This window comes from Bombina bombina, chromosome 5, assembly GCF_027579735.1.
Source record: "Bombina bombina isolate aBomBom1 chromosome 5, aBomBom1.pri, whole genome shotgun sequence".
NCBI classification, from domain to species: Eukaryota; Metazoa; Chordata; class Amphibia; order Anura; family Bombinatoridae; genus Bombina; species Bombina bombina.
This window is the reverse complement of record NC_069503.1, coordinates 1,011,120,040-1,011,264,218: the sequence shown is the minus strand read 5'-3', so window position 1 is coordinate 1,011,264,218 and position 144,179 is coordinate 1,011,120,040.

Genomic DNA, 144,179 nt, shown 5'->3' with positions numbered 1-144,179 from the left:
TTATTTACATCTCCAGCGCTTTTATAATTGGACTGCTCAATTCCTTCTGAGCTGACAGTACTGTGTGCATTTGGATTTTGGCTGCAGTGAACTAACTCCTTTTCACCTATACACCACTTCATGCTCCCCTCCAGCATGACAACACAACTGAGAACAGAGGATACCAACATCCCAGATCCCAACACCCAGGTGGAAGACCTGACTTGCCAGGCCGTGGCAGCACAGACAGGCACTGTATCCTATACTACTGATGATGCTGATCGGATTCTATTCGCACCCATCTCCAAAACAATTGGTGAGACCCCAGTTAATTTGTATTATTCTTTACTCAAATTAAAAAAAAGAGAGGTTGATCTAGCGTTACATGGCAGCTATCTGTCTGACTATTATAGAACAGGACACATTCCCCGTGGTTTTAGAGTCCATAATATACCCACTATTGGATGTGATAACCCAGAATTTAGAAAAAAATGGTGTTTTATTCTAAATAAGTGCTCTTTAGACCTAATACTTTTGGTTATAGAGGAGGTTACAGCAATCCTAAGTAAAGTTAGGACAGAAATACAAACATTTGAATCTCTACACAGCGTCACACTTACCAATGACACCCAAGAGAACTGGTTATCAAAAATTAAATTACAAATTGACAAATACCAGAGTGATTTAATCACATTTAAAAACAAAAAACTGGATACTGTCAATAGTGATTACACGCAGGGAAAAGTGTACAAATGGCTGACCAACACACAGGGGAATCAGACCAGGAGGAGACACAGAACCAGACGGGTACACTTTGACACGGTAGATACAAGTGGGGAAGACTCCACTGATACCGATAGGAACCCCTCTGGCACTGTGTTTACTCCACCTGGTCAACATAGGCACCAAGATCAATTCTCCTCACATGAACCAAGATCACACTCAACCCCGAGTCATTTTTTAGGGGTAACTACATGGTCTCGGGGAGGGGGAGGCATTACAGACCCCATATCAGGCGGGCGGGGTATCAGACACAGACCCCCCAGACGACCACGACAGAGGACATAATTGTCAATTTTAGTACACATATCTTGACTGATACTGAACGCAAAGTACTCAATAAAGGTTTATCTTTTGTACCGAGCACTTCAGTCTCCGAATTTGATCTCAAATTAGACCTTTACAAACTGAATAGATACCTTAAGATTAAAGAATTTTTTCAAAACAAGGATTCGCCTTCACAAAAATCACACATTGAACTTAAATGCAAAGTACCCAGTTCTTTTGAACCCAGTAACAGCAGTCCAAGTACCAAAACATTCTTGAGGTTGATCACCCAGGACTTGGACACAGCCAGAAAAGACACATTATGGAAACATAATCTCTCAAGAGATGAATTAAAGGCCATCCAAACCCTTCAGCATGACTCCTCTATAGTCATAAGGCCCGCCGGGGCCATTGTTCTTTTAGACTATAGTGATTATAGAGAGGACATCCTGAAACAATTGTCAGACACTCAGACATATAAATTGTTGACTTCTGACCCAACTACATCATTTAAAACACAACTTGACAAATTGATTGAATTGGGATTTGAACAGGGGTACATAACTGAGCACATTCGTGACTTTTGTATTACTACATACCCTAAGATACCCATCTTATATTCAATCCCCAAAATTCATAAAACATTGGACCACCCACCGGGCCGTCCTATTGTGTCAGCTAGGGAGTCACTCACCCAGCCTGTAGCACAATATGTGGACGTACTTTTACAGCCAGTGGTGAAGGAAACACGTTCTTATGTGATGGATACGAATGATTTCATTCGTAAAATACGGACTGTTGACATCCAGCCAGACGATTTACTCGTCACTCTGGATGTCAACAGTCTGTATACCATCATACCCCATCTTGATGGACTTAAAGCCATACAAGAGCATCTCACGGGTAACCCCCTTTATGAGGGTCCGCCAGTAGAATTTCTATTGTCCCTCATTGAATTCTGCCTGTTTAAAAACTATTTTCGTTTCGAAAATAGTTTTATTTGCAAACTGCTGGCACAGCCATGGGTTCCTCCATGGCCCCCTCGTACGCCAACATTTACATGTCACAATTTGAAAACATGTATCTGTGGAACACGCCGAATGTATCCATCATCTGTTATTACAGATACATAGATGACATTTTCTTGGTGTGGCGAGGGGGCCTGGAGGAACTCCATAAATGGTTTGATGTGTTTAATAACACTACCAACAACGTCAAGTTCAAGATGACAGTGGATACCGTATCCATTCATTTCTTGGACTTGACAGTTTTCAAGGATTCCAACAAATTAGGAACCACATTATATCATAAACCCACCGACCGCAACTCCATACTAAGGGCAGATAGTTGCCATCCTCCAGCCCTATTAAAAGGCATAGTAAAATCACAATGCATAAGAACAATGCGCAACAATTCTAATCCTGAAGCTGGGGTCTCCCAATTGAAAGGAGTGGGCGAGAGGTTCCAGAACAGGGGCTACAAGATCCCGATAATACAGGACGCCATGGAATCCGTTTCAATGCTAAGACAGACGGAATTGATTATTCCCAAACCCAAAAGGGATGCTAGTGACAAGCTCATTATGTCTACCACTTTTACTCCAGAGATAAAAAATATTGGCCAGATTCTCCGACAGCACTGGCCAATTATGTCTTCAGACCCAAAACTCACATTTACTCAGAATCTACGACCTATGGTTGGGTTTAAGAGGGGAACCAATCTCAAAGATCTTCTGGTGAAAACGGATCCCAAACAAAGTTATTCGACTATAAAGAAAAGGAATATAAAAGGCTCCTACCGCTGTTTGGGCTGCACAACAAAAATTTTATGTTTGTTGATCTAATCCGCAAACCGGAAGTGAGGCAATACAACTTCCGGTTTCGGGTAACACTGTGGAATGCAAGATGCGTTCCAAATTCAAAAAAATTGGCGCACTTTTCATTTGGAGACACTCAGGTTGATGTGATGTAATTGATATGTAACACTATAAATGAGTTGAATTTTGTTTGTTTTGCATGCTGATGAAGGGGTTGTGAACCCCGAAAACGTTCCATTAAATTGGTTTCTTTTGCAAAAAGTCCTGAGAGTGCATTCTCTTGTTTTCTATTTTACAATATATCATTGCACCCAGGCGTGTTGACCATTGGTGGGCTGAACTGGAAATCGTTTACTACTATATATATATATATATATTATACAGGAGATGTGCATTCATTTTCTGAAGAATGAAAGAAAATAACAAAAATGGCATTTTCGTTATTTTTATTGCATACCGAAGACGCAACCATCCGGAAACTAATTGTGCATTATTTTCTTTTGCATTTTTGTTTTCTGTTTTCGGGTGCTGCTTTTTATGATGCAGGCAGGCTTTAACCAATGAATGAAAAACGGAAGAAGCAGTGAATAGATTGACAGGTTCGATCAGCCTGTCAGTGGAAGCTTGTGATGTTTACTGCCTTTTCAAAATTCTCAAGGGGAGGGATTGAATTTAAAGAGGGAATTTTGAGTTACTGCCTAACATTTTCAGCCTCAGACCAATGTGTATCAGTGTACCTTTGTCTGCTGTGCCCTCTCACTGAGAGACATTTGCTATTTCTCTTACATGGTGTATCCAGTCCACGGATACATCCTTACTTGTGGGATATTCTCATTCCCTACAGGAAGTGGCAAAGAGAGCACACAGCAGAGCTGTCCATACAGCTCCCCCTCAGGCTCCGCCCCCCCCAGTTATTCTCTTTGCCACTCTAACAAGTAGCATCTCCATGGGAGGGTAAAGTGAATGTGGTGTTAGATTTGTAGTTTTTATTTCTTCAATCAAAAGTTTGTTATTTTAAAATAGTGCCGGTTTGTACTATTTACTCTGAGGCAGAAAGTGATGAAGATTTCTACTGAGAGGAAAAAGATTTTAGCATGTTGTTACTAAAATCCATTGCTGTTCCCACACAGGACTGTTGAGTACCGGAGAACTTCAGTTGGGGGGAACAGTTTGCAGGCTTAACTGCTTAAGGTATGCTCAGTCACTTTTTTTCTAACAAGACTTGGTAATGCTAGAAGACTGACAGAGATCCCCATGTGGGAAGGTAAGCCATTTTCTGAGACTCAGTATAGAAGGATGGCTTAGTTGAAGGACTTAAATCACTGGTGGACACTGTTATGGGGAAATCGATTACTTTATTACTATAATCTGATATTTATACAAGTGTTTAATACGTTTGGAACACTTTTGGGGGTTTTATTATGCCTGGCATTTCTTTAGACACCTATTTTGGCTTGGGAAGGCCCCCACAACTCCGGAGTGATGAGGGAGGGCGCCTAATTTTCGCGCCTCAGTTGCGCAGTTCCTTTGCAAGACAGCTTCATGCAGCTTCACGTGCAGAGCCCAGAGAGTGATAGAAGGGCTCCAGAGAGGCTTAATTTCATCTAAAACTAATCCCCAAGGAAGGTAGGGCCACAGCAGAGACTGTGGCATGGTGCTGTAGCTTATTAAACCGGTGGTTTGCTTTAATTTGCTCCGGTTTGGGCAATAAGGGGTTAATTGTCTTGAAATTTACTGTGCAATCATTTCAAAGTATTAGGATCATATGGTGAAAATTTCATAAAGATCAGATTTTTTCTGAGATTCAGTAAAAAAGTGTGCGCTTTTTATTATTTAAAAGCACAGTATCGTTTTTTCAAAAATTGTAATTTACTGTATTTGAGTGCTGTCTAAGTCTGTTTAACATGTCTGAGCCTACAGATAGACCTTGTGTTTAATAGCCATGGCGGTACCCCCTTTACATTTGTGTTTAAAGTGTGCTAAGGTTTCTAAACATTTTAAACACCATGCAGTGACACTTAAAAATGTAGCCCAAGATGATTCTTTGACGGAAGGTAACGAGGATAGTCCTCCTTCCTCTCCCCATGTGTCGACACCAGTTACGCTTGTGCAAGCGTTGCCTAGTACCTCTAGCGCTTTGGGCCCTATTACATTACAACAATTAGCAGCAGTCATGGATAATTCCCTTGAAGCCTTTCTATCCAAACTGCCAGTTCTTCCTAAAAAATGTGATAGCTCAGTTTTAAGAACAGAGGATGAGCAATCAGAAGCTTTGGATGATCTATCTGTTGTACCCTCACAACCCTCAGAAGTGGCAGTGAGGGAGGGGCTGTCCGAGGGAGAAATTTGTGACACAGGAAAAGTTTCTCAGTGGGCAGAATCAGATGCCTTAGCGTTTAAATTTAAGCTGGAACACCTCCGCGTACTGCTTAAGGAGGTTTTAGCTACGCTAGATGATTGTGGCCCCATGGTGGTCCCAGAAAAATTGTGTAAAATGGACAGGTTTCTAGAAGTCCCTGTATACACTGATGCTTTTCCGATACCGAAGAGGGTGGCGGATATTGTTACTAGGGAATGGGAGAGACCAGGCGTGCCCTTTGTTCCCCCCCTATCTTTAAGAAAATGTTCCCCATAAATGACCCCAGGCGGGACACGTGGCAGACGGTCCCTAAGGTTGAGGGAGCAGTTTCAACTCTCGCCAAGCGCACAACCATTTCAATAGAAGACAGTTGTGCTTTCAAAGATCCTATGGATAAAAAATTGGAAGGTTAGCTGAAGAAAATGTTCGTGCAGCAAGGTTTCCTTCTACAACCAATTGCCTGCATTATTCCTGTAACTACTGCAGCGGCTTTTTGGTTTGAGGCGCTGGAGGAGTCGTTCCAGAGGGAGACTTCATATGACGAAGTCATGGATAGAATTCATGCTTTAAAGCTAGCCAATTCTTTTATCACAGATGCCGCCTTCCAATTAGCTAAGTTAGCGGCGAAAAATTCTGGTTTTGCCATTATGGCGCGAAGAGCGCTTTGGCTCAAATCATGGTCGGCTGATGTGTTGTCCAAAACAAAGTTACTAAACATTCCTTTCAAGGGAAAGACCCTTTTCGGTCCCGAGTTGAAGGAAATTATCACGGATATCACTGGGGGAAAGGGCCATGCCCTTCCGCAGGATAGACCGTTTAAGGCCAAAAACAAGGCTGCTTCAACCTCTGCTGCCGCAAAGCAGGTGGGTAATGCTTCACAGCCCAAAGCAACCTGGAAACCCTTGCAGGGCTGGAATAAGGGTAAACAGGCCAAGAAGCCTGCGGCTGCTACCAAGACAGCATGAAGGGGTAGCCCCCGATCCGGGACCGGATCTAGTAGGGGGTAGACTTTCTCTCTTTGCTCAGGCTTGGGCAAGAGATGTTCCAGATCCCTGGGCATTAGAAATTGTTACTCAGGCCAATCCTAGATCTGAAAATTCTAAACAAATTCCTCAGAGTTCCATCATTCAAGATGGAAACCATTCGGACAATCTTACCGATGATCCAGGAAGGTCAATATATGACTACCGTGGATCTAAAGGATGCGTACCTACATATTCCTATCCACAAAGATCATCATCAGTTCCTACGGTTCGCCTTTCTGGACAAGCATTACCAGTTTGTGGCCCTTCCTTTCGGATTGGCCACCACTCCCAGAATTTTCACAAAGGTGCTGGGGTCCCTTCTAGCGGTACTAAGGCCGCGGGGCATTGCAGTAGCACCTTACCTCGATGACATCTTAATACAGGTGTCGTCTTTTCACAGAGCCAAGGCTCATACAGACATTGTTCTGGCCTTTCTAAGGTCTCACGGGTGGAAGGTGAATATAGAAAAAAGTTCTCTGTCCCCGCTCACAAGGGTTCCCTTCCTGGGAACTCTAATAGACTCGGTAGAAATGAAAATATTTCTGACGGAGATCAGGAAGTCAAAGCTTTTAACTACTTGCCGAGTTCTTCATTCCATTCCTCGGCCTTCTGTGGCTCAGTGCATGGAGGTAATCGGATTAATGGTTGCGGCAATGGACGTGGTCCCTTTTGCCCGAATTCCTCTCAGACCACTGCAACTGTACATGCTCAAACAGTGGAATGGGGATTATGCAGATTTGTCTCCTCAAATACAAATGGACCAGAAAACCAGAGACTCTCTTCTCTGGTGGTTGTCTCAGGATCACCTGTCTCAGGGAATGTGCTTCCGCAGACCAGAGTGGATCATTGTCACGACCGATGCCAGTCTGTTAGGCTGGGGCGCGGTCTGGGACTCCCTGAAAGCTCAGGGCCTATGGTCTCGGGAAGAATCTCTTCTCCCGATAAACATTTTGGAACTGAGAGCGATATTCAATACGCTCCAGGCATGGCCTCAACTAGCGGAGGTCAAATTCATCCGATTTCAGTCGGACAACATCACGACTGTAGCGTACATCAATCATCAGGGAGGAACAAAGAGTTCCCTAGCGATGAAGGAAGTAACCAAGATCATCAAATGGGATCACTCCTGCCATCTATCTGCAATTTACATCCCAGGAGTAGACAACTGGGAGGCAGACTTTCTGAGTTGTCAGACTTTTCACCCGGGGGAGTAGGAACTCCACCCGGAGGTTTTTGCTCAGCTGACCCAGCTATGGGGCATTCCGGAATTGGATCTGATGGCGTCCCGTCAGAACACCAAACTTCCTCTTCACGGATCCAGGTCCAGGGACCCCAAGGCGGCATTGATAGATGCTCTAGTAGCGCCTTGGTCCTTCAGTCTAGCTTATGTTTTTCCACCGTTTCCCCTTCTCCCTCGTCTAGCCAGAATCAAAAAGGAGAAGGCTTCGGTAATTCTGATAGCGCCTGCGTGGCCACGCAGGACTTGGTATGCAGACCTAGTGGACATATCATCTGTTCCACCATGGAAGCTGCCATTGATGCAGGATCTTCTAATACAGGGTCCATTCAAGCATCCAAATCTAGTTTCTCTGCAACTGACTGCTTGGAGATTGAACGCTTAATTCTAGCTAAGCGTGGGTTCTCTGAATCAGTTATCGATACTCTGATCCAGGCCAGAAAGCCTGTCACCAGGAAAATTTACCATAAGATATGGCGGAAATATCTTTGTTGGTGTGAATCCAAGGGTTACTCGTGGAGTAAAGTTAGGATTCCCAGGATATTGTCCTTTCACCAAGAAGGATTGGAGAAAGGATTGTCAGCTAGTTACTTAAAGGGACAGATATCTGCTCTGTCTATCCTGTTACACAAGCGTCTGGCAGCAGTACCAGACGTTCAGGCATTTGCACAGGCTTTAGTGAGAATCAAGCCTGTCTATAAACCTGTGGCTCCTCCATGGAGTCTTAATTTAGTTCTTTCAGTTCTTCAAGGGGTTCCGTTTGAACCTTTACATTCCATAGATATTAAGTTATTATCTTGGAAGGTTTTGTTTTGGGTAGCTATCTCTTCTGCTCGAAGAGTTTCTGAATTGTCTGCTTTGCAGTGTAATTCACCCTATCTGGTGTTCCATACAGATAAGGTTGTTTTGCGTACCAAACCTGCTTTTCTTCCGAAGGTTGTTTCTAATAAGAATATTAACCAGGAAATCATTGTTCCTTCTCTGTGTCCTAATCCAGTTTCTAAGAAGGAACGTTTATTACACAATCTTGATGTGGTTAGTGCTTTGAAATTCTATTTACAAGCAACTAAAGATTTCAGACAGACATCTTCCTTGTTTGCTGTCTATTCTGGTAAGAGGAGAGGTCAGAAAGCTACTGCTACCTCTCTTTCCTTCTGGCTGAAAAGCATCATCCGATTGGCTTATGAGACACCAGAGCTGTGGCTTCCACATGGGCTTTCAAGAATGAGGCTTCTGTAGAACAGATTTGTAAGGCAGCGACTTGGTCTTCACTGCATACTTTTGCCAAATTTTACAAATTCGATACTTTTGCTTCTTCGGAGGCTATTTTTGGGAGAAAGGTTTTGCAAGCAGTGGTGCCTTCCATTTAGGTTACCTGAATTGTTCCCTCCCTTCATCCGTGTCCTAAAGCTTTGGTATTGGTATCCCACAAGTAAGGATGAATCCGTGGACTGGATACACCATGTAAGAGAAAACAGAATTTATGCTTACCTGATAAATTACTTTCTCTTACGGTGTATCCAGTCCACGGCCTGCCCTGGCAATTAAGTCAGGTTCAATTTTATTTTTGTAAAACTACAGTCACCACTGCACCCTATGGTTTCTCCTTTTTTCTCCTAACCGTCGGTCGAATGACTGGGGGAGCAGAGCCTGAGGGGGAGCTGTATGGACAGCTCTGCTGTGTGCTCTCTTTGCCACTTCCTGTAGGGAATAAGAATATCCCACAAGTAAGGATGAATCCGTGGACTGGATACACCGTAAGAGAAAGTAATTTATCAGGTAAGCATAAATTCTGTTTTCTTGCTAATATATAATATACTAATGCTTGTGCCACTGCTTGCATTAAAGAGAGATTAGATTAGAAGAATATAATATGTATACAGAGGCCTAGATTACGAGTTTTGCGTTATGGTGCGGTATTCTTCAAATTCAAATCAGCCAATAGGATGAGAGCTACTGAAACCCTATTGGCTGCTCAAAACAGCCAATAGGATGAGAGCTACTGAAATCCTATTGGCTGATTTAAACAGCCAATAGGATTTCAGTAGCTCTCATCCTTTTGGCTGATTTGAATTTGAAGAATCAAATCAACCAATAGGAATGCAAGGTATGCCATTTTCAAACGGGTACCTTGCATTCAACATCCGTGCAGGATGTCATTGCCTGTCCGGGATAACTCTGTAAAGATAGAAGACGCCCCCCGCGATGGATGAAGACTTCTTGCCACCTCGATGAAGACTTCTCACTGCCTGGATGGAGATGGATGTCCGGACTTCAGGAACCGTTAGTAGATATTCTGGGGTTAGTGTTAGGGTTTTTTTTGGGGGGGGGGGGTTTGGGGGTGTTTTTTAAGATTAGGGATTGGGCAGTGTAAAAGAGCTGAATGCCCTTTTAAGGGCATTAAAAGAGCTGAATGCCCTTTTAAGGGCAATGCCCATACAAATGCCCCTTAGGGGCAATGGGTAGCTTAGGGTTTTTTTAGACTTATGTTTTTTATTTTGTGGGATTGGTTGGGTGCTGGGTTTTACTGTTGGGCAGACTTTTTATTTTTTTTCTAGGTAAAAGAGCTGTTTAACTTAGGGCAATGCCCTACAAAAGGCCCTTTTATGGGCTATTGGTAGTTTATTGTAGGTTAGGGGGTGTTTTTATTTGAGGGGGGGGCTTTTTTATTTTTATAGGGCTATTAGATTAGGTGTAATTGTTGTTTTTTTATAATTTTGTTTATTATTTTTTGTAATCTTAAAGTTTTTTATTTTTTTTATTTTTAGTGTTTATTATTTTTTGTAATGTTAGAGTTTTTAATTTTTTTCGTAGTATTAGGATTTTTTAAATTTGTAATTTAAATTTTTTTAATTTTTTCGTAGTGTTAGTTTTTTTTAAATAAGTAATTTAGGAATTTTAATTGGTAGTTTTTTATTTTATTAGAATAGTAATGTTAGGAAAATGTATTGTTTAATCTTAGTTTTTTTTATTTCACAGGTAAGTTTTTATTTATTTTAAGATAGTTATATTGAAAACTTTTAATTTAATGTTAGGGGGTGTTAGGTTCAGGGGTTAATAGTTAAATTTAGTATTTTGCGATGTGGGTGGCCGGCGGTTTAGGGGTTAATAGGTTTAGCTTATTAGTTACAATGTGGGGGCAGCGTTTTAGGGGTTAATAGGTTTATTTAGTGTCAGGGAGCAGCAGATTAGGGGTTAATAACGTTTATTAGTGTTGGCGATGTCGGGGAGCGGCGGATTAGTGGTTAATACGTTTTATTAGTGTCGGCGATGTCGGGGGTGGCGGATTTGGGGTGTTTAGACTAGGGGGTTTATGTTAGGGTGTTAGGTTTAAACGTAACTTTCTTTCCCCCATAAACATCAATGGGGTTGCATTACGATGATTTGCCATTCCGCGATTGCAGGTGTTAGTTTTTTTCTAACACTCTCTCCCCATTGATGTCTACGGTGGAAAGCGTGCACGAGCACATAAACTCAGCCTTTAGCTTTTGTGCGGTATGGAGCTTAATGCACCATAACGCACAGCACAAGGAGGTTTTTCAGTAACTCGTAATGGCAGCGCTATGGAAAGTGCGGGACCGCTCATTTTATTGCATTCTTTATGCACCCTGTTTAGCGCAAAACTCGTAATCTAGGTGTAAGTTAATTAAAGGGATAGTAAACCCCAACATTTTCTTTTATGATTCAGATAGAACATACAATTTTAAACAACTTTCCAATTTAATTATATTATCAAATTTTCTTCATTCTCTTGTTATCAACTGTTGAAGGAACAGCATTGCACTACTGACAGGAAGCTGAACACATCTATTTAGCCAATCACAAGAGACAAATGTGTGCAGGCACCAATTAGCAGCAGCTCCCACTAGTGTATGATATGTGCATATTCATTTTTTAACAAGGGATACTAAGAGAATGAAGCACATTTGAAAATAGAAGTGGATTTAAAAGTGTCTTAAAATGACACGCACTATCTGAATGCAAGTTTAATTTTCACTTCCCTATCCCTTTAATTATTAATTATAAAACAAGTTATCATTTTTTTAATTACTTAGCTATATTACTTGTAAGTTCTTCTTACAAAGCTGCTAGGCTGCTGGTGAACTGGTTGTGTCTAGACATGTGCGATTCGGTTCGGTTCAATTCGGAAATTCGGAAAATTCGGCAAATTCGGAGATTCGGATCGAACCGAATCTCCAAATTAAAATAGTGCCGAATCTACCAAATAAATCCGAATTACTTCGGATTTATTCGGATTTATTCGGATTTATTCGGTAGATTCGGATGGCCATGGATTACACTAGTATTGTACAGTATATTAGGTTATATCACTCTGCTATGGGTTACACCTAATGTACAGTACATAATACTAGTCTAATCCCACCTAACACTTACCGAAAATCCGAATTTCCGAACCGAATCGAACCGAATCCAGCCAAATTTATTCGAATCCGAATGAATCCGAAATAAATCCGAACCGAATTTATTCGAATCCGAATGAATCCGAAACAAATCCGAACCGAATTGATTAAAATTTTTCCAAATTCGAATCGCTCCGAACCGAAATTCGAAAAAATCTGAATCGATCCGAACCGAACCAAATTTTTTCGCCATGCACATATCTAGTTGTGTCCCTGAAAGGGACATATTTGTTTTCAGTACAAGGTTAATATATTTGAATAAGTTTTAGTTGTATTACTTGTGATGTAAAAAGGTTCCTTACATAGCTGCTAGTGGCTGCATGTGCACTGGTTTCAGTGGCTGGGACCAGTAGTGTTGGCGGTGGCACCTTACCACTCAGAAAGTGTGCTAGTTTTGCCTTTCTTGAATCTCAACCGCATCTACTAGCTGAGACAAAAACTAGTAGTGTAAAACCTGGCAGAGTGTTTGGAATGTTTGGGTCACGACCTGCAGCCAGTGTTACACGTGTCCATAGAATCCTTCACTCGCTCCACTCGCATCTTCAGTGCCACAGTCAGCAGCAGTCCCTATATCAATTTTTTAGTTTTACCAAAAATGCTGTGCACAAAAATTTGATGTATAAATAAAAAAATAAGTTAAAAAAGTACATAGACAAAACTAAAGGTAATAAAGCTGATAACAGCTTCAAAATGGCCAAAATGTGCAATGTAAAGTAAAACGGAAATTTTAGTTAAAACAAAAATTTTGGACAAAATTAATCTGAAATGAATATGGAAATATTAAATGCCATCTTTTATGCATGTCAACCTATCACTGGACTTTTAATGAATGTGGACATTGGTTTTTTGGGGGGGGGTTTTGTGGCTGGCAAACAGTTTTTATCTTTTTTGTTTTATTAGAGAGATTCAAATATCTCTGCGTACCATACGTGTTTTATGCCCAGCAGTGAAGGGGTTAATTAGGGAGCATATAGGCAGCTTGTAGAGTTCATTTTAGCTTAAGTGTAGTGTAGTAGACAACCCAAAGTATTGATCTAGGCCCATTTTGGTATATTTCATGCCACCATTTCATCGCCAAATGCGATCAAATTTAAAAAAAACTTAAATTGTTTCGCAATTTTAGGTTTCTCACTGAAATTATTTACAAACAGCTTGTGCAATTATGGCACAAATGGTTGTAAATGCTTCTCTGGGATCCCCTTTGTTCAGAAATAGCAGACTTATATGGCTTTGGCGTTGCTTTTTGGTAATTAGAAGGCTGCTAAATGCCACTGCGCACCACACATGTTTTATGCCCAGCAGTGAAGGGGTTAATTAGGGAGCATGTAGGCAGCTTGTAGAGTTAATTTTAGCTTAAGTGTAGTGTAGTAGACAACCCAAAGTATTGATCTAGGCCCATTTTGGTATATTTAAGGCCACCATTTCACCGCCAAATGCGATCAAATAAAAAAAAATTGTTCACTTTTTCACAAACTTTAGGTTTCTCACAGAAATTATTTACAAACAACTTATGCAATTATGGCATAAATGGTTGTAAATGCTTCTCTGGGATCTCCTTTGTTCAGAAATAGCAGACTTATATGGCTTTGGCGTTGCTTTTTGGTAATTAGAAGGCTGCTAAATGCCACTGCGTACCATACGTGTTTTATGCCCAGCAGTGAAGGGGTTAATTAGGGAGCATATAGGCAGCTTGTAGAGTTAATTTTAGCTTAAGTGTAGTGTAGTAGACAATCCAAAGTATTGATCTAGGCCCATTTTGGTATATTTCATGCCACCATTTCATCGCCAAATGCGATCAAATTTAAAAAAAACTTAAATTGTTTCTCAATTTTAGGTTTCTCACTGAAATTATTTACAAACAGCTTGTGCAATTATGGCACAAATGGTTGTAAATGCTTCTCTGGGATCCCCTTTGTTCAGAAATAGCAGACATATATGACTTTGGTGTTGTTTTCTGGTAATTAGAAGGCCGCTAAATGCTGCTGCGCATCACACGTGCATTATGGCTAGCAGTGAAGGGGTTAATTAGGTAGTTTGTAGGGAGCTTGCAGGGTTAATTTTAGCTTTAGTGTAGAGATCAGCCACCCACCTGACACATCAGACCCCCTGATCCCTCCCAAACAGCTCCCTTCCCTCCCCCACCCTACAATTGTCCCCGCCATCTTAAGTACTTGCAGAAAGTCTGCCAGTACTAAAATAAAAGGTTTTTAATTTTTTTAATTTTTATAGCATATTTACATATGCTGTGGTGTAGCATCCCCCCCTTAGCCCCCAACCTCCCAGATCCCCCCCAAAACAGCTCTCTAACACTCCCCATCTGCCTTATTGGCGGCCATCTTGGGTACTGGCAGCTGTCTGCTATTATTTCACAGTCAAAAAAGTGTTGTTTTTTTTAAATGTACACTACTGTTACACCAGATATGAGTGGTCGCACTGGGCAAGTGGGCACAGTATACGCTGTGAGCCTGACACACACGCTGGCAGGCAGGCAGGCAGGCAGGCAACTGCAATTAGATTACACAGGAAAAAAAAAAAAGCAGACTGATGTTCTAGTCCTAAAAAGGGCTTTTTGGTGTGCTGTCCTTACAGCAGAGATCAGATGAGTCCTTCAGGACTGTAGTGGACACTAAATACACTAGCCTAGCTATCGATTTCCCTATTAAATCAGCAGCAGCTACACTGTCCCTCCCCTCACTAAGAATGCAGCTTCCGAATGAATCTAAAATGGATGCTGTCCAGGAGGTGGGAGGGTCTGAGAGGGAGGGTCTGCTGCTGATTGGCTGGAATGTGTCTTCTGACTGTGAGGTAAGTTTACTCAATGATGAGGAATAGGGGCGGTTCGAACATCGCATATGTTCGTCGTCCGCAGCGAACGCGAACATGCTATGTTCGCCGGGAACTATTCACCGGCTAACTATTCGCGACATCACTATTCTATTACCATGAATTGCCTAATTCTTTATGGTAGTCTGTTTACAGGTATGTGGCCCAGAGCATTTAGTGAAAACGGTGCCACAATAATTTTTTCCACGTTTAAAAGTGAAATTATGGCCAATATCGAAGAACCAATCAAAAGCATACTTAGCCATGATTGTTAGATTATACTTTTCAAAATAGTCATAATTATTTATTAAACATATGTATTTTTTCAACAATAAAAGTGGAAGGTCTTGGAAGACATATAGAAACTTTGGGAAGATAATCATTTTAATTAAATGTTTTCTACCCGAAAAGGATATAGGTCTTTACAAAGCCATAAAATTTCAGTCTTAGACTTATTTACACTGAAGCATGTGAATGGTTTAAATGTGGGCATTGTTTTAATGTTAATCTGCTTGACAGCTGATTAAATAACTAATGCTCAAGCTATTTATGGAGATGCTTGCTCAAATAAAATAAGCTTTTAAAGGGACATTACAGTCAAAATTTAAATGCACATAGATTAATTATATGTTTGAATAGAATCATTTTTGCAATATACATGTATTGGCAAAAATGCTTTTAGTAAAAGTTATCACTCTTTTAGTGGCATCATTTTTCTCTGCATGTGCATGTGAAGCATAGTTAGATATCAGTGCACCAGCATTTTAAATACTGCAGCTACTTAGAATGTCAGTGGGGCTTGTATCATGTCAGCAATGAACAAATTGAGCCATTACCAGATGGTAAAAGCACATTAGGCTCTCTGAGCAAGTGCTGTGTTTAAGATGATGGTGCACAGCGCAGACTTAAATGCATTTTTTAAACAGTTATAGCTTTTATGAAAAGCATTTTCCAATTTTGTCTCGAATGTCCCTTTAAACCTGTCTTGATTTTGCCATTGCTTGATAATTTTGAGTTTCTTGTGATCCATATTAGTATATTTTACTGAAAGGACTATGGGGTGGATCACAATTCTTTAGAAAACCATATCAAATGATTTATCGAAAAATATCCCAGTATACTTTAATTAGGATTTCCTGTTGAAAACCATTAGATACGTTTTCTAGGATTTGATCTATCTTTTTATCTCAAATATAACAACATGATATTTAAAGAGATATAAATTATTGTTGTAATAAAAAAAACACTAAACAGTGGGTTATACTTAATAGAAATCATTGTAGTGTGTATAATTCATCATTTTAAAAGTACTGGTAGTTTACCCTTTATTCCTTTTTTTTTTAAAATGATATAATTTGTGCAGGGTCCATTACTTCCTGTCACAGACCCACAAGGGGGCTGTAGTCTCTACAGGAAGGCAAAAGACTAGTTTTCCCTTTGAAGTGGTTACTAGGAGACACCTGCACTAGTCAGTCAGTTTCTACTCCATGCTTAGCAGCGGACATTTGCTGCAAAAGTCATATGACAGTAGAACGTAAGTTCTAAAATGGTAGCTCACTTATCTCACTAAAAGCAATGGCTAAACTGAGACTTTCTTTTGCAAGAAAATAAGCAATTTTCTATTCTTTAATGCTTAACATATTTTTTTTTACTTAAGGAGCACTGTTTTATATGCCTTTAAGGTGTGTTTTAAGTGTTGCTCTTTTCCAAGACATTACCTCCCTTTTCATTTGCTTAAAGGGATACTAAACCCAAATTGTTTCTTTTATAATTCAGATAGAGCGTGAAATTTTAAGTAACTTTCTAATTTACTCCTATTATCACTTTTTCTTTGTTCTCTTGGAATCTTTATTTGAAAGGCACATGGGTAACCTTGCAGCTTGCTGATTGGTGGCTAAATGTACCCACCAATCAGCAAGTGCTATTCAGGGTGCTGAACCAAAAATGGGCTGGCTCCTAAGCTTTCATTCCTGCTTTCTCAAATAAAGAGACCAAGATAACTTAAAAAAATGATAATAGGAGTAAATTAGAAAGTTGCTTAAATTTGCATGCTCTATCCGCAGGCCTGGCGCTTGCATAAGGCAGGCAAAACAGCCGCCTTAGTGTGCCCAAGCAGGGGGGGGGGGGCGCAATCTTGGAGCAGCATGCAACAGCCAACACTGATATTTTTTTTATTTATTTAGCCAGCAACATTTAATGTGCATATTTTGTTTTCAATTTCAGTTGCTGCAGAGCGCAAACTGCTGAGCAATAGGAGCCACGCCAGCATTAACACAGGTGCGATCACAGTTTCACAGGGCAGTGCACTAAGTGTTGGCTGCCTGCCTGGGATAACAAATTTAGCCTCCACGTCAGTCTGTAGTAAAGTTTGTATCAGTGACTGACTGCAGAGCCCAATGCTGGAGGCGGAGCTGAAGTGTCAAGCCTACCGGACCGGACACCAGGCCCTATTGTGCAGTGATGCTTGGTTCCAGCACAGACAGGTGTTAAATGTGCTGCCCTCCCTTACTCTCCCACTGGTGTATCCAGCTGCGCTTCCACCCGGAGAACGTCTCCCAGCTACAGCCCATCACAAACAACCACATGGCAACTGAGGGAGAACATATCAATATGGAGGTAATTACTCCTGGGGCGGTCGCTCTATGATTTATCTCAGACTGTGTCACTCACACTTTGCCCCCTCATTCATTGTCACTGGCAGTAATAATCAATTCGATTTAGGTGTAATTTTAAATATATCTGCGTGTGTGTGTGTGTATATGTATATATATATATCTATATATATAATAAAATCTATGCTTACCTGATAAATTTCTTTTTTTTTTGGACATGGAGAGTCCACAACTTCATTCTAATTCTCTCCTGGCCAGCAGAGGGAGTCAAAGAGCACCACAGCAAAGCTGTTAAGTGTCACTTCCCTTACCCATAACCCCCAGTCATTCAGCCAAAGGGAAATGGAAAAAGAAGATAGCACAAAGGTGTAGAGGTGCCTGAGGTTTAGCAAAAAATACTGTCTAATCTGAAGGGTGGAGTCGTGGACTCTCCATGTCCGGAAAGAAAGAAAATTATCAGGTAAGCATAAATGTTATTTTCTTTCCTAAGACATGGAGAATCCACAACATCATTCTAATTACTAGTGGGAACCAATACCCAAGCTAGAGAACACGGATAGAACAGGGATGGAGAACAAGACAGGCAGACCTAAACAGAAGGCACCACCGCTTAAAGACCCTTTCTCCCAAAAGAGGCCTCAGCTGAGGCAAAAGTATCACATTTGTAAAATTTGGAAAAAGTATGAAGATATGTTGCCACCTTGCAAATCTGTTCCACAGAAGCTTCATTCTTCAAAGCTCAAGAAGAGGAGACAGCCCTAGTGGAATGAGCCGTAATTCTCTCAGGAGGCTGCTGTCCAGCAAAATGAATCATACTTCTGAACCAGAGAGACAGAGAAGTAGAAGTGTTCTTCTGACCCTTACGCTTTCCTGAGAAAGAAACAAACAAACAGGGCAGAAGACTGGCGAAAATCCTTAGTAGTAGTTATTGTGACTATATCATAGAATCTGTTTAAGTTAATAAAGGTTTTTTAATTTATTACTTGAATTGATTCTGACCAGGGCCTGACAAAAGGATTGAACATCTGGCACATCCGTATCTCTTCTTTTACACATAGGTAAAAGAATAGATAATGCAGAAATCTGACCTTTCAGAAAACTGAATGACAAACCTTTCTCCAGACCTTCCTGGAGAAAAGACAATATTCTAGGAATCCTGACCCTACTCCAAGAGAAGCCCTTCGTTTTACACTAATATAGGTATTTGCGCCATACCTTATGGTAAATTTTATGAGTAACAGGCTTGCTAGCCTGAAGCATGGTATCAATGACTGAATCAGAAAACCCACGCTTAGCTAGAACTAAGCATTCCATGCAGTCATCTTCAGAGAAATGAGATTTGGATGAAGGAAAGGACCCTGAATTAGAATATCCTTCCTCAGAGGCAACCTCCAAGGAGGAAGATATGACATCTTCACTAGGTCTGCAAACAAGATCCTGTGAGGCCATGCAGGAGCTATAAGAATTACAGATGCTCTCTCCTGCTTGATACGAGCAATGACTCGTGGAAGGAGCACAAAAACAGGTATGCGAGAACAAAGTTTCAAGGAACCGCCAGAGCATCTATCAGGGTGGCCTGAGGATCTCTTGACCTTGACCCGTACCTTGAAAGCTTGGCGTTCTGACGAGATGCCATCAGATCCAACACCATCACCCCCCACTTGACGGTTAACCTGGAGAACACCTCCGGATGGAGAGCCCACTCCCAGGATTAAAGGTCTGTCTGCTCAGGAAATCCACCTCCCAGTTGTCCACTCCTGGAATGTGGATGGCAGATAGAAGACAATTGTGAGCTTCTGCCCATTGAATAATCTGTGTCACCTCCTTCATAGCCAAGGAATTCCGAGTTCCTCCCTGGTGGTTGATGTAAGCCCCTGAGGTGATGTTGTCCGACTGGAACCTGATAAACCAGGCTAAGGACAACTGAGGCCAGGCCATCAAAGCATTGAAGATCGCTCTCAACCCCAAGATGTTTATGTAGAGAGAAGGCTCCTCCCGAGTCCATAGGCCCTGAGCCTTTAACAAGTCCCAGACTTCTCCCTAGCCTAGCAGGCTGGCATCCGTGGTCACAATCACCTAGGAGGGTTTCTGGAAGCATGTCCCCTGAGACAGACGATCCCGAGAAATCCACCACGAGAGAGAGTCTCTTGTCAACTGGTCCAGATCTATCCTCTGAGACAGATCGGAGTGGTCTCCATTCCATTGTATGATCATGCATAATTGCAGAGCTCTCAAATGGAATTGAACAAAGGGAATGATGTCCATGGAAGTGATCATCAGACAAATCACCTCCTTACATTGAGCTACTGATAGGGAATCGATGATGGTCCCTAAGAAAACCACCCTTGTAGCTGGAACAAGAGAACTCTTCTCCAGATTCACTTTCCATCTGTGGGAACGTAGAAAAGACAAGATCTCTGTATGAGAGTTTGCTTGTTGAAAAGATGGCACCTGAACCAATATGTCATCCAGGTAGGGTGCCACCGCAATTCCCTGAGACCTGAAAACTGCCAAGAGAGCCCCCAGAACCTTTAAGAAGATTCGGGAAGCTGTGGCAAGGCCAAACGGAAGAGCAACAAACTGAAAATGCTTGTCTAGAAAAGCAAATCTCAGGAACTGGTGATGATCGCTGTGGATGGGAACATGAAGATATGCGTCCTTCAGGTCTATGGTCATCAAAAATTGACCCTCTTGGACCAAAGGAAGAATGGAGCAAATGGTTTCCATTTTGAAGGACGGAACCCTGAGAACCTTCTTGAGACACTTTAGGTCTAAAATGGGTAGAAAAGTTCCCTCTTTTTTGGGAACCACAAACCGATTCAAATAAAATCCTAGACCCTGTTCTCTTACTGGAACTAGAATGATCACTCCCAGGGAGGAAAGGTCCTAAATGCACCTTAAGAATGCCTCTCTTTTTACCTGATTCACAGATAACCTTGAGAGGAGAAATCTGCCTTTAGGAGGACAAGATTTGAATTCTATTTGTACCCTTGAGATTTACAACCCAAGGATCTGGGACATCTCATATCCATGGACCGGGGGCAGACCCTTCATGTCTCAGCAGAGGGCTTCTTTGAATGCTTTCCCTTGTTCCAAGACTGCTTGTGCTTCCAAGAAGACTTGGACTGCTCCTGCTTAGAGGAGGGAGAGGAGGACTTTTGACCTTTGAAGTTACGAAAGCAACAAAATATACTCTTGTTTTAACCTATCAGCAAGCTTTTTAAGGTAAAAAAGGATAAGGAGGGTACAGACACAATAGGCTATGAATACGGCAAATTGCCAAAATGCGTAAGCCCGTGTGCTGCGCTTTCCTCTCATTTTTTTCTAGGTGGCATGCTGTCACTTTTCTAATTTTAACTATTTTGGAATAAAAGTTTGATTTTTTACCTTTATGGAGTGTGGAACCTTACTTGTTGGCATCAGCAAAATCTGATGTCAAATAAACTCCTCCAGGAGGCTGAGAGTAACTGCTTGGGACGTTTGAGGAGAAAGCTGTGTCATTGCCTGAACAACATCATCACGAGAGACATAAGACTCAGAAACAAGAAATTTATCTTTACATTTCAAAGTCTTATCTAGATATGAGTATAAAATGGCATAGGTAACACAATTTGGGTCTCTAGACACAATAAACATTTGTCCATAGGAACAGAATCCTGCTCCATGTTCATAGCTTGAAGAATTCAAAGGAGATACTGGAATGACAAGAAAAAATAAATATTTTCAAAATTGACACTGTCACTTTAAATCTAAATTTACTGAGAGCAATTTTGCGCTCCAAAAACTATCCCTAAATAAGACTAAGGTGCCCTACCTGCCCTTCCGTAGTACACACAATCTTGCAAAGAATAAATCTGCTGATCTCACAGGGAAGGCAAACAGATTTGTCTAACACAGCTGACGCCACTCCAATAAGATCTGAGAGCGGAAGAGAGGGAGTCATGTGACTGGCTGAAAAGAAACTGCACATCAAAAGTAAAAGCGCACGTTTCTAATGCCATGTAAGACCAGAACAGTAAACTGACACTTTCAGTCCTTCAGAAAGTTGCTGACTAAGTGAAACATAACACAAGTCCCAATAAGACTCACAACAGAGTCGCAATAAATATAAAAGAGCCACAGAATCTGTTATCTCCTCCTTACACCATAAAGGAAGATTAACCCCTAAATCTCCTGTCACATACGTTTTATGAGCTTGCACACTGCCAAAATAAAAATCCTCTATTAAGGATTAAACATGTCCCAAATAAACAATGCAGAAAAATCCTCTTAAGTGCAAGTCTCCAAGACCTAGAAGACAAAAGCACTTACCTGCAAATACAGCTGTCCGGTAGGAAGACAGCTGACAAGGTGTGAACACATACTTCTTACAGAGACCTGTAGAAAAAGAAAGAACAGAGTAACCAACTCTGGCTTTCAACACCAAGGGCAGCAAATATGTTAGAAACTCGAGCAAGGACCACTTCTCTACTTTCTAACTGCTTAAAAGCCACCACCACTGTTGACGTGGACCCAGCAAACCCAAATCCTTGCTTGCAGGGAAAAGTACCCAAAAAGAATCAATATCTTCACCAAACTTCACCTCCTTCATTAACAGAGGCAAAGAGAATGACTGGGGATTATGGGTAAGGGAAGTGACAGTGGTACAGTAAGTGGTGCTCTTTGCCTCCTCCTGCTGGCCAGGAGAGAATATCCCACTAGTAATTGGAATTAATATATATAATTGTTATGCAGCACAACTACTGTCTGATTTGCTATGCAGAATAACCATTGTCTGATTTGCTATGTAGCACTACCACTGTCTGATTTGTTATGCAGCACAGCCACTGTCTGATTTGTTATGTAGCACAGCCACTGTCTGATTTGTTATGCAGCACAACCACTGTCTGATTTGTTATGCAGTGCAACCACTGTCTGATTTGTTATGCAGCACAGCCACTGTCTGATTTGTTATGTAGCACAACCAGTGTCTGATTTGCTATGCAGCACTACCACTGTCTGATTTGTTATGCAGTGCAACCACTGTCTGATTTGTTATGCAGCACAACCACTGTCTGATTTGCTCTGCAACACAACCACTGTCCGATTTGATATGCAACATAACCACTGATTTGTTTTGCAACACTACAGTTCTCTGATTTGCTATGCAGCACAATCACTGTCTGACTTGCGATGCAGTACAACCACTGTCTGATTTGCTATGTAGCACAACCACTGTCTGGCTTGTTATGCAGCACAACCTCTGTTTGATTTGCTATGCAGCACTACTACTGCCTGATTTGCTATGCAGCACTACCACTGTCTGATTTGCTATGCAGCACTACTATTGTCTGATTTGCTATATAGCACTGCCACTGTCTGATTTGCTATGCAGCACTTTCACTGTCTGATTTGCTATGCAGTATTACTGTTGTCTGATTTACTATGCAGCATTTCTCTTGTCTGATTTACTATGAAGCAGTACCACTGTCTGATGTGTTATGCAGCAAAACAACTGTCTGATTTGCTATGTAGCACAACCGTTGTCTGATTTGCTATGCAGCATTACCATTGTCTGATTTGTTATGCAGCACAACCAGTGTCTGATTTTTTAATGCAGCACAACCACTGTCTGATTTGCTATGCAGCCCTACCACTGCCTGATTTGCTATGCTGCACTACCACTGTCTGATTTGCTATGCTGCACTACCACTGTTTGATTTGCTATGCTGCGCTACCACTGTTTGATTTGAATTTAGTCACCAATCAGCAAGCGCTACCCAGGTTTTGAACCAAAAATGGGCCAGCTCCTAAGCTTATATTCCTGCTTTTTAAATACAGATACCAAGAGAACGAAGAAAAATTGATAATAGGAGTTATTTAGAAAGTTGCTTGAAATGTCATGCTCTATCTGAATCATGATAGTCTAATTTGCAATGCAGCACTTCTGTTGTCTGATTTGCTTTGCAGCACTACCACTGTCTGATGTGTTATGTAGCACAACCACTGTCTGATTTGTTATGCAGCACAACCACTGTCTGATTTGTTATGCAGCACAACCACTGTCTGATTTTCTATGCCTCACTACCACTGTTTGATTTCTTATAAAGCACTACCACTGTCTGATTTGTTATGCAGCACTACCACTGTTTGATTTGCTATGCAGCACTAGCACTGTCTGATTTGCTATGCAGCCCTACCAGTGCCTGAATTGCTATGCTGCACTACCACTGTCTGATTTGCTATGCTGCACTACCACTGTTTGATTTGAATTTAGCCACCAATCAGCAAGCGCTACACAGGTTCTGAACCAAAAATGAGCGAGCTCCTACGCTTACATTAAATACAGATACCAAGAGAACGAAGAAAAATTGATAATAGGAGTTATTTAGAAATGTCATGCTCTATCTGAATTATGATAGAAAAAATGTATGTAGCACAACCACTGTCTGATTTGTTATGCAGCACAACCACTGTCTGACTTGCTATGCAGCACTACCACTGTCTGATTTGCTATGCAGCACTACCATTGTCTAATTTGCAATGCAGCACTTCTGTTGCTTGATTTGCTATGCAGCACTACCACTGTCTGATGTGTTATGTAGCACAACCCCTGTCTGATTTGTTATGCAGCACAACCACTGTCTGATTTGTTATGCAGCACAACCACTGTCCGATTTGCTATGCCTCACTACCACTGTTTGATTTGTTATACAGCACTACCACTGTTTGATTTGCTATGCAGCACTAGCACTGTCTGATTTGCTATGCGGCCCTACCAGTGCCTGATTTGCTATGCTGCACTACACTTATTTGAATTTAGCCACCAATCAGCAAGCGCTACACAGGTTCTGAACCAAAAATGGGCCAGCTCCTAAGCTTGCATTCCTGCTTTTTAAATACAGATACCAAGAGAAGAAAAATTGATAATAGGAGTTAATAAGAAAGTTAATTAAAATGTCATGCTCTATCTGAATCACGATAGAAAAAAATTGTCTTTCATATCCCTTTTACTAGCAATGGGATGGTATGTAATGGGGGGGTGGCAAAATGTATCCTCGCCTGAGTGGCCAAAAATCCTAGCACCAGCCCTGTCTATCGGAATTATAAAAGAAAAAAAATGGGTTTAGTATCTCCTTAAGGTTTCCATTCACATACCTAGCAATACAGCTTATTTCCCATCAATGTTTAGAAATGGCTGGGACAAATGTTACAATGTTTATAGCTCGGAACAAATTCACCTTTATTTATACAAGGGGGGGATCTGCTTGCTCTTGTGTAATTCAATTCTTGTGTGTGGTCTTTTTGCTTTAGAATTATTTCAGTATGAAAACAAAGATCTAGATTCCTACATGAAATTATATTTGTATTCTCACCTTTTAGTTGCTATGTGTCTCATATCACACACTGATTTTGTAATTTCTTAATACTGTAATATTGTTTCCCATATTATAAAAGCCGGATGTAATGTCACAAATAACAGATGCCTTCTTTCTACCCTTAGCAACAGGTCTCTGAACTTGAGTACTCATAAGATTAAGAGACATCCAAAGATCCATATACAGAAAGCCACAATTTGTAAATTGTTGGCCCCAATGATTTAAATGACCCTAATATACAAAGTGACACAGTATGTATGTTAATTGAATGCAATTCAAACATGCATTTTAAAACATATTAAACAGGTGCCTTTGTTTCTTGACAAATGTCAAAATATTTATATTAAATGCATAAAAAAATGCCCCTTTAACCCCTTCAGAGAAAAAACGAAGAATTTTTAACATTTTTGCTATCACTACTTTGATATAGAAATAGAGCATTGTTTTTTTTAAATTAATTATCAAAACTATATATATATATATATATATATGTAGACAACACAAGGTATTGATCTAGGTCCATTTTGATATATTTCATGGCACTGTTTTGCCACCAAAAGCGATCATGTAAAGAAATTGTTAACTTTTTCACAAACGTTAAGTTTCGCACTGAAATTATTTACACACAACTACTGCAGTCATTATAAAAATGGTTGTTCTCTGGGGTCCCCTTTGGTCAGAAATAGCAGACATGCATGGCTTTGCAATTCAATTTTAGCATTTAGAAGGCTGCTAATTGCAGTTGTGCATCACACTTCCGAAATTCCCGGCAATTAAGGTGTTAATTAGTTTTACCCTCCCACCTGACACTTCCCACCTCCCTGATCCCTCCCAAACAGCTCTCTCCACTTACACTCCTGGCCACCATCTTAATTACTGGCAGACAGTCTGCCAGTATGAAGGCTTAGTTTTTTTTATTAAATAAATCCATTTTTATTTTCTGCAGTGTAGGATCCCCTTTACCCTCCTACCTCCCTGATCCCTCCTAAACAGCTCTCTTACCCTTCCTTTCTAATGGTGTCTGCCATTTTAGGTACTGGCAGCTGTCAGTTTATATAACAAAATTTATGCTTACCTGATAAATTTCTTTCTTTTGCGATGTACCGAGTCCACGGTTTCATACTTACTTGTGGGATATTATCCTTCCTAACAGGAAGTGGCAAAGAGAGCACCCACAGCAGAGCTGTCTATATAGCTCCCCCCTTAACTCCACCCCCCAGTCATTCGACCGAAGGCCAAGGAAGAAAAAGGAGAAACTATAAGGTGCAGAGGTGACTGAAGTTTTCAATAAAAAATACTATCTGTCTTGAATAGACAGGGCGGGCCGTGGTCTCGGTACATCGCAAAAGAAAAATTTTTATCATGTAAGCATAAATTTTGTTTTCTTTTGCAAGATGTACCAAGTCCACGGTTTCATCCTTACTTGTGGGATACCAATACCAAAGCTTTAGGACACAGATGAAGGGAGGGACAAGACAGGAACCTAAATGGAAGGCACCACTGCTTGCAAAACCTTTATCCCAAAAATAGCCTCAGAAGAAGCAAAAGTATCAAATTTGTAAAATTTGGAAAAGGTATGAAGCGAAGACCAAGTCGCAGCCTTACAAATTTGTTCAACAGAAGCATCATTTTTAAAAGCCCATGTGGAAGCCAGCGCTCTAGTAGAGTGAGCTGTAATTCTTTCAGGAGGCTGCTGTCCAGCAGTCTCATAAGCAAAACGGATGATGCTTTTCAGCCAAAAGGAAAGAAAGGTAGCTGTAGCCTTTTTACCTCTACGCTTTCCAGAATAGACAACAAACAAAGAAGATGTTTGATGAAAATCTTTGGTTGCAAAGCACAAACCACATCCAAGTTGTGCAACTTGTTCTTAGAAGAAGGATTAGGACACAGAGAAGGAACAACAATTTCCTGATTGATATTCCTGTTAGTAACAACCTTAGGGAGGAGCCCAGGTTTGGTACGCAAAACCACCTTATCAGCATGGAAAACAAGATAAGGCGAATCACATTGTAAAGCAGATAGTTCAGAAACTCTTTGAGCTGAAGAGATAGCAACTAGAAACAGAACTTTCCAAGATAGAAGCTTAATATCTATGGAATGCATGGGTTCAAACGGAACCCCCTGAAGAACTTTAAGAACTAAATTTAGACTCCATGGCGGAGCAACAGGTTTAAACACAGGCTTGATTCTAACTAAAGCCTGACAAAAAGCCCGAACGTCTGGGACATCTGCCAGATGCTTGTGCAATAGAATAGACAAAGCAGATATCTGCCCTTTTAAGGAACTAGCTAACAATCCTTTCTCCAATCCCTCTTGGAGAAAGGACAAAATCCTAGGAATCCTGATCTTACTCCATGAGTAACCTTTGGATTCGCACCAAAAAAGATATTTACGCCATATCTTATGATAGATTTTCCTGGTGACAGGTTTTTGAGCCTGAATCAAGGTATCTATGACTGACTCAGAGAAACCCTGCTTTGATAAAATCAAGCGTTCAATCTCCAAGCAGTCAGTTGCAGAGAAATTAGATTTGGATGCTTGAACGGACCTTGAATCAAAAGGTCCTGTCTCAGTGGCAGAGTCCAAGGTGGCAGAGATGACATGTCCACCAGGTCTGCATACCAAGTCCTGCGTGGCCACGCAGGTGCTATCAAGATCACCAAAGCTCTCTCCTGTTTGATTCTGGCTATCAGCCCTGGAAGGAGAGGGAATGGTGGAAACACATAAGCCAGGTTGAACGACCAGGGTACTGCTAGAGCATCTATCAGTACTGCTTGAGGATCCCTTGACCTGGACCCGTAACAAGGAAATTTGGCGTTCTAATGAGACGCCATCAGATCCAATTCTGGTGTGCCCCATAGCTGAACCAGTTGAGCAAACACCTCTGGATGGAGTTCCCACTCCCCCGGATGAAAATCTGACGACTTAGAAAATCCGCCCCCCAGTTCTCTACCCCTGGGGTATAGATTGCTGATAGATGGCAAGAGTGAGTCTCTGCCCATCGGATTATTCTGGAAACTTCTATCATCGCTAAGGAACTCCTTGTTCCCCCCTAATGATTGATATAAGCCACAGTCGTGATGTTGTCCGACTGAATCTGATGAATTAGGATGTCGTCTAAATAAGGCGCCACTGCTATGCCCCGTGGCCTTAGGACCGCCAGAAGGGACCCTAGCACCTTTGTGAAAATGCTGGGAGCCGTGGCCAACCTGAAGGGAAGAGCCACAAACTGGCAATGTTTGTTCAGAAAGGCAAAGGAACTGGTGATGATCTTTGTGGATAGGAATGTGTAGATATGCATCCTTTAAGTCCACGATGGTCATATATTGACCCTCCTGGATCATTGGTAAAATAGTCTGAATGGTCTCCATCTTGAAGGATGGGACTATGAGGAATTGGTTTAGGATCTTGAGATCTAAGATTGGTCTGAAGGTTCCCTCTTTTTTGGGAACCACAAACAGATTGGAGTAGAACCCCTGCCCCTGTTCTGTTTTCGGAACTGGGCAGATAACTCCCATGGTAAATAGGTCTTCTACACAGCATAAGAACGCCTCTCTTTTTGTCTGGTTTACAGACAATTGAGAAAGATGGAATCTCCCCCTTGGAGAAGAATCTTTGAAATCTAGAAGATACCCCTGGGTTACTATTTCTAAAGCCAAGGAGTCCTGAACGTCTCTTGCCCAAGCCTGAGCAAAGCGAGAAAGACTGCCCCCTACTAGATCCGCTCTCGGATTGGGGGCTACCCCTTCATGCTGTCTTGGTGGCAGCAGCAGGCTTCTTGGCCTGATTACGTTTGTTCCAAGCCTGGTTAGGTCTCCAGACTGACTTGGATTGAGCAAAGTTCCCCTCTTGCCTTGCAGCAGGGGAAGAGGAAGCGGGACCACCTTTGAAGTTTCGAAAGGGACGAAAATTATTTTGTTCGGTCCTCATCTTATTTGACTTATCCAGAGGGAGGGCTTACCCTTGAAAGGGATGGTCAAAAGCTTAGATTGTGATGACACATCAGCCGACCAGGGCTTAAGCCATAACGCTCTACACGCTAAAATGGCAAAACCTGAATTCTTTGCCGCTAATTTAGCCAGATGAAAAGCGGCATCTGTAATGAAAGAATTAGCTAGCTTAAGAGCCCTAATTCTATCCAGAATATCATCTAATGGGGTCTCCACCTGAAGAGCCTCTTCCAGAGCCTCAAACCAAAAGGCAGCTGCAGTGGTTACAGGAACAATGCACGCTATAGGCTGGAGAAGAAAACCCTGATGAACAAAAATTTTCTTTAGGAAACCCTCTAATTTTGTATCCATAGGATCTTTGAAAGCACAACTGTCCTCAATAGGTATAGTTGTATGCTTAGCTAGAGTAGAAATAGCTCCCTCCACCTTAGGGACCGTCTGCCACGAGTCCCGCACGGCGTCTGATATGGGAAACATTTTCTTAAAAGTAGGAGGGGGAGCGAACGGAATACCTGGTCTATCCCACTCCTTAGTGACAATTTCCGAAATCCTCTTAGGGACTGGAAAAACATGAGTGTAGGCAGGAACCTCTAGGAATTTGTCCATTTTACACAATTTCTCTGGAACTACAATAGGGTCACAATCATCCAGAGTCGCTAAAACCTCAATGAGCAATAAACAGAGGTGTTCTAGTTTAAATTTAGAAGCCGTCATATCTGAACCTGTCTGAGAGAACATATTTCCTAAGTCAGAAATCTCTCCCTCAGTCAGCAAATCTCTCACATTAGAACATTGTGAGGGTACATCAGATATAGCTAATAAAGCGTCAGAGGGCTCAGTGTTTGTTCTCACACCAGACCTACTGCGCTTCCCCTGCAACCCCGACAGCTTAGATAAAACCTCAGTGAGGGAAGTATTCATAACTGTGGCCATATCCTGCAGGGTGAAAGAATTAGACGCACTAGAAGTACTTGGCGTCGCTTGTGCGGGCATTAACGGTTGTGACACTTGGGGAGAATTAGATGGTATAACCTAATTCTCTTCTGACTGAAAATCATCCTGTGACATACTTTTAGTAGCTAAAATATGTTCTTTACAATTTATTGACCTTTCAGTGCATGAGGGACACATTCTAAGTGGAGGTTCCACAATGGCTTCTAAACATATTAAACATTGACTTTCCTCAATGTCAGACATGTTGAACAGGCTAGTAATGACTACAAACAAGCATGAAAGCACTTTATTTAGTGAAAAAATAACAATCTTAAAAAACAATACCTTTAAGAGAAAAAAAGCATACGCATTCTGCAAAAACGCCTAAACATGCACCAAATTTTTCAAAATTTTGTATGTAGGCACACAATAGATAGTTAAGATTGCACCACAAACATTTTTAACAATTAACCCCTTAACGTCCAAACCGGATCGAAAATAGGCCGAAATCCGAAAAAAAACCCTCAGCACCTTGCCACAACCCTGCTGTGGCCCTACCTGCCCTCAGGGATCGAAAGTGTTGGGTAAAAACTTTGATTTGGCCCCAAACATACACCAGGGCCCTCTGGAGTTAGCTTGCTGCTTGTTGTACAAAACTAAGTGCGCAACTGAGGCGTGAAAATAGGCCCCCCCATCTCACTCGATGTTCCCTGAGCCTTAAAGAACCGCACCAGAGCGGTTTTAACTAGCCATGTGGGTTCCAAGACCCTAAAAATAAGCCATGTGTGTCCTAATAAAGTTGCCCAACACGTTTATTGCCCTCAAAAAACGTTAAAGCACTCCCATCCAAAAAACGTTTGCACACAAACATTTTACATTCAGTGTCAACCATATATGTAATTGGCCCCATAAGCAAGCTAAGTAATGCCCTTCTTTTTAGCTCTAGGATTACTGCTTACCCTTAACCTCATGGGGATACTGTCAGCCTTTCTTAAATATCACAGTCTCTGCAGAAAAAATGACTGAACATACCTTATTGCTGTATAGCAAGAAACCGTTCCTCACACTGAAGTTTTCCTGTACTCCTCCTCAGCTTCTGTGGGAACAGCAGTGGACCTTAGTTACAAATGCTAAGATCATCATCCTCTAGGCAGAAATCTTCATCCATCTCCTGCCTGAGAGTAAATAGTACACACCGGTACCATTTAAAAATAACAAACTCTTGCTTGAAGAAAAATAAAAACTAATAGTTTATCACCTCTTTCACTTTAGCCTTCCTGCTTAGAGCCGGCAATGAGAATGACTGGGGGGTGGAGTTAAGGGGGGAGCTATATAGACAGCTCTGCTGTGGATGCTCTCTTTTCCACTTCCTGTTAGGAAGGATAATATCCCACAAGTAAGGATGAAACCGTGGACTCGGTACATCTTGCAAAATAAATATATTTTTTGCTTTTAATAATTTATTTATATGTTTTTTAATTATTTTATTGTAATGTAGGGGTGTTGGGGGTGTCCCTGCTACCCCTCTCCCTGATCATTGTGTAGGGACCCTACCCTGATTTAAAACAATTTTCTGTAGCACAGCCCCCCCCCCTCCGTCTTTTTCTTTCAACCTTTTTTTCTGTAGGTAGGGTTGCACCCCCTCTCCACCACTGTGCTGCCCACCTGCCTCCCTTCATCCATCCCAGACCTCCCACCAGCACAAACGGTTGATTGTTACAGGGAGTGACACAGACATCGTCACTGTCTTTAACAATGTGGCAATCTTCCTTCATATTGTAATAGAGCACCACTTGCTCTCTGTTACCATATGTAGATAGATGCCTGCTACCCATGAATAGCAGCTCTTGGTTGTTATTTGACAACTGAGAACTGCATGGGCTTGCTTAAGGTTAGACACTTATATACGGCATGAGGTATGATAGGCTATGTACCACATGACGTATATATAGTCGTTTGGTGCAAGGGGTTAAAGGGACACTGAACCCAATTTTTATCTTTTGTGATTCAGATAGAGCATGCAATTTTAAGCAACTTTCTTATTTACTCCTATTAGCAATTTTTCTTTGTTGTCTTGCTATCTTTATTTGAAAAAGAAGGCATCTACGTTTTTTTTTGTTTCAGTACTCTGGACAGCACTTTTTTATTGGTGGATGAATTTATCCACCAATCAGCAAGGACAACCCAGGTTGTTCACCAAAAATCTAAACTTACATTCTTGCAGTTCAAATAAAGATACCAAGATAATGAAGAAAATTTGATAATAGAAGTAAATTAGAAAGTTGCTTAAAATGTCATGCTCTATCTGAATCACAAAAGAAAAGATTTGGGTACATTGTCCCTTTAATGATAAATGAACAAAACAAATACATGAAAAAATTGTAGTAAATTTGTTTTTGGAATTAAAACCATTAGTAAAAAGACAGAAAAAAGTATTTTCTACAGGTGACAAAGACTTTATAAAAGGTTCAGAATTAAACTTTTTAGGCAGGAAATGGTTTAAAAGTTAAAATTTACATTATTCAATAACAATTTACCAATGTCCTTGTCCTTGTCCTTGTCAGATTGGTTGTCAAAGTGCTTGGACCTACAATATTGAACTAATGTACATGAAGGCACGTTCCTGTTTAGAAGTTCAATAATGTAGTTGCAAGCACTTTGAACGCACTGTCGTGACTGTGTTTGGACTATGAACTGTGCATTTTGTATAAAACCCTGGTCACAAAGGTGAAATCTTATTTAAAAATCTTCTATGCAGATACAATGTTGAAATGGAGCAGGTTTACACTTTACAGCTTCAGTTATTATTGCATAATACAATATAATAAGTCCTTTCAATAAAAACCTGTAGTCTGTATATTGATCACACCAAACTGGAAACAGTGCTTTAACAAACACGGAAAAGAAATATTGTAAAAAATAATTTTCAAAGATTAAAAGTGACACTATAGCAACTGAGTAATTGTGCGCAGTATGCCCATCATGCCAACATACAAATAACATTCAAATGGTTTAGCAGTGGCGCAGATGGAAATGGATTGCAATAGGTTCTTTTGGAACTCACGATTGCATGATCCCATTTTGAAGCCTGGTTGTGAAGACATCTGTACTGTTAGTGACAATGTTACAGAGGGCACAATGATCTAAAGGTCTCCGCTCAGAAGAGATGCTCTAAAAAGTCTCATCAGTTATGACAAGGTCCCTCAAAAAATTTCAAAAACTAAAATTTCACCATAACAGATGTTTATCTCACTATGCAGGGTTATCTAGGGTAATGAGAGACTCATATATTGCAATATATGATTTTAAAAAAAAGTGTTTCTGTGGTTTCTCTCAATGCCAGAGACTTTTTGATCACCAGGCCCTTAGAAACAAATAGAAAGTCCTGATGACATTACGATGATTAATCATTGTTGAGGATGGATTCAGACTACAATAGTTTAATGTCCATGTAAATGAGTATTTCCATTCCACAATAATCAAAGGGCTTAATTAAAAATATATATCTTTACTGTAACCTTAAAGGGACATTCCAGTCAAAATATAAATGCACGGGGGGCGTGTCCGGGCTTGGGCTGAAGATGGCCGCAAAACTGAGAGCTCTGGCAGATTACATTACATTCCGCCATGTAATTAATATAATTTGAAGCCATCCAGCATAAATTCTTGATGCAACTGAAAGGGAATAGTGTGCTGATCAAGCGATACTTATATTGTGCAACCTCAGGGTCTCTCAGACCGGATCGCTGCAGTTTATTCTCGGCGGCCTCCACGGAGGGAATTTCTCAGCACCCCCCCGGGGAACCCGGTATGTGGAGATATCTTGCAAAATCTCCTTCTACATTGCCTGCAAGAATGAACATGGAGGAACTGCTTATGGTTATACAAGATTGGATGATCGATTTTGATCGTACAGTGTCTGCTAGATTCGACCGCCTTCTTTCCTGCATGACATATACTCATACTAAGATGGCTTTACCCGGAAGCAGGAGAGAGGCGATCATGGAGTACCCTGAGTTAAGTGGCAAAGCGCTCAATGACAGTAGTTTACATATTGCCACGGCTGTTCCTGTCTGTATGCAGTCGGGGTCTTGCGAGAGCCCCCTACTTGCTTGGGTTCCTGCCTGGGGAGATGCGGCCGGCTCTCTGGGGCAGGATCAGGGTGAGGTACGAGCTAAGCTGTTGATAAGGGAAGGTCTGTATGCTGCGCCTGAGCCTCCGACATCGGGACACCTCTATTTGCCTGACACGGGACTTTTTCTACTGAAAGAGGAAGGTGGATGGATTCTGTGCCTATTGCCCGCTGTCCCGTTGCTGTATGAAGGAGTTGTCCCCTGGATAGCCACGCAGTCAAGAGGTGTCTGAGAGCGGTGCCTCCCGGTCCGGCATTGGGTAATTGTGCATAACTCCTGCCAACATGGAGGGACAGTTGGTGATCTCTAGGCAACTAGTTTGGCCCTAAATATGAGCTACATCTCTGAGATCACTGAGACTCTTTTTCTGGGACTAATGAAGACCTGTGTTCTGATGTGCTCCGTACAGCTACTTTTCTTTCATCAGACTGGATGTACTCAGATATATGTGTATGGGGGATTACCTTGACGCTGTATAATTTCTTAAACCCTGTGGGATGCTTGTTTTTTATCGGCCAGAGGTGTGAGGCTAATGACATAAAATGATATTATGCTCCTTAATTACTTATTCATAGACGTTATTGCCCAGCTTGAGGTGAATTCCGGGGCATTATGTTAAGGGAGGGGACAATGCATATCTTTAAAATTTTGCTATGATTCAGGATATCCTCCGATACATATACATATCATTCTTGAGCATATACTTCTTCTTTTACTTAATGTAGGCTCGCAAGTCATGTTTTACTGTATATTTACTTTAATAGCTTATTGACCTATGTGCACATTTGTAGATTAGCAGCTATGCACATATTTTGAAACAAGTCTGATGCTATAGTACTGGATAAATCAGTCATTGCTGTATGTTCTGAGGTATTCTCTCTTGGGGGGTATTAATCTCATATGCCTATTTTAGTAACAATATGACTCTTTTGAGAGTAGGTGTATACTAGTTATTTTACAATAATAAGAAGCCAGGCTACCAAGTCTGCAGTTTATGTGAATATACACTCCCTTACTGTTAACAACATGCAATTCAGTTTTTAGTTAGAGATGCCTTTATTTATTTTATCTTTTCAGAGGGTCAAGACTATTTAACATATGCCCTGTATCTATGCTGTTAACATAAGAATAGAAAGAAATCGTAGTTACCAGTTAGTTGTAGGTTTTAATAGTAGTTTGTTATACAGAGGGTGCTGCTTGCTTTAGAGAGGTATCTCTTATAAGTTTATTGTACTCTTGTCAGCGTGGAAGTTGAATCTTTCTTTTTTCTGTTGTAACATATATAGAAGTCTGGGGTCCAAAAGTGGCCCTAGCATCTTAATACACCTCTCATCTTTTATATAGTTAGTTTCAAGGGTCCAGGAGAGGCTTTGTTAAGCCCAGGATGTGGGAACCAAGAGTCTATTCAATGTGCCCTTTGAATTTATATATCTTTGCAGATAAGGTTAGGTAAAGGGGAGCGAATATTTAAAGTGGCTCTACCATTTAAATAACCCTCCTATGTCTAAAACAGTTGACATACAAGGCCCTGGGGAGGCCTTATTAAACTCAGGAGGTAGAAAATATGCTATCTGTCATAGTAACCTATTCACGTTACCTCATAACTGTATTGCTTATAGACATATTTATGTATTGCTCCCAGAGAAAGATATCTATATAGTTATTTGTTCTGAAGATAATCAGACCTCGCTTACGTAACTTAAGTATAATGCAAATGTTGGGTCTTTAAATCTTCCTACGTATGGTCATTTATGGAAAAAAAAAATTGGCACATGAGCAACCTATCAAGTTCCCCTCATAGTAAAGAATGAAATAATATAAAAAAAAAAAAAAAAAAGGTTCTACTCTCAGATGGGATCCAAAGTGGTCCCCTGTTTACCATTTGCCTTCTATAGGTTCTAGATTTTGGAAGGGTCCAAAAGTGGCTCTAGCTATTAAAAAGAAGGCTTTATCATTATGTACTCGCGTCTAAAAATATAGACAATCAGTATCGTGTTCTGTGATAGGATGAGGTATTGAACATCACTACTTGTATCAAATTTGACCTTATGTTTATATGTCTTACCTTGTACTTTGTATATTATGTACTGTTTGGTGAACCTTAATAAAAAAATATTAAAAAAAAAATATATATATAAATGCACATAGATTTATTGCATCTTTGAATAGAAACATATTTGCAATATGCATGCACTGGCCAAAATGCATCTATTAAAAGTTATCACTGTTTTACTGTTAACATTTTTCTCTGCACGTGCATGTGAAGCATAGCTAGATATTTTTACTGAACCGACATTTTAAAAAACACAGCTTCTCAGGTCATCAGTGGGGCCTATATCATGTCAGCAAGTAACAAATTAGTCATTACCAGATGGTACAAGCACCTTAGGCTCTCCGAACAAGTGTTGTGTTTAAAATGCTGGTGCACGGTGCATACTTAAATACACTTTTGTAACAGCTATAGCTTTTATTAGAAGCATTTTTGTAAATGCATGCATATTACAAAATTGCTTCTGTTCAATACCGAAATGCACATGTGGTTTCCAATTTTGGCTGGAATATCCCTTTAAGAGTGTGAAAGGTATTTACAGGATCTTTTCTGTTGAATGAATGAATGAATGAATGAACTAATTTAAAGAATAACAAATAAAATTAATTAGTATATTCTTTCGGCTAGATTACGAGTTTTTGTCGGTAAGGCTGTGCGGTGCTAACGAGCATTTTTTTCTCACCGCTCACTTAAGACAACGCTGGTATTACACGTTTTTTTAAACTCGGCATTAGCCACAGAAAAGTGAGTGCAGAGCAAAATTTAGCTCCACATCTCACCTCAATACCAGCGCTGCTTACGGTAGCGGTGAGCTGGCAAAACGTGCACGTGCACGATTTCCCCATAGGAATCAATGGGGCAGAATCGGATGAAAAAAAACCTAACATCTGCAAAAAACAGCGTTCAGCTCCTAATGCAGCCCCATTGATTCCTTTTTATGTCTACACCTAACACCCTAACATGAACCCCGAGTCTAAACTCCCCTAATATTACACTTATTAACCCCTAATCTGCCGCTCCGGACATTGCTGACTCCTACATTATATTATTAACCCCTAATCTGCCGCTCCGGACACCACCGCCACCTACATTATCCCTATGAACCCCTAATCTGCTGCCCCCAACATCGCCAACACCTACTTTTTTTAATTAACCCCTACTCTGCCGCCCCCAATGTCGACGCCACCTAACTACACTTATTAACCCCTAATCTGCCACCCCCAACGTCGCCGCCACTATAATAAATATATTAACCCCTAAACCTGTCTAACCCTAACCCCCATAACTTAAATATAATTTAAAATAATCTAAATAAAATTACTACAATTAAATAAATAATTCCTATTTAAAACTAAATACTTACCTATAAAAATAAACCCTAAGCTAGCTACAATATAACTAATAGTTACATTGTAGCTAGCTTAGGGTTTATTTTTATTTTACAGGCAACTTTGTATTTATTTTAACTAGGTAGAATAGTTATTAAATAGTTATTAATTATTTAATAACTTCCTAGTTAAAATAAGTACAAATTTACCTGTAAAATAAACCCTAACCTAAGTTACAATTACACCTAACACTACACTAGCATTAAATTAATTTACTAAATTACCTACAATTAACTACAATTAAATAAAATAAACTAAAGTACGAAAAAAACAAAAAACACTAAATTACAGAAAAAAATAAAATAATTACAAGAATTTTAAACTAATTACACCTAATTTAATACCCCTAATAAAATAAAAAAGCCCCCCAAAATAATAAAAATCCCTACCCTATACTAAATTACAAATAGCCATTAAAAGGGCTTTTTGCGGGGCATTGCCCCAAAGTAATCAGCTCTTTTACCTGTAAAAAAAAAAATACAATACCCCCCCAACATTAAAACCCACCACCCAAACCCACCCAATCCTCCCTTAATAAAACCTAACACTACCCCGTTGAAGATCACCCTACCTTGAGTTGTCTTCACCCAGCCGGGCACAAGTGGTCCTCCAGAGGGGCAGAAGTCTTCATCCGATCCGGACAGAAGAGGACCTCCAGATGGCCAGAAGTCTTAATCCAGGCAGCATCTTCTATCTTCATCCATCCGGATCAGAGCAGGTCCATCTTGAAGCCAGCCGGCGCGGAGCATCCATCCAGACCGACGACTACACGACGAATGATGGTTCCTTTAAATGACGTCATCCAAGATGGCGTCCCTTGAATTCCGATTGGCTGATAGGATTCTATCAGCTAATCGGAATTAAGGTAGGAAAAATCCTATTGGCTGATTGGATCAGCCAATAGGATTGAAGTTCAATCCTATTGACTGATCCAATCAGCCAATAGGATTGGGCTTGCATTCTATTGGCTGTTCCAATCAGCCAATAGAATGCAAGCTCAATCCTATTGGCTGATTGGATCAGCCAATAGGATTTTTCCTACCTTAATTCTGATTGGCTGATAGAATTCTATCGGTCAATCGGAATTCAAGGGACGCCATCTCGGATGACGTCATTTAAAGGAACCGTCATGTAGTCGTCAGTGTGGATGGATGCTCTGCGTCGGCTGGCTTCAAGATGGACCCGCTCCGCTCCGGATGGATGAAGATAGAAGTTGCCGCCTGGATGAAGACTTCTGGCCGTCTGGAGGTCCTCTTCTGCCCGGATCGGATGAAGACTTCTGCCCCTCTGGAGGACCACTTGTGCCCGGCTGGGTGAAGACGTCTCAAGGTAGGGTGATCTTCAAGGGGTTAGTGTTAGGTTTTATTAAGGGGGATTGGGTGGGTTTTAGAGTAGGGTTGGGTGTGTGGGTGGTAGGTTTTAATGTTGGGGGGGTATTGTATTTTTTTTTTTACAGGTAAAAGAGCTGATTACTTTGGGGCAAAGCCCCGCAAAAAGCCCTTTTAAGGGCTATTTGTAATTTAGTATAGGGTAGGGATTTTTATTATTTTGGGGGGCTTTTTTTTTTTATTATTTTCTTTTATTGAGATTCTTGAGTTAGGTACAACATAGAAAGATTCAATACATTCCAACTGCAATAAACAATGTATCCAGTACAGTATCCAGTATGGTGTTAACATCCGTATCTGCATTTGGTAGACAAAAATTTGAGTCCATATATGTTTGTAGATTTAAAACTGTATAAAAAGTATTTGAGAATCTCATTTTCTTCTTTATAAACATGGCGTTTGAACAATGGTTAATGCAATGATTCAAAAAGTGAACCAATTGTTATAGGCAACATAAATAAAGAAATGATAACCATAAAGAATAAAATATATACAGAACTATAATAACATTGTTCTAATACACAAGGCAGTCTATGAATTCTTGACACCTTCATCTCAAACATTTGGGTGCTCCTCAAGGAGGAGAATGATAAAGAGATGCCGCTGTATTTATCTTTTATAATAAGGTATTCCAGTTTGACCAGCATCAGTGGGTAAACACCGCTTAGTAGTAGTCAAAAAGAGAGAGAAAAGAAAGGGGATGCCAAGGCTCCAATGTAACAATGTTTCACACGTGCAATAAACTATATAGGGGGGGGGGGGGGTATTAGAAATAAGATATGTATATAACAATATGAGCCCGGGCCTAAGCCTGGGTTTGGCAATGGGGATGGGAGGACGGAGCCAGCGAAAATATAATATAAGTGAATACTCGAGGGCCTCAGAGATTTTGTATATAATGATGATATTATAATGTGGCAGTTCTTATGAAGCTGTGTTATAAATTAATGTGAGAAGCGAAAGGTAAAATTTGCATATGTTTGTCCTATTGTATCCTGAGTGCCTCTGGTGTAATATATTTTTGAGGGAAATGAGGTAGGGCTAAGGTAAAGCAAGGGAGCAGTTAAATTAATTAGAAAGAATAATGGACCCTCACAGATCTCCTATGTAGACTAGAAGTTAAAGCTTCTAGGTGATACCGAGTTGAGATCATAAGCATATTAATACAGACATAAGTATATATGTAAAACATCTACATTTTGGCCCATAATATGAAGCTCATTTTACAAGCTTATGTTAAAACCACTATGAGTAAGGGATGTAATTTGTATCTCCCCTCAGGGATTGTTGTCCCCACTGGAAACAGACGGAAAAGGGATATTGGGTATGACCCACCCTGATACACAGAGTGGGAAAGGGTGAGGGGAGATACCTTCCCTATCTTTTCTATTTTAGTAGGGTTTTTAGTCATACATAGTATAAAAATAGGACATTGTATTTAAATTAACATATAAGCACATGCCTATGCATCCTATACACTACATCTTGACTTGAGATTGTGAATATATACTTAAGACATAAAACAATATAGATGCTTATCAATAATATTCCCTAGCTAAGATTGCTAACAATAAAACATAAGAACCACTCATGTAGTGTGACAATATAATAAGAATGAGTCGGTTCCAATTTAAGAAGCATATGAAAAGTCCTATGAATGATCAGTTGGGTTAGTAGCCTAAGTTTTTAAAGGAACATATGGGGATAATGAACTAAATACATACTATAAAAAAGGAAAAAATAATTGGATTCTATTCCATGGCTATATTATTCAATATAATAGGATATGGAGCGCTGGCCCGGCAACTAGCATCTCCCTTAATATAGATAGATAAGCGACACCTGGAGATATATGTACGAATATCTATGATGAGAGAGGATGAGATAAAAATTATGAGGCACATGGATATTTACTCATATGATGCCTAGAATTGTTCTGTCTAGTTTTTCCTTATAAGGAGTTAACTTAAGCACAAACAAAGAAAACATGAAAAATATACATAAGGCAAACCATGCGCACCTCTAATGTTAATTATATGTAATCTGCTATCACTAGTACAGGGAGTGCAGAATTATTAGGCAAATGAGTATTTTGACCACATCATCCTCTTTATGCATGTTGTCTTACTCCAAGCTGTATAGGCTCGAAAGCCTACTACCAATTAAGCATATTAGGTGATGTGCATCTCTGTAATGAGAAGGGGTGTAGTCTAATGACATCAACACCCTATATCAGGTGTGCATAATTATTAGGCAACTTCCTTTCCTTTGGCAAAATGGGTCAAAAGAAGGACTTGACAGGCTCAGAAAAGTCAAAAATAGTGAGATATCTTGCAGAGGGATGCAGCACTCTTAAAATTGCAAAGCTTCTGAAGCGTGATCATCGAACAATCAAGGTTTCATTCAAAATAGTCAACAGGGTCGCAAGAAGCGTGTGGAAAAACCAAGGCACAAAATAACTGCCCATGAACTGAGAAAAGTCAAGCGTGCAGCTGCCAAGATGCCACTTGCCACCAGTTTGGCCATATTTCAGAGCTGCAACATCACTGGAGTGCCCCTAAAGCACAAGGTGTGCAATACTCAGAGACATGGCCAAGGTAAGAAAGGCTGAAAGACGACCACCACTGAACAAGACACACAAGCTGAAACGTCAAGACTGGGCCAAGAAATATCTCAAGACTGATTTTTCTAAGGTTTTATGGACTGATGAAATGAGAGTGAGTCTTGATGGGCCAGATGGATGGGCCCGTGGCTGGATTGGTAAAGGGCAGAGAGCTCCAGTCCGACTCAGACGCCAGCAAGGTGGAGGTGGAGTACTGGTTTGGGCTGGTATCATCAAAGATGAGCTTGTGGGGCCTTTTCGGGTTGAGGACGGAGTCAAACTCAACTCCCAGTCCTACTGCCAGTTTCTGGAAGACACCTTCTTCAAGCAGTGGTACAGGAAGAAGTCTGCATCCTTCAAGAAAAACATGATTTTCATGCAGGACAATGCTCCATCACACGCGTCCAAGTACTCCACAGCGTGGCTGGCAAGAAAGGGTATAAAAGAAGAAAATCTAATGACATGGCCTCCTTGTTCACCTGATCTGAACCCCATTGAGAACCTGTGGTCCATCATCAAATGTGAGATTAACAAGGAGGGAAAACAGTACACCTCTCTGAACAGTGTCTGGGAGGCTGTGGTTGCTGCTGCACGCAATGTTGATGGTGAACAGATCAAAACACTGACAGAATCCATGGATGGCAGGCTTTTGAGTGTCCTTGCAAAGAAAGGTGGCTATATTGGTCACTGATTTGTTTTTGTTTTGTTTTTGAATGTCAGAAATGTATATTTGTGAATGTTGAGATGTTATATTGGTTTCACTGGTAAAAATAAATAATTGAAATGGGTATATATTTGTTTTTTGTTAAGTTGCCTAATAATTATGCACAGTAATAGTCACCTGCACACACAGATATCCCCCTAAAATAGCTATAACTAAAAACAAACTAAAAACTACTTCCAAAACTATTCAGCTTTGATATTAATGAGTTTTTTGGGTTCATTGAGAACATGGTTGTTGTTCAATAATAAAATTAATCCTCAAAAATACAACTTGCCTAATAATTCTGCACTCCCTGTATATCATGTGAAGCACCTACTACAGTCAGGAAAAAATCATATGTTCATAAGCATTAACAGTAAAAATATGTGACGTAGGAATTGTTCTGGTTTTTGAAAAAATAGTAATGTGGTAATTGAACTTTATCAACTATTAAGCAATTGCGCACAGGGAGTGCAAACTTTCCTATAGTGGATATGAGCTTTAGCCATCTGGATCCAAAGGCTCCTGTGAAACATCAATGTGAGGTATAGTGTCTCTCCTGTAAAACTTAAGTATTGTCCCAGTCTATGGATCCAAACATAGCATAAAGAGATAAACCGCTAGATTTAGAGTTTTGTCTGTAAAAACCCGCGTAGCTAACGCTGCTTTTTTTCCCAACGCACCCTTCCAACAACGCTGGTATTTGTCAAAGGGGCTGCGTTAGGCTCAAAAAAGGGTGAGTTGAGCCTAATTTAGCTCCACTTCAACCCTCAATACCAGCGTTGCTTACGGTAGCGGTAAGCTGGGAAAACGTGCTCGTGCACAAAATCCCCATAGGAAACAATGGGGCATTTTGGGCTGAAAAAAGCAGCGTTCAGCTCCTAACGCAGCCCCATTGTTTCCTATGGGGAAACACTCTCTAAGTCTGCACCTAACACCCTAACATGAACCCCGAGTCTAAACACCCCTAACCTTACACTTATTAACCTCTAATCTGCCGCCCCCCCGCTATCGCTGACACCTGCATTATACTATTAACTCCTAATCTGCCGCTCCGGACACCGCCGCAACCTACATTATCCCTATAAACCCCTTATCTGCTGCCCCTAACACCGCCAACCCCTATATTATATTTATTACCCCCTAATCTGCCCCCCCCAACATCGCCGCTACCTTACCTACACTTATTAACCCCTAATCTGCCGACCGGACCTCGCCGCCACTATAATAAATGTATTAACCCCTAAACCGCCACACTCCCGCCTCGCAAAAACTATAATAAATTTTATTAACCCCTAATCTGCCCTCCCTAACATCGCCGCCACCTACCTACAATTATTGACCCCTAATCTCCCGCCCGCACCGTCGCCGCTACTATAATAAAGTTATTAACCCCTAAACCTAACTCTAACCCTAACCCTAACACCCCCTAACATAAATATATGGGGCATTTTGGGCTGAAAAAAACCTAACACCTGCAAAAAAGCAGCGTTCAGCTCCTAACACAGCCCCATTGTTTCCTATGGGGAAACACCCTCTAAGTCTGCACCTAACACCCTAACATGAACCCCGAGTCTAAACACCCCTAACCTTACACTTATTAACCTCTAATCTGCCGCCCCCGCTATCGATGACACCTGCATTATACTATTAACCCCTAATCTGCCGCTCCGGACACCGCCGCAACCTACATTATCCCTATAAACCTCTTATCTGCTGCCCCTAATACCGCCGACCCCTATATTATATTTATCACCCCCTAATCTGCCCCCCCAACGTCACCACTACCTTACCTACACTTATTAACCCCTAATCTGCCGACCGGACCTCGCCGCCACTATAATAAATGTATTAACCCCTAAACCGCTGTACTCCCGCCTCGCAAACACTATAATAAATTTTATTAACCCCTAATCTGCCCTCCCTAACATCGCCGCCACCTTCCCTCAATTATTGACCCCTAATCTCCCGCCCGCACCGTCGCCGCTACTATAATAAAGTTATTAAACCCTAAACCTAACTCTAACCCTAACCCTAACACCCCCCTAACATAAATAAAATTTTAATTAAATGAAATAATATTCCTAAAATTAACTAAATCAATCCTATTTAAAACTAAATACATACCTATCAAATAAACCCTAATATAGCTACAATATAACTAATAATTACATTGTAGCTATTTTAGGATTTATATTTATTTTACAGGCAACTTTATATTTATTTTAACTAGATACAATAGCTATTAAATAGTTAATAACTATTTAATAGCTACCTAGTTAAAATAAGTACAAAATTACCTGTAAAATAAATCCTAACCTAAGTTAAAATTAAACCTAACACTACACTATCATTAAATTAATTAAATAAATTACCTACAATTACCTAAAATAAAATACAATAAAATAAACTATTTATATAATACAAAAAAAAACACTAAATTACAAAAAATAAAAAAGTATTACAAGCAGTTTAAACTAATTACACCTAATCTAAGCCCCCTAATAAAATAAAAAAGCCCCCCAAAATAAAAAATTCCCTACCCTATTCTAAAATACAAAAGTAATCAGCTCTTTTACCAGCCCTTAAAAGGGCTTTTTGCGGGGCATTGCCCCAAAGTAATCAGTTCTTTTACCTGAAAATAAAAATACAATACCCCCACCATTACAACCCACCACCCACATACCCCTACTCTAACCCACCCAAACCCCCCTTAAATAAACCTATCGCTAACCCCCTGAAGATCATCATACCTAGAGCCGAATTCTTCATCCGAGCGGGGCAAGAAGAGGTCCTCCATCCAGTAGAAGTGTTCATCCAGGCGGCGTCTTCAATCTTCATCCATCCGGAGCGGAGCCATCTTCAAAGGAGCCGACGCGGAGCCATCCTCTTTGGGGGGCTTTTTTTATTTTATTAGGGGGCTTAGATTAGGTGTAATTAGTTTAAACTGCTTGTAATTCTTTTTTTTTTTTGTAATTTAGTGTTTGTTTGTTTGTTTTTGTATTATAGAATAGTTTATTTTGTTGTATTTTATTTTATGTAATTGTAGGTAATTTATTTAATTAATTTAATGATAGTGTAGTGTTAGGTTTATTTGTAACTTAGGTTAGGATTTATTTTACAGGTAATTTTGTACTTATTTTAACTAGGTAGCTATTAAATAGTTATTAACTATTTAATAGCTATTGTACCTAGTTAAAATAAATACAAAGTTGCCTGTAAAATAAATATAAATCCTAAAATAGCTACAATGTAATTATTAGTTATATTGTAGCTATATTAGGGTTTATTTGATAGGTAAGTATTTAGTTTTAAATAGGATTAATTTAGTTAATTTTAGGAATATTATTTTGTTTAATTTAAATTATATTTATGTTAGGGGGGTGTAAGGGTTAGGGTTAGAGTTAGGTTTAGGGGTTAATAACTTTATTATAGTATCGGCGACGGTGCGGGCGGGAGATTAGGGGTTAATAATTGTAGGTAGGTGGCGGCGATGTTAGGGAGGGCAGATTAGGGGTTAATAAAATGTATTATAGTGTTTGCGAGGCGGGAGTGTGGCGGTTTAGGGGTTAATACATTTATTATAGTGGCGGCGAGGTCCGGTCGGCAGATTAGGGGTTAATAAGTGTAGGTAAGGTAGCGGCGACATTGGGGAGGGGGCAGATTAGGGGTTAATAAATATAATATAGGGGTCGGCTGTGTTAGGGGCAGCAGATTAGGCGTTCATAGGGATAAGGGATAATGTAGGTTGCGGCGGTGTCCGGTCGGCAGATTAGGGGTTAAAATTTTTTTTATAGTGGCGGCGATGTGGGGGGGGCCTCGGTTTAGGGGTACATAGGTAGTTTATGGGTGTTAGTGTACTTTAGAGCACAGTAGTTAAGAGCTTTATATTCCGACGTTAGCCCATAAAGCTCTTAACTACTGACTTTTTTTGTCAGTAGGAGTCTGGACTGGTCTACCCCTCACTTCTCCCAAGACTCCAAATACCAGCGTTAGGCAGATCCCATTGAAAAGATAGGATACGCAATTGGCGTAAGGGGATCTGCGGTAGCCTGGAATCGCGGTAGTGAAGTGAGCGGTAGACCCTTTCCTGCCTGACTCTAAATACCAGTGGGCGGTAAAAAGCAGCGTTAGGACCCCTTAACGCTGCTTTTGACGGCTAACGCAGAACTCTAAATCTAGGTGAAACAATTAGCTCATCCTTTAATGCAAGTGCTGAACATAAAACAATCAAACTCTTAATGGAGCTCCCTCATATGGGAAAAATAAAAACTAGTCTAACATACTGAACTAATAGAATATAATAAGGGAACTACTGATGTTTAAATATAAGTCAGGTCTAATAAACAACAAAGTTTTCCTATGCATAGTGTGTAGGCTTGCCATTAGGTTACCCGATGCCACAGGCTGAAAACAAGAATATTGGTTTATTTTCATCATCTCCAGTTGAAGCATATATATATGAATTTATTTTCATGAGAACTCGATAAGCTCCCTCTGTGAACAGCACCCGGCATTCGTCGGCCTTAATACCAGCATATATATCATCATGCTGCAGAAGAGCGGCCTCTATAATGCTTGTATCTGAAAGGTTAAGTTTCCTGCTAGGGCCACATCGCTGTATTAGCAGATTGATATTACTTGTAAAGCAAGCGCTACTGTATTCCCACACAAGTAACGCAGAGTTTAAGACCATGTCATCTCCTCTAAGCGGTATCCAATGATTCTTCTTTTTGACATCCATGAGGAGCTCGGTTTGTGTAGTCTGTACCTGCAGGAGATCAGCTCTGCTTTCCGCCATCTTGTCTGCAGTGTCTTCTCCTAAGACGCATGGCTCTCTGATTATGTGCGTTAGCTCAAGAAAATTGTTTTGCATCTGAAGCGCAAACTTAGGCCTAGATTTGGAGTTTGGCGGTAGCCGTCAAAACCAGCGTTAGAGGCTCCTAACGCTGGTTTTGGCCGCCCGCTGGTATTTGGAGTCAGTGATTAAAGGGTCTAACGCTCACTTTTCAGCCGCGACTTTTCCATACCGCAGATCCCCCTACGCCATTTGCGTATCCTATATTTTCAATGGGATCTTTCTAACGCCGGTATTTAGAGTAGTTTCTGAAGTGAGCGTTAGAGCTCTAACGACAAAACTCCAGCCGCCTGAAAATAGCAGGAGTTAAGAGCTTTCTGGCTAACGCCGGTTTATAAAGCTCTTAACTACTGTACCCTAAAGTACACTAACACCCATAAACTACCTATGTACCCCTAAACCGAGCTCCCCCCACATCGCCGCCACTCGATTAAAATTTTTAACCCCTAATCTGCCGACCGCCACCTACGTTATACTTATGTACCCCTAATCTGCTGCCCCTAACCCCGCCGACCCCTGTATTACATTTATTAACCCCTAACCTGCCCCCCACAACATCGCCGCCAGCTATTTAAAATAATTAACCCCTAATCTTCCGACCGCAAAGCACCGCCACCTACGTTATCCCTATGTACCCCTAATCTGCTACCCCTAACACCGCCGACCCCTATATTATATTTATTAACCCCTAATCTGCCCCCCTCAACGTCGCCGACACCTGCCTACACTTATTAACCCCTAATCTGCCGAGCGGACCTGAGCGCTACTATAATAAAGTTATTAACCCCTAACCCGCCTCACTAACCCTATAATAAATAGTATTAACCCCCTAATCTGCCCTCCCTAACATCGCCGACACCTAACTTCAATTATTAACCCCTAATCTGCCGACCGGAGCTCACCGCTATTCTAATAAATGTATTAACCCCTAAAGCTAAGTCTAACCCTAACACTAACACCCCCCTAAATTAAATATAATTTACATCTAACGAAATTAATTAACTCTTATTAAATAAATGATTCCTATTTAAAGCTAAATACTTACCTGTAAAATAAATCCTAATATAGCTACAATATAAATTATAATTATATTATAGCTATTTTAGGATTAATATTTATTTTACAGGCAACTTGGTATTTATTTTAACTAGGTACAATAGCTATTAAATAGTTAAGAACTATTTAATAGCTACCTAGTTAAAATAATAACAAATTTACCTGTAAAATAAATCCTAACCTAAGATATAATTAAACCTAACACTACCCTATCAATAAAATAATTAAATAAACTACCTACAATTACCTACAATTAACCTAACACTACACTATCAATAAATTAATTAAACACAATTGCTACAAATAAATACAATTAAATAAACTAGCTAAAGTACAAAAAATAAAAAAGAACTAAGTTACAAAAAATAAAAAAATATTTACAAACATAAGAAAAATATTACAACAATTTTAAACTAATTACACCTACTCTAAGCCCCCTAATAAAATAACAAAGCCCCCCAAAATAAAAAATTCCCTACCCTATTCTAAATTTAAAAAGTTACAAGCTCTTTTACCTTACCAGCCCTGAACAGGGCCCTTTGCGGGGCATGCCCCAAGAATTTCAGCTCTTTTGCCTGTAAAAGAATAAATACAATACCCCCCCCCAACCTTACACCCCACCACCCACATACCCCTAATCTAACCCAAACCCCCCTTAAATAAACCTAACACTAAGCCCCTGAAGATCTTCCTACCTTGTCTTCACCATACCAGGTTCACCGATCCGTCCTGGCTCCAACATCTTCATCCAACCCAAGCGGGGGTTGGCGATCCATCATCCGGTGCTGAAGAGGTCCAGAAGAGGCTCCAAAGTCTTCCTCCTATCCGGCAAGAAGAGGACATCCGGACCGGCAAACATCTTCTCCAAGCGGCATCTTCAATCTTCTTCCATCCGGTGCGGAGCGGGTCCATCTTGAAGCAGGCGACGCGGATCCATCCTCTTCTTCCGTTGTCTCCCGACTAATGACGGTTCCTTTAAGGGACGTCATCCAAGATGGCGTCCCTCGAATTCCATCAGCCAATCAGAAAATTCCTACCTTAATTCCGATTGGCTGATAGAATCCTATCAGCCAATCGGAATTTGAGGGACGCCATCTTGGATGACGTCCCTTAAAGGAACCGTCATTAGTCGGGAGACAACGGAAGAAGAGGATGGATCCGCGTCGCCTGCTTCAAGATGGACCCGCTCCGCACCGGATGGAAGAAGATTGAAGATGCCGCTTGGAGAAGATGTTTGCCGGTCCGGATGTCCTCTTCTTGCCGGATAGGAGGAAGACTTTGGAGCCTCTTCTAGACCTCTTCAGCACCGGATGATGGATCGCCAACCCCCGCTTGGGTTGGATGAAGATGTTGGAGCCAGGACGGATCGGTGAACCTGGTATGGTGAAGACAAGGTAGGAAGATCTTCAGGGGCTTAGTGTTAGGTTTATTTAAGGGGGGTTTGGGTTTGATTAGGGGTTTGTGGGTGGTGGGTTGTAATGTTGGGGGGGGGTATTGTATTTATTCTTTTACAGGCAAAAGAGCTGAAATTCTTGGGGCATGCCCCGCAAAGGGCCCTGTTCAGGGCTGGTAAGGTAAAAGAGCTTGTAACTTTTTTAATTTAGAATAGGGTAGGGAATTTTTTATTTTGGGGGGCTTTGTTATTTTATTAGGGGGCTTAGAGTAGGTGTAATTAGTTTAAAATTGTTGTAATATTTTTCTTATGTTTGTAAATATTTTTTTATTTTTTGTAACTTAGTTCTTTTTTATTTTTTGTACTTTAGCTAGTTTATTTAATTGTATTTATATGTAGCAATTGTGTTTAATTAATTTATTGATAGTGTAGTGTTAGGTTAATTGTAGGTAATTGTAGGTAGTTTATTTAATTATTTTATTGATAGGGTAGTGTTAGGTTTAATTATATCTTAGGTTAGGATTTATTTTACAGGTAAATTTGTTATTATTTTAACTAGGTAGCTATTAAATAGTTCTTAACTATTTAATAGCTATTGTACCTAGTTAAAATAAATACCAAGTTGCCTGTAAAATAAATATTAATCCTAAAATAGCTATAATATAATTATAATTTATATTGTAGCTATATTAGGATTTATTTTACAGGTAAATTTGTTATTATTTTAACTAGGTAGCTATTAAATAGTTCTTAACTATTTAATAGCTATTGTACCTAGTTAAAATAAATACCAAGTTGCCTGTAAAATAAATATTAATCCTAAAATAGCTATAATATAATTATAATTTATATTGTAGCTATATTAGGATTTATTTTACAGGTAAGTATTTAGCTTTAAATAGGAATCATTTATTTAATAAGAGTTAATTTCGTTAGATGTAAATTATATTTAACTTAGGGGGGTGTTAGTATTAGGGTTAGACTTAGCTTTAGGGGTTAATACATTTATTATAGTAGCGGTGAGGTCCGCTCGGCAGATTAGGGGTTAATAATTGAAGGTAGGTGTCGGCGATGTTAGGGAGGGCAGATTAGGGGTTAATACTATTTATGATAGGGTTAGTGAGGCGGATTAGGGGTTAATAACTTTATTATAGTAGCGCTCAGGTCCGTTCGGCAGATTAGGAGTTAATAAGTGTAGGCAGGTGTCGGCGACGTTGAGGGGGGCAGATTAGGGGTTAATAAATATAATATAGGGGTCGGCGATGTTAGGGCAGCAGATTAGGGGTACATAGGGATAACGTAGGTTGCGGCGGTTTACGGAGCAGCAGATTAGGGGTTAAAAAAAATATGCAGGGGTCAGCGATAGCGGGGGCGGCAGATTAGGGGTTAATAAGTGTAAGGCTAGGGGTGTTTAGACTCGGGGTACATGTTAGAGTGTTAGGTGCAGACGTAGGAAGTGTTTCCCCATAGGAAACAATGGGGCTGCGTTAGGAGCTGAACGCTGCTTTTTTGCAGGTGTTAGTTTTTTTTTCAGCTCAAACAGCCCCATTGTTTCCTATGGGAGAATCGTGCACGAGCACGTTTTTGAGGCCGGCCGCGTCCGTAAGCAACTCTGGTATCGAGAGTTGCATTTGCGGTAAAAATGCTCTACGCTCCTTTTTTGGAGCCTAACGCAGCATTTGTTTAAACTCTCGATACCAGAGTTAAATTTATGGTGCGGCCAGAAAAAAGCCCGCGGAGCGTTAACAGCCCTTTTACCGCCAAACTCCAAATCTAGGCCTTAGAGAGGAGCTTCCAAATCTCAACAATGTTCAGTAGATATAGCATTTCAGATTTAGCTGGAGTGAATCGGCTATAGTGATAGCAGGGCTACGTGTCCAACACCCTGAAATATACAAGCCTCTTCTATTTGAAGCTCCAATAATATAATCTCGTTGCGATGCTCGTTTTAGGGTGCCCCCTAATCAGGAATTAGTCATTGGTTATTAGTATGCTAAGAAAGCTTAGTTCTTTGCCATAAATATATATTTAGTTTGGCCCTAAGCAAGGAGCCTAAGTGATATGCGTCTGGTTCCATTGGCTGTTGGCTCCGCCCCCGGGGGGGCTTTTTTATTTTATTAGAGGGATTAGATTAGGTGTAATTAGTTTAAAATTCTTGTAATTATTTTATTTATTTCTGTAATTTATTGGGGGTTTTTTTCGTACTTTAGTTTATTTTATTTAATTGTAGGTAATTTAGTAAATTAATTTAATGATAGTGTAGTGTTAGGTGTAATTGTAACTTAGGTTAGGGTTTATTTTACAGGTAAATTTGTACTTATTTTAACTAGGAAGTTATTAAATAGTTAATAACTATTTAGTAACTATTGTACCTAGTTAAAATAAATACAAAGTTGCCTGTAAAATAAAAATAAATCCTAAGCTAGGTACAATGTAACTATTAGTTATATTGTAGCTATCATAGGCCTAGATTTAGAGTTTGGCGTTAGCCGTGAAAACCAGCGTTAGAGGCTCCTAACGCTTGTTTTAGGCTACAGCCGGTATTTGGAGTCACTCAAAATAGGGTCTAACGCTCACTTTCCAGCCGCGACTTTTCCATACCGCAGATCCCCTTACGTCAATTGCGTATCCTATCTTTTCAATGGGATTTCTCTAACTCCGGTATTTAGAGTCGTTTCTGAAGTGAGCGTTAGACATCTAACGACAAAACTCCAGCCGCAGGAAAAAAGTCAGTAGTTAAGAGCTTTCTGGGCTAACGCCGGTTTATAAAGCTCTTAACTACTGTGCTCTAAAGTACACTAACACCCATAAACTACCTATGTACCCCATAACCGAGGTCCCCCCACATCGCCGACACTCGAAAAAAATTTTTTAACCCCTAATCTGCCGACGGCCACCTACGTTATCCTTATGTACCCCTAATCTGCTGCCCCTAACACCGCCGACCCCTGTATTATATTTATTAACCCCTAATCTGCCCCCCTCAACGTCGCCTCCACCTGCCTACACTTATTAACCCCTAATCTGCCGACCGCAAAGCGCCGCCACCTACGTTATCCTTATGTACCCCTAATCTGCTGCCCCTAACACCGCCGACCCCTGTATTTTATTTATTAACCCCTAATCTGCCCCCCTCAACGTCGCCTCCACCTGCCTACACTTATTAACCCCTAATCTGCCGACCGCAAAGTGCCGCCACCTACGTTATCCTTATGTACCCCTAATCTGCTGCCCCTAACACCGCCGACCCCTATATTATATTTATTAACCCCTAATCTGCCCCCCACAACGTCGCCTCCACCTGCCTACACTTATTAACCCCTAATCTGCCGACCGGACCAGAGCGCTACTATAATAAAGTTATTAACCCCTAATCCGCCTCACTAACCCTATCATAAATAGTATTAACCCCTAATCTGCCCTCCCTAACATCGCCGACACCTAACTTCAATTATTAACCCCTAATCTGCCGACCGAATCTCGCCGCTATTCTAATAAATGTACTAACCCCTAAAGCTAAGTCTAACCCTAATACTAACACCCCCCTAAGTTAAATATAATTTAAATCTAACGAAATTAATTATCTCTTATTAAATAAATTATTCCTATTTAAAGCTAAATACTTACCTGTAAAATAAATCCTAATATAGCTACAATATAAATTATAATTATATTATAGCTATTTTAGGATTTATATATATTTTACAGGTAACTTTGTATTTATTTTAACCAGGTACAATAGCTATTAAATAGTTAAGAACTATTTAATAGCTAAAATAGTTAAAATAATTACAAATGTACCTGTAAAATAAATCCTAACCTAAGTTACAAATAAACCTAACACTACACTATCAATAAATTAATTAAATAAACTACCTACAATTACCCTAACACTACACTATCAATAAATTAATTAAATACAATTGCTACAAAGAAATACAATTAAATAAACTAGCTAAAGTACAAAAAATAAAAAAGAACTAAGTTACAAAAAATAAAAAAATATTTACAAACATAAGAAAAATATTACAACAATTTAAAACTAATTACACCTACTCTAAGCCCCCTAATAAAATAACAAAGCCCCCCAAAATAAAAAAATGCCCTACCCTATTCTAAATTACTAAAGTTCAAAGCTCTTTTACCTTACCAGCCCTGAACAGGGCCCTTTGCGGGGCATGCCCCAAGAAGTTCAGCTCTTTTGCCTGTAAAAGAAAAAATACAATACCCCCCCCCTGTTCCGATCAGCCAATAGAATGCGAGCTCAATCTGATTGGCTGATTGGATCAGCCAATCGGATTGAACTTGATTCTGATTGGCTGATTCCATCAGCCAATCAGAATATTCCTACCTTAATTCCGATTGGCTGATAGAATCCTATCAGCCAATCGGAATTTGAGGGACGCCATCTTGGATGACGTCATTTAAAGGAACCGTCATTCGTCGTTCAGTCGTCGGCCAGGATGGATGTTCCGCGGTGGAGGTCTTCAGGATGCTGCCGCTTCGCTCCGGATGGATGCCGCTTGGATGAAGACTTCAATCGGATGGAAGACCTCTTCTGGCCCGCTTGGATGAAGACTTCAGCCGGATCATGGACCTCTTCAGCCCCCCGCTTGGGCTTGGATCAGGACATCGGAGGAGCTCTTCTGGACCGATCGGTGAACCTGGTATGGTGAAGACAAGGTAGGATGATCTTCAGGGGCTTAGTGTTAGGTTTATTTAAGGGGGGTTTGGGTTAGATTAGGGGTATGTGGGTGGTGGGTTGTAATGTTGGGGGGGGGTATTGTATTTTTTCTTTTACAGGCAAAAGAGCTGAACTTCTTGGGGCATGCCCCGCAAAGGGCCCTGTTCAGGGCTGGTAAGGTAAAAGAGCTTTGAACTTTAGTAATTTAGAATAGGGTAGGGCATTTTTTTATTTTGGGGGCTTTGTTATTTTATTAGGGGGCTTAGAGTAGGTGTAATTAATTTTTAAATTGCTGTAATATTTTTCTTATGTTTGTAAATATTTTTTTATTTTTTGTAACTTAGTTCTTTTTTATTTTTTGTACTTTAGCTAGTTTATTTAATTGTATTTCTTTGTAGCAATTGTATTTAATTAATTTATTGATAGTGTAGTGTTAGGTTAATTGTAGGTAATTGTAGGTAGTTTATTTAATTAATTTATTGATAGTGTAGTGTTAGGTTTATTTGTAACTTAGGTTAGGATTTATTTTACAGGTAAATTTGTAATTATTTTAACTATTTTAGCTATTAAATAGTTCTTAACTATTTAATAGCTATTGTACCTGGTTAAAATAAATACAAAGTTACCTGTAAAATATATATAAATCCTAAAATAGCTATAATATAATTATAATTTATATTGTAGCTATATTAGGATTTATTTTACAGGTAAGTATTTAGCTTTAAATAGGAATAATTTATTTAATAAGAGATAATTAATTTCGTTAGATTTAAATTATATTTAACTTAGGGGGGGTGTTAGTATTAGGGTTAGACTTAGCTTTAGGGGTTAATACATTTATTAGAATAGCGGCGAGATTCGGTCGGCAGATTAGGGGTTAATAATTGAAGTTAGGTGTCGGCGATGTTAGGGAGGGCAGATTAGGGGTTAATACTATTTATGATAGGGTTAGTGAGGCGGATTAGGGGTTAATAACTTTATTATAGTAGCGCTCAGGTCCGGTCAGCAGATTAGGGGTTAATAAGTGTAGGCAGGTGGAGGCGATGTTGTGGGGGGCAGATTAGGGGTTAATAAATATAATATAGGGGTCGGCGGTGTTAGGGGCAGCAGATTAGGGGTACATAGTGATAATGTAAGTAGCGGCGGTTTACGGAGCGGCAGATTAGGGGTTAATAATAATATGCAGGGGTCAGCGATAGCGGGGGCGGCAGATTAGGGGTTAATAAGTGTAAGGTTAGGGGTGTTTAGACTCGGGGTACATGTTAGAGTGTTAGGTGCAGACGTAGGAAGGGTTACCGCATAGCAAACAATGGGGCTGCGTTAGGAGCTGAACGCGGCTTTTTTGCAGGTGTTTGGGTTTTTTTCAGCTCAAACAGCCCCATTGTTTCCTATGGGAGAATCGTGCACGAGCACGTTTTTGAGGCTGGCCGCGTCCGTAAGCAACTCTGGTATCGAGAGTTGAAGCTGCGTTAAAAATGCTCTACGCTCCTTTTTTGGAGCCTAACGCAGCCTTTATGTGGACTCTCAATACCAGAGTTATTTTTATGGTGCGGCCAGAAAAAAGCCGGCGTTAGTTTTTCGGGTCGTTACCGACAAAACTCCAAATCTAGGCCTTAGGGTTTATTTTATAGATAAGTATTTAGTTTTAAATAGGAATAATTTATTTAAATTGTAGTAATTTTATTTAGTTTTATTTAAATTATATTTAAGTTAGGGGGGGTTAGACTTAGGGTTAGACTTAGGTTTAGGGGTTAATGAATTTAATATAGTAGCGGCGACGTTGGGGGCGGCAGATTAGGGGTTAATAAATGTAGGTAGGTGTCAGCGATGTTAGGGACGGCAGATTAGGGGTTAATAAAATTTAACTAGTGTTTGCGAGGCGGGAGTACGGCGGTTTAGGGGTTAATACATTTATTATAGTGACAGCGATCTCCGGTTCGGCAGATTAGGTGTTAAAAAATGTATTATAGTGTTTGCGATGTGGGGGGGCCTCGGTTTAGGGGTTAATAGGTAGTTTATGGGTGTTAGTGTACTTTGTAGCACTTTAGTTAAGAGTTTTATGTTACAGCGTTAGCCCATAAAACTCTTAACTACTGACTTTTAAATGCGGTAGGAGTCTTGACAGGAGAGGGTCTACCGCTCACTTCTTCCAAGACTCGTAATACCGGCGTTATGCAAGTCCCATTGAAAAGATAGGATACGTAATTTACATATAGGGATTTGCGGTAAGCTCGAGTCACAGAAGAAAAGTGAGCGGTACACCTGTACCTGCCAGACTCGTAATACCAGCGGGCATTAAAAAGCAGCGTTGGGACCTCTCAACGCTGCTTTTTAAGGATAACGCAAGACTCATAATCTAGCCAAAGGTTTTATTTGTGTGCGTGTGCATATGTACCTAACATAAGTTAAAACACACAAACAACTAAATATGTTTTTGCACAGCATTATGAAGTACCTTAGCACTAAAGAACTTTAATATCATTTGCACACCCTAGATGGATTTGAACAATTATCCCTATATAAAACTAATCGCTAGCTTTAAAAGGACATTAAACATTTAGGGCTAGATTACAAGTGGACCGCTAACAGTTACGTGCGAAAAGGGTTTATCGCGGGAATTAGCACATCAAGTTGAAAGTAAACGTGATCACTTGAGCGCAATTGAAGCTAACGCTCATCGGGATAGCACAACCTCAGAGCTTTGGTTAACTGTTTCTCAAAACAATAAAGTGTCACAAAACACATCAAAAATACAGTTACAGATATGAGGTATCACGTGTTAGAAGAAAAGAAAAAAGGCTGCAAAGGGCTTTAATTTTGAGATACATACATACACATGTTTAAATATGTATATGTATGTAAATATTTCACATTCCAATGTTCCGCGCATAGCAGAATATGTTCTATGTATGTCTAAATACATATTCCTATATATATATATCTGTATATATCTATACCTATATATAATCATCATCAAAATATCATCATATATATAGAAATATGCATTTATGAATAAAAAAAAATATTACTATGTGAAGAACATTGGAATGTGAATTATTCATATTTTCACGTCGGGTTAGCACACTTGAGATTATATGCGATCATGTTTGCGCACAAGTAGGGTGTTAGGTTTTTTCCACTTTTTTGCTCCATTGACTATTATGGGGGAATAGGTTATCGCGTGCGCAATATTCTAAGTTCAACTTTTTATGTGTGTCAGGTAAGCACGCAAGTGAAAACAGTTTACTTTCAACTTGTAATACGAGAGCAACCCAGCATGCACAAAAAGCCTACTTCTAGCCCAGTTAACGCTCAAGTGTTAAATACCACTCAACTTCTAATCTTGCCCTTTATAAGCATTGTACTGAGGTTATTCCCACCTCTCTCTTGTCATGGGTGCCGCCATGTTGAAATCTATCTTTAAAGGGGCATGAAGCTCAAAAAGTTTCTTTCATGATTTAGGTAAAACATACAATTTTATCAACTTTCCAATTTACTTCTATTATCAAATTAGCTTCATTCTCTTGGTAACATTTGTTGAAGAAGCAGTAATGCACTACTGGTTTCTAACTGAACACATGGGTGAGCTAATGAAAATCGGTATATATATATGCAGCCACCAATCAGCAGCTAGAACATAGGTTCTTTGCTGCTCCTGAGCTTACCTAGATAAACCTTTCAGCAAAGGATACCAAGAAAATGAAGCAAATTCAATTTTAGAAGTAAATTGGAAAGTTGTTTAAAATTGCATGTTCTGTCTAAATCATGAAAGAAAAAATTTGATTTTCATGTCCCTTTAACTACATTCCAGCACTGATGTGTTTACACACGCTCTCCTTCAGAAATCTGCAGTGTAACCTAGGTTTCCATAATAGCAGAACCCACAAAAGAGAGGGACATGAACTGTACTTAGTCTTTAGGGTCCTGTTAACCTGTTGCTGACATTATAAGCTCCCCTCTGTCCCAATACTATATGTCACATCTTGGTTTAAACATTTTTTTGTTTGTTTATTTGCCGAATCTCCCACCTTTAATCACCATTGAAGCAATTATTAGTATACTGGCATTTCTTACATAAAAAGCATTATTTCTATTAAAGTTTACATTATCAAACTTACTCTACGAGCGTCAGGTAGTGCACGTATTACAAGTTTAAAGTAAAGATTTTTCGACCATGCACTAACTCCACAAGCGCAAAGAGCCAAAGATAACGTACTACCCCCATAGACTTCAATGGAGTGAGAAAAGTAAAAAAAAAAACTTCCTTACACCCGTACTAAGAAGATAAGTAGAAAACAAGAGGGATGAAAATAGAAAACTGTCGCCAGGATGAAGATGGACAACTGGCGCGGGAATAGAAGAGGAGCTCCGCAATTGGCAATCACGTAGGAGCAGGATTCAAGTTTGGTAAGTACCATCTTTTTGGGTTACTGATAGGCTTTTTTAGGGTGTGTTTTTTTTTAGAATAGTGTTTTTTTTTTCTTTGGGTAGCAAAAGAGCCTTAAGATACTGCCCTACCATTTCCTATTTTTATTAGTTTTTTTTTAGATAGCCTTTTTTGGAGGAGGGGTTCCTTGTATTGTATAGTGGGGTAGTATTTTTTTTTTTTTTAAAAAAGAGCCCTACAACTATGCTAACCCTATGAGCGTAAAAAGCCGAAGTTAGAATATTGCACGTAAAAAGCCAAAGTTTGTTTAATGTTTGCATGTTAACGTATTCCACCATAGAAGTCAATGGAGCACCCTCCGTCAACACAAACACTATCGCATACTCAACTTAAGCATGCTAACCCAACATGAAAATATGAATATTTCACATTCCAATTAGGGGCAAAACTACAGGGGGTGCTGAGGGTGCAACTGCGACCGGGCCCCCGAGGGTGGGGGCCCAGCTTAAAAACAAAACAAAAACATTGACCTGCCACTGCCTGCACTGATATCATGTGAGTGTGACATGATGCTTCACTAGTGTCTCTGACTACAGGGGTTAGTGTTTCTGTTTTACCCATTGGTGTTTATGTGTGTGTGTGTGTGTATGTATGTATGTATGTGACTGTGTGTGTATTTATGCATGTATGTATGTGTGTATGTATGTATGTGACTGTGTGTGTATTTATGCATGTATGTATGTGTGTGTGTGTATGTATGTATGTGACTGTGTGTGTATTTATGCATGTATGTGTGTGTATGTATGTATGTGACTGTGTGTGTATTTATGCATGTATGTATGTGTGTGTGTGTATGTATGTATGTGACTGTGTGTGTATTTATGCATGTATGTATGTGTGTGTGTGTATGTATGTATGTGACTGTGTGTATATTTATGCATGTATGTGTGTGTGTATGTATGTATGTGACTGTGTGTGTATTTCTGCATGTATGTATGTGTGTGTGTGTATGTATGTATGTGACTGTGTGTATATTTATGCATGTATGTGTGTGTGTGTATGTATGTATGTGACTGTGTGTGTATTTCTGCATGTATGTATGTGTGTGTGTGTATGTATGTATGTGACTGTGTGTGTATTTATGCATGTATGTATGTGTGTGTGTGTATGTATGTATGTGACTGTGTGTATATTTATGCATGTATGTGTGTGTGTGTATGTATGTATGTGACTGTGTGTGTATTTATGCATGTATGTGTGTGTGTATGTATGTATGTGACTGTGTGTGTATTTATGCATGTATGTATGTATGTGTGTGTGTATGTATGTATGTGACTGTGTGTGTATTTATGCATGTATGTATGTGTGTGTGTGTATGTATGTATGTGACTGTGTGTATATTTATGCATGTATGTGTGTGTGTATGTATGTATGTGACTGTGTGTGTATTTATGCATGTATGTGTGTGTGTGTATGTATGTATGTATGTGACTGTGTGTGTATTTATGCATGTATGTATGTGTGTGTGTGTGTATGTATGTATGTGACTGTGTGTGTATTTATGCATGTATGTATGTGTGTGTGTGTATGTATGTATGTGACTGTGTGTGTATTTATGCATGTATGTATGTGTGTGTGTGTGTATGTGTGTATGTATGTATGTGACTGTGTGTGTATTTATGCATGTATGTGTGTGTGTATGTATGTATGTGACTGTGTGTGTATTTATGCATGTATGTGTGTGTGTATGTATGTATGTATGTGACTGTGTGTGTATTTATGCATGTATGTATGTGTGTGTGTATGTGTGTATGTATGTATGTGACTGTGTGTGTATTTATGCATGTATGTATGTGTGTGTGTGTATGTGTGTATGTATGTATGTGACTGTGTGTGTATTTATGCATGTATGTGTGTGTGTGTATGTATGTATATGACTGTGTGTGTATTTATGCATGTATGTGTGTGTGTATGTTTGTGGAGCCAGCAAATTACAGACCTTGCAACTACAGCATGGGGGCGCGGGGGTAAACAGTGTCACTATACAGTACCACTATATACAGTATGGGGGGCTGAACTATGTCACAGACTACTGTGGTCACTTTATAAAGTACTGGGGCGGGTAGGGTCAGGCCAGCCATCTCACAAGAAGATTACAGACTGTGTCACTATCTCACTATATTTAGTACTGGTGGGTTAAACAGTGTCACTATATAGAGTAATAGGGGGTCAGACCATCTCACAGACTGTGGGCACAGGGTACCTCCTTTTGCAGACATGTAATCTGATTCACATTTTTTTCTGTGTTAAATGTAAAAAAAAAAAAGATATCTATCAAATTCACATTTTTTTGGCTGGGGATCCTTCTTAGAATCTTGCACCTGTGCCCTGTAGTTTCTAGTTACGCCTCTGATTCCAATGTTCTTCACATAGAAGAATATGTTCTATTTAATTATAAATACATATTTCTACATATATCTGATGGCACTTTGGTACAATATATGTCTATACCTATATATATATATATATATATATATATATATATATATATATATATATATATATATATATATATATAAAATTATATATAGTTATATATAGATATATATATATATATATAGGATTATCTATTTATAAATACTAAGAACATATTCTGCTATGTTCAGAATATTAGAATGGGAAATATTTACAGTAAATACATAGTTAAAACCTTTATTAAATATGAATATTGCATAAATATGCTTTAACATATTTTCATCTACTTGACTGCAAAGGGCTTCAATGTACTTATATACAGTATATAGATTTATATGTCTATATATGGTTACATATGCATTTGTGTTTATATGTGTATTTATGTCTGTAAATACATATATAAAAATACTTAAATATATATATATATATATATATATACATACTTAAATTTTTTAGACATGTATATGTATGTATCTCAATGTTAAAGCCCTTTGCAGCCCTTTTTTTCTAATACCTGAGCCATTACAACTTTTTTGTGTAATACTTTTTTTAAAATATTTTTTATTAGATAGTGTTATTATGAGTGCAATAGTACATTCAATGTATTTTTATGTGTTATGTGACACATTTTGGTTTTTCGAAACAGTTAATCAGAACTCTGAGGTTGCGCTATCCCAATGCACGTTAACTTCAATTGTGCTCAAGCGATCGCGTTTAATAAAAACGATATCGCTTGCGTGAACATATTATTTGCCACTTGTAATCTGGCCCTTAGTTAGATAATGCTTCTATCATCAAAAATGTAAATGAATGTTTTATGCATATTTTACATAACCATGAACAGCCATTTCCATTATAGTCACATATTAACATTTTGCTTGTTATATTTGTATTGTGATGTTATCTGACACAGTATAGGATTGCAGCAAGATATGGTAAATATTACAGTGACCTTGACATTTTGAGAGTATCGGAGGTGTGTTCAGCCCCCAGTCTTACAGATTACAAGGTTAATTTAGCAACAACTATAAACTATGTATTATTCTCACAGTTTGAAATATTTTGTTACTGCTACAAGGGCTCCATGTACTAAGCTGTCTGCAAGGTGTTCTTGAGTTTTTCTGTCTACATTTCTGCGTGCGGGTCGAACATCGTATGTACTATGCCCCAAATAAATTAGAAAACTGACATTTACAAGTGTCGAGCGAACTTGTCCGCAACTCTTATATTCTAGTCTTTTTTGTACCTAAAAAATCCTCGCTCGACAGAAATCTTGCAATAATTACTAAACAATCTATTTCTACACACACTACTTTTTCAGCACCTAGCTCGTGAAAAATCCCTCGCCAGTTTATAGGTTGCAAGCACAATAATAAACAATAGGATAATATCGAATAATACTAAAAAATGAATTATTAAGAAATTAAAAATAGAAAGTGCCAAGTGTGATAAAGTTACTTTCTATAAAGTAAGAATTACAATTGACACTTTTTAATATCAGTCAAATAAAATAGAAAATGCGTCATAAAATATGGGCAGGATAGGCCTATATGTTAGATTATCAAAATTGTCGCAAAGTAACATGAATATTCAAAAATGTTTAACTAATAATAAATTGGCTATACCTACTGTACTATATAATTCTTATAGGATTAACATTCTATTAAAAGAATTAAAATTTAAGAAATTAGATTTATTAAATTTTATACCTCTTAGCTCGCTATCACAATCGTCTATAATACCGACGATAACTTTGGACCAGTCTCTGCTCGTAATCGGTCAGATCTGCGACATAAGCTGGTCCACCTCAGGTAGCACGTAAATAATTATTTTCTTTTGCCAATTTTGCTTTGGCGAATCTTTTAATGTTGTTGTACATTTTCTTTTTCTGGACAACGTCCTTTTTCCCGGGGGCCCTGAGCACTGACAGCATCACTGATACAAGTCCAGATACTCTTTTAGCGGTGAATGGAAGTTTGCTTTGCACGACAACCAAATAAATAGTCATAAGAGTCCAGTACTGTGATGAGAGTGGGAAGTGACATCACCAGATTGGGGGCAGGGCTTAGGTCAGTTTGTCTGTGTGGCAGTTAGTTAGTGAGATCAATGCTACCAGATGTATGTTTCCATGCTCTACAATACCATCTTTGCTGTGTCCTGCATCTCATGACATGGTGTCAGAAGTTCTTGCCTGCGCTTCTGTTTCCTGATCGATGACGATGTCAAAGTTTACCCCACCTGAGCCTTTTTACTTCTCTCAGCCTGCAGCTTGGCTCACATGGCGTCAGCGGTTTCAGCGCTTCAGGATTGCTTCCAAGCTGGACAAGGAGAGTGGTAATGTACAAGTTAATTCTCTTTTATACTCTATGGGTAAAGATGTGGAGCCAGTGTTCAATGCTTTTACTTTCCAAGAAGGGGAAGAATTTGACTTTGAAATAGTTATGAATAAACTCAATGCCCACTTTGTGCCCAAAAGAAATGTGATTCACGAGAGGGCTTGTTTTCACAAACGTGCTCAGCGTGTGGGAGAATCTGTGGAGTCATTTGTGCGCAGCCTGTATGAACTAGCTGAATTCTGTGAGTTTGGTGTTGCTAAAGAGGAGCAAATCAGAGACAGAATAGTCATAGGAATTGCAGATGCTGAAGTCTCACTGAAGCTACAGTTAGAGTCTGATTTAACATTAGATGGGGCTATTAGGATGGCCCGCCAGAGTGAACTGGTGAAAAAGCAAAGTGCTGATCTGAGGTCTGAGAGTATTGTGGATGAAGTGCAGCATTTCAGGAGAGCTGCTAGTGAAAGGCACAGTGTGAGCAGTAGACCTAGGGCAACAGATAGGCCCAGAAGTGGATGGGCACAGCATGCCCAATGCACATGGTGCAACCGTGCCCATGATCAGAGTGTCATATTGCCCTGCTAAAGACAAAATATGTAGAAAATGTAACAGGATGGGCCATTTTGAAGTGCTGTGTAAGACTGAATATATTAAGCAGATGCAGGTGGATAGCAACCAGGAGGGTCAAGAAGTGTCCTTTGTGGGGTCTGTTGATGAACGGCCGGGTTCAGAAGATGATTGGAGGGTTACCCTTACTGTAATGGGAGCCAAAGTTGCCTTTAAGATTGACACAGGAGCAGAAATCACTGTAATGTCTCTTGCAGCGTTCATAAAACTGCCTTGACAGCCCCAGCTGGTGAAAGTTACAACAAAAGTACATAGTCCTGGTGGCATTGATCGCGCGGGGAAAGTTCTTGCCAGCTGCGAGTACAAGCAAAGGAAATTCACCATGTGGGTGCATGTGATTAGAGGTCAGTTTGTTAACAACTTATTGAGCAGAAAAGCAGCCTGTGGTTTGGGTCTAGTGGCCAGAGTGAATGAGATCTCAGAAGATATGTTTGGTGAATTGGGCCTACTGAATTGCAACCCAGTCCGTATATCACTTAAAGGTGACGCAGTTCCATACAGCATTACCACTCCCCGTAGAATTCCGTTCCCGCTCATGCCTCAAGTGGAGAAGGAGCTTCTGCATATAAAGAATATGGGGGTTATTGAAGAGGTTGTTGAAGCAACTGACTGGTGTGCCCCCATTGTGCCCGTTGTGAAGAAAAACGGGAAGGTACACATCTGCGTAGACTTGAAAAGGCTGAATGAGGCAGTGAAGAGAGAGATATATGTGCTGCCGACACTTGAAGACATAGCTCCGAAATTGGCGGGGGCGAAGTTCTCTACATTGGATGCTTCTAGCGGCTTCTGGCAGATACCTCTAGATCCAAAGTGCCGCAAACTGACTACCTTCATTACACCAGTAGGTTGGTTTTGTTTTTGCAGACTCCCCTTCGGGATATTTTCTGCTCCTGAAATCTTCCAAAGAGAAATGAGTTCTCTCCTAAGAGACCAGGTGGCCACGGCAGTCGTCATGGACGACATCTTAGTGTATGGGTCTTTATTGGAGGAACATGATCAGCGATTGAGCTGTGTGCTACAGACTATCAGAGAGTCCGGGCTGAAGCTAAACAAAGAGAAATGCCATTTTGGAAAAGCTGAGTTATGTTACTCTGGGCATATCATCAATGGGGATGGCATCAAGCCAGACCCCCAGAAAATTCGTGCTATTGAACAGAGGAAAAATCCTTCTGATGTACATGAGCTGAGACAAATATTGGGCCTTGTAAATTATGTGGGCAGATTCCTTCCAGATTTATCCACAATACTACACCCTATCACAGAGTTGCTAAAGAAAGATGTTGCCTGGGTCTGGGGACCTTCACAGGAAGAATATTTTATGCAGGTCAAGTCCCTGCTGGGGTCTGCCCCAGTGTTGGGGTTCTACAACCCTTCCAAAAAGACTGTGGTTAGTGCTGATGCGAGCAGTTATGGGTTAGGGGCCGCCCTCCTGCAGCTGAATGAAAACAAACTACAGCCTATCGCCTACTGTTCCCACACACTGACGGCTGCTGAGTCAAAATACGCACAAATTGAGAAAGAGTGCCTGGCTGCAGTTTGGGCCTGTGAGCGCTTTCAGCATTACCTAGTGGGTTTAGAGAAATTTAGTCTGGAGACTGATCATAAACTGCTAGTCCCTCTAATCAATTCCTATGATATTGACAAAACACCCCTAAGATGCCAGAGACTTCTAATGAGGCTGCTCAGATTCAAAGTTCAGGAAGTGCATGTGCGGGGGTAACAACTGGTTGTGGCAGATACACTATCCAAGCTCCCGCTGGCTGCTGCTGAAGAGTCTTCAACGGAATCAGATGTGAAAGTGTATGTAGTTTCAGTTCTGGCCTCCAAATCCATTTCTTCAGGGAAGCTAGAACAAATAAAGAAAGAGACATATTTAGATACAGACCTTCAAGAACTTATAAAGTACATAAAAGAAGGTTGGCCCGAGAGTTGGGAAGCCTTGATGTCTTTAAGTTCTTACCAGTCAGAAAGGTCGCAGCTCACGGAGCTGGATGGGTTGGTGCTGTTCCAGGACCGCATTGTTATTCCTGTTAGCATGTGGCAGGAGATGTTAAACAGGATTCACGATGGCCACTTAGGCATTACAAAGTGCAGAGAAAGGGCAGCTACAGCTGTATGGTGGCCTGGAATTAGTTCCGACATTGCAAGCCATGTGTCTAAATGTGCCTTTTGCTGGGAATGTCGGCCTACTCAGAGAAGGGAGCCCTTGATTTCTACTCCGCTGCCTGCAGGCCCGTGGCAGAAAATAGCTGCTGATTTGTGCGAACTGCACGGGAAAAAGTTCTTAGTCGTGATCGACTACTATTCCAGGTATTTGGAAATTGCCCCTTTGAGTGAAATCACAGGTCAAGCTGTTATCACTCAGTTCAAGAGCTTGTTTGCCCGGTGGGGCATACCAATGGAGCTGGTGAGTGATAACGGAATGCATTTCGCTTCCACAGAGTTCAGTTCTTTCAGCAGGGAATATGATTTTATACATTCCACGTCAAGTCCACATTACCCGCAGGCCAACGGAATGGCTGAAAGGGCAGTTCAAACAACAAAATTCATTTTAAAGCAATCTGAGCCGTACCTGGCCCTCTTGTCCTATAGGGCAACTCCCATTCAAGCAACAGGGTTTAGTCCAGCACAGCTGATGCTAGGACACCAGATTTGCACCACCTTACCCTCTGTGGGTGTCTTCCAGCCAACTGACTCTATTCCTCGGGGACAAAGTCCTTAGGAGGGATGAAGAGGCAAAAAGGGGCTATCGATTCTTCTACGACAGGAGACATTCTGTGAGACCCTTGCAGGAGCTGAATGCGGGGCAAAGTGTCAGAATTAAACTTGATGATGAGAAGAAATGGAAGATGCCTGCTACGGTAATTGGACGCTCTCCAGAACCAAGGTCTTATGTAGTCCTTACTGATGGAGGGACAGTTACACGCCGTAACCGAAAACATCTTCAGCCTGTACCTGAGAGTTTGGAACTGGATGCCTCAGCACCACCGCCAGTGGGATCCCCTGTTTTAAAAGGGGTGCCTTCCCCTCAGCAAGATCACAGCGGGGATATGTCTTTGCCTCCAGCGGACAATCAGAGGACAGCTCATGTAGAGTTACATGAAGCGGAAGAGTGGTGAAACTTCCGGCCCGATATCGGGATTAACTTTAGTTAGAACAGTTCATAACAAAGGAGGAAGACCAATGGCACTACTTCTTTAAATAAAAGATAAGCTCTAGATCTCTTAGTGTGATAGGCTCTGGGGTGTATTCCAGATCTATACTTTATGATAATAGAGTCGGTGGTGCTGTGTACTATATATAAACTTGGAGAACAAAATGTGGTTAAGAGAATAACCACAAAAAAGAGTACACTTGTAGCACTCAAGAGCTAGTTAAATTGCTAGGAAAAATTCTGAAAAGCTCAGTGAGTTGCAACATTAGAAAGACAACATTAGTCTCCAAGAGTACTAAACCTAACTAAGTTAAAACTTAACATTTATTCATTATGCAGTGCTAAAATTTGCGGAAAACACGAAAATTAAAAACACTTACCGTGATTGGAGCTAGAATAAGTCTGGAATGAATAGGCTAATTGGACCGATGTATAAATCTGTAGATCAGAGTCTCCTCTATATAGGCTATAGTGTTGTGGCTAGAGTTTTATACAATGAGGAAAAATTAAGATCTTGTACCGTTTCTGTTATTTTTGGAAGAACCAATGAATACAGATACTTCTATTGGGGTTGAGTTTATTCCCACTTTGGTGGGATTTTTTATATTAGAGTGAATAACACTCCCTATAGGGTTAGGCCACTGTTTATTGACACATTTGTGGACACATTGATGTAATTATATCTAAAGAAATGGGTTGCAGTAAGTTGAAGTTTGTGTCCCAGATCTCACAATGAATATACCTGAAAGGATATATTGCGTCCAATTGATTCAATTCCTACAGATAATCTTTAATATTACCCAGTTGAGATTAGTTCACTTGATTAGTATAGATACAAGTTTACTAATAAAGTGTAGTCAATTTATTGTGAGTAGAACTTTCAGATTAAATTACTGCAAGGGTACGTGTTACAAATTTTCTATAGTTGTTATATCTTGATGATAGACAAAGAAATATGCTTGTACTGAAATAGAATTTATTCGATTGAGGTATATGTGTAACAGTCCCTTTTTCTAGTTCACTCTTGACTAGTACCGTTACTGTACATAATAGTATGGTTCTATGTATGTAGCTGAACTTAAATATATTGCAGCCAAATAATATAACCTGTTAGTTATGGAGAAAGATTTCTCTGGTTGGGTTTATGTAGGAATATGTGTCAATTTTTAATACATTGTAGCTGTTTCAGTCATGCTTGTGCAAACATTGGTTACGTTTGAGTATCTTAATTTATTGAAATAAAGACACAAAGATATAGTTTTTAAATTGAAGCCTACTTGGCTTACATTAAATATTGTGCCTGAGTTTTTTTATATCATATGTTGAAATTTAACCATATGTTATTGGCCCACAATCAGATGTTCAGTATTGTATCGGCATCAAATTGTTTTAACAAAAAACGTTTTGATCTAAGTATAATATTCCTCAGTATAACATAGCATACAGTTATGACCAGCGACATTTAACACTCAAGTTACATCTATCTCTGACAGTGCAGTAGTCAGATTGTGATAAAATTGAGTATTGTCTTGTGCTAAACGAAACTCTGGTTAGTTAGTTGTATGTGCTTTTGAGTCGCCGTGTGGTTATTCTGTAATGTATCGCAGCTCAGTGTTTAATCAATACATTGTATTGCTGCAATGTGTTAAAATTTAACCATATGTTATTAGCCCACAATCAGATGTTCAGTATTGTATCGGCGTTAAATTGTTTTAACAAAATACGTTTTGATCTAAGTACATTATTCCTCAGTATAATATAGCATACAGTTATGATTAGCAATTTTCAACACTCTAATTACATCTATCTCTGACAACGCTGTAGTCAGATTGTGATAAGATTGAGTATTGTCTTGTGCTAAACGAAACTCTGGTTAGGTAGTGTGTATGTGCTTTTGAGTCACTGTGTAGTTATCGTGGCTCTGTGTTTAATCAATACAATATATTGCTGTAATGACAGAGGATATAGCTATCACTCGCTAAAGCTGACAGAGTATACCCAATAGCTGAGTTACTGAATTGACGCTTTCCAGTTATTTTTAAATTGAGCTGACCGTTAGGGAAATATCGTTCCTCAGCGGTTTCAATAATTAACAAGTAAGCTTCAAAGTTTAGCCAATTGTAGTAATAACATCAGCTATTATGAATAAACCTAACCGTTAGGGCAGTATCGCTTATAAGCGGTTACAATAATTACCGAGTGAGACTTAAAGCTTAGCTTAGTTGTAACATTATAATCTTCTACCCCTATGTGCCGAGAGAGACCCTGAATAGTTTTGTAGTTTTAGTAAAGGTTCAATATTATAGCCATAATTAAATAATAATTTGCCATACTAGTACCAATTTAAGTTAGCCGCTAAAAATACAGGAGCTCGCAATGACTCCTCACCATTTCCCTAGTTCCCTAACATGTTTCGCCATCTAACACGGCTTTCTCAAAGCTCTTAGTTAGAACAGTGACCGCAAGTATGGGCAGAATAATCCCATGGTCACTGTGGACTAGGGTAGTCTACCCCAATGTTCAAGTCAGGATGTAATTTATGTTGTTTATATTTTCTGTAACTTGTTATTTGTTATATACTATACAAAATTGTTGTTGTATACTTTGTTATTTGTTATATTCAAATGGAAAAAAAAATGTATGCTTTGTCCTTTGAAAAGGGGGAAGATGTGATGAGAGTGGTAAGTGACTTTACCAGATTGGGGATGGGGTTTCGGTCTGTTTGTCTGTGTGGCAGTTAGTTAGTGAGATCAATGCTACCAGATGTATGTTTCCATGCTCTACAATAAAATAGAGTTGTACCATCTTTTCTGTGTCCTGCATCTCAAGACAAGTACCATATCAACAAGAACCAGGTTCTGCTGGTGTGAGAAGTGTGGATTCTTGGATTTGGTTGTCTGCAAATCAGATGCTGAAGTTGCCATACTTAATTTATTAAAAATAAATATATAACTTTGAGACGCTTCAGGTTCAGTAATTTTTCGGTCTTAAAAAATAGATAAAGTGGACTTTATATAGTGCTGAAATAACTTCCTGCGACAAATGCGACGTTTCTGACACCTTACAGTCACGTGGGACAAGCATCACTGACAAGTTGTAAGAAAATAATAGTACATTCGCTAATAGCGAGGCGTCAGATGTATGAATCATTCGCCTGTGCTCGATGCAGATTAGACGCGACAATTTTTAAGCTGATTTTTAGTACATATGGCGAGTGGGCAGCGTCTCGCTACCTGCGAGTTCTAGCAAGTCGAACAGACACGCTTTTGGTGAGCAAGTTGACGCTTTAGTACATGGAGCCCCAAGTCTTCTTTCTGTCATTTTATAAAAAAAATTAAATTTGGAACTCTGACAGACTTTATGATAGGGTCTGTGTTTTGCTTATCTCCCCTGGGGTGTTTGTGTTAAAAAATAAATGTGTTTTGGGGTCCCCTGACTATCATAAGATAGTAATTATTGCATAAAATGCTTGTTAAATTAACAGAGCTAATTACTTGCTGTCTGCCATTTATCTAACTATTTCATTCTCTTTTTAACTTATGTCATATTAAACCTTATAGACACAAACACAACCTTTGTGACAGGACATGTAAAATACTTTGCTTTTGCCAGAAAAGTCCTGAGTTGTAGTCACATTGACAAATATATGGTTTCAGTTAAAAAAAAAAAAAAACTAATACACAATATGTATCAGAATTCAAATACTCCATTGAAAATAGGATAATTGATCCATATGAAATGCACTTTACAGAAAGGTTTTAAAATGAGAATTACTCCTCATATAGGTCTAGATTACGAGTGGAGTACTATTTTGCATGCGTTGGGTTGTGCTCGTATTACAAGTTAAAATTAAAGAGTTAGCAAGCTAGTAAAAAAACGATGCCCACAAAAAGTTGAACTTCGAATATTGTGACTGCGTTAACATATTCCCCCATAGACTTCAATGGAGACATATTCAAGAGCGCTAAACCAGAAAAAAATATGAATATTTCACATTCCAATGTTCTTCTATTTATTCTTAAATAAATATTTCAATATAGATCTGATGATTTTATGGTAAAATATGTTTCTATACATACACACTATATATATATATATATATATATATATATATATATATATTATATATATATATTTATACATATATATATATATATATTTATATATATATATATATATATATATATATATATATATATATATATATATCTATTTGAAGATACATGGAACATATTCCCCTATGTAAAGAACATATAAAAACATATAAAATATGAATATTAAATAAAAATGATTTTTCATGTTTTCAGGTATTTGTCTGCAAATGACTCTGATGCACATATATATTTGTATATATGTGTGTACATATGTATTTATGTGTTTATATGTGTATATATGTCTGTAAATACATACATTCACATTTAAATACATGAATACATAAACCTGATATTGATTGCGAGCTACAGTTAACGTGCCACTCGTGATTTAGCCCATAGATTGCAAACACTTGTACACAAACAATACACACTTAATAGGCAAGGCATGAATCTTTTTACAGCAGCAGTGAGCATGACTGTAGATTGACTGTAACAAAGTTCTTCCTCCATTTTCTCTTGTTTGTTACTTTAAGCAACACCTACTGCTTGATCTAATATTTCTTGGAAAACAGTTTTAGATATTCCTAAGTCAAGTTGGAACTTATTCAGTAAAATGCTTCTATTCTTTAAAGCTGTATTATATTAAATATAATACTATATTAACCCCTACTCTGCCGCTCCCGACATCGCCGCCACTTTAAAAAAATATTAACCACTATTCCGCCGCTCCCTGACATCCTCACTACTATAATAAAGTTATTAACTAGGCTAACCGCCGCTCTCCCGCATCGCAAACACTATTTAAATATTATTATCCCCTAATGTGCTGTCCGCCCACATTGCCCCCACTATACTAAAGTTATTAAGCCCTACACTGCCGCCACTATAATAAACCTACTAACCCCTAAACTGCAAGCCCCCCCACAACAAAACATACTAAACTAAACTATTAACCCCTAAATCGAAAGCCCCCCACATTGAAATAAACTAAATTAAACTATTCACCCCTAAACCTAATGCCCCCCTAACTTTATATTAAATTTACAATTTCCCTATCTAAAATTAAAACTTACCTGTCAAAGTAAAAAGAAAAATAAGTTTAAACTAACAATTAAACTAATATAATTATTAAAATTAAACTAACAATTAAATTAAACTAAACTACACATTAAAAAAAATCCTAACACTAAATAAAAAAATACTAAGTTACAAAAAATAACAAACATTAAATTACGGAAAATAACAAACGAAATTATCCAAAAAGAATTACACCTAATCTAATAACCCTATCAAAATAAAAAAATCCCACCCAAAATAAAAAAAACCCTAGCCTACAATAAACTACCAATGGTCCTTAAAAGGGCCTTTTGTGGGGCTTTGCCCCAAAGATATCAGCTCTTTTACCTGTAAAAAAACACAAAGACCCCCCCAACAGTAAAACCCACCACCCAACCAACCCCCTAAAATAAAAAAACGAATTCTAAAAAAACCTAAGCTACCCATTGCCCTGAAAAGGGCATTTGTATGGGCATTGCCCTTAAAAGGACATTTAGCTCTTTTACTGCCCAGACCCTAAACTAAAAAAAAAAACAACACCCAAAAAACCTTAAAACACTAACCCCCTGACGATCCACTTACAGTTTTTGAAGTCCCGCTTGAACGATCTTCATCCCAGAGTACTGATCCAGGCGGCGAGAAGTCTTCATCCAGGTGGCCTTTTCAATATTTATCCCGACAGCGAAGTCCTGATCCAAGGGGCGAGAAGTCTTTTTTTTGTAATGGTAGTTTTTTTATTTTTTGCAATGGTAGTTTTTTTTTTATTTTTTGTAATGTTAGGTTTTAGTGTAAGGCAAGTTAGGTTTTATTTCACAGGTAAGTTTGTATTTATTTTAGCTTGGTAGTTAGTAAATAGTTAATAACTATTTACTAACTAGTCTACCTAGTTAAAATAAATACAAACATACAATAAAAATAAAACCTAAGCTAGCTACAATGTAACTATTAGTACCTTAGGTTTTATTTCACAGGTAAGTATTTAGTTTTAAATAGGAATTATTTAGTTAATAATTGTAAATTTAATTTAGATCTAATCTCATTATGTTAAAGTTAGAGGGTGTTAGGGTTAGGTTTAGGCTTAGGGTTAGGATTAGGGTTAGGGTTACTTTAGGGTTAGGGTTAGGGGTTAATAGAGTTTAATTTAGGTTGTTGCGATGTGGGGAGATGGTGGTTTAGGGGTTAATAGATTTATTTAGTGGTAGTGATGTGGGAGGCCAGAGGTTTAGGGGTTAAATTTTTTATTTATTTGTGGCGATGTTGGGGAGCGGCGGAATAGGGGTTAATAACTTTAATATAGTTGCAGCAATGTTGGGTGCGGCGGAATAGGGGTTAATAACTTTAGTATAGTGGCAGTGATATCGGGAGCGGCACATTAGGGGTTAATAATTTTATTTAGGTGGCAGCGATATCAGGAGCGGCAGATTATGGGTTAATAACTGTAGGCAGGCGTTGGCGATGTCAGGGGCAGCAGATTAGAGGTGTTTAGACTCTGGGTTTATGTTAGGTTTAAACTGTATTTTCTTTTTCCCCATAGACATCAATGGGGCTGCATTACAGAACTTTTGTTTCTGCGATCGCATGTGTTAGACTTTTTTTTTTTGCCGGCTCTCCCCATTGATGTCTATGGGGAAAGCGTGCACGAGCACGTCAAAACACTGCTTGTTTTTGGTGCGGTATGGAGCTCAAAATCTCCATATCGCATGCGCAAGCCGGGTTTTTTTAAACTTGTGATGGCAGCACCATAGGCGGTTAAATAACACAACTTTTGTTGCATTCTTTACTTTCCCTATAGGGCTCAAAACTCGTAATCTAGGTGACAGTGAGTAGTACTTTTCTTTTTACAGAGGAAGAGGTTTCAAGGGCTTTATAAAAAAAATGCACAACACAATGCAGCAGTGCAGCCAGTAAGGCCAGTCGAATACTTGGTTGCATTGGAAGAGGTATTAGTAGCAGAAATAGCAAGGTTCTTATGCCACTTTACAGGTCATTAGTTAGACCTAATCTGGAATACTGTGTACAGTTCTGGAGACCATAACTTCAGAAAGATACAAATAAACTAGAAGCTGTCCAAAGCAGGGCTACTAAAGTGGTACATGGTCTAAAATATAAAACGTACAAAGAAAGACTCTATGATCTAAATATGTATAGTTTAGAGGATAGAAGGGAAAGAGGTCACGATAGAAACCTTCAAATATATGAAGGGATAAATAGAAGCTGAAAGCATTTTTCACAAATTTTTCACAAAATAAATGCCAAAATTAGGGGTCATAATCTTAAATTAGAGGGTAGCAGATTCAGGAGAAATTTGAGGAAGCATTTTTTTACAGAAAGGTGGTGGATTCATGGAATAAACTTCCATATGAGGTGGTAAACACAAAGGGGTAAATTTATCATGGTGCGGAAAAACATGATCCGCTATAGCGAATCATGTCCGCCGCACATCGATAAATGCCGACAGCATACGCTGTCGTCATTTATCATTGCACCAGCAGTTCTTGTAAACTGCTGGTGCATTACCCCCCCCCATGCAGATTTGCGGCCAATTGGCTGCAAGCAGGGGGTGTCAATCAACCCGATTGTATTCAATCGGGCTGATTGCTGTACGCCACCTCAGAGGTGGCGGACGAGTTAAGGAGCAGCGGTCTTAGGACCGCTGCTTCTTAACGTCCGCTTCAGGCGGAACTGAAGCAGCGTGGGTCGGAAGCAGCGTCCGCTGCTTCATAAATCTACCCCAAAAACTGTAAAGGAATTCAAAAATGCCTGGGACATGCATAAGGCTATCCTAAGGAAAAAGTAACATGTAATATGGATTGACTTGGTGGGCCTTTTTGGCTCTTATCTACCGTCAAATTCTATGTTTCTATGTTAACTAGAAGCACTTTTGCAAAAAAAGAAGTGCATTGCATAAATGCCTCTATTCAAAACTGATTCTCACTCACATGCACAGTTTTGACAAGCTTGATCCTCTAAAAAACAGATGTTTATTGTTATGTAACATGCAATTCAGTTTTGACTAACTTGTCTCTTTAATATTTTCAAAAACAAGAATGTTACTGAATTATTAACTTGGCAGGTTTTAGCAATGTGACAGGCAATTAGGATAGCAATATATTTCTAGCTGTTCTGTTGTACAGCAACACAAAAATAATTTCCCCTTACAGACTGCTGTGCATACAGTTAATAGCAGGTTTACAGAGTCTAAGTCTAGGACAAAAGGCAAGAATGTAAATATAAACATACAGTAACAGAACATTTTTGTTTATGTATCTGGGAGGATGGAGCTATCCTAATATGCTCTTTCTTCTTTACTGCTGCTGCTTTAAAACCGCTGACAAATTTATAAATCTACTATACAAAGAGCTTTGAGAGTAATCTTGCAGTTTTCTTTCCAGATGGCTTAAGGATTAATGGATTAGATGTCTGTATGAATGACATAGGGAGCTGTAACATGATTTAAATTGCAGGAGTGAGTTTTGTATTTGATAATATAACCATGTATTTGATTGTTAAGAAAAAAACTTGCTGAGAATACAGTATTGTTTTTTTTTTTATTATTTATTTGTAAACTATAACTATAAACAAATAATTTTAGTCATGTCAACAAGATGGGGCAAAATAGTTTTGGTTGGATGGTATTTTTTATTAAGTGTCTCCAAAAATATTAATCCATATAGAAAAATTAACTCTGTCAAAGACAACTTTAAAGTATTTTTTTTACAAGTACACTAAGAGTCCAATGATCTAATGCTTGTCATAATATGCTATGTTACAATGGTACCACATCTGATAACTATAGCACATAAAGATAAATGATAGCAATATAATCACATCAAGTTGATTGTGATCATTCTATACAGAGTGCCGAGGTAGCTTTTCCTGGAAGCACTCATAACTCATTTACCCTACATCACTTAGTTCTCTTTAACAGGTTTGAGGCAGGAGAATTCCCTCAAGGATGGTTGCTGAGTAAGTAACCTCATAAATTATGTCTCTGATTCTCTACCACTAACCTCACTCACCACTTTGGCTCTCATTTCTTGCCTACACAAACCTTGCAAAAACTTCACCTGCCACCTTCAGCCATATTAATATCATCCCAAACACACCTCTCAACAATGGATACATGACTACAGAACTCTACAACTGCATCAACACTTATACCTTCCAACCTAAGAATATTAATCAATATGGGTGCAAGTAAATGATAACACCAATGTGTCCAGCAGCTACACCTATGCAATGTCTGATATACATGTTTCCCAACATCATCCCATTCCAACCTTAACAACTTACCTACACATGGGCTACTGATCACACACAGTATTCACCCAACTGCTGGCCTTTGCATCCAATGTGCTCTTTGTAGATTTATTTCTCCTATCCACCAAAACACTACAGCCCTCCCTCTTACCCCTTTTATATGGCCTCACACTGACAACTTTAAACCCTACCTAGGTGACACAGGATATGGGCCTGGCTGCACATGCTCATCACCCATAATCCAAGGCTAGTGGAGAGAGCCTATAACAAAGCCCACCAGTGATGCCAGTTCAGGTGTTAAAGGGACACATTAAACTTAAAGTCCAATTTTAAACAACTTTTCAATTTACTTCCATTAACAAAATGTGCACAGTCTTTTTATATTTACACTTTTTGAGTCACCAGCTCCTACTGAGCATGTGCAAGAATTCACAGAATATAATACTATATACATTTGTGATTGGCTGATGGCTGTCACATGATACAGGAGGAGTAGAAATAGACATAACTTTGAAATTTGTCAGACAAAAATCTACTACTCATTTTAAATTCAGACAAAGGGGCCGATTTCTCATTGTCTGTCCGACATGACATATCTGAATGCCGACAGCATATGCTGTCTGCATTTAACATTGCACAAGCAGTTCTGGTGAACTGCTTGTGCAATGCCACCCCCTGCAGTTTTGCGGCTGCTAGCAGGGGGTGTCAATCAACCCAATCATATAGGATTGGGCGGATTGCAGACTGCAGCCTCAGAGGCAGCGGACTAGTTTTGGAGAAGCGGTCTTAAGACCGTTGATTCATAACTACTGTTTCAGGTGAGCATGAAGGCTCGTGCGGAAACAGGGACACCAGGGGCCATTCGGCCCTTGATAAATCGGCCTTTACGTGCTATTGCATTGTCTTTATATCATGCAATTGTTGATTGTGCAAATCTACTGTATTTACTAGTCCTTTAAGATAATTCCAGATGGACCTTACTCTACTTCTCCCCCAAAAGGTCAATAACATCATCATGTTGCTGTTGTTTGCACTGGCAAAGAGCAATGGGCTTTTGGGGAAAGTACTGTTGTATGTGGTTGTGGTGGAGGAGCCAGCACCTCATGATGGGAGTGTGGACATTTCGGGGGCAGGTTCAGGTCCACATTATACATGAAGCTGCCATGAGCTGGAACTGCTACATGGGAACACTGAGTGCTGGATCACTTACATAACTCTGCATAGAAGTTATAGAACCAGCTATGGACTGAGATGCAATTTGAAGCATGTTTTCATCTATATCCTATCTCAGTAGAGCAATCTCATGCTGTATAGTATTTAAACCCCTATCCAGATGGTCATCAGGTGACCTGCTATGTTTTTTGTAGACCCTTAGGACCTTTTTGACCATAATATGTTGTATGGACCTGCAATGTTCAGTAACCAACTGCATGGGGTCAGTGGTGGCTCTGGGTGGGGGGAGCAACAGGGCAATTGCTCTCCTCAACAGAATAACCACATAGCCAGACAGGCTGCTGTAACAGTGAAAGCCAGTGCTAGGGATCAGAACTCAGATAGAGGAATATGAGGCACACACTGCCCCAGAGCTATATTGAACCGTGATTATACGTTTCCATAGGATTTTCCATTAGAGGCCAGCAGATAGCACTATGAGATGAAGAGTTCCCTTGCTCCGCACTGGTATTTCCTCTCTAAGCACCAGTCGTAGCTACTGCCCTGTAATTCCCTGCTTGTCTACACACAAAGGTGATGTGCTGCTACATTTGATGAGATTCTACTTCATTAGGTTAGTGGAACAGGGGTAACTGTGCTGCTAAGTGCAGGGTCAGGTAAATTAAGTTGCCAATGTAAAGCAAGCAATATATTTTTAAAGTAAATTCTGTTTGTTTTTTATATGTATGTATGTTTGTGTGTGTATTCACATGTGTGTGTATACGTGTGTGCGTTTGTGTATATGTGCATGTGTGTGTATGTTTGTGTATCTGTGTGTGTATATTTGTGTGTATGTGTTTGTGTATATGTATGTGTATGTGCATGTGTGTATTTGTGTGTTTGTGCATGTATGTGTTTGTGTGTATGTGTGTGTATCTGTGTGTATGTGCATAAGTGGGTTTGTGTATATGTTTGTATGTGCATATGTGGGTTTGTGTGTATGTGCATGTGTGTATATACATGTGTATTTACATGTGTTTGTGTATATGTGTATGTGCATGTGTGTGTTTGTGTATATGTACGTGTGTATGTGCATGTGTGTGTATTTGTGTATATACGTGCAAGTTTATTTATACTGTGAGGCCGATTTATCATTGGCCTGTCCGACATGATCCGCTCAGCGGATCATGTCCGACAGACCTCGCTGAATGCCGACAGCATACACTGTTGGCATTTATCATTGTAAGTAGTTCTTGTGAACTGCTTGTGCAATGCCGCCCCCTGCAGATTTGCGGCCGCTAGCAGGGCGTGTCAATTAACCCAATTGTATTCAATCGAGTTGATTGCTGTCCCCCGTTCAGAGGCGGCAAGCCAGTTAAGGAGCAGCGGTCAGGAAAACAGGATAAATTGGCCCCTGTATCTGCATGTGTGTGTATGTGCATGTGTGTATTTGTGAATATGTGCATGTGTGTATGTGCATGTGTGTGTTTGTGTATAAGTGCATGTTTGAGTATATGTGCATGTGTGTGTGTTTGCCGTGAGTGGCAGAGTAGTGAGCAAGCAACTTGTTCTTTACTGCTGTACCTTAATTCTGCACAACATTAAAGGGACAGTAAAGTAATAATTAGACCATCATAATTCAGACAGAACATACAATTTTAAACAACTTCCAATTTACAATTTTAAACAACTTCCAATTTACTTATATTATTGAATTTGCTTCCTTTTCTTGTTTTCCTTTGTTGAAGGGTTTATCTAGGTAAGCTTAGGAGCAGCAAAGCACCTGGGAATGAGAATGAAGCAAGTAAACTGGAAAGTTGTTTAAATTTGTATGCTCTACCTAAATCATGAAATAAATCTTTTGGGTTTCATGTCCCTTTATCTGTAAAATAAATGTTATTTACACCACTAATATTATTTTTTAATGAACAAAACCCACATTTTCCATCTTAAAAAAAGTCAGTAATGCCAAAATATATAAATAAATCCATTTACTTAAAAAAAACTTTGCCACAACATTATTTGAAAATCTTAATTTGAAACATTTTTATTACATTGCTTTTTTCTGCCTTTGATACCACAAGACAGTGCATAGCAGTGACGTGCATTCATAGGAGGCAGACGAGGCAGCGCCTCCCCTGGCCAATGTGGGTAATACACTATTTTTTTATTAAAAATAATTTTAAAAAAAGTTCAATTTTTTCCCCCAAAATGTTTTTTTGGGTTCCTCAAACTGACCCCCCCTACCCCCCCCCACCCCCGCCTGTGTTGTGTTTACTACAGTTTTTTTTTTAAGTTTACAGTATCGGTCACAATCACATTCATATTGCGCAAGGAAGTAGAGGCCAGCTACCCTTCCATTGCGCAATATGAATGTGTATATTATGGGCTGCTAGAGAGAGTGTGCCACAGTGCCACCCAGTGGCTAAGCGCTCACTCTCTTTGCAGCCCATACCGCTCCCACCGGAGGCTTCTCTCTTGAAGCCTCTCTGGAGCACTGCCTGCCCCTCAGCCAATCAGATACAGGAGCATGTCCTCTCTGGTCTGGGGCGGGCTGACTTGCTGGGCAGGAAATATGCAAGGGAGGTGCAGAGAAGACTCAGAGCAAGCATCACCTGCGGCTGTGACTGTGTGACACTGGTGGCAATGTGTGCTGTGCTGTCTGAGGTAGGTAACGGTAGACTAAAGAGAGACTCAGACTGTCACTGTGTATGTGTTTTGGAATTGTATAGCTGCCGGGGGTGAGTGACACATACTATGTATTGGTACTGGTGTATTTTTTTTTTCTATTTTTTTTTCCAACTTTTTTTCAACTTTTTTTTTCTTGAGCATCCCCCCCCCCCGTGCCCCCCCTGCGGCCCCCCGCCCCCCCCCCCCCCCCCCCCACAGCCCCCCCCTCGCCCCCCCGGTACAACCCTCCTTCATCTGCCTGTGCTGTGACGCTGTCTCCTAGTCATGATAACCTGGGGCAACGCTCTGATTTCAAACTGTCATTTCCTGATGAGGCTGAGAGGGAAAGAAGCTGCCTGTGTGCTGTGTAATGCAGTTGCCCGGTGCCGTAGTGTGAAGTGCCTGAGTCAGACAGTGTCACCATGACTAGCAGAGCTGCAGATTAAAGGTATGTGCTCAGTTTGCTGTCTCTCTCTCTCTCCCCCCTCTGTCTCTCTCCCCCCCCTCTGTCTCTCTCTCTCTCTCCCCTCTGTCTTTCTCTCTCCCCTCTGTCTTTCTCTCTCCCCTCTGTCTTTCTCTATCTCTCTCCCCTCTGTCTCTCTCTTTCTCCCCTCTGTCTCTCTATCCCTCCCCCTCTGTCTCTCTATCCCTCCCCCTCTGTCTCTCTATCTCTCCCCCTCTGTCTCTCTATCTCTCCCCCCTCTGTCTCTCATTCCCCCCCTCTGTCTCTCATTCCCCCCCTCTGTCTCTCATCCCCCCCCCCTCTGTCTCTCATTCCCTCCCCCTCTGTATCTCTCTCACCCCTCTGTATCTCTCTCTCCCCCCTCTGTCTCTCTATCCCTATCCCTCTGTCTCCTTATCCCTCCCCCTCTCTCTCTCTCTCTCTCTCTCTCTCCCCTCTCTCTCTCTCCCTTCTGTCTCTCCCTTTCTCCATCCCCCTCTGTCTCTCTCTCTCCTCTCTCTCTTCCCTCTGTCTCTCTCTCCCCTCTGTGTCTCTCTTCTCTCTCCCCTCTGTCTCTCTCTCTCCCCTCTGTCTCTCTCTCTCCCTTCTGTCTCTCTCTCTCCCCCTGTCTCTTTCTCTCTCCCCCCTGTCTCTCTCTCTCTCTCTCTCTCTCCTTCTCTCTCTCCCCTCTGTCTCTCTCTCTCCCCTCTGTCTCTTTCTCCCCTCTGTCTCTCTCTCTCCCCCCTGTCTCTCTCCTCTGTCTCTCTTTCTCTCCCCTCTGTCTCTCTCTCTCTCCCCTCTGTCTCTCTCTCCCCTCTGTCTCTCTCTCTCTCTCCCCTCTCTCTCTCTCTCTCTCTCTCTCTCCCCTCTGTCTGTCTCTCTCTCTCCTCTCTGTCTGTCTCTCTCTCTCCCCTCTGTGTCTCTCTTTCTCTCTCTCCCCTCTGTCTCTTTCTCTCTCTCTCTCTCTCTCTCTCTCTCTCTCTCACCGTATCTCTCTCTCCCCCTCTGTCTTTTTATCCCTTCCCCTCTGTCTCTCTCTACTCTCTCTCTCTCTCTCTCCCCTCTGTCTCTCTCTCTCTCTCTAACCGTATCTCTCTCTCTCCCCCTCTGTCTCTCTATCCCTCCCCCTCTGTCTCTTTATCCCTCCCCCTCTGTCTCTCTCTCTCTCTCTCTCTCCTCTCTCTCTCTCTCTCTCTCCCCCTCTCTTCCTTCTGTCTCTCCCTTTCTCCATCCCCCTCTGTCTCTCTCTCTCTCCCATCTGTCTCTCTCTCCCCTCTGTCTCTCTCTCCTCTGTCTCTCTCTCTCTCCCCTCTGTCTCTCTTTCTCTCCCCTCTGTCTCTTTCCCTCCCCTCTGTCTCTTTCTCTCCCCTCTGTCTCATTCCCCCCTCTGTCTCTCATTCCCCCCCCCCTTCTGTCTCTCATTTCCTCCCCCTCTGTATCTCTCTCACCCCTCTGTATCTCTCTCTCCCCCCTCTGTCTCTCTATCCCTATCCCTCTGTCTCCTTATCCCTCCCCCTCTCTCTCTCTCTCTCCCCTCTCTCTCTCTCCCTTCTGTCTCTCCCTTTCTCCATTCCCCTCTGTCTCTCTCTCTCCTCTCTCTCTCCCCTCTGTCTCTCTCTCTCCCCTCTGTGTCTCTCTTCTCTCTCCCCTCTGTCTCTCTCTCTCCCCTCTGTCTCTCTCTCTCCCTTCTGTCTCTCTCTCTCTCTCCCCCTGTCTCTTTCTCTCTCCCCCCTGTCTCTCTCTCTCTCTCTCTCCCCTCTGTCTCTTTCCCTCCCCTCTGTCTCTTTCTCCCCTCTGTCTCTCTCTCTCCCCTCTGTCTCTCTCTCTCCCCCCTCTGTCTCTCTCTCTCCTCTGTCTCTCTTTCTCTCCCCTCTGTCTCTCTCTCCCCTCTGTCTCTCTCTCCCCTCTGTCTCTCTCTCTCTCCCCTCTCTCTCTCTCTCCCCTCTGTCTGTCTCTCTCTGTCCCCTCTGTCTGTCTCTCTCTCTCCCCTCTGTGTCTCTCTTTCTCTCTCTCCCCTCTGTCTCTCTCTCTCTCTCACCGTATCTCTCTCCCCCTCTGTCTCTTTATCCCTTCCCCTCTGTCTCTCTCTACTCTCTCTCTCCCCTCTGTCTCTCTCTCTCTCTCACTGTATCTCTCTCTCTCTCTACCCCTCTGTCTCTCTATCCCTCCCCCTCTGTCTCTTTATCCCTCCCCCTCTGTCTCTCTCTCTCTCTCCTCTCTCTCTCTCTCTCCCCCTCTCTTCCTTCTGTCTCTCCCTTTCTCCATCCCCCTCTGTCTTTCTCTCTCCCATCTGTCTCTCTCTCTCTCTCCCCTCTGTCTCTCTCTCCTCTGTCTCTCTTTCTCTCCCCTCTGTCTCTCTTTCTCTCCCCTCTGTCTCTTTCCCTCCCCTCTGTCTCTTTCTCTCCCCTCTGTCTCTTTCTCTCCCCTCTGTCTCTTTCTCTCCCCTCTGTCTCTCTCTCTCTCCCCTCTGTCTCTTTCTCTCCCCTCTGTCTCTCTCTCTCTCTCTCTCTCCCCTCTGTCTCTTTCCCTCCCCTCTGTCTCTTTCTCTCCCCTCTGTCTCATTCCCCCCTCTGTCTCTCATTCCCCCCCCTTCTGTCTCTCATTTCCTCCCCCTCTGTATCTCTCTCACCCCTCTGTATCTCTCTCTCCCCCCTCTGTCTCTCTATCCCTATCCCTCTGTCTCCTTATCCCTCCCCCTCTCTCTCTCTCTCCCCTCTCTCTCTCTCCCTTCTGTCTCTCCCTTTCTCCATTCCCCTCTGTCTCTCTCTCTCCTCTCTCTCTCCCCTCTGTCTCTCTCTCTCCCCTCTGTGTCTCTCTTCTCTCTCCCCTCTGTCTCTCTCTCTCCCCTCTGTCTCTCTCTCTCCCTTCTGTCTCTCTCTCTCTCTCCCCCTGTCTCTTTCTCTCTCCCCCCTGTCTCTCTCTCTCTCTCCCCTCTGTCTCTTTCCCTCCCCTCTGTCTCTTTCTCCCCTCTGTCTCTCTCTCCCCTCTGTCTCTCTCTCTCCCCCCTCTGTCTCTCTCTCTCCTCTGTCTCTCTTTCTCTCCCCTCTGTCTCTCTCTCCCCTCTGTCTCTCTCTCTCTCCCCTCTCTCTCTCTCTCTCTCTCTCCCCTCTGTCTGTCTCTCTCTGTCCCCTCTGTCTGTCTCTCTCTCCCCTCTGTGTCTCTCTTTCTCCCTCTCCCCTCTGTCTCTCTCTCTCTCTCACCGTATCTCTCTCCCCCTCTGTCTCTTTATCCCTTCCCCTCTGTCTCTCTCTACTCTCTTTCTCCCCTCTGTCTCTCTCTCTCTCTCTCACTGTATCTCTCTCTCTCTCTCCCCCTCTGTCTCTCTATCCCTCCCCCTCTGTCTCTTTATCCCTCCCCCTCTGTCTCTCTCTCTCTCCTCTCTCTCTCTCTCTCTCCCCCTCTCTTCCTTCTGTCTCTCCCTTTCTCCATCCCCCTCTGTCTTTCTCTCTCCCATCTGTCTCTCTCTCTTTCTCCCCTCTGTCTCTCTCTCCTCTGTCTCTCTTTCTCTCCCCTCTGTCTCTCTTTCTCTCCCCTCTGTCTCTTTCCCTCCCCTCTGTCTCTTTCTCTCCCCTCTGTCTCTTTCTCTCCCCTCTGTCTCTTTCTCTCCCCTCTGTCTCTCTCTCTCCCCTCTGTCTCTTTCTCTCCCCTCTGTCTCTCTCTCTCTCCCCTCTGTCTCTCTCTCTCCCCTCTGTCTCTCTCTCTCCCCTCTGTCTCTCTCTCCCCCCTCTGTCTCTCTCTCTCTCTCTCCCCTCTGTCTCTCTCTCTCCCCTCTGTCTCTCTCTCTCCCCTCTGTCTTTCTCTCTGTCTCCCTCCCCCTCTGTCTCTCCCTTTCTCCCTCCCCCTCTCTCTCTCTCTCTCCCCTCTGTCTCTCTCTCTCCCCTCTGTCTCTCTCTCTCCCCTCTGTCTCTCTCTCCTCTCTCTCTCTCCCCTCTGTCTCTCTCTCCCCCCTCTGTCTCTCGCTCTCTCTCCCCTCTGTCTCTCGCTCTCTCTCCCCTCTGTCTCTCTCTCTCTCCACTCTGTCTCTCTCTTCTCTCTCTCTCTCTCCCCTCTGTGTCTCTCCTTCTCTCTCCTCTCTCTCCCCTCTGTCTCTCTCTCTCCCCGTCTGTGTCTCTCTTTCTCTCTCTCTCTCCTCTCCCTCCCCTCTGTTTCTCTCCCCTCTGTCTCTCTCTCCTCTCTCTCTCGCATCTCTCTCTCTCCCTCCCCCTCTGTCTCTCCCATCCTCTCCCCCTCTGTCTCTCCCTTTCTCCCTCCCCCTCTGTCTCTCCCTTTCTCCCTCCCCCTCTGTCTCTCTCCCCTCTGTGTCTCTCTTTCTCTCCCCCTCTGTCTCTCTCTCTCTCTCTCTCTTCTCTCTCTCCCCTCTGTCTCTCTCTCTCTTCTCTCTCTCTCTCCCCTCTGTCTCTCTCCCTCCCCTCTGTCTCTCTCCCTCCCCTCTGTGTGTCTCTCTCTCCCCTCTGTGTCTCTCTCTCTCCCCCTGTCTCTCTCTCTCCCCCTCTGTGTCTCTCTCTCTCCCCTCTGTCCTCTCTCTCCCCCCTGTCTCTCTCCCTCCCCCTGTCTCTCTCTCCCCTCTGTCTTTCTCTCTCTCTCTCTCCCCCCTCTGTCTTTCTCTTTCTCCCCTATGTCTCTCTATCCCTCCCCTCTGTCTCTCTATCCCTCCCCCTCTGTCTCTCTCTCTCTCCCCTCTGTCTCTCTCTCTCTCTCTCTCTCCCCTCTGTCTCTCTCTCTCCCCCTCTGTCTCTCCCTTTCTCCTTCCCCCTCTGTCTCTCCCTTTCTCCCTCCCCCTCTGTCTCTCTCTCTCCCCTCTGTGTCTCTCTTTCTCCCCCCTCAGTCTCTCTCTCCCCCTCTGTCTCTCTCTCTCTCTATCTCCCCTCTGTCTCTCTCCTCTCGCTCTCTCTCTCTCTCCCCCTCTGTCTCTCTCTCTCCCCTCTGTGTCTCTCTTTCTCTCTCCTCTCTCTCTCTCCCCTCTGTCTCTCTCCCCTCTGTGTCTCTCTTTCTCTCTCCTCTCTCTCTCCCCTCTGTCTCTCCCTCTCCCCTCTGTCTCTCTCTCTCCCATCTGTCTCTCTCTCTCTCCCTCCCCCTCTGTCTCTCCCTTTCTCCCTCCCCCCTCTGTCTCTCCATTTCTCCCACCCCCTCTGTCTCTCTCTCTCCCCTCTGTGTCTCTCTTTCTCTCTCCCCCTCTGTGTCTCTCTCTCCTTTTCTGTCTCTCTCTCTCTCTCTCTCTCTCTCTATCCATCTCTCTCTCCCTGTCTCTCCCACCCCCTCTGTCTCTCTCCTTACGTGTCTCATTCTCCCCATGGTCTCTTTCTCTGTCTCTCTACCCTCTGTCTCTCTTTGTCTCTCTTTGTCTCTCCCCCCTCTGTCTCTCTCTCTCCCTGTCTCTCCCACCCCCTCTGTCCAATTTACGTCTAATATCTAATTTCCTTCATTCTCTTGATATCCTTTGTTGAAAATCATATCTAAATATGCTCAGTAGCTGCTGATTGGTGGCTGCACAATAGATACCTCATGTGATTGGCTCACCCGTGTACATTGTTATTTCTTCAACAAAGGATATCTAAAGAATGAAGGCAATATCCTAGCCAGTGCCTCACCTGCCCTCTGACCTCACTGCACGTCACTGGTGCATAGAAACATGTGTTTAAATATTTTTAAAACTACCTATACCTGCTTTCATTTGGGACATTATTGTGTGTTTACTTAAAGGGACACTGAACCCAAATGTTTTCTTTTGTGATTCAGATAGAGCATGCCATTTTAAGCAACTTTCTAATTTACTCCTATTAGCAAATGATCTTCATTATCTTGGTATCTTTATTTGAAAAGCAAGAATAAAAATTTAGATGCTGGCCCATTTTTGGTGAACAACCTGGGTTGTTCTTGCTGATTGGTGGATAAATTCCAGTGTTCTGTACTTTCTCTTTCAAATAAAGATAGCAAGAGAAAGAAGAAAAAATGATAATAGGAGTAAATTAGAAAGTTGCTTAAAATTGCATGTTCTATCTGAATCATGAAATAAAAAATTTGGGTTCAGTGTCCCTTTAATTTTCAATTACAGAAGAAACTGGTTATGGTGGAGGATTGAAGTATTCAGAGCTCTTTCATTTATTTGATATGATAGCAAATAAATGAACATCTATCTTTAGGGACGTTTTACAAACCCCACAATTTTTTTTATATTAGTCATGTTGTCATACGATAATCTGGCACATTGCCCCACCCGATATCGGGCTCTGGATGCGCCCCTGAATGGGGTGACAACACCCAGGGTTTTCTGTATGCAGAGTTACACATGAGTGGCCAGTGTCAGAAATACTAGTGTGTAGTGTGGTGTGGTGATGCCAGACAGAGTATATATATAGGATTTTTATCTGTGAAACTGTACACTGGACACAGGACTTGGAATATTTGAAGCTGTACACTGGACACAGGACTTGGAATTTTTGAAGCTGTACACTGGACACAGGACTTGGAATATTTGAAGCTGTACACTGGACACAGGACTTGGAATTTTTGAAGCTGTACACTGGACACAGGACTTGGAATTTTTGAAGCTGTACACTGGACACAGGACTTGGAATCTGTGAAGCTGAACATATGACTAGGAATTGTGAAGCTGCATACAGAACTTAGAATCTGTGAAGCTGTACACTGGACACAGGATTTGGAGAGTGTAAAGAAGAACACTGGACACAGAATTTGGAATCTGCAGAGCTAACCACAGGAGACACAGGACTTAGAACCTACAGAGCTCAACACAGGAGTCACATGACTTGGAATCTGGAGAGTTGAGCACAGGACTGGCGAGTGTCCACAACAGGCCTAGGACAGGAGAAATGCCCACAAGAGGGCCAAGGACTAAAGAAATGCCCACTTCGGGTCCTAGGACAGGATAAACATGATACATGAGCTGAAGAGAGGTCAGACAGACCAAGGTCAGGTACCACACTGGCATACAGGATCCAATACAAATAACAATATCAAAGTCCAGGATAAGCCAGGGGTCAGGATACCAGGAATCAGTCTGATCATACAACAAACACTAGGATTTTTCAAAAGAATGGACAGATGACTTTTTTTTTTTCTCTCTTTTTTTTCTTTTATCACTGGTTCTATAATGAAATATGAGATTGTTTAATGTTTCTTAAAGATTGATTTGCCATATTATTTTGATTTTGAAGTGTAATAAACTTGTCAATCTATGGTTTAGATATTGTCAGACAAAGACATATATATATTTATGCTTAATTGTAAGTTCAGTTCTGAGATATCAATACTGTATGGCCTAGATTTGGAGTTTTGTCGGTAACGACCCGAAAAACTAACGCCGGCTTTTTTCTGGCCGCACCATAAAAATAACTCTGGTATCGAGAGTCCACATAAAGGCTGCGTTAGGCTCCAAAAAAGGAGCGTAGAGCATTTTTAACGCAGCTTCAACTCTCGATACCAGAGTTGCTTACGGACGCGGCCAGCCTCAAAAACGTGCTTGTGCACGATTCTCCCATAGGAAACAATGGGGCTGTTTGAGCTGAAAAAAAACCAAACACCTGCAAAAAAGCCGCGTTCAGCTCCTAACGCAGCCCCATTGTTTGCTATGCGGTAACCCTTCCTACGTCTGCACCTAACACTCTAACATGTACCCCGAGTCTAAACACCCCTAACCTTACACTTATTAACCCCTAATCTGCCGCCCCCGCTATCGCTGACCCCTGCATATTATTATTAACCCCTAATCTGCCGCTCCGTAAACCGCCGCTACTTACATTATCCCTATGTACCCCTAATCTGCTTCCCTAACATCGCCGACCCCTATATTATATTTATTAACCCCTAATCTGCCCCCCACAACGTCGCCTCCACCTGCCTACACTTATTAACCCCTAATCTGCCGACCGGACCTGAGCGCTACTATAATAAAGTTATTAACCCCTAATCCGCCTCACTAACCCTATCATAAATAGTATTAACCCCTAATCTGCCCTCCCTAACATCGCCGACACCTAACTTCAATTATTAACACCTAATCTGCCGACCGAATCTCGCCGCTATTCTAATAAATGTATTAACCCCTAAAGCTAAGTCTAACCCTAATACTAACACCCCCCTAAGTTAAATATAATTTAAATTTAACGAAATTAATTATCTCTTATTAAATAAATTATTCCTATTTAAAGCTAAATACTTACCTGTAAAATAAATCCTAATATAGCTACAATATAAATTATAATTATATTATAGCTATTTTAGGATTTATATTTATTTTACAGGTAACTTTGTATTAATTTTAACCAGGTACAATAGCTATTAAATAGTTAAGAACTATTTAATAGCTAAAATAGGTAAAATAATTACAAATTTACCTGTAAAATAAATCCTAACCTAAGTTACAAATAAACCTAACACTAGACTATCAATAAATTAATTAAATAAACTACTTACAATTACCTACAATTAACCTAACACTACACTATCAATAAATTAATTAAATACAATTGCTACAAAGAAATACAATTAAATAAACTAGCTAAAGTACAAAAAATAAAAAAGAACTAAGTTACAAAAAATAAAAAAATATTTACAAACATAAGAAAAATATTACAACAATTTTAAACTAATTACACCTACTCTAAGCCCCCTAATAAAATAACAAAGCCCCCCAAAATAAAAAAATGCCCTACCCTATTCTAAATTACTAAAGTTCAAAGCTCTTTTACCTTACCAGCCCTGAACAGGGCCCTTTGCGGGGCATGCCCCAAGAAATTCAGCTCTTTTGCCTGTAAAAAAAAACATACAATACCCCCCCGAACATTACAACCCACCACCCACAAACCCCTAATCTAACCCAAACCCCCCTTAAATAAACCTAACACTAAGCCCCTGAAGATCATCCTACCTTGTCTTCACCATACCAGGTTCACCGATCGGTCCAGAAGAGCTCCTCCGATGTCCTGATCCAAGCCCAAGCGGGGGGCTGAAGAGGTCCATGATCCGGCTGAAGTCTTCATCCAAGCGGGCCAGAAGAGGTCTTCCATCCGATTGAAGTCTTCATCCAAGCGGCATCCATCCGGAGCGAAGCGGCATCATCCTGAAGACCTCCACCGCGGAACATCCATCCTGGCCGACGACTGAACGACGAATGACGGTTCCTTTAAATGACGTCATCCAAGATGGCGTCCCTCGAATTCCGATTGGCTGATAGGATTCTATCAGCCAATCGGAATTAAGGTAGGAATATTCTGATTGGCTGATGGAATCAGCCAATCAGAATCAAGTTCAATCCGATTGGCTGATCCGATCAGCCAATCAGATTGAGCTCGCATTCTATTGGCTGTTCCGATCAGCCAATAGAATGCGAGCTCAATCTGATTGGCTGATCGGATCAGCCAATCGGATTGAACTTGATTCTGATTGGCTGATTCCATCAGCCAATCAGAATATTCCTACCTTAATTCCGATTGGCTGATAGAATCCTATCAGCCAATCGGAATTCGAGGGACGCCATCTTGGATGACGTCATTTAAAGGAACCGTCATTCGTCGTTCAGTCGTCGGCCAGGATGGATGTTCCGCGGTGGAGGTCTTCAGGATGATGCCGCTTCGCTCCGGATGGATGCCGCTTGGATGACGACTTCAATTGGATGGAAGACCTCTTCTGGCCAGCTTGGATGAAGACTTCAGCCGGATCATGGACCTCTTCAGCCCCCCGCTTGGGCCTGGATCAGGACATCGGAGGAGCTCTTCTGGACCGATCGGTGAACCTGGTATGGTGAAGACAAGGTAGGATGATCTTCAGGGGCTTAGTGTTAGGTTTATTTAAGGGGGGTTTGGGTTAGATTAGGGGTATGTGGGTGGTGGGTTGTAATGTTGGGGGGGTATTGTATGTTTTTTTTTACAGGCAAAAGAGCTGAATTTCTTGGGGCATGCCCCGCAAAGGGCCCTGTTCAGGGCTGGTAAGGTAAAAGAGCTTTGAACTTTAGTAATTTAGAATAGGGTAGGGCATTTTTTTATTTTGGGGGGCTTTGTTATTTTATTAGGGGGCTTAGAGTAGGTGTAATTAGTTTAAAATTGTTGTAATATTTTTCTTATGTTTGTAAATATTTTTTTATTTTTTGTAACTTAGTTCTTTTTTATTTTTTGTACTTTAGCTAGTTTATTTAATTGTATTTCTTTGTAGCAATTGTATTTAATTAATTTATTGATAGTGTAGTGTTAGGTTTAATTGTAGGTAATTGTAGGTAGTTTATTTAATTAATTTATTGATAGTCTAGTGTTAGGTTTATTTGTAACTTAGGTTAGGATTTATTTTACAGGTAAATTTGTAATTATTTTTAACTATTTTAGCTATTAAATAGTTCTTAACTATTTAATAGCTATTGTACCTGGTTAAAATAAATACAAAGTTACCTGTAAAATAAATATAAATCCTAAAATAGCTATAATATAATTATAATTTATATTGTAGCTATATTAGGGTTTATTTTACAGGTAAGTATTTAGCTTTAAATAGGAATAATTTATTTAATAAGAGATAATTTATTTCGTTAGATTTAAATTATATTTAACTTAGGGGGGTGTTAGTATTAGGGTTAGACTTAGCTTTAGGGGTTAATACATTTATTAGAATAGCGGCGAGATTCGGTCGGCAGATTAGGTGTTAATAATTGAAGTTAGGTGTCGGCGATGTTAGGGAGGGCAGATTAGGGGTTAATACTATTTATGATAGGGTTAGTGAGGCGGATTAGGGGTTAATAACTTTATTATAGTAGCGCTCAGGTCCGGTCGGCAGATTAGGGGTTAAGAAGTGTAGGCAGGTGGAGGCGACGTTGTGGGGGGCAGATTAGGGGTTAATAAATATAATATAGGGGTCGGCGGTGTTAGGGGCAGCAGATTAGGGGTACATAAGGATAACGTAGGTGGCGGCGCTTTGCGGTCGGCAGATTAGGGGTTAAGAAGTGTAGGCAGGTGGAGGCGACGTTGTGGGGGGCAGATTAGGGGTTAATAAATATAATATAGGGGTCGGCGGTGTTAGGGGCAGCAGATTAGGGGTACATAAGGATAACATAGGTGGCGGCGCTTTGCAGTCGGCAGATTAGGGGTTAATAAGTGTAGGCAGGTGGAGGCGACGTTGAGGGGGGCAGATTAGGGGTTAATAAATATAATACAGGGGTCGGCGGTGTTAGGGGCAGCAGATTAGGGGTACATAAGGATAACGTAGGTGGCGGTCGGCAGATTAGGGGTTAAAAAATTTTTTCCGAGTGTCGGCGATGTGGGGGGACCTCGGTTTAGGGGTACATAGGTAGTTTATGGGTGTTAGTGTACTTTAGAGCACAGTAGTTAAGAGCTTTATAAACCGGCGTTAGCCCAGAAAGCTCTTAACTACTGACTTTTTTCCTGCGGCTGGAGTTTTGTCGTTAGATGTCTAACGCTCACTTCAGAAACGACTCTAAATACTGGAGTTAGAGAAATCCCATTGAAAAGATAGGATACGCAATTGACGTAAGGGGATCTGCGGTATGGAAAAGTCGCGGCTGAAAAGTGAGCGTTAGACCCTATTTTGAGTGACTCCAAATACCGGCGGTAGCCTAAAACCAGCGTTAGGAGCCTCTAACGCTGGTTTTCACGGCTAACGCCAAACTCTAAATCTAGGCCTATGTTATTTTGTTTTCCTGGCTATACATGTGGAATAACAAGACAAAAAGGGAGAGCGCTATGTGGATTAGGCTGGTTGATATAAAATATTAAAATATATGTGTACTGTTTATACATAAAACAATGTCATCTGATTGAAGGTGAAAAATTGTTGGCTACTAGTGTTATGTGATTGTTATAATGAGTGAATACTCTAGACTGATGAAATTAATTGAACAAAATAGAAAAGATAAAAATGGTATTTTACTAGTGTATAATACTGACATAGTAAATAAATAATATCTTCATAACACAAATATGGAAAAACAATATGTAAAAAGAAGAAATGTAACAATGCTAATAGGACTAAAAATGCGGCAATTATTGGAGAATATTTAGAAATATGTGGATAACATAGCAACAAATATATAATGCTATTGGAGACTATGCAACATTAAAATAAGCAACAAATATGCGATAAATATGAGACAACTATGCAGGTATATGAATATGGAACAGTAAATACAACAATTATGCTACAAAATTGTGCTACAAAATTATAGCAGCAAATACATAGCTATTTAATATGGCAATTAGAGCAGGACACAAATATAAGAACCAAAAAAGCTTGTTGCAATTGAAAAAAATGGTCTTAGTATAAAAAAACTTGATGAGACTAATGTTTTAAAAAGTTAAAATTTATTGCACTGCAGTGGATATATAAAGGCAAACCTTGATATGATGTAGGAACCTGCCGCCCGGGCGGCAATGAAACTATTTTTAGAATTAGGCTGATAATACGGCCTCCGTGTGAGAATATCTCCACATTTGCTATGTCTCTGTATGATCCAAATGGACTTCCGGGTCACATGTAGTGAGGGGTGATGATAGGGTCAAAACGACAAAGACTGATTGAATGATACCGGCAAGCCCTTATGCTTATAAAGGACTACAGAAAATAATAGAAAACAGCAAAACTATGTGATTCCTGATGTCCACAAATTGGTGGCAATTGTTGATGTGGGTGTTTGAGGATGGTTCGTTAGATTATCGGACTAGCAGCAAGTGAACAGATCATATAATAAGGCCGATGTGTAACCGGTTGTGCGCAAGTCCGTGATTCTTTATAGAGATAGTATCTTTGTGGTTGCTATTTTAAATAGCTAGCTGGAGAGCAGTTTTTCTCTGTGGGGGCTATTGATTATAGCCTAGATAAGTGAATCTGACAGCAGGTGAGCGGATCCAAAAAGGAGAAAAAAACAGTTGGATGACCAGAGATAGTATCTCTGTGCTCACTATTCGAAATACCTAGCGGGGAACAGATCTTCCTCTGTTGTGGCAGGCTATTAGATACAGCCTGTAATAAGCAATCTATGCTTTTCGGTCGATGGCCTTTATCAAGATGCCCATTAATGATGTCCTTAATGTCTTATTAGAATAGTTTAACAGATACATATTAATTACATTAACGTAAATAGAATTGTTGAATACGGTTATCTGCATAATGTATTAAAAAACATTCTAGATCATACCTGAATTGAGAACAAGAAAACGTAATAAAAAACGCAAAAATCATACAATAAATATAATCGGAAAAATGCGAGATTAGTGTTAATCATGTGGTTATAATGTGGTTTAGCTAAATTGATACCTTTAGTTTAATATAAATAAAGGGATAAATATATAAATGTTTTAAATATATAGAAAAAATGCTTTTGTATTTGAAAAAAGGAATATCTTTGCAATTATAGTAGGTGCCGCATTTTTATAGAAACATACAATATTATATTATATTTGAAAGTGTACTATGGTTATTGAATAATTGTGTATTTACGAAAAAAGATATTTAATTTAGTGATATGTGTAACAAGTATTAAGTGTGTAAAAGTTTGTTTGAAATATAGCAGAATAGTGATATTGTATATACTGTATCGGCATTAATTCCTCTAATGTGTAAAAAAGGGGTAATGTTGGAAATAATAAATACATATATATCATAGGATTTTATACAAAATATAAACAGATGTTGGTAAAACATTGTTAATAGAATAGATTCTATTATAAAAAAATATATATTGAAAAAATATATAGATGTAAAATGTATATATATATTTATTTAGAATGTATATTTATGTATCAAAAAAATATATAAGGAGTTTAAAACATTCTAAAAATTGTCTCAAAAAGTACCTCTAAAATATTCAAATAGAGTTATTACCGTTTATTAAAACATGGGATTATTTTTTAATAAGGGAATTCTAATTATTGGAGAGTACATAATATACATAATCATGATAAAAAATATAAAATCATGAGGAAAAAAAAATACGTCTAGATTTAGAGTTTTGTCGGTAAAGACCCGCGTAGCTAATGCAACTTTTTTTCCCAACGCACCCTTAAGACAACGCTGGTATTTAGAGTTGTCTGAAGGGCTGCGTTAGGCTCCAAAAAGGGTGCATTGAGCCGAATGTACCGCCACTTCAACCCTATATACCAGCGTTGCTTACAGTAGCGGTAAACTGGCAAAACGTGCTTGTGCACGATTCCCCCATAGGAAACAATGGGGCAGTTTGGGATGAAAAAACACCTGCAAAAAAGCAGCGTTAATCTCCCAACGCAGCCCCATTGTTTCCTATGGGGAAACACTTTCTAAGTCTGCACATAACACCCTAACATGAACCCCGAGTCTAAACACCTCTAACCTTACACTCATTAACCCCTAATCTGCCGCCCCCACTATTGCTGACACCTGCATTATACTATTAACCCCTAATCTGCCACTCCGGACAACGCCGCAACCTACATTATACCTATGTACCCCTAATCTGCTGCCCCAAACATCGCCAACCCCTATATTATATTTATTAACCCCTAATCTGCCCCCCCAATGTCGCCCCTACCTAACTACACTTATTAACCCCTAATCTGCCGACCGGACCTCACCACCACTATAATAAATATATTAACCCCTAAAGCTAAGTCTAACCCTAACCCTAACACCCCCCTAAGTTAAACATAATTTTAATCTAATTAAATAAATTAAATCTTATTAACTAAAGTATTCCTATTTAAAACTAAATACTTACCTGTAAAATAAACCCTAATATAGCTACAATATAATGAATAATTATATTGTAGCTATTTTAGGATTTATATTTATTTTACAGGCAACTTTGCATTTATTTTAAAAAGGTACAATAGCTATTAAATAGTTATTAACTATTTAATAGCTACCTAGTTAAAATAATTACAAAATTACCTGTAAAATAAATCCTAACCTAAGTTACAATTAAACCTAACACTACACTATCAATAAATGAATTAAATAAATTACCTACAATTACATACAATTAAATAAACTAAACTAAATTACAAAAAAAAACCCCCACTAAATTACAAAAAATAAAAAAGATTACAAGAATATTAGGCTAATTACACCTACTCTAAGCCCCCTAATAAAATAAAAAAGCCCCCCAAAATAATAAAGGTCCCTACCCTATTCTAAATTAAAAAGTAACCAGCTCTTTTACCAGCCCTTAAAAGGGCTTTTTGCGGAGCATGCCCCTAAGTAATCAGCTCTTTTGCCTGTAAAAAAAAATACAACCCCTCCAACATTAAAACCCACCACCCACATACCCCTACTCTAACCCAAACCCCCCTTAAATAAACCTAACGCTACCCCCCTGAAGATCTCCCTACCTTGAGTCGTGTTCACCCAGCCGGGCACCGATAGACCAAAAGAGGACATCCGGAGCAGCAGAAGTCTTCATCCTATCCGGGCAGAAGAGGACATCCGGACCGGCAGACATCTTCATCCAAGCGGCATCTTCTATCTTCATCCATCCGGAGCGGAGCGGAGCCATCTTCCTCCAGCCAACGCGGATCCATCTTCTTCAACCGACGCCTACTCGCCGAATGAAGGTTCCTTTAAATGACGTCATCCAAGATGGCGTCCCTCGAATTCAGATTGGCTGATAGGATTCTATTAGCCAATCGGAATTAAGGTAGGAAAAATCTGATCCAATCAGCCAATCAGATTGAGCTTGCATTCTATTGGCTGATCGAATTAAGGTTTTCCTACCTTAATTCCGATTGGCTGATAGAATCCTATCAGCCAATCGGAATTCGAGGGACGCCATCTTGGATGACGTCATTTAAAGGAAACTTCTTTCGGCGAGTAGGCATCGGTTGAAGAGGATGGATCCGCATCGGCTGGAAGAAGATGGCTCCGCTCCGCTCCGGATGGATGAAGATAGAAGATGCCGCTTGGATGAAGATGTCTGCCGGTCCGGATGTCCTCTTCTGCCCGGATAGGATGAAGACTTCTGCCGCTCCGGATGTCCTCTTTTGGTCCATCAGTGCCCGGCTGGGTGAACACAACTCAAGGTAGGGAGATCTTCAGGGGGGTATTGTTAGGTTTATTTAAGGGGGGTTTGGGTTAGAGTAGTGGTATGTGGGTGGTGGGTTTTAATGTTGGGGGGTTGTATTTTTTTTTACAGGCAAAAGAGCTGATTACTTAGGGGCATGCCCCGCAAAAAGCCTTTTTAAGGGCTGGTAAAAGAGCTGGTTACTTTTTAATTTTGAATAGGGTAGGGACCTTTATTATTTTGGGGGGCTTTTTTATTTTATTAGGGGGCTTAGAGTAGGTGTAATTAGCCTAATAATGTGAAAAAGAATGAAGGCGCCTAATTGCAATACGTGATATAAATAAAAATCATGTAAAAAAATTCTCTAAATACCTTTAAATAAAGGAAAAGGTGTATATCTCAAATCTTGAATATGAGAATACAAGTATATATGTGATATAACCGTGTAAGAGAATCCAGCAACAATGTATGGCTGAAATGTGTGACTACGAAATCACAGTGAGTGAAAACATATGAAAATAAAAATATATATATATAATAGTGCTGAATTATATAACGTGATACATACAATAATACTCCAGCGAACTACAGTCCATATAAGTAGTACTCATACAATATCCAGGAAATAGATATATCTCCAAAAGTCCACTTAGTTGCGGGATGTGCGGCAGCAACACTCCTTCCAAAACTGGTAGGCACCAGCGTTGATCTGTAGATATATGGAAGAAAAAAAGGAGGCGCCACAATAGTGTGAGATCGTAGGTAACAGTAACCCCCACACACAATACAGAATCACTTACTAGAATAAAAGCACTTTAGAAGTGCCACAGATGCAGACTGAACCATTAAAAGCTGTCCAGCGAACTTATCCTCACAAATATAGAGCCAGAAGACTTGCTTCAGAATCCCAATCCGGTTAAGGAATCAGTGAGTAGAACCTCACAGATATGAGCCGACACACTTGCTTTGAAATCCCAATATCATCAATACTTTTATCATAAACTATCTTCACTCGCAGCTGCTGATCTGTGTTTCTTTTCAATATGCGATTTGACCTCAGATGGACTTTGTAGACAACCATGGCCTTTGCGATCGTCAGGTTTAGGGAGTTACATAGGCGTAAGTCTTCTGGCTCTATATTCGTGAGGATAAGCTCACTGGAGAGCTTTTAATGGTTCAGTCTGCATCTGTGGCACTTCTCAAGTGCTTTTATTCTAGTAAGTGATTCTGTATTGTGTGTGGGGTTACTGTTACCTACGATCTCACACTATTGTGGCGCCTCCTTTTTTTCTTCCATGTAATTAGCCTAATATTCTTGTAATCTTTTTTTATTTTTTGTAATTTAGTGTTCGTTTTTTTAATTTAGTTTAGTTTATTTAATTGTATGTAATTGTAGGTAATTTATTTAATTAATTTATTGATAGTGTAGTGTTAGGTTTAATTGTAACAGGTTAGGATTTATTTTACAGGTAATTTTGTAATTATTTTAACTAGGTAGCTATTAAATAGTTAATAACTATTTTAATAGCTATTGTACCTAGTTAAAATAAATACAAAGTTGCCTGTAAAATAAATATAAATCCTAAAATAGCTACAATATAATTATTCGTTATATTGTAGCTATATTAGGGTTTATTTTACAGGTAAGTATTTAGTTTTAAATAGGAATACTTTAGTTAATAAGATTTAATTAATTTTGTTAGATTAAAATTATATTTCATTTAGGGGGGTGTTAGGGTTAGGGTTAGCTTTAGGGGTTAATACATTTATTATAGTGGCGGCAAGGTCCGGTCGGCAGATTAGGGGTTAATAAGTGTAGTTAGGTAGCGGCGACGTTGGGGGGGCAGATTAGGGGTTAATAAATATTATGTAGGTGTCGGCGATGTTAGGGGCAGCAGATTAGGGGTTCATAGGGATAATGTAGGTGGCAGCGGTGTGCGGTCGGCAGATTAGGGGTTAAAAATATTTATTATAGTGGGGGCGATGTGGGGGGGGCCTCGGTTTAGGGGTACATAGGTAGTTTATGGGTGATAGTGTACTTTAGAGCACTGTAGTTAAGAGCTTTATAAACCAGCGTTAGCCCATAAAGCTCTTAACTACTGACTTTTTTTTTGCGGCCGGAGTCTTGTCGGTAGAACTCTACCGCTCACTTCAGCCAAGACTCTAAATACCGGCGTTAGGAAGATCCCATTGAAAAGATAGGATACGCAATTGGCATAAGGGGATCTGTGGTATGGAAAAGTCGCGGCTTGAAAGTGAGCGTTAGACCCTTTCCTGTCTGACTCTAAATACCAGCGGGTGGCCAAAAGCAGCGTTAGGACCCCTTAACGCTGCTTTTGACGGCTAACGCAGAACTCTAAATCTAGGCGATAGTGAATAATAATTAATTTAAAGGGTGTATGTATGTGTGATGAGGATTCTAATTTAAATTAAGGATGTATATATATGTGATGCGATCTCTAATTTATATAGAAGTTCAAATTCCATATTTAGCCCACAAGGAGGTTTTGAAATTATAAATATTTTTTAACTCCGCAGAATTTCATATGTTCAGTTTTACCATGCTGTATTTCTGAAAAGTGTTTGTATAATACTGTATTAGTGGCTTTATGTTCGATTTGATGTAAGTGCTCCCTTATTCTATCTCTTAACATTCGGCTTGTTTGACCAAATTGTTGGTGGCCACATAAACATTGTATGCAATATATTATGTTTTTATCAGAGCATCGTATGATATCTTTTATTTTAATATAGTGCTCATTGTTGTTAGATTTAATGATTTTTGTTTTGGTGCTGTGTTTGCACGCTTTGCAAGAGATACATGGAAAAAAACCTTCTAGTTTCTCTCCCGGTAAGTTTCTTTCTGATAAACCTTTATTTTTTGTTCCTTTGTACTCACTAGGGTAGGGGAAAGGATATTTTTTAGGTTTTTGGCTTATTTTAAAATAATGTCTGGGTGGTTTTTAATTCTATGTCCTAAAATGTAGTCTTTTTTAATGAAGTGCCAATGTTTTGAGAATTTTTTTTAATTTCATGGTGTTGGGAGCTGTATTGGGTTACAAATGGTAAGAAGAGCAAATGCGTGCTGGGTTTTCTCTGTGTGTTGTATTAATTTGTTTTGTAATTTTCCCTATGGTTCTTGCACCCAGACCTGTCTGGGGTTAACTGCTTGTGGCTCTGGGGACAGCACAGCTTCCTGTGAGTGCCAGTGGCACCCAGGGCTGAGCATGTTGCAGGGTCATGGGATGTGTACCCGGTCCGGTATGAGAGTGCAGTTCCCTTCCGTGTTTTGTATATGTCTAGGGTGGTTACATATTCCTGTGCACCCTTCCCTTGTTTTCAGTTTGTTTGGATTTGAAAGCTTGCATTGTGTGGCTGTTTTAGGGTCTCAGGTATTGGAAAGGACCTTGACGTGGTACCTGAGCTTGTCCCATTTGGCCAGATGCGTTGACTAACCTTTCCATTTTTGCTTTTAAATCTTAGCTGAGAGCTTGTAAGTGAGTGCTGGGTTTTCTCTGTGTGTTATAAAATATATATATATATATATATATATATATATATACTTGATTTTAAGTTCAGTTCTGAGATATCAATAGTGTATGTTATTTTGTTTTCCTGGCTATACATGTATAATCTCTCATGTTCAACTCAATAAAAAAAAATTAAAAAAAAGATGAATTGCCAGGTTCAGGAGCAAGAAAATCACAAAAAACAGCAGATAGCAGGACACTGGTCAGAGGCACAAGTACAGGGATGAACCACAATGTCAGGACAGGGAGTGGTCTGCAGCTGGCAAGCTGGTGTTGCTAAAGAACCAGCCAGTGCAGGCAGTAGGAAACATTCACACTGAGCCAGAGCCCTCCAGTAACTCAAGAGGAAAGGCAGAAGACTCAGTGACTGGAGGTCTGTAGATTAATTCCAGGCATGGGTGTGACAAGGATTGAGACTTCTTCAGTACCTAGAAGAGATATTTGTCAATATCCAATAGCATCATTAGGTAAGTGTGAACACTATGGCCTAGATTTGGAGTTTGGCGTTAGCCGTGAAAACCAGCGTTAGAGGCTCCTAACGCTGGTTTTAGGCTACCTCCGGTATTTGGAGTCACTCAAAATAGGGTCTAACGCTCACTTTTCAGCCGCGACTTTTCCATACCGCAGATCCCCTTACGTAAATTGCGTATCCTATCTTTTCAATGGGATCTTTCTAACTCCGGTATTTAGAGTCGTGTCTGAAGTGAGCGTTAGACATCTAACGACAAAACTCCAGCCGCAGGAAAAAAGTCAGTAGTTAAGAGCTTTCTGGGCTAACGCCGGTTTATAAAGCTCTTAACTACTGTGCTCTAAAGTACACTAACACCCATAAACTACCTATGTACCCCTAAACCGAGGTCCCCCCACATCGCCGCCACTCGATTAAATTTTTTTAACCCCTAATCTGCCGACCGCCACCTACGTTATACTTATGTACCCCTAATCTGCTGCCCCTAACACCGCTGACCCCTATATTATATTTATTAACCCCTAACCTGCCCCCCACAACGTCGCCTCCACCTACCTACACTTATTAACCCCTAATCTGCCGACCGCAAAGCGCCGCCACCTACGTTATCCTTATGTACCCCTAATCTGCTGCCCCTAACACCGCCGACCCCTATATTATATTTATTAACCCCTAATCTGCCCCCCACAACGTCGCAGCCAGCTACCTACAATAATTAACCCCTAATCTGCCGACCGCAAAGCGCCGCCACCTACGTTATCCTTATGTACCCCTAATCTGTTGCCACTAACACCGCCGACCCCTATATTATATTTATTAACCCCTAATCTGCCCCCCTCAACGTCGCCTCCACCTGCCTACACTTATTAACCCCTAATCTGCCGACCGGACCTGAGCGCTACTATAATAAAGTTATTAACCCCTAATCCGCCTCACTAACCCTATAATAAATAGTATTAACCCCTAATCTGCCCTCCCTAACATCGCCAACACCTAACTTCAATTATTAACCCCTAATCTGCCGACTGGAGCTCACCGCTATTCTAATAAATGTATTAACCCCTAAAGCAAAGTCTAACCCTAACACTAACACCCCCCTAAATTAAATATAATTTACATCTAACGAAATTAATTATCTCTTATTAAATAAATTATTCCTAATTAAAGCCTATTCCTATTTTGATCCAAGCGGCATCTTCTATCTTCATCCGATGAGGAACGGCTCCATCGTGAAGACCTCCAGCACGGATCTTCTTCCTCCGACGTCCAACTGAAGAATGATGGTTCCTTTAAGGAACGTCATCCAAGATGGCGAATCAGCCAATCAGATTGAGCTTGCATTCTATTGGCTGATCGGAACAGCCAATAGAATGCGAGCTCAATCTGATTGGCTGATTGGATCAGCCAATCGGATTGAACTTGATTCTGATTGGCTGATTCCATCAGCCAATCAGAATATTCCTACCTTAATTCCGATTGGCTGATAGAATCCTATCAGCCAATCGGAATTCGAGGGACGCCATCTTGGATGACGTCCCTTAAAGGAACCGTCATTCGGCAAGTAGGCGTCGGGAGAAGAGGATGTTCCGCGTCGGATGGAAGATGATGGCTCCCGAAGAAAGAAGATTGAAGATGCCGTTGATAGAAGACTTCATCCGGATCATGGACCTCTTCAGCTCCCACTTGGATGAAGACTTCATCCGGATCATGGACCTCTTCAGCTCCCGCTTGGATGAAGACTTCAGCCGGATCATGGACCTCTTCAGCCCCCCGCTTGGGCTTGGATCAGGACATCGGAGGAGCTCTTCAGGACGGATCGGTGAACCTGGCAGGGTGAAGATAAGGTAGGAAGATCTTCAGGGGCTTAGTGTTAGGTTTATTTAAGGGGGGTTTGGGTTAGATTAGGGGTATGTGGGTGGTGGGTTGTAATGTTGAGGGGGGGTATTGTATGTTTTTTTTTTTACAGGCAAAAGAGCTGAACTTCTTGGGGCATGCCCCGCAAAGGGCCCTGTTCAGGGCTGGTAAGGTAAAAGAGCTTTGAACTTTAGTAATGTAGAATAGGGTAGGGCATTTTTTTTATTTTGGGGGGCTTTGTTATTTTATTAGGGGGCTTAGAGTAGGTGTAATTAGTTTAAAATTGTTGTAATATTTTTCTTATGTTTGTAAATATTTTTTTATTTTTTGTAACTTAGTTCTTTTCTATTTTTTGTACTTTAGTTAGTTTATTTCATTGTAGTTATTTGTAGGAATTGTATTTAATTTATTTATTGATAGTGTAGTGTTAGGTTTAATTGTAGGTAATTGTAGGTATTTTATTTAATTAATTTAATGATAGTATAGTGTTTAATTGTAACTTAGGTTAGGATTTATTTTACAGGTAATTTTGTAATTATTTTAACTAGGTAGCTATTAAATAGTTCTTAACTATTTAATAGCTACTGTACCTGGTTAAAATAATTACAAAGTTGCCTGTCAAATAAATATTAATCCTAAAATAGCTATAATATAATTATAATTTATATTGTAGCTATATTAGGATTTATTTTACAGGTAAGTATTTAGCTTTAAATAGGAATAATTTATTTAATAAGAGATAATTAATTTCATTAGATGTAAATTATATTTAACTTAGGGGGGTGTTAGTGTTAGGGTTAGACTTAGCTTTAGGGGTTAATACATTTATTAGAATAGCGGTGAGCTCCAGTCGGCAGATTAGGGGTTAATAATTGAAGTTAGGTGTCGGCGATGTTAGGGAGGGCAGATTAGGGGTTAATACTATTTATTATTGGGTTAGTGAGGCGGATTAGGGGTTAATAACTTTATTATAGTAGCGCTCAGGTCCGCTCGGCAGATTAGGGGTTAATAAGTGTAGGCAGGTGGAGGCGACGTTGTGGGGGGCAGATTAGGGGTTAATAAATATAATATAGGGGTCGGCGATGTTAGGGCAGCAGATTAGGGGTACATAGGGATAATGTAAGTAGCGGCAGTTTACGGAGCGGCAGATTAGGGGTTAATAATAATATGCAGGGGTCAGCGATAGCGGGGGGCGGCAGATTAGGGGTTAATAAGTGTAAGGTTAGGGGTGTTTAGACTCGGGGTACATGTTAGGGTGTTAGGTGCAGACGTAGGAAGTGTTTCCCCATAGCAAACAATGGGGCTGCGTTAGGAGCTGAACGCGGCTTTTTTGCAGGTGTTAGGTTTTTTTTCAGCTCAAACAGCCCCATTGTTTTCTATGGGAGAATCGTGCACGAGCACGTTTTTGAGGCTGGCCGCTTGCGTAAGCAACTCTGGTATCGAGAGTTGAAGCTGCGTTAAAAATGCTCTACACTCCTTTTTTGGTGCCTAACGCAGCCTTTATGTGGACTCTCAATACCAGAGTTATTTTTATGGTGCGGCCAGAAAAAAGCCAGCATTAGCTACGCGGGTCCTTACCGACAAAACTCCAAATCTAGCCGTATGCGTTTAAAGACATGTGAAGCACATTGGTGTTGGAGAAGTGATGCTGACTCTGGCCTTTTTTTGTGCTCTTTGTAGTTACTTAACCGTTTTTTTTAACTAAAGGTTTGGAGCTAATTCCCTATTATGTTTTTTTTTGCTTGCAAATCAAGAAAATAAAAAGTAAATGAAAGTATTAAATGTAGACCTTTTATGTTTTTGTCATTACATTGCATCACATGTTGCACCTTACACATATCACAGGAATACTTAGCTGTGGGTTAATGGTATGTATGTGAAGTATTGTCCATGTTGCCCTCTCATGTTCTCTTCTTCCATTCTGCATGCAGCACCGAGACAACAGAAAGAATATCAACACACAATTAATTAATACAAGCAGTTGAATCAGAAATGCAAGTGTTTTTTTTTTGTTCTTTGTTTTTTTGCTTCTTGTTATTAGTGCAGGGTAACTCTATCCTTGAAAAAGTTAGCAGAAGTTTAGCTTGTTTTTGTTCTCTGCTCTGAGCACTCGTCCTTGAACATGATACATAGTGCAAAGTTTTAATAAGCTTACATTTATTAACAGTATAATCTTTTATGAGAAATAATCTTTTTGTGACTAACATATATATTTTTTTCTAAACAAGAGATGTTAGAAGAGTAGAAGTGAGTTGATAAAAGAGTTGATTTTGGGAATCTGTGTGTGGAGTTTTTCTTTATTGAACATCATTAATCTTTGAAGCAATTAACTTTTGTACTGCCACCTCGACTTTTTTCCTCCACTTTCTTCTTTGGCCTCCTCTTTTGCCATCCACTAGGACTGCTTTTGCTCCCCTTATGACTTCTCTTACTCCCACTTGGAATATCCCTGTAACTTGCCCCTGGAGTGGTTCTTTTGACTACCCTTGTGACTACCCCCAGCACTGCCTCTGTGACTTCCCTTGTGTCTCCCCCAGGACTTCCTATATGACTACCCCTATGACTGAACCCTGGACTGACTCTTTGACTGCCCCGATGATGGGTCCTGGAATTGCCCTTGGACTCATCCTGGACTGGCACTTTGACCCGCCCATGTAGCTTCCTTTGAGTAGCCCTTGGACTGTGCTGAGTGATACTTGTTCTCCCATTGTACCTGCCCTTTTGATTGTCCTGACTGCCTCCACTGACCATTGTGGCCCTTGTGGGTCCTAGTTGTTAAGTGGATAATTTGCAATAAAGTAATTTTGCTCACTTTCCCTTCAGCTGCACCTCTCTTCTCTGTAAATTGATGTACATCTGAAAATGGAGGATCTGTTTTTATAGTGAGCAATGTTGCAAGTTGGTAGTATAGTTGTTTTTTGTGATTTACAGTGGAGTCAATAGGGAGGTAATGTACTGTGAATCTGCAATTTTGGAGTTGTTTGTTTGTTGTGTGGTTTATTTATCTATTTATTTTTGATTTATCAGTTTGGTTGTAAAATCATATTTATACAAATATTCATATTTAATAAGTGTTTAACTATATATTTACTGTAAATATTTCACATTCCAATGGTCTTCACATAGGGAAATATTTTTAAATATATATTCCTATATATATAGCGCTATATATCTATATGTAATCATATAGATTTATAGGTATAGATATATATTTTATCAAACAAAAATAAATATAACATATTCTGCTATGTGAAGAGCATTGTAATGTGAACGATTCATATTTAATGTCGGGTTAGCGCACTTGAGAGCACACAATTGGGTTTGTGTGACTTGTCGGGTGAAGTCTATGGGGGAATACGTTAAGGCGGTTGCAATATTCAAAGTTCATTTTTTGTGCGCGTAAGGATAGCGTACAAGAGAAAACGTTTTACTTTCAACTTGTAATACACACACAACACCACGCATGCAAAAAGCCAAAGTGTAGCAGGTTAACGAGCGAAGGGTAACACAGACTACCACTCCACTTGTAATCTGACCCTTAGCATGTAAGTCCCAGCTGTTCTATAGATCACCTTCATGACAGCAGATTTACAACAGTGCAGCCCTGTACACATTTATCCCCCATAAATGCTACCTTGCATATCATACCTATGTTTATAGTGCTGTGGAATCTGCTGGTGCTCTACAAATAACTAATAATAAAAATAATAACTTTTCTAATAAAAATATCTTAGAAAGATAGGGGAATATTTTGAAAGTTAAAGTTCTAACAATTGCTTTCGTATAATTGCCCAAAGTTACACTTGGCTAAGCCTCCTGAACCCTCTGTTAGAAGACATTTTGGAATATGTAGACTGACAAAATGTCCAGTGAAATTCTGCTACATGGGTACATCACTGAATTTCAGTTTTTAACATAATAATTTTTTAAAAGAAACATTTACAACTGCAACAACTTTAGAAATGTGTTAAAAAGTTTACTGTTCATTTAAATATCTAGTGCAGAATATTCACTTGTCTGTTTTGTTGCAAAAAAGTGTTCTCGCTGGAAAGAACGAGAGGCATCTTCGAAAACTCACAGAAAGAACAAGGATACGACTGTGGGATTTCCAGGATATCCTAGAGGCATCATCTAAACTTTTGCCCAGTATGCAAACATTTATAAAGACTCTATTGTCCCTGGGAAATATCTAATTGTGCGGTCTTGTCTCACTAATTCAAAGCTGACAAGATTTTCTCATTTTTATTTTATTTATTTTTTGTGCTTACGTCAGAATCGACTGTTTAATAAAGAGTATATTTTCCAATTTGAATTCCCATTTTAATTTGTTTTGTAGAATTTAAAAGGTGTTTTTGCGATGCAGGTAAGTGGAGAACCTTCTATGCACTGAGAAATGAACAGTAATGAAATAGATGTGGCAATTTGAAGATGTGATAAGGGTGGGATACAAATCCTTATTAAAGGGACATGAACCCCAAAATAGTTTTTTCATGATTCAGATAGAGAATACAATTTTAAACAACTTTCTAATTTACTTCTATTATCTAATTTGTTTAATTCTCTTGGTTGTTGAAGGGGAAGCAATGCACTACGGGTTTCTAACTAAACACATGGGTGAGCCAATGACAATTGGTTTATATATGCAGCCACCAATCAGCAGCTAGAACCTAGGTTCTTTGCTGCTCCTGAGCTTGCCATGATAAACCTTTCACCAAAGGATAACAAGAGAAGGATGCAAATTAAATAATAGAAATAAATTGGAAAGTTGTTTAAAATTGTATCCTCTACCTGAATCACGAAAGAAAAAATTTAGTTTTCATGTCCCTTTAATTATAGCAATTAAATGACACTTTGTTGAAGTGATTTTTCTCAGCAACATATTAGTTTCACCAATCGATTTTATTATAACACTAGGCCATTGATGGCTTTTACTGTGCACATGAAATTAGAAAAATACAACCAATGCACCTATATTCCAACAGAGTGGCTGATGAGAAAGCTGGTTTTGGGTTGCGTCATGTCAGAGAAAACTTATACAATTGCCAGCAAGATACATACACTTGTGGCAGTGATAGCTTTTACTACAAACAGTTTTGCAACGCTTCTATTAAAAATTGAAAGCACTCCTGCATTTCAATTTTAATTAAAAAGCCCCTTCAGTTTACATTAGAATTAGTAAATTAAAGGGGCATAATATTCTATTCTAAATCACTTGAAACTGATGCAGCATAACTGTAAAAAGCTGACAGGAAAATATCACCTAAGAATCTCTATGTAAAAAAGGAAGATATTTTATTATTTTATATTTACCTCACAATCTCCTCAGCTCAGCAGAGTAAGTGCTGTGTAAAAAGTTATACTCAGCTGCAGCCCAGCTGCAGGTTAAAAAAAAGGGAAGAAAGAAAGAAGGACATGAAAGCCAGCCAATCAGCATCATCAGTGCTGAGGTTATGAACTCTTTTACTGTAATCTCATGAGATTTCACTTAACTCTCATAAGACATAGTAAACTTTCTTAAATTGATTATGGAAATAACATGAGTGTGCATGAAGCTCGCTCCCTTGCCTGTCCCGGGACAGACATACTGATTTCCTGCTTAACTCCCTTTACAATGGGATGTGGCTACTGAGGAACTTTTGAGGTAAAATATCTTTCTTTTTTACATAGAGATGTTCAGGTGATATTTTCTAGTCAGCTTTTTACAGCTATGCTGCATCACTTTTAAGTGTTTCAGCATTTGGGTATCATGGCCCTTTAAGTTCCAATAACCTAGCACTTAGCCCTTTTTTTCTTAAAGGGACACTATACCCAAACATTTTCTTTCATGATTAAGATAGAGAACACAATTTTAAACAACATTCCAATTTACTTCTATTACCTAATTTGCTTCATTCTTTAGATATACTTTAATAAAGAAATAGCAATGCACACGGTGAACCAATCACAGGAGGCATCTATGTGCAGCTACCAATCAGCAGCTACTAAGCATATCTAGATATGCTTTTCAGCAAACAATATCAAGAGAATGAAGCAAATTAGATAATAGAAGTAAATTAGAAAGTTGTTTTTAATTGTATGCTCTTTCTAAATCATGAAAGAAAAAAATTTGGGTTTCATGTCCCTTTAAGTATTACATTACAAAACATAGAGTAAGTGGCTTAGACTACAAGTGGAGCACAATCGATAGCACAGAGTCCACTATCCATATTGTCATGGAGAATTTAGTGCTCTTGGAGACCTGAATTAAAGTGTTAACCCTCAAATATATGCATAACAAAACAGATGTATAATACATTCAAGTAATTAATTTCATACACACACACACACACTGATATATCATGTAAATTATAGTTGTTTTTTTTAATTGAAGTAAATGTTTTAACAGTGATTTAAATAGTTATAGGCCCCTATTTAACAAAGGTCTGTCGGACCTGATCCGACAGTGCGGATCAGGTCCGACAGACCTCGCTGAATGCGGAGAGCAACACTCTCTCCGTATTCAGCATTGCACCCTGCAGATTCACAGCCCCCTGCAGATTCAGGGGGGTGTCAATCAACCTGATCATACTCGATCGGGTTGAATTGCGGCAACCCTTTTTTTAGTTGTATGCTTTCCTACAATTGCTTGATAATTGCGAATCTACATTCGTTATCAACACGTCTGTCAAATACACACACATCAAGCCCGGGCGAATAGCATCGGACTGTTGATAAATAAGAGGCAGTGATGTCACGGATATACTTATTTATTAAATTATCTACCTTGAATGTCCATCAAATGAAGACATTTTTGTCTTCTTTACCAACTTTATTTATACCATTTAATTTCTGTCCATGAACAAGCACATTTCTCTAAAGCAAATCATTTAGTTTTAATCTGTTAATGTCCTTGAAATAGCTAGATTTATACCTGAACAAACAATAAATCTCTTGTATATTTTTTGATGACAAATCTGATATATGATATTTTCACATAAATTAATGTGTATTTGTATTTCTAGAAATCATGATATGCTTATCTTATGTTCTTTTTTTGTTGAAAAGTATTATTAATGCTAGAATTTGTACACATACTTGTATATACATATATGTGTTATGTCAGAAATGAGCATTAATATTTGCAAATATAACATGTAATGTGAAGCATTACTCTTTTAATATTTAAATTTCAAATAGTCACCTAGATTATAAGTTTTGCGTTTGTGTTTTAACGCTAAAGAAATGGCCATTTCATCGTTAAAACAGCAACGCAGCCATTACGAGTCTTGTTGGTATAGCTGTACCGCAAGCCTTTTAGCCTGTAACGCAACGTCAGTCCTGCAATAAAAAAAATGACGTTTTTGCATGGGATTTCAATAGCGCTGCCATTACAAGTTTTGCGGTGAGGCTAAAAAGCTTGTGTTACACCCTATAATCCGTTCCGATGTCTGAGAGCAGTAGTTATGAGTTTTACACAACAAAACTGTTACATAAAACTCATAACTAAACTGTTACAAAGTACACTAACACCCATAACCCCGAAACCGAGGCCCTCCCGCATCGCAAACACTAAATTAAACTTATTAACCCCTAATCTGCTGCTCCTGATATCGCCGCCACTAATTAAATTTATTTACTCCTATTCTGCCGCTCCCCGACATCGTCGTCACTATATTAAAGTTATTAACCCCTATTCCCCCGCACCTCAACATCGCCCACACTATAATAAAGATATTAACCCCTATTCCGCCGCTCCTCGACATCGCCGCCACTAAATAAAGTTATTAACCCCTAAACCTCTGGCCTCCCACATCACTACCACATTGCAAAAAACTAAATTAAACTATTAACCCCTAAACCTAACAACCCCCTAACTTTAAATTTAAATTACAAGATCCCTATCTAAAAATAAATAAAAACTTACCTGTGAAATTAAAAAAACTATAAATTAACCTAACATTACTATTATACTAAAATTAAAATAACTGTCAATTAAATACATTAAATTACTCATTAAAAAAAACTAACACTACTAAAAAATTAAAGGGACAGTCTAGGCCAAAATAAACTTTCATGATTCAGATAGAGCATGTAATTTTAAACAATTTTCCAATTTACTTTTATCACCAATTTTGCTTTGTCCTCTTTTATTCTTAGTTGAAAGCTTAACCTAGGAGGTTCATATGCTAATTTCTTAGACCTTGAAGCCTACCTCTTTCAGATTGCATTTTAACAGTTTTTCACCACTAGAGGGTGTTAGTTCACATATTTCCTATAGATAACACTGTGCTCGTGCACGTGAAGTAATCTGGGAGCAGGCACTGATTGGCTAGACTGCAAGTCTGTCAAAAGAACTGAAAAAAGGGGCAGTTTGCAGAGGCTTAGATACAAGATAATCACAGAGGTTAAAAGTATATTATTATAACTGTGTTGGTTATGCAAAACTGGGGAATGGGTAATAAAGGGATTATCTATCTTTTAAAACAATAACAATTCTGGTGTAGACTGTCCCTTTAAATCTACAGTTACAAAAAATTAAAAATACTAAATTACAAAAAATAACAAATGAAATTATCCAAAATAAATACAATTACACTTAATCTAATATCCCTATCAAAATAAAAAGCCCCCTCAAAATAAAAAAAACCTAGCCTACAATAAACTACCAATAGCCCTTGAAAGGGCCTTTTGTAGGGCATTGCCCTAAAGAAATCAGCTCTTTTCCCTGTAAAAAATACAAAGACCCCCCCAACAGTAAAACCCACCACCCAACCAGCCCTCCAAAATAAAAAACCTAACTATAAAAAAACCTAAGCTACCCATTGCCCTGTATTGGCATTGACCTTAAAAGTGCATTCAGCTCTTTTTCTTGCTCTTAAAATGGCATTCAACTCTTTTAAGACAAGCCCAAACCATAATCTAAAAAACAAAACACCCCAAAAAATCTTTAAAAAACCTAACACTAACCCCTCTTTAGGTACTCACAGTTGCTGAAGTCCGGCTTGAACGATCTTCATCCCAGCAGCTCGATCTTCATCCAGGCAGCTCCATCTTCATCCAGACGGCTCCATCTTCATCCATAGAGGAACCGGCATCCTCTTCATCCCTGCGGAGGCGGAGGTACAGGCGAAGGTCCAAGACGGAGGTCTCGGCGGAAGTTCAGCGATCCGATGTGGAGGTCCTCTTCATGTGATCGTCCACCGTACACTGAGGATTCAAATGCAAGGTACCCCTTTTATACTGGGGATACCATTTAATTCCTATTGGCTGAAAATGTTAAATCAGACAATAGGAATTAGAGCTGCTAAAATCCTATTGGCTGTTCAAATCAGTCAATAGGATTTAAGCAGCATTCATTCTTATTGGCTGATTTGAATATAAAAGGGGTGCATTTGAATCCTCAGTGTGCGGTGGACGATCGCATGAAGAGGACCTCCACATAGGATCGATGGACCTCCACCTGGACCTCCATCTTGGACCTTCGCCTGGACCTCCGCCTCTGCGCATCAACAAATCCACCTCCGCAGGGATAAAGAAGATGCTGGTCCCTCGATGGATGAAGATGGAACCGTCTGGATGAAGATAGAGCTGCTGTGATGAAGATCGTTCAAGCCGGACTTCAGCAACTGTGAGTACCTAAAGAGGAGTTAGTGTTAGGTTTTTTAATTTTTTGGGGGGTGTTTTTTTTTTAGATTAGGGTTTGGGCTTGTCTTAAAAGAGCTGATGCCCTTTTAATGGTAATGCCCATACAAATGCCCTTTTCAGGGCAATGGGTAGATTAGGATTTTTACGTTATTTTTTTTTATTTTGAGGGTTTGTTTTTATTTTGTAGCAAAAGAGCTGATTTATTTAGGGCAATGCTCCACAAAAGGGCTATTGGTAGTTTATTATAGATTAGGGTTATTTTATTTTTGGGTGTTTTTTTAAAATGGGGTATTAGAATAGGAATTATTTCATTATTTTGTGTAATTCGTTTGTTATTTTGTGTGTGGTTTTTTTCTTTTAGGGGTGTTTATTTTTTTTAGAATAGCCATTTTTTATTTTTAATGGGCAGCAAAAGAGATGAATGCCATTTTAAGGCCAATGCCCATACAAATGCCCTTCAATGGGTAGATTAGGTTTAACTTTATTTTTATTTTGTGGTTTTGGGGGGTGGGGGTTTGTATACTGTTAGGGGTTGTTTGTTTTACTTTTTTAGAAAAAGAGCTGATTTCTTTAGGGCAATGCCCTACAAAAGGCCCTTTTAAGGGCCCTTGGTAGTTTATTATAGATTAGGGTTTTTTATTTTGGGGTGTTTTTTTTTTTAAAAAAAAACAGGGTTTTAGAATAGGAAAAATTTTTATTGTTTTGGATAATTTTGTTTGTTATTTTCTGATAATAATCTAGCCCATTATGAGGTTGATTTGCTAAAACATGAACTAGCTCTCAAACTGACCTAATTGTATTGCCCTCATGTTATGCAACACAATTTGCTTTAAAAATTGGGTTTTATTTTCAACTGTGAAGATGTTTTTTTAAGAGAACAGTAAAACACTTTGAGCTAGTACTATAAACGTTTTTTATTTTGTGTAATAAAAAAAAAGTTTGCTACATATTTTTATTATTTTTTTCTTCTCCTTTTTCTGTAAATTTGGTTTCTATTAAGTTAAAGGGTGGCACCATGTTGGAACTTAATTTTACATTATTGAATCTTCTACTGAGGGTAATTAGGGACAGATATAGGGGCAAATTTATCAAGCATTCAACACTGTATTCTCAATATAATTTGCTTCGAAATTGACGCCTGAATTATTCTTCAAATTTATCAAACCGTAATCGGAGGGAAAAAAAAGGATATATTTCTAAGTCCGGGAATATGTCTGCAGCTCGAATGCCGATATACTTATGAACATCCATACTATTATTTTTACAACACATATATTAATCACAGTTATGGAACTTTTTATTTCCATATTTCATACTATTTTTATGCGTAGAATGGAATGAAGAATAGATGATCAAGCTGTTCACCAGATTAATAGGCTTCAAAGAAGACGCAGAAGGATTCCAAGGTTTTTTCGTTCCAGATCAGGACTTGATGCACTTTCTGACATTGACATTGTCAGGTGTTTCAGATTAAGTAGAGAATCAATAGAAAGGCTCTACAATCAAATATCAGATCAACTGGAAACCATTACTTCTCGGACACATGCTCTGCCCGGAATGTTGAAGTTGTTGGCTGTTTTAAATTTTCTAGCAAATGGTTCCTTTCAATATGTTACTAGTATAGTTGTTGGCATGAGCCAACCTTCTTTTTCACTCCACCTAACTACAGTGATTGATGCTCTTTTGTCTGTTTTCAAATGGTATGTCTTTTTCCCAAATACTGCTGGAAAATGGCATTCTGTAAAGCTTAATTTTTTTTTAAGACTTGCTGGAATTACAAATGTGTTAGGTGCAATTGATTGTACTCAAGTCAGAGTAAGGCCACCACATCTAAAAGAAGAAATGTATCGCAACAGGAAGTTTTTTCATTCTTTGAACATCCAGATGGTTTGCGATGCTGGTTTGAAAATTATGAGTGTCCGTTCTGGATTTCCAGGATCATGTTATGATTCATATATTCTTAAACAGTCTGCCCTGTATCATAAATTTGAGGAAGGACAAATGCCAGAAGGATGGCTAATAGGTATGATTATTAGTGATGTCACGAACATAAAAATTTGGGTTCGCAAACGGCGAACGCGAACTTCCGCAAAAGTTTGCGAACCAGGCAAACCTCCATTGACTTCAATGGGCAGGCGAATTTTAAAACCCACAAGGACTCTTTCTGGCCACAATAGTGATGGGAAAGTTGTTTCAAGGGGACTAACACCTGGACTGTGGCGTGTCGGAGGGGGATCCATGGCAAAACTCCCATGGAAAATTACATAGTTGATGCAGAGTCTGGTTTTAATCCATAAAGGGCATAAATCACCTAACATTCCTAAATTGTTTGGAATAACGTGCTTTAAAACATCAGGTATGATGTTGTATCGATCAGGTAGTGTAAGGGTTACGCCCGCTTCACAGTGACAGACCAAACTCCCGCAGCGGGTACAACATCATCATCACACCGTACGTCCATGTGTGTAATGCTGCCTGACTGAGACATATCCCTGTTATCTACATCCTCTGGCAATAATGGTTGCCCATCACTCATTTCTTCCAACTGATGTGTAAATAACTCCTCTGACAGATCAAATGAAGCGGCTATGGTGCTAGTGTTGGTGGTGGCGGCAGGCAGGTGAGTGGTAACTTGAGAGGTGCCCGAAGCTAAGCTGGAGGAGGATGGTGCGTCAAGGTTCCGAGCGGAAGCTGTAGAAGATTGGGTGTCCTGTGTTAGCCAGTCAACTATGTCCTCAGAACTTTTCGAGTTCAGGGTACGTGGCATCTGAACTCTGGGCATTATTCTAGGGCCAAAGGGAATCACAGCACCACGACCACGACGGCGCCTGCGGGGTGGCCTGCCTCTGCCTGCCATTTTTTTTCCGATTAGTGGTACTATGCGTGCAAGCTACTGTGACAACAGATATGAGTGGCACTGTGCACTGGCAGACGTTGGCAGAGTAGACGCTGTAGGCCTGACACACACACAACTAACTGCTATTCAATCTATTACAGTTACACCAGATATGAGTTGCACTGGTGTGACACTGTGCCCTGGCAGGCCCTGAAAAATCTGTTACACATCTACAACCACCAAAAAACAACCATGCTAAATAGTTTCTAAATTTTGTCCTGAGTTTAGAAATACCCAATGTTAACATGTTCTTTGCTTTTTTTGCAAGTTATAGGGAAATAAATACAAGAAGCACTTTGCTATTTCAAAACCACTTTTTTTCAAAATGAGCGCTAGTTACATTGGAACCCTGATATCTGTCAGGAATACCTGAATATCCCTTGACATGTATATATATTTTTTTAGAAGACATCCCAAAGTATTGATCTAGGCCCATTTTGGTATATTTCATGCCACCATTTCACCGCCAAATGCGATCAAATAAAAAAAATGTTTTCACTTTTTCACAAACTTTAGGTTTCTCACAGAAATTATTTACAAACAACTTATGCAATTATGGCATAAATGGTTGTAATTCGAAGGCCGCTAAATGCTGCTGTGCATCACACGTGTATTATGGCTAGCAGTGAAGGGGTTAATTAGGTAGTTTGTAGGGAGCTTGCAGGGTTAATTTTAGCTTTAGTGTAGAGATCAGCCTCCCACCTGACACATCAGACCCCCTGATCCCTCCCAAACAGCTCCCTTCCCTCCCCCACCCCACAATTGTCCCCGCCATCTTAAGTACTGGCAGAAAGTCTGCCAGTACTAAAATAAAAGGTTTTAATTTTTTTTAGCATATTTACATATGCTGTGGTGTATCATCCCCCCCTTAGCCCCCAACCTCCCTAATCCCCCCCAAAACATCTCTCTAACCCTCCCCATCTGCCTTATTGGCGGCCACCTTAGGTATTGGCAGCTGTCTGCTATTATTTCACAGTCAAAAAAGTGTTGTTTTTATTTAAATGTACACTACTGTTACATCAGATATGAGTGGTGGCACTGGGCAAGTGGGCACAGTATACGCTGTGAGCCTGACACACACGCTGGCAGGCAGGCAACTGCAATTAGATTACACAGGGAAAAAAAAAGTAGACTGATGTTCTAGCCCTAAAAAGGGCTTTTTGGGGTGCTGTCCTTACAGCAGAGATCAGATAAGTCCTTCAGGACTGTAGTGGACATTGAATACACTAGCCTAGCTATCAATTTCCCTATTAAATCAGCAGCAGCTACACTGTCCCTCCTCTCACTAAGAATGCAGCTTCCAAATGAATCTAAAATGGATGCTGTGCAGGAGGTGGGAGGGTCTGGGAGGGAGGGTCTGCCGCTGATTGGCTGTAATGTGTCTGCTGACTGTGAGGTAAAGGGTCAAAGTTTACTCAATGATGAAGAATAGGGGTGGATCAAACATCGCATATGTTCGCCCGCCACGGCAAACGCAAACATGCTATGTTTGCCAGGAACTATTCGCCGGCGAACTATTCGCGACATCACTAATGATTATGATTATGATAATGAAAATGTAATATATATATAAATCTCTCTCTCTCTCTTTCTTTCTCTCTCTCTTTATCACTGTTTCTCCATCTTCAGATCTCTCTCTTTTGTCAATATTTTTTCCTGCGTATATTTTTTTTTTACTCATGCTCATTCTACATATATATATTGAACTCCCTCGCTCTCTAACTCTATATCTTTCTCTCTCTCTCTCTCTCTCTCTATATATATATATATATATATATATATATATATATATATATATATTTCAATAAAACTATTTATATATTTTTCTATATCTCTCTCTATTTCTTTCATCTCTCTTTCTCTCTATCTATCTCTCTCTTTCAATCTCTCTCTCTATATATTTTTTAGTCTATCTCTAAAGTATATATATATATATATATATATATATATATATATGTAAAAACACAACACTTTAGTTTACATTTATGCTCAAAAGACAAAACAATACTTAAAACTTATAGTGGATACTTTAAATGTGTGGGTATGTCACTTCCACTACATACACAAGTATTCTTAAGTCCATCCACTACAAATTAAAAACAAACAATTTAAAAGGGCTATGAGGCTAATTGTGAATCACAAAATATCAGTGTCATTAGTCCATATATAGCAAGGGTATCTTAATCCTTAGTGGGAATTACAAAGTTATATCAACCTATATTTCTGGGTGTACCAGATATCTTAATATGTGTTCCCAATATTGGGTCCCAAGCTAATATTAAATGCCAAATACGAGTGCTACCCATTTTCCTTGGGTATAGATAGCAGGGGTGATATGATACAAGTCACTACCATAAAGATTACCACTATGCAATACTCGCCATCATTTAATCCAAAACCTCAGCAGCTATAGCTTCAGTGTCGTGGTGAACATGTGTAATTTATTTGCACTTGTGAAATGAGGTTAGTATCGATATTATTTTATATCCATAGTCATTATCACTGGTCTTAACTCAAGTTCTGTCAAAGTGATTATTATCGACCTTGTAGTAGGCTATGTAATAAACTATTAACTTCTGTTTGCGCTTTCTTATCCTTATGCATTCAGTTAATATGATACATTCAATACTCCTGATACATTGTATCAACTGCACATTTAGTCATGTTATTATAATATTGTATCCACTCATATACACCACTGCGTACCCAATAATTAATCTTATGCTAGTCAAACTGTTTCAATTAGACTATGCTATGCGTCATTGTATCCGCACAACTCGCAGGACAGGTATTTTGCTATTAACTCATAGATTCTATATTAGTAAGGCTAGAATTATATCACAGCTAATCATTCAATAGCTGGTTTCAAGCACTCAGAGCAACAACAAACTCGTGGTCTTGAATTAGCCCCGCCCACCAATGCGTTTCCTCCACTATTACGTTACTTCGTCAGGACATGGGGCTGCTCAGCCCAACTCCAGTCTTTTATTAGTATTGGTCGTCATGGTAACCAAATCATATGACGGAAGTGTTAACCGTCTGGCGTCCTTACAGTAAGCTACCTCTCAATAGTAGGCTGTGATTGTGTTGATATATTTCAAACTTTTGCATTGTTCATTTTTAGTTAGTTTTAGAGCATTGCTTAGTCTAGTCTCTAACAAGAGAATCTGCATGGATTACCCTATCTACGAGGGATATTATTGTTATATATTGTTATAATAACACAAGTATTACTATTTGTTTAGACATATGTTTCTTTGTTGTTTACCACTATCATGATTCATTTGTAATATTTTGCGGGTCCAATTCAAACATTCTTAGTGTCTGTTATATATTTTTTCTTAAGATCAATGTGTAATTTAGTGTTCAATTCAGAGGACTGAAGTATCACTAATAAGATGTTAGTCATTGTCGCCCAGCTGCAATATGTTTATTGGACACTCTTTAATAATATTGAGCTCAGTTTCTTTCAATATTTATTTATATGTGGTCTACAATCTCAGGTATAGAGAGACTGCTATTCGCATTAAGTAAAGAGAGACTGCTATTTCGGCAATATTATACCTATCTTATATTGGTTTATTTGTCAGTCTAAACCATTGCTGTTTTGAGTTGTATCCCTTCTATAGATTATTATTACAGGTACATCTCTCTTTCTGCACTCACAGATTAAGTTTTGACAGTAAATCAATTTCTGACCCCGATCTACTTTATAGGAAGCATTTATAAGATATCGCCTCATTTAAACCATTTGGTGAAGCAGATTTTAATTCATGTATCCATCGACACTCTTTCTGCAGGAGTATCTTATTTAGATCTCCCTTTCGTCCTTTTAGGTTCACCTGTTCAATGGCGAAAAATTGTATTTCATATTTGCTTTCTCTATGATGAGTATTCATGTGCTGTGCGACTGGAACTTGTCTGTTCCATTTTATGTCTCCTATATGTTCCAGAACTCTTGTTCTGAGCTCCCTCTATGTTTCACCAACATAGATTTTGGGACATTTACACATTGACACATATATTACTTTGTCTGAATGGCAATTCATAAAACATTTTATATCATATGTTTTTTCCTGTATTTGGATGTTGAAATATCTTTGTCGGTCTTGTGTTCCTGCATGCTTTGCATCTACCGCATTTAAAGAAACCCTTTGTACTATTTAGCCATGTTGTGAGTTCTGGGGGTTTAAAATGGCTGTTCATCATTATATCTGAGATTTCTTGATCTTCTGTTGGTGATTGTTGGTGTAGTATTAATAACTTCCTTCAAGTCAGGGTCACTCTGCAGTACATGCCAATGTTTTTGAAATATTTGTCTTATCTGATCATGCTTGCCATCAAATGTGCCAATAATTTGTACCACATCTTTTTAAATATCTATGTTCTTATTGGAAGTCCTTTTTTCCTCCAGCAGATTCGGTCTCTTACTTTCTTTTGCTCTTTGATAGGCCTTTTTTAGGCATTTATTAGGGTAGCCTCATTCTTTAAATCTCTTCTGCAGTTCTTTGGCTTCCTTTTCAAATGCCTCGTCTGAGCTACAGTAGTTTATTTTTGCTCTTAAATATTGGCCTGTAGGTATCCCTAATTTTTTATTCTTAGGATGGTAACTTTTCCATTGTAATAAGCTGTTTGTAGCTGTACTTTTCCTGAAGAGTTTTGTATTCAGTGTACCATCCATTTCTTTTGTAATTAAGAGATCAAGAAAATAAATACTTAGTTCTTCTATTTCATATGTATACTTCATGCCATGCTTGTTCTTATTTAGCCAAAACATAAATTTACTAAAATCATTTTTGGATCCTGACCAGAGAATTAGGACATCGTTAATATATCTAATATAAAAATCTATATATTTCATATATAGATTTTCATCTAGATTCAGAATGCTTGTATTTTCTATCCATCCCAGGAAAAGGTTGGCATATGTTGGAGCACAGCATGTGCCCAGGGACGTGCCCCTTTTTTGTAAAAACATTTTATTGTTGAAGAGAAAATAATTATGTTTTAATGTAAACTCTAAAAGTTCCACAATAAAATCATCTTGTGCAGTTCCTCTTGGATTTACAGTTCTCTGGAAGTACTGAATAGCTTTTATTCCTAGTTCATGTTGGATGTTTGAATACATGCTTTCCACATCAATACTTGCTAAAAAAAAGTATCTTTCTCAACTATCTCTATCTCTACCTATATCTATCTCTATATATCTTTGTATTTATCTCTCTCCCTCTCTCTTTATCTCTATTTCTAAATAATAGTAGCATTGCATAGAGCAAAAATATTTTTTTATTGGATTAACATTTATAAGTTGGCAATCAAGAATGATTAATTCCGAAAGAGTCCAATAAAAAAGTATTATTGCTCAATGTAATACTCCTGTTATATATATATATATATATATATATATATATTTAAAAAACAAATTAAAGAATTGAAATATATATACAATTTACAAAATCTTAATGGTTTTTAAATAGATTAATTATATAGTAATACATTCCAATTTTTTTTTAATTTAATTTTTTTTTCAAAAGGAGATGCAGGATATTCCTGTCGGAACTGGCTACTTCCACCTGTAAATATTCCACGAACAAGATCAGAAATGCGGTACAATGAGACTCACAAAACTACTAGGAGTGTGATTGAAAGGACCTTTGGAATGCTCAAAAGCCGTTTTCATTGTTTAGATGAATCCGGAGGCACTCTTCAATAAGTTCCTGAGAAAGTGGCTGTAATGGTGTTGGTCTGTTGCATTTGCATAACATCACTTTACGACAATCTGACATAGAGGAACTGGAAATAACAATCCATGAAGAAGATGGCGTGGAATCAGTTGCTCAAGATGTAGTCGAAGGCGGTACACATGCACATAACCAATTGATAGCAAGTAATTTTATAGGTGAATAAAATATAAATTATATTTTATTTATGTATTGATGTATTCATTTTTTTAACAATAATTCTAAATCATTTCTTCTTATATACACAGGTTAAATTAAAAAAAATTCTGAAGATGTTCAACCATGAAAATGTAAAGCTCAAAAATTAAAAGAATTCAAAGCATTTTTATTCAAAATTTGGATTATGAGAGTAATATGTAATGTGAAATTAAATATGTGAAGATTATTATCTTATTTTTAAAGTTGAAATTTATTTTTTCTATATTGTTTTTTGTTCTATTATTTGTGCATTAAAAAAAAAATTAGGAGCACTTTAAGATAGAAAAATAAAATTCCATTTAATATGACTGACCTTTTTTATTTGTACAAATCTGGATGAGTGTTTTTCTAACTTCTAACTTTGTATATATATATATATATATATATATATATATATATATATATGTATCGAGAGAAAGAGCTGAATAATAGTCTATATATATACAACATAGAAATATAAGGATATATTTTTAGAAAATGAATTTAAAAAATTCAACAACTATCTCTCAGACTATCTCACCCTTTTTAAATATCTGTATATCCTTTATTTAACATTAATATCTATACTCTTTTAAATTGTTCAATATCTCTCTCCATCAACATGTATCTTTATACCTCTATCTAATGTATATATTTTAACTATCGTTCTCTCCCTTAGACTCTCATACATTACTTAGCTATCTTTGAATGCCATTCACTCTATGCTTCTCTCTAAATTATTATATCTCTGTATTAAACCATCCCCAATATCCCTGTCTCCCTATGTCTACATCAATCATTGATTATTTCTCTATGCCTTTCTCAACAAAACACAATTTACGTCTCTCTATGCCTATCTCTCTCTAATCTTTCTTCCACCACCTCTATTTTTCATTATATCACACTTACTCTATGCTAATCTGTCAATGCATCCCTCACTAACTATCTCTCAAACTCTATCTACAACACCTTTCATCATTATATATCTGGCACTCTATACCTTCATATCTCTCTCTCTTTCCCACTATGTCCTAGTCTCTCTTTTTTTCCAATCATCATCACCGAATATATATATTTAACTTTATATCACTATTTTTTTATATCTCTTTCTCTATCACTCTGCCATTATCCATCTTTCATTATATATTTCTTATTAGTAATTTACAACAATTTTTCTCTCTCTTCATTTATTCTGTAACTCTCTTTTTTCGCCTCTTTAATTACAAATATTTCATTTTTAGGCCATGAATTACTTTGCTTCTCTGTATCTATCTTTCTCTTTCTATCCCTGTATTTTTCTATTATTTGGCCGAAATCAATGCATACATCGATTTCAGCCACTCTCCTATTTTACCAGGCACATTTATCTATCTAACTCTACCCTACTCTATAAATATTAGATTTTATTTTAATTTTTTTGACGCTATATATCTCTTTATAATGCTAACCGGAATCTCTTTCAAGTTACTCAATATATACATTAGCGTCTATATATAAACTTTTTTTTTCTCAATAACTATATCAATATCTGACGCTGCATCTCTATCATTGCAACAATTTGCTCAAGTACCAAAGGATTAATATAAGTATGACTCTGTTTATCCCATCTTTTATTTTAATATCGCTGCTCATTTTATGACGCGCTCTATCTCTGTCATTTAACTTGACTCTCCCTTTTCTTGTGATCTCTCTATCTTGACCTTTATCGATGTTTTAAACGTAGTATTTTTATATCAACATATATCTATCCTTTCCTCTCTATCTCTGCCTCTATCAATCTCTACTTTACTCCAACTGTATCTATAAGTCTAATTATCTTTCTAATAGCCTCTAAATCTTGTTCTCTATATATCTACATATCTCACTCTACATTCCTCAGCTCATCAATTAATATCTCTCAATGCATCACTTTTTCTTTGTATGATTATCAATAATTCTATCTCTATGCATGTCCCTCTTTATTGTAATCTACATGCATCTATGGCATTCACCCATCTCTCTATTATTAATGTGATATACATATGACTATATATATTTGTTTATATTTGTAACATCAGTCAAATAATTTTTTAACATGATTGATTTTACTTTAATTAAAACATATATATATTTGGGTGGAGTTTGGCCGCAGCTAAGATGGCTGCATAAACCCAAAGCTCCGGAATAGCAGGCATTTGAAAAGTATATAATTCCAGATAGCAGTGTTTAAAAATACCTAAATTATAGAGGAGGTGACCGCTCAACCACCCAGGGACCATCCATTCATATGGAACACTGAGGAGCGGAGCAGGAGACGGCCCGACATCACGAGCACACCCGGTGAGCACATCGCAATCCCACGAGGTATGAGCCTTGCGGCATTAACATAAATAGCTGCTGCGCTCATTAATTAGCAGTCCAGCATGATCGTAGGTCCTGCACCTCACAGCCTAAGACAAGACACATAACGACACCGCTCAAACACACGCAGTGAAGTATTTCCTCAATATACAAATAAAGAGCTGATTGCCAAACATCGTACTGAGGAGTCTGTACTACAAGGATCTGTTTTATGGTGTCTCTCAGAGAGGTTTAACTTGATGTTGTTTATATCTCACTCTAGATAAATCTGTTTCATAGGAGTGTCAAAGGGGAATGTGATAAAGAAAAACAAAGGGGGAAAAAAAGGGGAAGAAACATTTTTTTCTTTTTTTTTTATTGTTTATTCAGCAGACCAACTAATATACAGAGACACAATATTAAAACCTAACCATCCCCATATAACAGAATATTTACCCTGATCAGAATACTGCAAAGGGTTAAATAAATAAAGACATTATGGCCGCAAAGAAAAATACCAAGCTAAATAAAGAGCTAGAAACAATAGGGAGAGAACATACAGTGAGCTCTTTTTTTTCTACTCCAGACAATAAGAGGCAATTTCTATCAAAACCTACAAGAGAGCCTTCTTCACCTAGCTCCATTATGGATGATGAAAACTCCCAAGATCAAGACACTTCTACACAAATACCCCTTTCTTTACTTTCCTCTCTAGCGTCCAAACAAGATATAGCTGACATCATGAGGACATGTATGAGAGAGGAAATGGCAGAAATTAAACAGGACATTCATACTCTGGGCTTTAGAGTTGAAGCCATAGAGGATCAATCAGATATTGTAAAGGAGGAGATTGCTGACATACAGGATCAAGTGTCTGCACAGGCTTCTGTTATTGAAGACCTCAACGACAAACTCGAGGATCTCGAGAACAGAGGTCGGCGGAAGAATCTCCGCATTAGAGGCATTCCCGAACCAGTACTCCCTAAAGATTTTTATACCTACTTTGCATCTCTGTTTGCTCATCTGAAGGGGTCACAACAAGCGGTAGACATACCGTGGGTCAGGCCCACAGGGCGTTGAGACCGAAGCCCCCTGATACAGGACCTCCCAGGGATGTTATAATGAAAGTTAAAAACTACTTGGAAAAAGAAGAAATTCTCACATTATCACGGAAACATCAACCAGTGAGGTTCAGGGGTACAGTGTTACAATTTATACCGACTTGGCTCCTAGGACCCTACAAAGACGTTGGTAGTTGGCACCATTGATAAAGCTGCTGCGTGATAAAAAAAATCTTGTACAGGTGGGGATTCCCTTTCCACCTATATGTGTTACGTGATACAAGAAGATTGGTGTGCAGGAAAATTTCAGATGTTCCAGAATTCTGCAGAGGCCTAAATCTTGATCCTCCAGATTTCCCACCATCAGATATCCAACCACACTCCTCAAGGAGACAGGAGAAAAGGCAACAACCTGAAAAATGGTTACCAGCACCCTCAAGAGCTATCAACAAACCCACTAATCCAGGAGCTCCACCAGAACAAAGGAAGGCAACTAATTCCACTACTGCTGAAGGAACTTGAAAGATTGAGAAATAACCCTGGGGACATGAGCCGGTCTTCCTGATGGTGAAGGGTAATAACCCTGTAAAGTATAGTTTTGACTTTACTAGTTTGTATATTAGAGACTCAAAAGTTTATATTGCTTTGCTACTATTCTCTATCACCCTAAAAGGCAGGTAACTGTGAAAGTTTAAATGTTAAAGGGTATAGTTTTTGCCTAACACAGAATATATGGGTATCTACCTTATATCTAGCAATGGGAAGGGGGGAGGGGGGGAAAGAGGGTGATAACCTCCAGTTTTATACTGTTAAGTAATAAGATACACTGCAAACTGTATTAACCCAGCCTGATCCCCTCCTGAATTGGGATCTACATAGTCCACATGCCCATCTCCGGAGATAGGAGAGGCATTGATTCTTTGTTTTTGTTTGTGTTATATGTGTTGTATTTCTGTTTGAATTTTTATCTGAATTTCCTAAGAGGTTTGTATAGATTACAAATTAAATACCATAGTATGGGAATAATACTGTTCGGAGCTGGATATTATATGAGACATTTTTCATGGAAATCTGTTATTTTAATTGCCAATGACTGCCCCAAATAGAATACTTAAATTTATTACACAAAACGTTAGAGGTTTAAACTCTCCAATTAAAAGGTCTGTGGCCACGTCAGATTTTTATAAAAGAAAAGGAGATATTTTATTCCTGCAAGAGACGTACTTTAGACGTTCACATGAGCCACAGTATATGAGCTCTCTTTACAACAGGCATTTCCACAGCTCTGGCATTTCAAAGACATGTGGAGTGAGCATTCTGTTACATAAATCTATCCCCTTTCATCATATTCAAACACACAATGATACTGAAGGCCGTTTTCTAGGGGGTTTTGGACTGCTATACGGTAGGCCAGTGACTTTAATTAATGTTTATGCGCCCAATACCCAACAACTTCCCTTTTACAAAAAGACGTTTCGACGTATACTGGACATAGCTAAGGGGCTAGTTTTTATTGGGGGGATCTTAACATACCCATACATCCAGAAGTGGACAGTTCCAATCCAAACCCCAGCACATCTAGGCGTACACTCAAACATTTATGGAAACTGATGCAGGATTATAATTTTTACGATACTTGGAGGTTACTTAACCCGGATAAGAGGGAATACACTTTTTTCTCCTCCCCAAATAGGAGGTATAGCCAACTTTACTATTTGCTTACCAACCAGATAGGTTTGGAACACATTAAGAATGCAGGGATCATACATACAGTATGGTCAGACCACTCGGCAGTATTCTTTGACATTATATGGCCCCATACCCAAGTTGCCCCATATATATGGAAAATGGATGACTCCTTACTGAGTGGGGATATACAACTAACTAAAACACAGGAAGCATTGCAAGAATACTTTACGTTTAACTCTTCTGATGATATAGAGCCCATTACAGTTTGGGAAGCGCACAAGTGTTTCATGAGAGGGGAATTTATTAAAAGAAAGGCACAATTTAAAAAAATAGCAAGGCAGAAGTATCTAGATCTTACCTCAAAACCATCAGTTTTAGAACACAAGCATAGACAGAATCAGGATGACCAATCTGTACAAAAGTTACTTCAAAACACTAGAAAGGCCCTTCATGAATTATTATTACAGGAACATGCAGCCACCACATCGAAATTTAAGCAATGCTTTTTCTATGAAGGCAATAGGACAGGCAAACTGCTAGTGAGGGCCCTTAAAATTAAGAAATTTAAATCTTTTGTGCATGAAATAAAAACAGCTAAAAACAAAAAAGTCCATTCTACCAAAAATATTCTCACACAATTCGAGAAGTATTACACGCAGCTATACAATATTCCTAGCACAATAGATAGGCCTAGTGATGTTCCAGTCATACAAAATTATTTGAGGGAGATCCCCCTTCCTATGCTAGATGAAGATCAAGCAGCAGACCTAGAAGCCCCGATCACCTCGGAAGAGGTAAAGGCGGCGATTTACGATCTCAATGCAGGTAAAAGTCCCGGCCCAGACGGCTTCTCTGTCTCATACTATAAAACTCTTGCTCCACTGCTAATTCCCCACCTATTAGAGATGTTTAATAAAGTAAATGTTCACAACCCATTCCCCCCAAACATGTTAGAAGCCCACATAACAGTAGTTCCAAAGTCGGGGAAGCCTTCAGATGAACCCCAAAGCTATAGACCAATCTCCCTTTTAAATGTGGACGTAAAATTATATACGAAGATTCTAGCCCTACGGATAAATAAAATTCTCCCGAAACTTATACATACAAATCAAGTAGGCTTTATCCCCCATAGAGAAGCGAGAGACAATACCATAAAAACTTTGAATTTGATGGAATATGCACAATCACACAACATCCCAGCCGTTTTTTTTGGACATGGATGCAGAAAAGGCCTTTGATCGGCTAAACTGGTCCTTTTTAAAAAGTACATTGATAAGATTTGGCATGGGTGAAGGCTTTATAAACAAAATATTTACACTATACAACGTTCCCACAGCCAAGATTAAATTAAATGACTCCCTTTCCAACAAGATCTGGATCAATAATGGAACCAGACAGGGCTGCCCATTGTCACCCATTTTGTTCGTGCTGACAATTGAAATTCTTACAGCAGCGATCCGTAACAATTCGAATATAAAAGGTATTATGGTCCAAGATACCCAATACAAACAGGCATTATATGTTGACAACATCATATTATCGCTTACATCTCCATTACATGGTAGCATTAAATGCCCAGTTGGATATATATAGCAAATTCTCTGGGTTTAAAATTAACCCCACAAAATCAGAGATGTTAGGAGTACATACCCCTGAAATAGAAATGCAAGAAATTGCACAAAATTATCACTATCACATACAAAACTCATCTATAAAATACTTAGGGGTTCAGATATCACATAATCAGCAGCTTTTGTTCCAACAAAATTTCCAACATTTCCTGGGAGAACTCCAACAAGAATTACATAGCTGGGAAAAACAAAAGTTTATCCTGGATGGGAAGGATGGAGGCACTTAAAATGACTAGCCTACCAAAAATTCTTTATAAATTTCAAACACTCCCCATCGCAGTTCCACAATCATACCTGAATACCTTGCAAACCATGTTTAATACATATATTTGGCAAAATAAAAGGCCACAAATAGCCAAAAAAATTATGTATCGTAACAGAAAAAAATGGAGGACTGAGCGTCCCCAACCTAACTTATTACAGACAAGTGGCTATCTTTACCCGAGTTATAGACTGGTGTAAACATGTGGTACATAAGGAATGGGTCAAACTGGAGCAACAGCTAGCTAACTGCCCTAATCTAGGGATATGTTGGACCACTAAGATACATAGGGATATTAATAAGACACTCACCCGCATTATGACAGAGGCACTAAAAATTTGGGATAATATCTCTAATAAGAGTACAGGTATTTCCTCAAATCCCTCTCCACTTACACCGATTTTCAATTACCCTGAGATCCCCATAGGACGTCAACCTGTAAGGGAGGCCTCATTCACCATTAACTCACTTATCCCTATCTGTACACTTATACGCGAAGGCAAGTTAAAGTCGGAGGAGGAAATACTGGAATTGAATCCTCTACTAGCAAATGATTGGTACATTCGGCAACAATTGTCACATTTTATATTTTGCAACCCACAGAAACTTAAATTACTTAGACCCCTTACTGTGTTCGAAAGCACCTGTCTCTATCAATCCCCTACCAGAGGAGGTCTATCACTGTTATATCACTTATTAATAACCTACCATTCTAGATCATTGCCAGCCTATTGCAAGGCATGGGAATCTGAACTACAGAGAGAAATCTCACCTAAAGAATGGGAAAAATTCTTTATAAATATGGGAAGGACCTCTCCGATAACTATTACTGAAATGAATGGGAAATTACTGTATAGGTGGTACCTAACTCCACTTAGACTTTCAAAAATATACACTAGTATGGAAAATACATGCTGGAGGGGCTGTGGTGAGGTAGGATCAATGGCCCACATATGGTGGAATTGTCCATATATTCGGAAAATTTTGGGTAGATATTGGCAGAGAAATAGAAAAATGTATATCTTATAAGATAGAGATAGATCCGTAGTTTTTTCTGTTTAGTTTTCCCCCTAAGCTGAAATGTAAAGATTAAAATTAGTATATGTTATGATAAATGGGGCTAAGCAACTGATACCACGATTGTGGAAAAAACAGCAGGTCCCTACGATATCTGAGTGGAAAGAGCATATTACGCAACTATTGACTCTAGAGAGATACCACTATGCTCAATCCCAACAACTAGACTTCTTCAGTAATATGAGATTCCTTTGGGAGGACTATTTGGCATCATACTGAACAAATGTTTTATATTTTCAATGAAAAAGACGAAATGTAATAGAATTATGATATCCAGCTTGTACTCATTGATTTATGTCATGTTTTTCATTTGAGCGGCATTGTTTTTCTGCTGATTAAAAAAAACAAAAAAAACAATTATATATTTATTAAAATTTTTGAAGATTCTATCATAATATATATAAATTTTATTCAAACAAGAATACACCTAATTAAAAAGTATTACAAACTTACAAAAACTATGTAAACATTAATCTATATTTGTACAACGCAAGCTCAATAACTAAAAAAATTATTTCAACATATAATGAAACGTTACCTAATAGCTGACGCAAGATTAAAAAATTAAAGTGCATTTAATCTACATGTATTTGATTACAGATTAATATAATCATGATGTTAAATATGTAAACCGAATATGATAAAAATGTATATTTTATCTTAACACATATCTCATAAAATAATATAAAGATTAACATTGAATTATATAAAAAACGTGTTTGAGAATGTACTAAACTGATTGCCATATTACGTAATTAGGTACAACCCATTTATTGAAAATCGTTAGCAAGATGTCTCGACCTTCTCTGTTCACTGCTGGAGTGCTAATTATTTTGGCTTATGGGATGGAGAAATATTTTCCTAGAAGAATAGGTGGTGTTCGCTCTGTAAAACAAGATCAGAGCGATTACCTTGTTTATGAGATAATCCGAAGGATGTATCGGGTATCTGGAATTAAAAGAACAAGAATACAGTGCCTTTGAAGATATTCAGATTTAAGTAGACATGAAGAAGAGTACCATTGAAGCATTCAAAGTCTCATCAGAGTTTGTAAGTGTTCATTACATATATTTATTTATACTCTTGATTTATTTTTTGTAGTGTTCAATAATAACTTTTAAAGCTGTTTATTACAATAATGTAATGCATTTGTTATGACGCAGTTAATTGTTTTAAAAAAACATTGAAATCTTTTATCCGTATCCATCTATTTAATGATTTTAAGTATAATATAAAAATTGCTATAGTAAACATTTCATTCATTTTTATGTCAAATGTTTTTTGGTAAAAATTAAAGGGAAAACAATTTACTAATTTGGTATTGCATTATTTTAATATATTTTGCAGTTTTATTAAAATTTCATATTGAACGATATAGTCAATCTTTCTTCCTTGTATTGATATATTTCTTTTAAAATATTAAAATCAATGTTTAGGTGCCATTATACATTTATATTTATTATTGCATGGCATAGTTGTTGTTTATCTAAAGTAATTAAATAAAAATCTAACCCTATCCAGGGTGCTCAAAGTGAAATGTTAACTCTAGAATAGAGAGAGAAATACAAGAAACAGAGAAACAAAGTAAGAGAAAAAGACAAATAAACATATATAGATAGATCATTATAAATAGAGCAATACAGAGAGATAAAGACAGAAAGAGAGAGATATAGACGAAGATCGATATAGACAGATAAAGAATATAGGAGAAATTTAAAAAATATAGAAATAAAAAGACAGAGAGAAAGAGAAAGACTGAAAAAGAGAGAGATAAAGATAGAGAGAGAAATAAAGAGAGCTAAAGAGAGAAGGATAGGGGAGAGGGGAAAGAGAGAGAAATAAAGAGAAATAGAAAGAGATAGAGAGACATAATTAGAAATTGATAGAGATATACTGAAAGAGATAGAGAGAACTATAGAGAGAGAGAGAGATAAAGAGAGACAGAAAGAGAGATTAAGACACAAAAAATGAGAGAAAGAGGTATAGAGAGAGAGAGAAATACAGATAGATAGAGAGTTATACAGAGAAATAGAGAGAGAAAAATGAAAGAGAGAAAGATACAGAAAGAGATAAAGACAGAGAGAGTTAAATAAATAAAAAGAGAGAGAACGAGAAAGATAGACATAATTTGTGAAAAGGTTATTTATATTTGGCGTGAGAGAGAGAAAAATAGAAAGAGAGAGAGATATAGAGAGAAGAATAGGGAGAGGGGGAGAGAGAGAAATACAGAGAGAAATAAAGTTAAATAGAGAGAGACATAGAAATATTAAGAGAGAGAGAGAAATAGAGAGAGAGAAAGAGAGAGGGAGAGAGATAAATACAAAGATAGAGAGAGATATAGGTAGAGATAGAGAGATCGAAACAGAGAGAGAGAGAGACAGAGAGAGTTATCAAGAAAAAGAATGATATAAAGACAGATAAATAGAGGGAAAAAAGTTAGAGAGAAAGAGAAATAGAGAAAAAGAAAGAGAGAGAGAGATCTATAGAGAGAGTGAGAGTACTATAGAGAGAGTGAAATAGAGAGAGAGAGAGAGAGATAGAAATTAAATGATCAAACCATGAATAATAGATATATGTTTATATATATATATGTATATATATATATATATATATATATATATATATATATATATATATTTAGAGGTGTTGATTAACCTAGCGCTATGTGTATGTCTGCCTATATTGCTCCTAAAATGAATGAGGTACCTAGCTACCCTAGAAAGAGTTAATAATGAGATATAATTTAGAAGCACACTAAAAAGGGCTGGGACAGATTAGAGTATAATGTGTGCAAAGTTCGTGATTATATCTTATATATATATATATATATATATTAGTACAATTTTAAGTAGAATGCTGTGACTATTACAATGTTATGTCTATTAAAACATATTTATTCTGTATCTATAAAAAGAGTAGTATTCCACAGTGTTAAAATATATAACATGGATCCCTGTGTAAATATATAAAAAACATATAAAAACAGTACAATAAAAGACAATATAATAGAAATGATGAACGGACCACTTTAGTGGTATGGTTAGTTAGTCCAAAAAAAGAAAAGTCTGTGATGGAAAGTCTATAATAAATCCATGTAGAATCCTAAAGTGATGTTGTGTCGCAGATAAATGAATTCTTTATGTAAAAATATCATAAATATGATGCCTTGAAAAGGTGATAAAAGTGCAAAAATAAAAAATATATAAAATATAAAATGTAAAAAACGTAAAAGATGAAAAAGATGAAAAAACAAAAAAAGTGCAAAAATGCAGAAATCCCAAAAAATCCAAAAAATATAAAAATTTGAAAATATCAAAATTTGTATAAAAAATTTGTATCAATATATCAAATATGTAAAAAAGTGTTTTTATGTGAAAAATGTCTTAGATAAAGATTCCAAAAGAGGGTGATAGGAAATCCGACTGGAGGATGTTGATTTTCTCAAAAGTAGATCCTCCCGTGTGATAGTGTGAAACCTAAAAATAAAAAGGAATAATAGTGCAATAATGCTAAGGACTTTTTTTAAAAACAAGAAATAGGCTTACCATATATTGTCAGTGCATTTTGGCCCTAAACATGGGCCTTTCTCAAGACTAAATATGATGTGTAATGGTAGCCTATTTATATCCTATACTGACCCTTTGCATGTATTTTCATACTAGCTCACAATAAGGTGATATGACATAATTTTCCCAACCGTAATCTTAATGATTTACATGTGTTTCTATACCAATCTGCTTTTGTGCTAATTTTACAAATTTTGTATGTGCTTTTCGATCCCTGAGATCCAGATATATACCTTCACTTTACTAGTACGTTTTCCATATTGCACCTTTAGCCATGTTTATGTAAGAGATCATACTTAAGTTTTATATATTTTAGATTATCCTTGGATGCTTTTAATAATGCTTTTAGTTATGTTTTTATCTATGCTGTTGCTGTACTACACTATATTCAGCTTCCAAAGAGTCTGAACGCTATCAATATTTTTAATATATTTTTTTTCCTTTCCGCTTTCATTTTCATTTTTATTTATTTTCATTTTTATTTATTTGTATTTGTGAGCCCACCTATAAAAAAGTACAGAGCACATGTACTAAATATAGAGGGATATGACACTATTAACATTATGTGCTACTTCCGGTCACAACATTTTCAATGAGAACAGGATGGAAGTGACGTCACCTGCGTCACTTCCGCCCATGTCGGATGAAGGAGGTGACCGATATCAAGACTATATCCCCTTGGGAACACAACTCTGGGAGTCAGAAAAGTACACAGATGGGTCTCATATAGAATTCACATTCTAATCCCTTTATTAAGACCATCCATAGACGAATGAGTTTAAACTGGAAGTGACACGACCAGAGCACATGTAACTCCCGCCCATGCTGGCACAAACAATGGGAATACATATAAGGATTGATCATTCTTTTAACATATTTTTTTATCTTTTTATTATTTTTTATCTTCCTATATCTACATACACATATTGATGAAGACCAATTTGATATAAAAGAAAGGAGGTAAACCAACTATTTGAAATATTTAATAGTTTAATAATGAAAGGGCCATTTCCGGTGTAAACATAAGGGTCACGTGACAGGAAACACAAGGGTCACCTGACAGGAAGCACATCCCATAGAAGGTCAGGCAATCATTTTGGCGCCAAAATGATTCACTAACCATTGGTCAGTATAGAATATAAATAGGCTACCATTACACAGCATATTTAGTCTTGAGAAAGGCCCATGTTTAGGGCCGAAATGCGTTGACAATACAGGTGGCCCTCGGTTTACAACGGTTCAATTTACACCGTTTCAGAATAACAACCTTTTTTTCCCCAGTCATGTGACTGCTATTGAAAAGCATTGAGAAGCAGTGCATTGATTAAAATAGCCAGTAGGTGGAGCTGTCCGCTTGTGTTGCAGCAAAGCCAAGCAAGCTGAAATGAATCAATTTAACCAGACCTGAGCTATCGAGCAGATTTCAAAGGAACAAGATCTTCCTGTCTATAAATCAGTCCAGATTGGAATGCATAGAAAGAACTGTTCGCAGAAAAATGCAAGTGAAGTCTGTGTTGTGTGATTATTTTATTAGGTTTATAATGCTGTTTAGCAAATGTTTTTGTTCATTTAACTTAGTTTAATTATATATTCTGTATTGTGTGTTTATTTTATTATGTTTATAATGCTGTTTAGCATTTAAAGTCTTCATTTCAAAGCTTTAAAAATAATGTATTAGGTGTTACTTATGACAATTTTGAGAGGGGCCCTGAACCTAACTCCCTCACTTCCCATTGACTTACATTATAAACTTGGTTTTGATTTACAACCATTCCTTCTGGAACCTAACCCCGGCATAAACTGAGGGCTACCTGTATATGGTAAGCCTATTTCTTGTGTTTTAAAAAAAGTCCTTTGCGTTATTGAACTATTATACCTTTTTATTTTTAGGTTTCACACTATCACACAGGAGGATCTACTTTTGAGAAAATCAACATCCTCCAGTAGGATTTCCTATCACCCTTTTTTTGAATCATTATCTAAGACATTTTTCACATAAAAAAACACTTTTTTACAAATTTGATATTTTGATACAAATTTTTGATACAAATTTTGATATTTCATATTATTATATTTTTTGGATTTTTGGGGATTTCTGCATTTTTTTCCTCTTTTTCCTCTTTTACATTTTTTACATTTTATATATTTTTTATTTTTGCACTTTTATCACCTTTTCAAGGCATCAGATTTATGATATTTTTACATAGTGAATTCATTTATCTGCAACACGACATCACTTTAGGATTCTACACAGATTTATTATAGACTTTCCATCACAGACTTTTCTTTTTTGGGACTAACTAACCATACCACTAAAGTGGTCCGTTCATCATTTCTATTATATTGTCTTTTATTGTACTGTTTTTATTATGTTTTTTTTATATATATTTAGAGCTCATTGTACACAGGGATCCATGTTATATATTTTAACATTGTGGAATACTACTCTTTTTATAGATACAGAATAAATATGTTTTAATAGACATAGCATTGTAATAGTCACAGCATTCTACTTAAAATTGTACTAATATATGTTTTAAGATATAATCAAAAACTTTGCACACATTGTACTCTAATCTGCCCCAGCCTTTTTTAGTGCGCTTCTAAATTATATCTCAATATATATTTATATTTATTATCAGATAGATTATGAGTTTTGAGCGCTATAGGTAAATTAACAACCACCACAAAAGCGGCGGTATTTCACCTCCCTATAGCGCTGCTATAACAGGTTTTGTAAAACTAGGCTTGTACGGGCGATATGGTTGCGTTGGGCTCCATGTCTCACCCAAATACAAGTGGTATTTTGACGTGCTCGTGCAAGATTTCTCCATAGACATCAATAGGGAGGGTCGGCTAAAAAAAAGCCTTACACCTGTGATCATAGAAACAAAAGCTCCATAACGCAGCCCCATTGATGTCTATGGGGAAAGAAAAAATTATGTTTAAACCTAACACCCTAACATAAAAAACACATCTAAACACCACTAATCTGCTGCCCCTAACATCGCCGCCACCTACATTACAGTTATTAACCCTTAATCTGCCGCCCCCGATATCACCATCACCTACATACATTTATTAACCCCTAATCTGCTGCCCCTAACATTGCCGCCACCTACATTACAGTTATTAACCCTTAATCTGCTGGCCTGAACATCGCCGCCACCTACCTACACTTATTAGCCCCTAATCTGCCGCCCCCAATGTCATGCCACTATACTAAAGTTATTGACCCCTAAACCTCTGGCCTCCCACATCACTAACACTACATAAATATATTAACCCCTAAACCTAACCCTAACGTAACCCTAACCCTAAGCATAAGTCTAACCCTAATGTAACCCTGAACCTAACCCTAACCTCCTAACTTAAATATAATTAAAATAAATCTAAATAAAACTTACAATTATTAACTAAATTATTCCTAATTTAAACTAAATACATACTTACCTGTAAAATAAAATCTAAGCTAGCTACAATATAACTAATAGTTACATTGTAGCTAGCTTAGGTTTTATTTTTATTTCACATGTAAGTTTGTATTTATTTTAACTAGGTAGACTAGTTAGTAAATAGTTATTAACCATTTACTAACTACCTAGTTAAAATAAATACAAAGTTACCTGTAAAATAAAACCTAACCTGCCTTACACTAAAAATGAAAATTACAATAAAATAAAAAAATTAATCAAATACAATTATCTAAATTACAAAAAAATAAACACTAAATTACACAAAATAAAAAATGAAATTATCCAAAATAAAAATGAATTACTCCTAATCTAATAGCCCTATAAAATTAAAAAAAGCCCCCCAAAATAAAAAAAAACCCTAGCCTACACTAATCTGCCAATAGCCCTTAAAAGGGCCTTTTGCTGGGCATTTCCCCAAAGAAATTAGCTCTTTTGCCTGTAAAAAAAATACAAACAAGCCCTCAACAGTAAAACCCACCACCCACACAACCAAACCCCCCAAATAAAAACCTATCTAAATAAACCTAAGCTACCCATTGCCCTGAAAAGGGCATTTGGATGGGCATTGCCCTTAAAAGGGCATTTAGCTCTTTTACATTGCCCAGAACCCTACTCTAAAAATAAAACCCACCCAATAAACCCTTAAAAAAACCTAACACTAACCCCCAACAATCCACTTACAGTTTTTGAAGACCAGACATTCAACCTCATCCGGGCAGCAGAAGTCTTCATCCAAGCGGGCAGAAGTCCTCATCGAAGCCGGCAGAAGTCTTCATCCAAGCGGGCCAAAGTCTTCATCCAGATGGCATCTTCTATCTTCATCCATCCAGCGCGGAGCAGGTCCATCATCAAGACATCCGGCGCAGAGCATCCTCTTCTTCCGATGGTCACTGTAGAATGAAGTTTCCCTTTAAGTGACGTCATCCAAGATGGCGTCCCTTACATTCCAATTGGCTGATAGAATTATATCAGCCAATAGGAATTAAAGGTGATACAATCAACCAATAGGATTGAGCTTGCAATCTATTGGCTATTCCAATCAGCCAATAGAATGCAAGCTCAATCCTATTGGCTAGTAGCAGATGGCAGTACGGATCTTGTGGTTATAGAGTGTACCGCTCACTTTTTGGCCTCCCAGGCAATCTCGTAATACCGGCGCTATGAAAGTCCCAATAAAAAAGGACTTTTTAAAAAGTGCGGTACTGACATTTCGTGACGGCCAAAAAGGTGTGCGGTATACCTATACCTGCAAGACTTGTAATAGCGGCGTTAGGGAAAAAGCAGAGTTATGAAGCATACCGAAGCTTTTTCACTCATAACGCCAAACTCGTAATCTAGCTGTATATTAATAATCTTTGCTAAATTTAAATAGATTTGTATTTTATATTATTCTCTAATTTAAATTTTCTCACAGATACCAAAAGAAGAAAGGAAAAAAAATAAGAGTGCTCTAAGATATCTGAGACCAATAATGGCTTTTACCCCAATTAGTAATGCAAAATCTCCTCCACTTCCTATAAGTTTAATGGAAAATACTGATCTGAAAACAGAAATGGAAGATCCATTACAAACTGATATGGACAATCAATATGAATGTGAAGTAACATTGCCTGTTGATACTGATAACGAAAATGTCATTGATGGAAGAGGATCAACTAAATGTGAGTGTCATTCAATTCAATTGAAAACATTTATAAATTTAATTAAAAAATAAAGATTAAAAATGAAAAAAGAATTTGCTTTGTAAAGTAATATAATTACAAATAGAAAACCATCAAAAAGTGTATGTGTATAACTTGTAAATTAACATTATTTTCTTTTATAGAGATTATAATATTTTTTTCATTTTTTCATTTTTCTCTTCCTTATATTACAGCTGTGCTTGATAAAGAACAATATATAGATATAGGTATAGATATACATTGTACTAAAATACCATCAGATATATGTTGAAATATGTATTTGTGAATAAATAGAACACATCATTATATAAATTTAATAGACCAATTGACTACAAAATTAAGATTGAAGACATAGAACGGTTGAATTAAAACATTAACGGGATAATAAACCTAAAATTTTGCTTACACGAATCATATAGAGCATGCAATACTAAGCTACATTGATATATAATACTATTTTTTTACTTTTCTATATTATCTTTTGATCTTTATTTGTAAATTTCAAAAATTCAGGATTTAGATCCACCATTTTTTTGTTGAAAGTAACATGGATTGATTTTTCTGAATAGTGTATGCATATAGCCATCCAATCAACAATATCTACAGATTTTTTAAACATAAAATGGGCTTTTTAAAAACCTTTGCTTTAATTTTTTTTTAAATAAATAAAGAATGATAACTTTAGGAAGAGAGATGTAATATACATAAATAGAAATTCAGCTTAAAATTAGGTGCTCTATCCAAAACATTAAAGAAAACAATGAGGTCTAGTACCCCTTTCATGAACACAAATGTAAAAACCAAAGCAATGAAAAGTATAATCAAACTGAAAAGTTCATGATTCATAAAGAGCATACATAATTTTAGGTATTTCTATTTCAATGTTTATTTTTTATTTACAATTTTATTGCTTATTTGAAAGTAAATCAATGTAAGCATAGTAGTTAGGGCATTTTTTTTTTAATCAGAAAAAGGGTTGCACTATATGATAGACGTATAAATTTGAATCCATACTCATCAAACGAAGCTCAGATGAATAACAATAAATGTGATATCTCCTAAGCTTACTTTCAAATAAGCAACAAAATAAAAATTAAAAGAAATAATGATTTCAAGGGGAAGAATTCAATATCACATATCACTGTTGTACGTCTATAGATACGCTGTTTGAACATGTATTTTGGATACAGACCTGGAAAATCATCTGAATCACAAGGAACATCAAGACCTTCAACTATTTCGTTCCCCAATCTAGACAATACACAACGTTTATAGTTGAGAAGATCAGATTCCATTGCTGGGCCACCGCCTGTCGCCCCCGAGCTGCTTTTTTTTCTTTGGCATATTTGGACTTTGTAATCCTTTTAATGTCAGAGAAATGCTTTTTGCAACTATTCACATTTTATAGAAAATGACTAATCTCTTCCAACAAAAACTTATGTCGGCTATGTGTGGTAACCCTCTGCTTATGGCCGAGAAGATCATAATAATGCTCTAGTACCCTGTCCACTAGAACTTTGTTTTGTTCTAAAGTAAATTGGACATTACGTCCGCTTTTGGTTCTTCCAGCTCCACCATCTGCCATGTTGTCGCAATAACCCAAATTATCTGAAAAATACACGTTTGGAGCAAAAGTAATAGGCGTATGATAACATTTGCGCCGTAATGATGTATTTCATTCATTTTAATATCACATGTAACTAACATACGCTGTGTTATTCGCTTGCTCATATTGAATACTTCATAAATTTGAACATTTGGGGAATGAAATTTATCATAAATACGATGATATTCGCTTCGTATATGACGCAAACATTTACAGATTAAAATTTGATAAATATAAACTAATCAAGGTAATACGGAGGGTGCGAAGAATGGCATTAATAATGGTGATCGTACTTGTGTGATAATTCACAGTTTAATAAATTTCCTCCAAAATGTTCATGTGTGTCCCATTAAATTATATTTTACATTATCAGTGACAACACATGACAAAATACAAGATCATATACTAACATTGAACAAAAAAAAGTATCCTGGTGACAATGTACTTTAAAGTTAGCACTGACACTGCACTGAATTAAAATATTTCTACAGATAATAAATAAGCACTAAAACATGTCATAAAACATTACACCTCATTATTTCAGCACATATCACATGGAAATAATGCACTACTACTATACACGAGTAAATTGTTCCTTATGTATTGCACATCAGTATCAATATGATTCACCAATATTGCACCTAAGCCTAGCTGAATAGCGGCTGACAATGCTTAACCTTCAACCAAACACTACTGCATCCCTATCTGCAGATAGGATAAGTAAAATTATTTACTTACTTACTGGATATAAAGATTCATAACAAGCTAATTAGAAAATGAAAGTTAACGCATGTTGGGATAGCGTACCCTCAGACCTCTGGTTAACTGTTTCATGAAACAAAAAAGTGTCACAAAACACATCAAAAATATATTACAAAGTACAGTCATAATAACATTTTCTACTAAAAATGATTACAAAACTATTGCACACAAAAGTTATAAGGGCTCAAAGACAGATCTCAGGTGTTAGTCAGGCAAAGGGCTTTAACATAGAGATACATACATATACATGTCTAAATAAGTATATATATATATATATATATATATATATATATATATATATATATACTGTATATATATATACCTGTATATGTTTTATGTGAGTACATATATTTATGTATTTGTATGTGCATATATGTATTACAGAAACATATACACATATAAATACATAAATACATATGCATACATATATAGACATATAAATAACTGCATTGGAGCCCTTAGCAGTGAAGTAAATGAAAACATGTAAAATCATATTAATGCATTATTCATATTTAATACAATTGTATAATGTGTATTTATGTTTATTTACTGTAAATATATCATATTCCACTGTTCTGCACATAGAGGAATATGTTCTAAGTATTTATAAATATATATTCTTATACAGTATCCCACAAAAGTGAGCACAACCCTCACATTTGTGTAAATATTTTATTATATCTTTTCATGTGACAACACTGAAGAAATTACACTTTGCTACAATGTAAAGTAGTGAGTGTACCGTCTGTATCACAGTTTGAATTTGCTGTCCCCTCAAAATAACTCAACACACAGCCATTAACGTCTAATCTATTGGCAACAAAACACACCCATGAGTGGAAATGTCCAAATTGGGCCCAAAGTGGCAATATTTTGTGTAGCCACCATTATTTTCCAGCACTTCCTTAACCCTCTTGGGCATGGAGTTCACCAGAGCTCCACAGGTTGCCACTGGAGTCCTCTTCCACTCCTCCATTACGACATCACAGAGCTGGTGGATGTTAGAGACCTTGCACTCCTCCACCTTCCGTTTGAAGATGCCCCACAGATGTTCAATATGGTTTAGGTCTGGAGACATGCTTGGCCAGTCCATCACCTTTACCCTCAGCAAGGCAGTGGTCATCTTGGAGGTGTGTTTGGGGTCGTTATCATGTTGGAATACTGCCCTGCGGCCCAGTCTCCGAAGGGAGGGGATCATGCATGAGTGGAACCTGTCTTGTGAAACCACTGTATGGTCTTGCCCACCATGCTGCAGCTCATTTTCAGATCTTGGCAATCTTTTTATAGCCTAGGCCATCTTTATGTAGAGCAACAATTCTTTTTTTCAGATCCTCAGAGAATTTAACACACCTGATCCCTATTCACACCTGAGACCTTGTAACACTAACAAGTCTCATGATACCGGGGAGGGAAAATGGCTTATTGGGCCCAATTTGGACATTTCCACCTAGGGGTGTACTCACTTTTGTTGCCAATGGTTTAGACATTAATGGCTGTATGTTGAGTTATTTTGAGGGGACATATTTATCTATACCTATATATTTCTATACAGTATATATATATATATATATATATAATCATGCATGTATATATATATATATATATATATATATATATATATATATATATATATATAGTTATAGATATAAGATATATATTGTACTAAAATACCATCAGATATATGTTGAAATATGTATTTGTGAATAAATAGAACATATTGTGCTATGTGAAGAACATTAGAATGTGAAATATTCATATTTTCATGCCGGGTTAGCACACTTGTGAATATGCGATTGGGTTTGTGAGAAAATAGGGTGTTTTCTTTATTTTCATGGGGGAACAAGTTAATGGGTGCTTAATATTTTAAGTTTGACTTTTTGTACGCATTGGGTTAGCAGTCATGGGAAAAAAGTTTACTTTCAACTTGTAATAACCGTTGCATGCAAAAAGCTTACTTCTAGCGGAGTTAGCAAGCAAGTGGGAGCGTTAAATACGGCTCCACTTGTAATCTTGCTCTTTATAGGTACTTTACTTCAGAAATCAACAGACCCTAGCATGAAACCTGTCTGACTTCCTAATTTACTGAAATCAACTGAATGTGTATTGTAGTAGTAGTATCCACAGAATTCTACCACTGAGAATGAATACATAATTGATTAAGACTTAGTTTATATCTATATGTTGGCTCAGGCTGTGAATAGTGTTACTCTCTGTGTACTCTTTGAATGCCAGGACCAGAGAACACTGGATTCTGAAGAATAAACGCAATTCTGCTATAGAATTCACCTACCAGCATTACCCTTCATCGTTCAGTAGAATAATATAGAAAATAATCATTTATTCACCAAATATTTTAAAAAAAGAAAATTATACAAGGATTTTTTTCATGGTACAAAGGTGTCAGATGACAATGAACAAACAAATACAATCAGCAGTGTAAAAATCTAACCACTAAATGTATTTACAAAGAGTGACCAAAGTGCAATTTATCATAGCAAAAGGGAAATAAGAGAATAAGAGAAGTATTATTCCTGTTTGCTGAGGGAAAAAAACTATTCAGAAAACTGTTTGTGCAATTTCGTAAAACTCTCAACCTTGGCCTACCATAAAAAATATAGATCATTAAAAATACAATGGCCAGGGTAAGATGAGTTGGATAAAATGTATTGGACACTCTTATACTTCTTGAAAAGTAAATTTCTTTAAGAGAAATAAGTTGACACCCAATGATTTTACAATTTGGTTTAGTTTTTCCTTTAATGATAATGTAGCAGAACTATAACTGGTTAAAATTAGAGGATGATAAAACTGATTCAATAATGGCTGAATAAAAACAAGTTAAATGTTTTTGAGACAGGCCATATTGTTTAAGTTGCCTTAAGAAGTACAAACGATGTTGAAACTTTTTAATTATAGAAAAAAAAATATTAACCTCCCATTTCAAATCATGTTGAATTGTTGTGCCAAGGTAGTTGCTCGATGTAACTCTGTCTATAAAGCAATCTTTAATTTTTTAGAAAATAAAGTGATGAAGACTTTTTTTTTCTAAAATCAATTACCATCTCTTTTGTTTTATGAACATTTAATTCTAAATTATTTGCTTCACTCCATGTTACCAGCTTGTCTACTTCCATTTTATAGCTCAAGTCATCTTCAACTGAGATAAACCCAATCAGAGTAGTGCCATCTGCAAATTTCAATAACTTCACTCAAATTCATTTGCAAAATTAAAATTGCTGGTATATAAGGAATAGAGCAAGGGAGAAAGAACACAACCCTGTGGGACACCAGTATTGAGGAAGACAGGGTCGGAAATCAGCCCATTCACTTTAACAAATTGTTCTCTTTTAGATAAAAAGCTATAAAGCCATTGGCCTATGGAAAAGGGCACATTGAGTAGTTTTAATTTAACAAAAACTTAATTAGGAACAATAGAATTAAAAGCAGAACTGACACTATAGCAGACATAAGATTTATCTGGGATGAATCCTTACAGACAATCAGGGGGAACCCGTAAGCACAAGTCCAGCCCACACATTTAAGAGAGAGTCCCGGAGGTCCCAACCTAACAGCACTTGTTCCCTATTGGTGAGGAGCCTTCTGCCTAACACACAGGGAAGTTATCTCATAGGAGTAGTAGCCTCAAAGAAAAATTAAATGCAACATAGTGAGTACAAACTATTTAAGTTTAGCACTGTTTGTTGAAATATTATCATCAATAAAACACGGACATAGGTGCGAGGATTATCCAATTGATGTAAAATATAATATAAAAATACATTAATCACGTCATCCACAGATCTATTAGATCTGTATGTGAACTGTAGTGGATCTTGAATGGTGTCAGTCAAGGCTTTTAAATGGCACTGCATAATTCTTTCAAGCATTTTATAATAACAGATGTAAGAGCAACAGGCCTGTAATCATTCATGATCAAAATCTCTTGTTTCTTCACATCCAGAATAATAATGATTACAGGGCCTGGTGTTTTCTTAGGCGCCTATCTTTTAAAACTAAAGTTTACTTGTTGTTCGGTGACAGAAAAATATTGACTCTCTTCAGATTTTAAATCAGAGATAATTACAGCAGGCCTCTGTTTGTCACATTTAGAGTAGAAGTTGTTTATTGTTTAGGTAATAGAGCACCCGTTATAATAGCTGAAGATTTTGGTTTATAGTTTGTAATAGACTGGAGCCCTATCCAGACGATATTACTGACATTTCCTGCAAAAAGTTGTTTAGGTTTACCTTTATATTGTTTTTAGTAGCCTTAACTACTTTACTGAACAAATATTTAGCTTTTTT